The sequence below is a fragment of the Rhinolophus hipposideros genome, assembly GCF_964194185.1.
Source record: "Rhinolophus hipposideros genome assembly, chromosome: 16".
Lineage (NCBI taxonomy): Eukaryota > Metazoa > Chordata > Mammalia > Chiroptera > Rhinolophidae > Rhinolophus > Rhinolophus hipposideros.
In genome coordinates this window covers 40,027,527-40,171,705 of record NC_138062.1, presented here as the reverse complement: position 1 = coordinate 40,171,705, position 144,179 = coordinate 40,027,527, and the positions used below count along the sequence as shown (strand labels likewise).

The 144,179-nt window shown below is 38.7% G+C and overlaps 7 protein-coding genes and 1 pseudogene across 14 annotated transcripts; 2 read left to right on the top strand and 6 right to left on the bottom strand.

Annotated features, from left to right (window-relative positions):
- Positions 1 to 34,641: 34,641 nt before the first annotated feature.
- On the top strand, positions 34,642 to 35,581 carry LOC308509397 (olfactory receptor 7D4-like; the record flags this gene model as incomplete). Its single annotated transcript, XM_081077376.1, is given in 2 exon segments — positions 34,642 to 34,856; positions 34,858 to 35,581. Coding segments are annotated over 2 exon segments (939 nt in total).
- Positions 35,582 to 62,955: 27,374 nt separating this feature from the next.
- On the top strand, positions 62,956 to 63,888 carry LOC308509326 (olfactory receptor 7C1-like; the record flags this gene model as incomplete). Its single annotated transcript, XM_081077252.1, has 1 exon — positions 62,956 to 63,888. The coding sequence occupies one exon, from the start codon at positions 62,956 to 62,958 to the stop codon at positions 63,886 to 63,888; it is 933 nt and encodes a 310-aa protein (XP_080933378.1).
- Positions 63,889 to 71,490: 7,602 nt separating this feature from the next.
- Positions 71,491 to 72,411, bottom strand: LOC308508894 (olfactory receptor 7E178-like; the record flags this gene model as incomplete). Its single annotated transcript, XM_081076316.1, has 1 exon — positions 71,491 to 72,411. Exon 1 carries the CDS (start codon positions 72,319 to 72,321, stop codon positions 71,491 to 71,493), a length of 831 nt encoding a protein of 276 aa, XP_080932442.1. The 5' UTR covers positions 72,322 to 72,411.
- Positions 72,412 to 76,579: 4,168 nt separating this feature from the next.
- LOC308509396 (olfactory receptor 7E178-like) lies at positions 76,580 to 82,090 on the bottom strand (the record flags this gene model as incomplete). Its single annotated transcript, XM_081077375.1, has 3 exons — positions 76,580 to 76,744; positions 76,957 to 77,086; positions 81,270 to 82,090. The coding sequence occupies 3 exons, from the start codon at positions 82,088 to 82,090 to the stop codon at positions 76,580 to 76,582; spliced, it is 1,116 nt and encodes a 371-aa protein (XP_080933501.1).
- Positions 82,091 to 88,739: 6,649 nt separating this feature from the next.
- LOC308508893 (olfactory receptor 7E178-like) lies at positions 88,740 to 89,585 on the bottom strand (the record flags this gene model as incomplete). Its single annotated transcript, XM_081076315.1, has 1 exon — positions 88,740 to 89,585. The coding sequence occupies exon 1, from the start codon at positions 89,568 to 89,570 to the stop codon at positions 88,740 to 88,742; it is 831 nt and encodes a 276-aa protein (XP_080932441.1). The 5' UTR covers positions 89,571 to 89,585.
- A 4,077-nt stretch (positions 89,586 to 93,662) lies between these two features.
- On the bottom strand, positions 93,663 to 118,448 carry LOC308508892 (olfactory receptor 7E178-like). Of its 4 annotated transcripts, none has more exons than XM_081076314.1 (6): positions 115,931 to 116,163; positions 114,804 to 114,930; positions 113,901 to 113,999; positions 113,309 to 113,492; positions 109,938 to 110,015; positions 93,663 to 99,706 (listed from the first exon to the last, which is right to left on the bottom strand). In XM_081076314.1, exons 1-6 carry the CDS (start codon positions 116,075 to 116,077, stop codon positions 98,767 to 98,769), a joined length of 1,575 nt encoding a protein of 524 aa, XP_080932440.1. In that variant the 5' UTR covers positions 116,078 to 116,163; the 3' UTR covers positions 93,663 to 98,766. The 4 variants fall into 4 exon arrangements, with proteins under 4 accessions (XP_080932440.1, XP_080932439.1, XP_080932437.1 ...); XM_081076313.1 differs by lacking the exons at positions 93,663 to 99,706; positions 109,938 to 110,015 and adding exons at positions 110,133 to 112,970; positions 117,977 to 118,448 and having other exon boundaries at positions 115,931 to 116,019; XM_081076311.1 differs by lacking the exons at positions 93,663 to 99,706; positions 109,938 to 110,015 and adding an exon at positions 110,133 to 112,970.
- On the bottom strand, positions 118,396 to 120,315 carry LOC308509394 (double homeobox protein A-like; annotated as a pseudogene). Its single transcript has 2 exons — positions 119,830 to 120,315; positions 118,396 to 118,778 (listed from the first exon to the last, which is right to left on the bottom strand). The product of its transcript is annotated as a double homeobox protein A-like (transcript).
- Positions 120,316 to 124,637: 4,322 nt separating this feature from the next.
- ZNF699 (zinc finger protein 699) lies at positions 124,638 to 136,382 on the bottom strand. Of its 4 annotated transcripts, none has more exons than XM_081076310.1 (6): positions 135,868 to 136,382; positions 133,860 to 133,948; positions 132,736 to 132,862; positions 129,807 to 129,905; positions 129,217 to 129,400; positions 124,638 to 128,883 (listed from the first exon to the last, which is right to left on the bottom strand). In XM_081076310.1, the coding sequence occupies exons 2-6, from the start codon at positions 133,905 to 133,907 to the stop codon at positions 127,425 to 127,427; spliced, it is 1,917 nt and encodes a 638-aa protein (XP_080932436.1). In that variant the 5' UTR covers positions 133,908 to 133,948; positions 135,868 to 136,382; the 3' UTR covers positions 124,638 to 127,424. The 4 variants fall into 4 exon arrangements, with proteins under 4 accessions (XP_080932436.1, XP_080932435.1, XP_080932433.1 ...); XM_081076309.1 differs by having other exon boundaries at positions 133,860 to 133,912; XM_081076307.1 differs by having other exon boundaries at positions 133,860 to 136,382.
- Between the last annotated feature and the right edge of the window lie 7,797 nt (positions 136,383 to 144,179).

Sequence of the window (144,179 nt, the reverse complement as noted above, 5' to 3'; positions counted from 1 at the left end):
GGGGACTATCAAGTGACAGAACAATCTGAAAATACTCTTTGCAAACTTTACTCCTCTCTACAGAAAAGCATGTCAGTAATGCCTGGGGATATTGTGCTTTGGAAGTTGAAATGCCCTCTGGATTTAGAGTGAGTGGATTTCTTGAACCTTTGACAGATCATCAAGCCAAGAGAGGGGGTCAAGTCTAAATTCAGAACTTGTCATCTGACTTTGTAAAGGCACTTGCATGGCAACAAAGGTTTTCCTTCTATGAAAACAATTGGAGACAGGAATTAAATGTTTCAATCCAATTTTATGTATCAAATCAGCTCTAATTCCAGCTCTTCATCAGAAGGAACCATCTTGAGCCTGCAAATATATTTCATTTCAGGTCCTTGTATGTAGGAGCCCATGAGGGAATTAACAAAAACCCTGTCTATAAAAAGAGCAAGTAATTGAGGACCAGCTAACTGCTGGTAGACTGCCCACTTCCCTCCAACTTACCAACAGATTGCATTCTAAAAATTTTGAATCTTTTCAGATTTTATTGATTAGTAGCTTATTGGTGTAGTTTTAGTTTGCATATCTTTTCCTATCAATTATGTTGAGCTTTTTTTTTTCATATATTAAAACACCACATTCATTTTTTCTTGTGTGAATTGTCAGTTTATATCTTTTGTCCATTTCCCAGAAGCTCCTTTAAAAGATCTTATTATTTTATTTATATTAACCCCCAAAATTATATTTTAGACCAAGAAATCCATCTACAAGCCATTTCCATTCTCAAGTTTTGTCACTTTGTTGCCCAACAAAAAGCAAAATATAAGCTTGTAAAAATTGCACTATTGCAGTCAAAAATTACAATGTCAAAAGTATAAAATGCCCACTCTATTAAATTTCATGTTCCCAGCATTTTGATACAGGGAATATTGCAATTACATCTATAACAAGCTCATAACATTAAATTTTAGAAATATTAAATGACACATCTACGATTACACAGCTAATAAAGGACCGAACCAGGACTCAAACCCACTTCTAATTCAGGCCAAATTCTATGCTTTTAATTACTAGATATTGCCTTGTGTCATCTACTTTATTGTTGTTTTAAACTTCATTTGGTAGTTCCATTGTTTTTACATTTTTAAATATTTTTATATCTATATTCCCAACAAGATTGTAAGCTATAGGAGATGGTATTTTGTATAGTTTTTTAGTTCCAGTTTTAGCTATAAGAAGATGGTATTTTATGCAGTTTTTTAGTTCTCTGTAGATGGATGTTAACCATACATACATATATATAGAGATGATATAAATATATATCATTATATATCCCTTTATGTTTGTATAACTAGGAAATGCTGCATGTTTAGACGGGTAGGTAAGCCAGATAATTTTGGAAAATTAAGAACTGTACCTATGGAAGGGATGGCTGACCAGCATTTATCTAGTATAGGGAGTGAGTTTTAAAACATTAGACTAGGCAAATATCCCAAGAGTAAAGTTGACAGTTTAAATTGAATCACATAACTCATATGAGAGGAAGTCTCTGGAAATCCTCCTGATTTTGAGAATGTATACAAAGGACATGGTAAACTGAGGCAATATGTGATCATACTGGAATGAGTGTCACTGACGGAAAGAATCAGAGGAGTGAGAAAGGAGAAAAGGATGAGAGAGTGTTGTCTAAGTCATTGAATCTGGGCCAAACTGGAAATGGTTACAGGCACCATTGAGATGCAGGGGTCCAGAATGGGGTCAAAGTGACAGTCATTTCTGATCTAAAAATCGTGATCATAAGACATATAGGTACAGATATACGTAATATCATCTACCTGTAACCCCAGTTGATATGCTGGTTTAGATTATGGGGAGGGAAAGGAGCGTATAACTGAACTTAACTCCTTGTCTTTGAAGGGGTGGGGTGCTCAATGGTACCATTGTACTCAATTCTGAGAATTAATGAAAGATTTGGGGAAATTAAAAGTAAACAGTTAAATTCTAGTAAAAACAAAATCCAACTATAATGTTTAAGAGGAACATTTGAAACATAATGGCATGAAAAGTTTAAAAGTTAAAGGCCTTGTAAAGGTCATATTGTGCTAAATAAGCTAAAAGAAAACAAAGGTTGCATTATTAATATCAAGTTGGATTTGATGTAAACAACATTGAATGACTCAAGAAAGCCCATTGACATTGGTAAAAGGCATAATTCACAATGAACACATGTAATTAGTGTTATTTGCTGAGTACTTCATCTCCTACTACTCTCTCCCTACCTCCCTCTGCTCCAAGCACACATTGGCGTACTTCTTTTGAACACACCAGGCATGCTCCTGCTTCAGGGCCTTTGCACTTGCTATTCCTTCTGCCCATAATGCTCTTCCCTCAGATAACTACGAGGCTGGCTCTGTCACCTCCTTCAGATCTTTGCTCAGCTATCACTTAATCGTAAAGCTTTCACTGGCCACCCTATTCAAAATTGCATCTCCCTCCCCCAAACTACAGCCTTTCCATCTTCCCTGATTTATTTTTCATTATACTACTTAGCCTCAACTAGCGTACTATTTGTTTCACTTATTTATCTTGTTTATTGTCTGTCTCCTTCTACTAGAGTGCAAGTTCTAAGCCAGCAAGGATTCTTACCTATTTTGCTATTAGACTAAGGCCCACTAGAGTTCCTTGCATTGAGTAGGTACCAATAAAGAGTCTTGACTGGATGAATGAATGTGTAAATTACATACCATTAGAAATGCAAAGAGAAATTTATAGAAAGCAGTAGTAAGGGGAAAGTTAACATAACAAAAAAAAAATAGAAAATTAAAAATATTTCAGACGTAAGTAATATAATTGTTAATGTTGATTGAATAATGTTGACAAATCACACAATAGAAACTGTCTGTTATTTTTAAGCAACCATGGAACATTTAGTTTAACTGGTCATAAACTAGGCCACAACATAGTTTCAATAAATTCAAAAGAGGAGAGTTTGTACAGGATGTTTTTCTAAAAATTTTATAATGAAATTAGAAATTAATAGTCAACATATAGCTAAAAAAAAAACCTTTCACAAATAATTACTGGATCAAAAAATACATCAAAACCATCAAATAATTACCAATTATTTACAAAATGCAGCAATGAGAACATGACATATCAAAACTAATGAGTTTCCACCAGAAACATACTTTCAAGAAAATTGAATGTCTTAAATATTTTCATTACTAAACAAAAAAGAATGAAAAGAACTGAAAAATCAATTCAGGAAGTTAGGAAGTAGAATACAAGACAAACTTACTTAATGCAACATAAAGTTAATAAATATAAAAATAAAAATTGTTAAATTAATGCCTTAGAATAAATAAATGTATAAATAAATCCAAGAGCTGATTCTTTGAAAAAGAGAATAGACAAATTTCTGGCATCTGCTGAAAAAAATTTTTTTTTTCTATCCACAGACATGTGGCCTAGAAGGAGAAAGTGGATGTATCCATAGAGGAGAATTAAACATTACAATAAAATATAATACTTAGTGCTTTTGTATGCTAACATTTACTGAAGGCTCTCTAAAGTCAGACACTTGTCTTCCTCATCTCCTTAGTTCTCTCAATTTTCCAATGGCATCTCAGATGAGATTGAACAGGCAAGAGATTTAATGGGGGGATAAACCTTTAGAGACAAATGGGGAGGTAATGTAGAAGGCTAGGAAAGTCATCAGGCCAAGAGGCAGGGCTGACCCCTGTAGAAGAGAGAGGAAAGGAAGGAAAGAAGTTTGGGTAGATCAGTCTTAGACTGCAGTGAGTTCCAAGAAAGTCTGGGCAATGCTGAGGGGGCATTATCAAGGGAAGGAAGGGGACCCTTCAGAGAAACTGAGATGTGCATCAGTCACTCTCTGGGAGCAGCCCGTGGAAAATGTGGCCTTAGCGTGATACTAGTATATTCAGAACACAACTGCTGGTCCATCAGTCCACCCCACCCCAAACCCATAGCAAGAGATCTGAGAGGCACGGTTTTATGGCTGCCACAGATTCTCATAAACATTTTACCAAAATAAATATCTATTCTTGATGCTATTAAAGACCTGGAATGTGGATGTTTCCCTAAATATGACAAATATTTTTTAATCACATGACCAATATTACACTTAATGTTGAAACATTGGGGACATTTCTGTTAAAGTCTGGATCGAGACAAGGTTCCCGCTATAATTGCTCTTGGATAGTATTTTTTCTGGAGGTTCTAGCTTGTACAACATACCAAAAAAACAGGAATATGATGTATAAATATTGGAGCAGGAAACAAAATATCATTATTTGTAAATGATATGATTGTCTAACTGGAAGCACCCACTTCTCTCACCAAATTAACTAAACATATTTAAGAATTAGTGAGAGTTTATGATCAATTACAAAGTAAATATACAAAGATGTTTTTCCAAAATATTAGTAATTACAACCTCGAAAAATAGTAGTTACATAAAATATAAAATACCCAAGCATTACATTAACAACATATCTATAAACCTGTATGAAAAAAACTACAAAACTTGACCAAGGGACACAAGAGACTTGACTAATTGGATTAAAAAAGCCATACTCTTCCTAGGTAAGAATACTGAATGAGTCAAGATTTTAGTTCTCCCCAATTTGGACTATAAATGTTATCAAATTCCAATAAAATCACCAATATAATTTTTAAGAACCTGGGAAATTATTTCTAAAGGTTTTTTTGTTTGTTTGTTTTGGCTTTGGTTTATTGCATCTTTCACCACAAGATGAAGCGCAAAACCTAGAGAGCAAGAAATCAGGAAAAACTTTCTGGATGGTTCTTTACAGAAGGGTAAAGGAGCTGGTCAGGGAAAGAAACCAGAGAAAGGACTGGCTCTCTAGGTCTTTCTTCATTTGCATTAGATGAGTCTACTATTAAAATATTTTGGTTTTTAAGTTTTGGGTTTTTTTTCTTTGTTTGTTTGTTTCCTTTTGGGGTTTTTTTTTGGCTGTGAAGTATTGTATTTCTAGATCAGAACATGGTGGGAAGGGAGTGAAAGCCACAAAGGGAAGGGAACCAAACTAGCCACCTTAAAAATACTTCTCACTGATCCCAAGGGTTAGAGAGGTCTGAATTCAGGCAAATTGCTCCTCACTGTTGCTGAAAACTACCAGCAAGCAGCCTAGTATTGTGGGGTCTGGGCAGAACCTCCCTATAAAGACATCTTTACTGGCTGAGTTATTCACTTTATCAGTCTGTTTTCTTTCCAGTAATCACTTGAACATGTAGGAAGAAGATAGGAAATCTTCAGGAAAAAATATGTAAAACACAAATTCATTAATTCAAGCATTTATTGAGTTCCTGTTATTTGCCATGTAGATTTTTAAATGACATTTTAATCCTGTTTTTAAACCTTTTTAAAGGAGTTTGGGTCTTTAGGTGTTTTTTTCACATTTATTTATTTGTTTATCCAGTCCTTATTGTGAAGGCATTCGCAGTCTAGAAAGACAGTTACATAAAGAACAACTCCAGTGTGATACTGGTAAAATTACAATTGTGCTATGAACAAGAGTGAATCAATGTATAGAGGACAGAGCTGTGTTGATTGAAGGGGACCAATAAGCTAATTGTCTGATAGAAGACGAGAGGAAGAGTGGATGGAGAACACGCTGCATCAATGACTCAAAGTTATCAAAAATGCGATTTCTGGATTTTAAATTTGTGTGTAATGCCACGGTATGTAGAGTTGGATGGAGGTGTCAGAAGCTATTTCTTTCACTCATTCATTCATTCATTCATTCATTCATTCATTCATGGAGGCTGTGGGACCTTTCTGTCCTCTAGTCTCTGAACAACTGGCTATCTTCTGGACCTCTGGAAGAAAGACCACATTTCTGACCAGAATTTAAGGTCTATGGTCTGACAAATACAAATATCTTTATGAGGAAAATGGGTTGAACATTTAAAATCAGGATTGTCACAGAAAATTCAGGATATACGGTTTCCATAGCCAGCAACTTTCCGTGGGTTTTCTGAGGAAAAAATAAATAAAAAATAAATTTATATATATAGATGTACATATTTATATATATAGATATCTATATATAGATATCTATATATAGATATCTATATATATATATATCTCCCTCATGAACAAGGAAGTCCTTTGGCCTAGAGATTAATGTGATAAACAGCAAATTGTGAATTAACACCTAGTTACTTCTGGCCTAGTTCAAATTCATTCTGTCAGCTGTTATTCATTAGCCTCATTTGAGCCCAGAAAATTTCCACTATCAATGGATGCCACATTAAATATATATTCTGAAGATCTACCAAAGAGTTCTAGTTGCTGGAAAATCTAGAAGGTCTTTTCTGTTTGTTTTACTCTAACCTAACCCAAGTCTACAAATATTTATATTTTTACTAGGTTTTACTAGAGGAACTGTTCACCAGCTCTTTCAGCTCTCCACAATCTGACACACATGGTCAGGTTGCACTTTCTAGGCTCTTTTTGGTTGGCTCAGGCCATACGAATATTTCTGACAAACTAGTTGAAGAAAAAGAAATAAATCAGAGCATTTAATTGCTATTTTGAGAGTGTTGAGAGGTCTCTGTTCTCTCTGGCACAGAAGTCAACTCTGTTCAAGATGGCAGCTGCTCTGTCGGCCATGTTCCTTGAGGAGTGACAAAAAACTTAACCTTTCTCTCAGGGTCTGCAGCTAGGCCTAATTCCCTTCAAGACACATTCTGCCTCCTGTTGTTTCCAGTGACTGTCGATGGTTTTCTTATATCACCCCAAGACTGTAGCAGTCTCTCCACCCCTTCTTTCTCCTTTAAAATCAGGTTATCTTCAAAGGCCATGTTCAGTTGTGTCTCCAGTTGATTTCTTGGAAGTGTCTTTATCTATATTGAAGATATTTTTCCTTCTCTTTGGTCTACAACATTGACTGAAAGTCAGAACAGAAACTATGCCAGAAAGTAAAATAACAGCCCAGGTGATCACATGGAAGAAATACCAGAACCCTCTAAATAAATATTCCTTGGGCTCTAAATTCTCATGACAGGGAAAAAAAAAGAAGAATGGAGAAAATAATAATTACTGAAACTTATTAGGGCCTTACCGTATGCCAGGCACTGCTCTAAGTACCTCTGATTTAATCCTTATAACAACTCTATGGATAGTATATTATGACTTATTTAACAGCTGAGGTTATCAAGGCGCAGAGATTTGGGGAACTTGCTGAAGATCACCCAGACCTTGAGTGATAAAGGTTAGAGCACTTTGCTCCCGACTTCATGCTTTTGACCATCATTCTATACTTTCCACCTCCTTAGGAATTGGGTGAGGAGTGGGGAGTATGTTTTGTATTAGGATGGTGCAAAAGTAATTGTGGTTTAACAGGTTAAAAATATTTGCAAAACCCGCAATTACTTTTGCACCAACCTAATATATTTCTGGTGTAGCATTATTAGGCCTGGGAAGTTATTGTGCGTGACAGGCAGTGTTCTGTTTTGAATGATTGTCATTTAATTCCATTTATTTATTTCACGCTTGTGGAAGTTACTTTCATCTTTTATGTTTACGTAACTTGTTATGTTTCTGTCTTGTCACTGCAATAAGATTTTAAGCTCCAAAGGTTTCCCTTTGAAACCCTATAATGCCTGTTGCCCTTCATAAAGTAAGTGTTCAGGGACTAGTTGCTGAGAGGAGTTTCTGAGAGCAGAATTCCATCACAACTTCCTCCCTCTTGTCCTGCTTGAGGCTCTTTTTTTTTTTTTAATAATTTTTAAATTTTCTTTTTAAGACAATGTTTTCTTAGAGCGGTTTTAGGTTCATGACAATATTGAGAAGGAGGTACAGAGACCTTCCATATACTACCTGCCCCCACACATGCATAGTCTCTCCCAATTATCAACATGTACCATATCACTCACCAGACTGGTACATTTTTTACCAAGAATGAACCTACATTGACACATCATAATCACGCAAAGTCCATCATTTACATTGTGGTTCACTCTTGGTGTTTACATTCTTTGGGTCTGGAGAAATGTGCAGTGACATGTGTCCATCATTGTAATATTGTACAGAGCATTTTTACTACCCTGAAAATCCTCTGTGTTCTACCTATTCATCCCTCTCAGCACCACCCCATTAAAGTTATTTTTCTGGAAGAAAGACCATGGATTCCAGGATTGACCATGATAAATTTGAACCAAAAGAAAAATTATTTTTAAAGACTTAGTCTATTTGATTTTATAGTATAAACGTAACACCTGTTAAAATAGTACTGAAACAGGAATAAAAATATAGTTTAATGGGACAGAAAAGGAAATCCCAGAACAGCAATATAGGAACAAGAATGTATCATGTGTTAAAGACATTTGAAAACATTCAATATGGGAAGAATGGATTACTCAAAAATAGTATCGAAATAACTGGTTGGAAATAATTTAAAATTAGAACATTACCTCAATTCATACATCCAAATGAATTCCAGATGGAGTAGTTAAATGTAGGGCAGGAAATAAAATCCAAAAGAATCAGGAGAAAGAACAAATAAATATTTATGTAACTTAGTGGTATGGGAAAACTTTCTAAACATGAAACCAAAGGCAGAGACTTTAAAGGAAAAAAAAAAATACTAGATTGAACTAAATAAAAATTTTAAATATCTGTGCATCAGAAAACAACAAAACGAAAATAAAGGAATGTCACAAATTGGGAGAAACATTTCCAAAATAATTTCAAAGATACAGTAGCCTTATTTTAAGAGCAAGTGTAAATTAATAAGGAAAAGATAAACATTCCAATAGAACAAATAGTAAGGGACATTAACACACAAGTCACAAAGAACAGTGATGCCAAAACACTTATTTTTGATGTACTCCACTTTACTAATAATGAAAGAACTATGAATTAAGCCAATGAAATTCAATTATTGAAATCTATGTTTGAGAAGATGGTACAATCCCAGGATGGTGAGGATAGAAAAAAGGGCATGCATATAGCACCAGTGTGATTGTTTAGATAGATCAAATACTTTTATACGAGGTAGTTTGGCAGTATAGTTCAAAAGTATTGAATTTTTACATTTTCTTTGAGGGAACAATTCTTTCTTCAAGAATTTATCCTCAGGGATTAATCATGAACATATGCTAAAAGCCTTGTCTTTATAAGTAAACAAAACCATCATTGTTTTTGTATCAGATACAAATTAATAAATCCATACATACATTTGTTTTAAAAGAATGAAAACAACTAAAATATTAATTGATTTAAAATTAAATTATTTATGATGGATGTTTACAATTGAATATGAATACAGGCATTAAAATTTTTTCTTGTACCAGAAAATTTAATGACACGGAAAGATGTGTTAATAATACATTTTCCAATGGAAAAAGCAGATTACACAATAATATATAGTATGTGCCAAGTGATCCACTTTTAGAAATATATATGCAAAGTATGTATGTGTAGTACAAAGATTGGAAAGACATGCAATAAAATATCAATAGTTTTAATCTGAGTGGCAAGATTATTTTAAGTTCCTTGTTTTTGGTTATCTTCACTTACCAGATTTCATGTAATAAGTATGTGTTACTTTTCTAAAATGTCCAGAAAAGTAACTAAATTTTTTAATAATTCAATTGAAAATCTCTTTCCTAAAGATACTATCTGTGGCAAAAATAAGGTTTCATAGCAGGAAGAAAGTAGCAGGTCTACCACTTGCCCAAACTGATTTCTCTTAACATGAGGAATTTACAACATTTTTGTCTCCTGGGAAAACTTAGGCATTTTCAAAAAATGGGATCTCCAGGCTCCAGGTCTTTGTTGTGCAACCCTCACCCCAAATATATTTTAATTTTCCTTTAGATTTATTCTTGGCTCCCTGTGTCCCAAGCATAAACTGAATATGAGTTTTGTCCACAATACTGTTGGTGGATCTGACATCCCTGCTTGTAAACATAACTTTCCTAGGACATTGATAGTCGTGCATTCCCACCCCACCCTCACCCCCCAAAGCTCATTTTCTGCTGTTCTCCATCTCAAGGCTTTCTCAGCCCTGTGTGGGTACACGAGAAGTGTTTCCTCTGCCAAGTGCTCACCACCTGCCCTCAGAACCTTCCTTCATTCTTCAGGTTTAGAAAAGCCTTCCCTTCTTTTACTGCAGCACAAACATCCTTTTAGGACCCCTTTAATGAAGCTGCAGTCGTCCATACCTTGATCTCCCCTAGAGTATCACGTCAATTTTTTAATCTTAATTCTTAATCAGATTGTCTTGTCTCCCCCATAAACTTTGTTATTCTTTTATTGTTTCCCAGACATTTGAATCTCTGGGTGTTGGTGTATTCCTCCAGAGATTATTTACTGTAGCTTCATGCAAGCAGCCAAGGACACCAGTAATTCTGGATTACTTGAAGACAATCTCGTGTATGAGATTATTGAAGCTGGGATTTAGCCTTGCGAAGGCTCATTCATTTCTGATTTATCAATATTTCTAAGGTGCACCTGCTTGAAGCCTCAATCCAAATAATGTTTCCTGGGATCTTCTTCTTTAATACATACTGGGCTCTAATTTGTATTCCCCTAGGTACAGGAGACGATGAAGAACTCTATTCAGTTTCTCAGACACTCAGCCATCGCTGCTGAAATTGACAGACTCCCCTAAGAGAAAAGAGCCCACAGGCGCTCACCTCTGTAGATTTCCTTCTTATCTCAGATCTTGGCCTTACCGTTTTTTCACTGCTTTGATAATAGTGTTGTTCATGTCTGTCTTCTATATCATTATTGATTTTCTGTCTGCTTTTTCTATTAATTATCAGTGAGGATGTATATACTAAATACATCCGATATGTATATATTGATGTCCCTGAAGGAGACAGCCTAATATATCTGTACATTATGCTGCTAGAAATTGTTACACAATTTACTAATGATGAGTTCTTTTTTTATTTTTTAAGTATTTTTTCCTCTGTGTGTTTCATTTTGGATAGTTCTATTGCTATAACTTCTAGTTCTCTAATCTTTTCTTTTGCAATGTTTAATTCCTCTAATGCATTTTTCATCACAAATATTGTATTTTTCATCTTGGACATTATATTTTTCATTCTGTAAGTTTGATTTCTGTCTTCTTTTATATCTTCTGTATCTCAACATGATTAGTTTTCCTCTACCTTTTTGAACGTATGGAATATAGGTTTAATAACTATTTTAATATCCTTACCTGCTAATTCTATCATCCCTGTCATTTCTGAGTCTGTTTCTATACATTGATTTTTCTCCTTTCACTCTTTTGCATATCTAGTGATTTTTTTTATTGGATGGCAGCTATTGCAAATTTTACCTGTCGCATGCTGGATGTTTTTATGTTCCTGTAAATATCCTTGATCTTTATTTTGGGGCATAGTCAGGTTATCTGGAAATAGTTTGACCCTTTGAAGGCTTAATATTAAGACTTTGTTTCATGGGATTAGAGCAGTCTTTTGCCTAGAGCTAATTTTGCCTCACTATTGTGGCCATACTTTTCTGGATGTTCTACAATATACTCAGTGAATTATGAGGGTTTCTACTGTAGCTGGTGGGACACAAACTGTTCCCAGCCCTTTAAGAGGTTCAAGAATTGTTTCCTGTATTCCTTTTGAGTAGATATTTTCCCAATCTTGGGTAGTTTCCTCATATGCATGCACAGACCAGTATCAGTATGCAACTGAACATCCAAAAAAGACCTTCTGAAAGTTTTTCAGATCTCTCTGGATACATATTTCTATTCACCAGTACTCTGCAATGAAAACTCTAGCTGACTTGGCATATTCACCTTCCTAACTCTTTCATTGACCTAGAGAGAACTTTGAACTCTAACTGAGTTTCTTCTCTCTGCACTGAAGCCTAGAAATTTTCTCCAGTCTAGGGAAATTGTCAAGCTCACCTATATTTTGTCCCACCTCTTTCAGGGACCTATGATGCTTGGTTTCTAATGTCTGCAAACCATTGTTTTGTATATTCTGCCCAATATTTTAGTTGTTTCAAGACAGAAGGGTAAATCTCATCAATGTTACTCTATCTTTACCAAAAGTGGAAGTCTACTATTTAGTTAGTGTTCCAGTTTCTTCACGTATATATTTTTATGGAGCTATTCTAATTGTTTTTTGTGGGTAAGGTCACTGTGGTTTTAAAGTACGCTATCTCAATCACTGTGATACTAACTTTCCCATGTTCTTCTTAAGTGTAAATTCCTAGTTTCTGCTATGGCTTAACCACATTAACTCTCCTAAACTTGCTTTTATCTGTTTCCTCCTGAGTTCTGTTGTCACAGATTTCATCAATTCCATGGATTCTCTCTCCGATAGCTCTTAGCCCATAGCATCTATGAAAATGGCAATCACACTAACCCTTTTAAACTCCAGCCTCCGATTTTTGCATACTCACTTTTCCCCTATACTACTGAGCTAACTTTTTAGCATATATTATTAACAAAATTTGTTATAGCAATAATCTTATTTACATTATATTATATGACATATCTAATTTTGATCTACTTTTCCTCTTCGTCTAATTCTATATACATACCGTTATAAGTATTATTCACACTGTAATCTGAATTAGCATCACACAGTCCCAGGAAATCTCCCAGTTCCCAAGTTCCATGACACCATCCCCACAACCAGAGACCATTTGAGTGAGAGAATACAAGGTATTGTTCTCCCACCAATATCAGATAACAGCTGAGAACATCTCTTAATGCGTAAGCCATGACTGCTCATTTGGGACTTAGTTCACATAATGTCCAATTATTGTCACAGTTTCAGTTACCTATGTGATCCTTCTTCCCAATTATCAGTCCTCTATTTTGATAGCAGTCCCCTTAGTCTGTTTAAGTCTTTCTTCAAATAATAGTTCTTGTATGAGGCAAAAGAGAACCTGAACCCTGTTCTGAAACAGCATCTTTCATAACTATATTCACTCGGGATGTTTGGGGGTAAAGAACAGTATAATACATGCTAGGACTTTGGCTAAGTTACTTTTTATACTTCTATGCTGAGTTAATGTGGACACATTAGGGAGAATTCATTTTTACCTAATTAAGAGAAAAGCCTGAAGACTCTGCTTCAAATCTCCTTTCCTCTGGGCCCCACTTCAGTTGCTGCTTTGTCTTCTGAGAGATGCAGGGAACCATGGTGTTTGCCTTGTTGAAAATGAAAGGAGGTACCAAGCCATCTTACATCAGCCAGATTAGAGAAACAATCCAAAAACAATCCAAAAGGACTCAAGAAAAACAAGAGAGCAATCTCAAGTGGGGGAAATTTTTGAGTTCTTCCCTCCACCCCCACCCCAGTGTTAACTCCTAACTCAAATGTGTCCCTGTGCATCTGATGAGGCTCTCAGCTCCCAGTGAGAGAGGGAGGGTAGAACATAAGAGGAAGACTTGAGCTCCCTCTAATGCTATTTAGGGCAATAATTTTTCCTGACTTTTTCTGATATTTAGAAAATCTTCCTGTAAGTCCTCCTGTCCTCTGTCTCCTCTTCTTCTGAGAAAATGGAAAAAGGAGCAAGTGAGGCATAGTTTTCAGAGATATCTAAAAGATTCATTCATAATCAGAAAGAAGGAAAATAAGAAAGAAAAGAGAAAGGAAAAAAGGGAAGGGACAGGGAAATAGAGGAAAGGGGGGGAGGAAGAAAAAATAAAACGTAGGAAGGAAAGAAGGATGGAAGAAAACTAACATTCCTAGAATACCAGTAATGCTCATTTTTGGAGCAAAATGTGCTAGAATCTTTGCATATGCATATATTGTGTGCTTATTGCTCACTATAATCTTATAGTGCTCCCTATAATCTTATACTTAGAATAATTCTTTATTTTTCCCATATCATAGAGGAAGGAATGGTGTCTCAGACAAAGACAATAATAATGATTTTGTGGCTGCCAAGTTAATGTTTCCCAAGGCTAGGCAATGGCCAGAGGCGGTGTATGGACAGGTGACTCCCCAATAAGGCATCTGGCCATTCAGGAATGGTGATTGGATGATAGACCCTGGGAGGGAAAACATGGAAGATATCAGAAAGCTAGGGAGACTTTAAGAGGAGTAAAGATAAGCTACAACTATAGTAACTGTATGGGTACTGTGTGCCCAGGGACCAGAGATGTGCTCAGAGTCAGCTGGCAGAACTAGAGTACCACTACGTGAGGGAATGGGTCACTGCAAGCAATGTGCGTGGGAGGAAAATGGAGGAACCAACTAAGTCTGGAAGGAAAGACCTTCCCTTTCCCGGGGACCAAAGGAACTAGCTCTCTAGCCTTAGACTGGAAAGTAGTAGTAAATGTGAGCTTGTGACAGATGGTTATATGAATGTAACAGATGAATGGACTGACACATTCAATTAATATTTCCTAAAGGTGTAACGATGTGGGCTGGTCACCCTGCTATAAAATGAGCTATGTGAGTAATCTACCTAGTTGGGAAATGAAATGGAGGAAAGCCTAGAACTCACAAATAAATATTCAGAACTGAATAATATGAATCTGTGTACATCAAACGTCTTTATGATCTTTACCCCCCCCCCCAGTTCTTTCAAACTTTAGTAATTTCTTGGACTTGAAACAGCTAACTGAATATGATCTCAGATATATTTTCTCCCGATTTGTGATGGACATTCTTTATACAAAAGTCAAAATATGTCTAAAGGATCGTGTATTAAAAAGTACAATTTAATGACTTTGGAAAAAATTTAATCATTATACAATTAATTCTCCCTATAGTCAAGTAAACAGTTGGAATCGCTGAATATGTGAGTCATTGATTCATACTTAGATTCGTAATTAAAGCCAGGAAGCTGATCCACTAGATATGGAAAAGAGTGATGTGTTGCTCATGAATGAAATCTCAGACAAATATGCATGTGTAGTTAAAATATCTTCAGTAGAAGCCAATTTTCAATCTTCAGATAAAATAACTTGGAGGCTTGGTCGAAAGGAATCTGAATTTAGAATCAACTAAAGAGGCTTTTTTGGGGGGAAAAATGCTGATAGATAAGTACCAAAAAGCCAGCCCACGTTAGAAGAGCAAGTCAAGATGGTAATTGAGCGAATGGATGCAAAGGAATTGGAGACCAGAGTTAGTGCAGAAAAACAGTGGTCATTAATATTCATCACCTAGCAAAAATTGGCTAGTGAGCCTGAATCACAAGGTAAAATTGGGAATTTCTGTTTTACAATGAAGTAAGCTCCCACCTATGTCTAGATTGAGATGGTTTTGTAACCCAAACATACCAATACTTGCATGCATTAGGAATAAAAAATGTAGAGCAGGTAGAGGGAAGTGGCAGGGTTTGTCAGTTCCAAAGATTTATCATATAGAGTTTGAAAGAATGGGCGTTTAAAAGTGAAATGTTTAGGTCCAGCTCTAGATGTTGGTGTCTATATTAGTCTGGTTGAGCTGCTACCGTGTAACAAAGTAACATAGACCAGGTAGCTTATGAACACCAGAAACTTATTTCTCACAGTTCTGGAAACTGGAAGTCCAAGATGAGGGTACTCGCGTGGTCAGGTTCTGGTGAGGACCCACTTCCAGTGTGCAGACTGCTAACTTCTTGCTGTCTTCTCACATGGTGGAAGGGACAAACTAGCTCTCTGGGGCCTTATTTATAAGGAAACTAATCCCATTTATGACCTAAAGATCTCACCTAATAACATCACCTTGGGAATTAGATTTTCAACATATGCATTTTGGGGGACACAGACATTCAAACCATGATAGTGTCTTCCATTACTCTAGTCCCACCTCATACTCTTAGATTCCATCATTTTTTTATTGCCCAGTAACACTGGAAGAAAGGAAAACAATGGAAAAGATAAGGAGGTAAAGAGACAAGTAACATTTATTGAGGGCCTGTCTATATTACAGATAATGCTTCATTACATACACTATCATATTCAATTCTGAAAGTGATCCATTTGGTGGGTTATGTTATCCTCATTTCAGAGATGAGCAAATGAAGGCTCAGAGGTACTCCTCTTCTCCCATACCTTGTACAATGTGTGAGGAGTAGAAAATGGTTTTTGAGCTTGGATCTGTTCAAATCCAGTGTCAAGCAGAGGCTACAGTATTTGGCAAGCTCCCCCATCTCTGCCCCTCCGCTGCACACACACACATACTCCCCAATGGAAGTAGTACAAAGTTATCCAGAGGAAAGGAGTCTGTTTGGTGTCCTGACACAGGTTTCAACAAAGAGCATTCCCCTTTGTGTGTCCCTGGCTATTGTTCTTTTTATGCTACTGGGAGTTAAGACATACATGAGGCTTCCAAAAAAGTTAAGAGACACAGCGACATACAATAAAATGTTAGTGGGTGTGACTTCCTAGGGAGACCTAGCATGTATGAGCAAATACTCCGTGTTTTGGCATTTTTATGGGTTTTTTTATGGGTTGTATTTTATAATCAATCACAAATGATTATTCACAAGGGGAATAATGTCTCTGAAAAGTTGCTAGCAACGTATTGATCTTAAAACATTGAGAAAAGGTAATAAAGTGGAAAATAAATGGTGAGTAGAGGGAACAGTGCTTTACTCCTTTGTCCTTTCCTGAGAACATGGTCATAATTTGATGCTAAGTTACAAATGACTTATCACTAATGCTGTGGGCTATGTTGTGGCGTTGGGTTCACTTTTCCCACTAAAATGGATTTTTAAAGATCATTTATAAAGAATAATTGCAACCAGTAGTACCCATGGATAGATAATTCAATTCAAAATACTTCTTAGGAGCCCATAAATAACAATTAATATTTATTGAGCCTCCATTATGCACTAAGCCTTAGTTGGGTTTGAGTCACAGAAAAGAATTCAACACCTTGTTGGAGAGACCTGTATAAACATTAAATTACAATTTAACCCATTTTTATTAGAATATTCATTAACTCTTAAGAAGAACATGAGGGTAGGTTCTCTAAGTGTTAATGAATAGTCCATTAAAGTGGGTTCAATTGTCACCTGACCTTTTGGAAATGAAACAAGACTTCGCTTAGATTTTAATATATTGTGAACCTCCAAGAGCATGCAGTCTTTCCCAAACCTGTGAAAACCATGATGTCTTTCTTCATGGAGTATTTTTATGAAAAACACCTTGAAAAATGCTGGTGATGGGGAGAAAACAAATGTGGAAAACGTTAAAAAATAATGTGGAATAAGATAAACAAGTGAAAAGAAGTACATTCCGTCACTCTCGACACCCTGGTTACAGCCCATAAATCACAGAAGAACACAAAAAGAATACCATTGCAATTTGCACAATCTTAGCGGATTTTCATGACCTTGCTACGCCAGCCATTATCATCAATGGAAGCAATCTGATAGTTTATAGGCTTTGGCTCTTACAAAGCCAAAAACATCCCAAGACAAACCCCCATCACCATAGCAACCCTATCTTTAATTACCAATTGTGTGAGCTCTGGTGTAGCAATCTCTATTGTGCAAGTCTGTGTTTTTGCAAAACTAGTGCCCAAGCTCCCAGAGTGAAAACAGCAGAGGTAAGAGCACCACCTGGTGGCTAACCCTCTCTCCTTGCACGCTCCAGGCCTGCTGGAGGCACTCAGAATGACAGGCAATCAGAACGGCAAAATCAGCCCCCTGCAAGTTGCCTCCCGAGTTCCAAGAACAAATGCATCATGATCACTAGAATTTGCACAGTAATAAACTTCTATTCTTATCTCAATGAAAACAAAAGTCCCAAACCCAGTGTCAAGTTCTCAAAACATAATAGAAAGCCAAAACAGAAAAGGAGAAACTAAAATGTGGAAATAGAATCACATTTGGTCTTTAAGTACATTTCAAGAAAATAAGTCTCCCCATAAACTCTTTTCTGAGCATCTACCTTAACTGCATTCCATACTGTCAGTGAGAAATGAGTAAATAAGTAAATAAACACTCCCTTTAAAACGAATGTGTAGCCCAGTGTCATAAACAAAAAAATACTGATGACAGTGACTATATAAATGTTTTAGGATAGACTGTTATAGAACAGCAGGCTAGAGACTCGCTTGAAGCCAAAAGCACTTTGAGTCCTTCTGGTTATGAGCCCATAAATTCCTGTTGATGCTTAAATTTGTTTGAGATCAATTTCTGTGATCTGTACCAAAAGAATACATATTAATACATTGTAGATTCTATTTATTTATTGTTGCTTTTAAATTTTTTATCTGTCTTTTTTCCTCTGCTTCCTGAGAGAAATTTTTAAACTTGTATTACACTTGGCTTAAATAATCTATTTATGGTGAGTTATTTATTGATTCAAATAAATGTCTTAATCCTGGTATGCATTTTTATTTTCCTTCAATACTTCCCAATATCATATGCATCTCCACCTTTCTTTCTTTTTATTCTCAGTCCATTTCATATTAGATGGTTTTCTTACCATCTTCTGTCTTTGATTTGGTCCATAGTTTCTTGAATTTTATTGAGAGACAGAGCAGAAGCTATTTAATGTCTATTTCTCTATTTCCATGATAATATATATTTCTCAAAACAATTCCAAGCATTCCTATACACCTTGAATGCTATGAAAGCCTTATTTTGTACTTTCATCTCTTTCACTGTTTCAGATTGGTTTTTCCTTGTTTACACATCTTTGGACAAGGACGGTTCTACCTGGCCCTCGATTTGGTAGATTCTCCTTGAGCCTTTTCAGTGTCCCTCTAGTTTATGTAGAGTTCTTATCACAGATCATAAGCTAAAAGATTGGTTGACAGTAATCTACATTACCACTCAGTGACACAGCAGCCTAAGGTGGCTAAAGAGAAAAATGTATGGGGAGCTCCGGGAGGCAAAATTACCCCTGTGCAGTTTCTTATACTTGTTTAGGTAAAGTTGCATCATGAAAGAACAGTTTTCTCCACTAATTTTATCTTTGGTTTGACCTTCATTGGCCTGACAGAGCGTGGCAGAGACCATGGCCTTCCAGCTCCTCCACTGTTCTCTGTGCTGCTCTTCCCTGGCAAAAGGAATCCCAAAGACATGTGGCTCCTTGTGCTCCTTGGCCTGCCATCACCTATATCCCTTGCTTTTCAAATAAGGGTGCAGTAGGCAGAACTCTAAAGATAGGCGCCGAGGATACCCGTGCCCTAGGAATGGCGTTCTTCAATCAAACGTAAAGTCAGTGCTGCTGCAAAAGCATTTTACAGATATTGTTAAAGTTACCAAACCAGTTGATTTTAAGATTTGGAGATCATCCAGATAGGAGTGACTTAATGACAAGAGCCCTTGAAAGCAGATGTGAAGCCAGAAATGTTTGGAGCATAAGAAGGATTTGATGTGTCCTTGCTGGCTTGAAGATGGAGGGGCCACATAAGAAGGAATGTGGGTAACCTCTAAGAGCAAAGAGCAGATCCCAGCTGCAGGCAGCAAGGAAATGGGGACCTCAGACCTACAACGAGAGGGATCTAGATTTTGATAACCTGAATAAGCTTGGAAGTGGATTCTTTCTCATAATCTCCAGATAAAAGTCCAGTTTAGCTAAGACCTTGATTTCAGCATTTATGAGACCCCGAACAGAGAACCCAGTAGGGCCCATGCTGGACTTCTGACCCACACAACTGTGAGCTAATATACAGGCACTGTGTTAAGCTGCTAAATTCCAGCCTCAATAGAAAATGAACACAAGGTGTGTTTGTAAAATTCTTCCAGGATCTCCTTGCTCTCTTACTGGGGTTCTGCAACTTTCTTGGGAAAGGAGCTTCAAGTCAGTCATCAGCACCTGCCTTCAATCTGGTCCTATTAGCACTGGGTATTGCAAAAATTTCTTGAGATAGTATTTCCATTTTACAGAAGAGTAAAGCTCAGAAATATTAATTTGCACACTATCATACAGCTACTCATTTTTAGAGCTAAGATGTAAATGCAAGTCCAAAGCTTATCTTTTTTCAACAATGCTAAGTATCAGTGATATGTTTTGCCTAAACCAGGAATGTCAAATATATGGCAAGCATTTTACTACTTCCTTTTCCTGTCAGACATCTCCAATCAATCATAGAGCTCTGATGCTCTCAGTCTAGGTGGAGCTTTAGAATCCTTCTTAAAACAGGGTCCCAGAGCCTGAGGTTAGCTCCAGTGACTGAAGTTAGTGTAAGAAATGAACACATTTTGTTCATGGATTGGAAGAATTCATATAGTTAAAATGTCTATACTATGCAAAACAGTCTATAGAGTCAATGCAATCCCTATCAAAACTCCAATGGCATTATTTACAGGAATGAAAAAAACACTTTTAAAATTTGCATGGAGCCATAAAAGACCCCAAATAGCGAAACAAATCTTGAGCAAGAAGAAACAAAGCTGGAGGCATCACACTTCCTGATTTCAAAATATAATGGTCCAGTAACCAAAAGAGCCTAGTACCAGCTTAAAAACAGACATACAGATGTTTTCTCTTCTGGAACAGAAGGGAGCCTAGAAATAAAATCACACACATACAGTCAATTGACCTTCGATAAGGATGCCAAGAACACAAAATGGGGAAAGGAATGTATCTTCAATATATGGTATTGGAAAAGCTGGATATCCACATGAAGAATTAAATTGGGCCCTTACCTCACACCACATAAAAAATCAACTCAAAATGTTCTAAAGACTTAAATATAATACCAGAAACCATAAATGACTAAAACCATAAAACTACTAGAATAAAACAGAGAAAAGCTTTCTGATATTGGTTTGGGCAATGATTTTTTGGATATAATACCCAAAATATAGGCAACAAAAGAAAAAATAGACAAATGGGATTACATCAAACTAAAAAACTCTGCACAGCAAAAGAAACAATCAACAAAGTAAAAAGACAACCTATAGAATGAGAGAAAATATTTTAAAGTCATATAACTGATAAGAGGTTAACATCCAGAATATATAAAGAACTTGTACGGAATTTGTACAACAACAAACAAACAACCTGATTTAAAAATGGATAAAGGTTTTATGAGTTTTGACAAACATTTAAATCCACATAACACCACCCCAATAAAGATATAGATTGTTTTTTATTCATACAATATTTCCTTTTTGACTTTTTGCAGGCAATGACCCCTACTTTTCCTCTGGTCTCTGGGAACCACTATTTTGATTTTTATCTGTAGATATGTTTTGCCAGTTCTTTTATATTATTTTAAGCCAGTGTCTGGCTTCTTTTTGTTCAGCATAATGTTTTTGAAATCATTTATAGTGTTGTGTATATCAGAGCTTTGTTAACTTTTATGTATATGCACATATATGTTTATATATATGTATATGTTCGACATAAAATAGTTGTACAGCACGTTGGTCATGCATCTACACAGTCTATGAAGTGATATTTCACACAAAGAGAAATGAGAAAAAAGCTGGGATAGGAATACTTATATTGGACAAAACAGACTTTAAAACAAAGACTACAATAAAAGACAAAAATGGACACTACATAATAATAAAGGGATTGATCCAACAAGAGGATGTAACCCTAGTAAACATCTATGCACCCAACATAGGAGCACCTAAATATATAAAAACAGATATTGACCGACATAAAGACGGAGATCAACAGTAACACTATCATAGTAGGGACTTCAACACCCCACTGACACCAATGGACAGATCCTCCAGACAGAAAATCAACACAGAAACAGGGGTCTTAAATGACACATTAGACCAGTTGGATTTAACTGATATCTTTAGAGCATTTCACCCCAAAGCAGCAGATAATACATTCTTCTCAAGTGCACATGAAACATTTTCCAAGATAGACCACATTCTAGGCCACAAAACAAGTCTCGATAATTTTAAGAAGACTGAAATCATATCAAACGTCTTCTCTTACCACAATGCTATGAAACTAGAAATCAATTACAGGAAGAAAACTGGAAAACACTCATTTATTTTTCTGAAATTTCATTGTTAGTATATAGGAATGCAGTGGATTTTTGTACATTGATTTTGTGTCCTGTAACTTGACTGTATTTGTTTACTGTTTCTAGTAGGTTTTTTGGTGGAGTTTTTAGGATTTTCTAAATAAAGAATCATGTCGTCTGTATAAAGGGACAATTTAACATCTTTGTTCCCAATTTGGATGCCTTTTATTTCTTTATCTTGCCTGCTTGCTCTGGCTAGGACTTCCAATACTACATTCAATAACAGTGGTGATACAGGGAAACCTTGTCTTTTTCCTGATTTTAAAGGAAAAGCATTCAATTTTTCACCATTAAGTATGATATTAGTGGAAGATTTGTTGTACATGGCCTGTATTATGTTGAGGTACTTTCCCTTTATACCCATTTTATTAAGTGTTTTAATCATAAATGGATGTTTCATTTTCTCAAATGCTTTTTCTAAATCTATTGATATAATCACATGATTTTAATCTTTTATTTTGTTTATGTGGTATGTCACATTGATCGATTTGTGTATGTTGAGCCATCCTTGTGACCCTGGAATGAACCCCACTTAATTGTGATACATAATCTTTTTAATGTATTGTTGTATTTGATTCCCTTAGGATTAGGGTTCTTGCATCTGTATTCTTTTTTTCTGTTATCATTACCAGGTTTAGGTATCAGAGTAATGTTTGCCTCATAAAATGAGTTAATTATTGCCTCTTCTTCAGTTTTTTTGGAAGAAACCAGGCATTAAATCCTCTTTGAATGTTTCATAGAATTCACTAGTAAAGCCATCTGGTCTTGGACTTTTGCTTTTGGGTTTTGGATGATTCTTTCAATGTTCTTATTGTTGATCAGTCTATTTAGATTTTCCAGATCTTCTTGATTCAGGGTAGGAAGGAAGGCTATATATTTCTAAACAATGTTAAATAATTAAAACAGCAGGCATAATTTCCCCTTTCTGCTTCTCGTGAGTTTTTCTTGTTTTCACTTTTTAAGGTTTAATGATGGGTCTTGGATTAACACTTGGTTTAACTTAGCAATTCTTTATCACTTGGAAGCAGTATCCTTCTAGTCTATGTGAGACTGCAATTTTACTCTGTTCCCTTCCGACTGATGACTGTTAAATTTTATTTCATGCATTTGTGTTGAAAATATCATTATTTTCTGCATTGATCTATACATGCAAATACTTTGTTATCTGACTTTCTAATATTAAATAGTTTTGTACTTTTCAGATGAACATTAATCATAAGGGAGTATGTTATTTTATCAAGCAGATGACTTCATTTTACTCTTTTTTCAGGTTGCTGCATATATAGTCAATGTGAGAGTAACTTGTAGATTTCTTGTTTGTGTTATATATAATTATTTTAGGTTTCAACCTTCATTCAACTTTCTGTGCATTTTGAGAACAAAGCACCGATGATACCAGGAGAAGTAAATTTTATAACCTGTAATCTGAACTTGTGTAGTTTATGATTCAGTCATGAGAGGGACAGATATTAATCAAATAATTACATAAATAAATTCAATGAAGAAAAATACAGGGAGTGATGACATCAAAATGGCAGCGTGAGGTGAGCCTCTGGAAATCTCCCCTGGAATTTACAACAAATTAAACAGCTATAACTCCACAAAGGACTCCCTGCACAGCAGACAGGCAAGACGAAGAAGCTCACTACCGAATTCACATAAAGGTGGGCAAGTTGCATGAGCAGGGAAGGAGGGAAGGGAGAAGTGCGGAGACGGAGCCGTGCGGGCGCAGGACGCAGACCTAGCTCAGTGCTCCAAGCTCACTGCATCCCGGAACTACTGCAGCTGCAGGAGAGGGAAGAACTCGGACTGCTGGGGCTCCATTCATGGCCCACAGGGCTGAGGGGGCAGCATATAACATCCTGAACCCAATGCTCACAGCAGAGACCTCGGAGCAAAGACTGAGGGAAGAAGGCTGAAAATGGTGGTTTAAGTCCTCACTGCAGCAGAGAATAGAAGCCATAGGCACTGAGACTAGCCTCCCCTCCCTACACTCCCAGAGCTCGCCCCACCCACCTGCCCAGTGCTAGAAGCGGAACAGTAGCAGTGTCAGATCAAAAGAACAGAATATTTGCATTCTGAGAACTGTGGTCCGCAGACACAGATTTGCAGCCCAACTAGTTCCAGCAAAGGGGAGGGAGCAGCGGAGGCAGGACTGGCTGTGGTGTTGGTTGCGGCCATTGCTCTGGGCCACCTCTCACAACTCACTCTGCCCCATCCCCACCTATCTGGGCAGATCCCTGCAGGAGTAAACAGAACTGCTGAAACACAGGGCTCTGAATCTGGTGCAGGAAGAGCTTTGGAACTTCAAAAGCTCTCTGCATCCCCACAGGGATGCGGCGCCCTATGACCCAGGCAAACTGTTAACAGAGAAGAATCCCACCTTCCAGGGAATCCCCCCATTGTGTGAGGAGCTGGAACAATGCAGAGAAAACAGAACACTACAGTGTGAGAGAGAGAAAAGGGCTGCAGTCGGAGAGAAAATAAAACATTCTACCAACACGTACTGGAAAACAAAAGAAAGACCTCTTCCTATCAACCTGTTGCAGAACCCACTCCTGTAGATGTCTAGGAAGAGAAATAATAAATCATTAATTGCCATGAATAAACAAGGCAATAAGACAGCTCAGGAAGAAAGTGAAAAGTCTCCAGAAAATGAACTTAAAGACATGGAAATATGTGACCATTAGATTATCATCAGATTTCTCAGCAGAAACTCTACAAGCCAGGAGGGAGTGGAACCAAATATTCAAACTATTGAAAGAGAGAAATTATGAGCCAAGAATAATATACCCAGCAAAGATATCCTTTAAATATGAAGGAGGAACAAAGACCTTTCCAGACATACAGAAGCTGAGGGAATTTTCTAATACACAACCTGCACTACAAGAAATACTAAAGGAGGCTATTCAACCAGCATCAACAGGGACAATTTGTGAAAAGGGGGAGAATAAAGTCCTGAACCAGAATATGGGAATGGAGAAAGTAAGCATGCTGAAGAAAATGGAATACTCTAAATATCAAACTTTCTTTTACATAAACTTAATGGTAACCACTCAAAAAAATTCAGAACTGAAATATATACTGTAAAAAAGAAGAAACAGAGGGAAACATCATACTATACCACCACACAGAAACAATAGACAACAACAAAAAGGCAAAGAAACAATGGAGACACAATCTTACCAGAAAACTAAACATAGAACGATAGGAAATCCTCACATATCAATAATCACCATAAATGTAAATGGACTGAACTCACCAATAAAAAGGCACAGAGTAGCAGATTGGATCAAAAAACCAAACCCAACCAAATGCTGTCTCCAAGAGACACATCTCAGCTAAAAGGGCAAGCATAGACTCAAAGTGAAAGGGTGGAAATTGACACTCCAAGCAAATGGTATCCAGAGAAAATCATATGGGAACAAAGCCCCAGGGAGCAGTTTCCAGGCTCTCAGCCCTTGCGTGGGGAGGTGCTGGCTTGGGTAGTGAATGACCATCAGCTATGATTGGTTGGTCGTCAGCTGTGACCAGTTAGCCAATTGGCTACTGATGTAACAGCAGGGCTGTGTTGATTGGTTGGTTGGTTGGCAGGCAGAGAAGTAAATGGCGGACTGTGGATCATGTGGCTACTACTACGTGTGTCTCCCCCAGCCTCCGGTGAGACTATAGTGGTATGACTCCCCTATCTATGGCTCTGTGGGTGTTCCTTTTTGGCCTAGCCACATCCTGTGTTCTTATGTGGGGAGCAGGAGCTGAGACCCCACAGGCCGCCCCACATGACAACCAGGTGTAGCAATACTGATATCAGATGAAACAGACTTCAAGGTGAAAAAGATAACAAGAGACAAAGATGGACATTTCATAATGATAAAGAAGACTATACAACAAGAAGACATAACAGTCATCAATATTTATGGCCCCAATCAGGGAGCACAAAAATATACCAAGCAACTACTAACAGAACTAAAGGGAGAAATTGACCAAAACACAATTATACTAGGGGACTTAAATACATCATTGACAGCTATGGATAGATCATCCAAACAGAAAATAAACAATGAAATAACAGACCTAAATGACACATTAACTTAAATGGACATAATTTACAGTTATAGAGCACTTAATCCTAAAACATCAGACTATACATTTTTTTCTAGTGTACATGGAACATTTTCAAGGATAGACCATATATTGGGACATAAAACTAACCTCAGCAAATTTAAGAAGATTGAAATCATACCAAGCATATTCTCTGGTCACAAGGTTTTGAAATTGGATATCAACTGCAAAAAGAAAGCAGGAGAAAACACAAATACATGGAGATTAAACAACATACTTTTAAAGAACGACTGGGTCAAAGAAGAAATTAGAGGAGAGATCAAAATATACATAGAAACAAATGACAATGAAAATACATCCTATCAAAATTTTTGGGATGCAGCAAAAGCAGTTTTAAGAGGGAAATTTATATCATTACAGGCCTATCTCAAGAAACAAGAAAAATCCCAAATAAATAAACTCACATTACACCTTAAAGAACTAGAAAAAGAAGAACAAATGAAACCCAGGTCAGCAGAAGAAAGGAAATAATAAAAATCAGAGCAGAACTAAATGAAATAGAGAACAAAAAGACAATAGAAAAAAATTAATGTGACAAAGAGCTGGTTCTTTGAAAAGATTAACAAAATTGATAAACCCTTGGCTAGGCTTACTAAGATAAAAAGAGAAGACACTAATAACAAAATCAGAAATGAAAAAGGGAAAGTTATCACGGATGCCACAGAAATACGAAGGATCATCGAAGAATGCTATGAAGGACTATATGCCACCAAATTCAATAACCTAGAAGAAATGGACAAGTTCTTAGAAACATATAGCCTTCCTAGGCTAAACAATGAAGAACTGGAAAATCTAAACAGACCGATCACCAGTAACGAAATTGAATCAGTCATCCAAAACCTTCCCAAAAGCAAAAGTCCAGGACCAGATGGCTTCACTAGTGAATTCTACCAAACCTTCAAAGAGGATCTATACCAATCCTGCTCAAACTCTTCCAAAAAATTGAAGAAGAGACAGTACTCCCTAACTCATTTTATGAGGCCAACATTACCCTGATACCGAAACCTGGTAAGGACAACACAAAAAAAGAAAACTGCTAACCGATATCTCTGATGAATACAGATGCAAAAATCCTAAACAAATTCTAGCAAATCGAATGCAACAATGCATTAAAAAGATTATTCATCATGACCAAGTGGGGTTCATCCCTGGGGCACAAGGATGGTTCAACATCCGCAAATCCATCAATGTGATACATCACATAAACAAAATAAAGGACAAAAATCATATGATTATATCAATTGATGCAGAAAAAGCATTTGCCAAGATACAGTATCCATTTATGATTAAAATACTTAATAAAATAGGTATGGAAGGAAAATACCTTAACATAATAAAGGCCATATATGACAAACCCTCAGCTAATCTCATAATCAACGCTGAAAAACTGAAGTCCTTTGCTCTACGTTCAGGAACATGACAGGGCTGTACCCTGTCACCTCTGCTTTTCAACATAGTGTTGGAAGTCCTCACCAGAGCAATCAGGTGAAATAAATAAAAGACCTCCAAATTGGGAATGAAGAAGTTAAATTGTCACTCTTTGCAGATGACATGATGCTATATATAGAAAACCCTAAAGACTCCACCAAAAAGCTATGAGAAATAATCAAGGAATACAGTAATGTGGCCGGCTACAAAATCAATGTACAAAAGTCTATTACATTCCTATATACTAACAATGAAATCTCAAAAGAAATTAAAAAGAAAATTCCTTTTGCAATTGCAGCAAAAAGAATAAAATACCTAGGAATAAACTTAACCAAGGATGTGAAAGACCTATATACTGAAAACTATAAGACATTTTCAAAAGAAATTGAAAAAGACACAAAAAAATGGAAAAACATTCTCTGCTCATGGATTGGAAGAATCAACATAGTCAAAATGGCCATATTACCCAAAGCAATATACAGATTTAATGCAATCCCCATCAAAATCCCAATGGCATTTTTCAAAGAAATAGAACAAAAAATCATCAGATTTGTTTGGAACCACAAAATACCCTGAATAGCCAAAGCAATCTTAAGAAAAAAGAACAATGCTGGAGGTATCACACTCCCTGAATTACAGAGCAACAATAATCAAAACAGCATGGTATTGGCCGAAAAACAGACATGTAGACCAATGGAACACAACTGAGAACTCAGAAATAATACCACATAAATATGGACAGATCATTTTTGACAAAGAAGCAAATAACATACAATGGAGAAAAAACAGCCTCTTCAATAAATGGTGCTGGGAGAATTGGAAAACGATGTGCAAAAGAATGAAACTGTACTGCTATCTGTCACCACGTACCAAAATTAATTCAAAATGGATCAAAGACTTAAGCATAAGACCTGACACAATAAACTGCATAGAAGAAAATGTAGGTACTAAACTTATGGACCTTGGGTTCAAAGAGCATTTTATGAATTTGACTCCAAAGGCAAGGAAAGTAAAATCTAAAATAAATGAATCGGACTATATCAAACTTAAAAGCTTCTGCACAGCAAAAGAAACCATTGACAAAATAAAGAGGCAACCAACTGAATGGGAGAAGATTTTTGCAAACAGTGCCTCCTATAAGGGGCTAATATCCAAAATATACAAGGAACTCATGCAACTCAACAACAGAAAAACAAACAACCCGATTGAAAAATGGGCAGAGGACCTGAAGAGACATTTCTCCAAAGAGGATGGCAAATAGTCATATGAAAAAATGCTCATCATCACTAATCATCAGAGAAATGCAAATAAAAACCACAATGAGATATCACCTCATACCAGTTAGAATGGCTATCATCATCAAGACAAATAGTAACAAGTATTGGAGAAGCTGTGGAGAAAAAGGAACCCTCATACACTGTTGGTGGGAATGCAGACTGGTGCAGCCGTATGGAAGGCAGTGTGGAGTTTCCTCAAAAAATTACGAATAGAATTACCATATGACCCAGCAATCCCTCTCCTGGGTATCTACCCAAAAAATTTGAAAACATTTATACATAAAGACACGTGTGCTCCAATGTTCATTGCAGCTTTGTTTACAGTGGCCAAGACATGGAAACAACCAAAATGTCCTTCGATAGATGAATGGATAAAGAAGTTGTGGTATATATATACAGTGGAATACTATTCGGCGGTAACAAAAGATGCAATAGGACCATTTGTGACAACATGGATGGATCTTGAGAAGATAATGCTAAGCAAAATAAGATAGACAGGAAAAGCAATATGATTTCACTGATACGTGGTATATAAACCAAAAATAACAAAAGAACAAGGCAAACAAATGAGAAACAAAAACTAACAGACACAGACAATAGTTTAGTGGTTACCAGAGAGTAAGGGGGGTTGGGGGGGTGGAAGATGAGGGTAAGAGGGATCAAATATATGTTGATGGAAGGAGAACTGACTCTGGGTGGTGAACACACAATGGGATTTATAGATGATGTAATACAGAATTGTACACCTGAAATCTATGTAACTTTATTGTCACACTAATTTTAAAAAAAAAGTTACAACCTCTAATCCACACGTAAACATAAAATTATCCACATGAGGCACTTTTACATAAAATTACCCACATGAGAGGCAGTTTTACCACAAGGGAGCTGAATTTTTTGGAGAGTGGAAAGGCAATAGAACAATTTATTTAATGAGGAGCTCTGAGGATTCAACCCTTGAGAGGCTAGAAACTTTAAACCCATTCCTGGCTTTGCCTATAATTCTCTCATCCCCGCCAAGTGAAAACTCAAGGGCTTCCCAAGGACACACCTGGGAGAACAGAAAGCTTCAGTGATAACCTCGAGAGAGGGTCACTGTGTCCCAGCAAGGGCCAGTGGTAAAAAGGAAAAGAAAGTGGGTACTGGGCTATACCTCTACAATAATGAGCCTGGGACAGTCTCATACTTATATAGTCACTGATGATGAAGGTACTTCAGTTTCCCATGAAACCAGTCTTGTCCAGTCCTTGTTTCCTTCTCACTCTCTTTTTGGAATCTAGAGCCTCTCTTCAATAATTTATTTTCCGGAGAGTCTCCACCTGTTTCTACTCTTTTCCATAACTGTAGGCTCCTCTTGATTTACTGTGTTTAATTATTTATTAACTATTAACTGGAGATCTACTATGCACAAGGTATTGTCTATTTTGTTCATGTGGTTGGATTTTTCTGTTATATTCCCTATTTTTGCAGCAGAGTTGACTCACCGATAGCACTTAATAGTTCTATATTGTTGTTGTTCTACCTTAGTGTCCACAGTATAACCTGCAAATAATATAATTTCTGATGTTTGGTACTCAGGCTAATTTCCTTTCCTCATTCGACTAATCTATGTAAGTGTTCAGGAGAATATCAATAGTTGAATTTGGAGCAGACTCTCTTTATCTGTTCATGAATTTAACACAATATTTTAATGTATAATGTCCTTTTGTCTGCAGTTTTAAATAACAATTCTTTATTGGGATAAAAAATTGTCATTGGTTTCCTCATTTAGCAGGGGTAAGCCAATTATATGATGAGCTCAAAGGTTTCTTTGTGTTATAGTTCATGCCTTTGGTCTCAATCTTTAATATACATCTAAGATTGGTAGGTGTTGAGTACCTACTGTGTAACCGTCACCAGGTAAGTCCATGGAATGACAACAGTAAGCAAACAGTGCCATTTGCGACAACATGGATGGATTTTGAGATTATTATGCTAAGTTAAATAAGTCACACAGAAAAAGTCGAGAACCATGTGATTTCAATGATATGTGGGACATAAAATTGAAAGCAACAAAGGAACAGTACAAACAAAGAAACAAAAACTAATAGACACAGACAATAGTTTAGTGGTTACCGGAGGTAAGGGGCGTGGGAAGGTGGGAGATGAGGGTAAAGGGGATCAAATATATGGTGATGGAAGGAGAACTGACTCTGAGTGGTGAAAACACAATGGGATTTATAGATGATGTAATACAGAATTGTACACCTGAAATCTATGTCACTTTACTAACCATTGTCACCCCAATAAACTTCAATTAAAAAAAAAAGTTACAAGCTCTAATCCACAAGTAAACATAAAATTACCCACATGAGAGCACATCAAGGAATAGTATAAGATGTTCAAATTGTGGAGCTCACGCGCTCTGTCCCTCTTGACCCTAATTCTCTGTTCTCTATCTCATTGGTCTCTTAAAAATGCCTTCTGCTACCAAGCACACTGAGCAAACTGCAACTGGAAATTCTGTTTTCTCAGCCCCAAATACTTGCCCTTTTAAAATTTCTCCTCATTGATAATTATCCAGCCTTCCTCTCACAGCTCAAATATTCATATTCCAGAGAAGCCTTTTCTACCCACTTCCCAGACTAAATTGGTCCTCAGTCATTTTTTTCTCTCCTTAATTAACTAGTATTCTTTAGACATTAATAATAGTGAAACTTTTTCTATCAGTGAGAATGTAAACATTTATTTTCCTTCTTTTTTTCATTTTTTTTAAATTAAGGTTTATTGGGGTAACAATGGTTAGTAAAGTTACATAGGTTTCAGGTGTGCAATTCTGTAATACATCATCTATATATCACATTGTGTGTTCACCACCCAGAGTCAGTTCTCCTTCCATCACCATATATTTGACCCACTTTTCCTTCTACCATTCCCCTGCCCCCTTACCCTCTGGTAAACACTAAATTATTGTCTGTGTGTATGAGTTTTTGTTTGTTTGTCTTGTTCCTTTGTTGTTTTCAGTTTTATATACCACATATCAGTGAAATCATATGGTTCTTGACTTTTTCTGTGTGACTTATTTCACTTAGCATAATAATCTCAAGATCCATCCATGTTGTGGATGTCATCCACAAATGGCATTATTTTATCTTTTCTTATGGCAGAATAGTATCCCATTATGTATATACACTACATCTTCTTTATCCAATCATCTATTGAAGGACACTTTGGTTGTTTCCCTGTCTTGGCCACTGTAAATAAAGCTACAGTGAACATCGGAGCACATATATCTTTGGGGATCAATGTTTTCAGATTTGGGGGTACATACCCAGGAGAGGGATTGCTGGGTCATATGGTAATTCTATTCCTAATTTTTTGAGGAACCTTCACACTACCTTCCACAGCGGCTGCACCAGTCTGCATTCCCACCAACAGTGTATGAGGGTTCCTTTTTCTCCACAGCCTCTCTAACGCTTGTTACTATTTGTCTTGTTGCTGATAGCCATTCTAACTGGGGTGAGGTGATATCTCATTGTGGTTTTGATTTGCATTTCCCTAATAGCTAGTACAGTTGAGCATTGTTTCATATATCTGTTGGCCGTTTGTATGTCTTCTTGGGAAAAGTTTCTGTTCGTATCCTCTGCCCAATTTTAAACTGGACTGTTTGTCTTCTTGTTTTGAGTTGTATGAGTTCCTTATATATTTTGGATATTAGTCCCTTATTGGAGGTGTTGTTTGCAAATACGTTCTCCCAGGTTGGTGGTTTGCCGATGGTTTCTTTTGCTGTGCAGAATTTTTAGTTTGATACAGTCCCATTCATTTATTTTAGCTTTTACTTCCCTTGCCTTTGAGGTCAAATTCATAAAATCCTTTTTGAATCCAAGGTCTAGAAGTTTTGTACCTATGCTTTCTTCTATGCAGTTTATTGTTTCAGGTCTTATGTTTAGGTCTTTGATCCGTTTTTGAATTAATTTTGCTATATGGTGACAGATCAGTCTAGTTCCATTTTTTTGCATACGGCTTTCCAATTCTCCCAGCACCATTTATTGAAGAGGCTTTCTTTTCTCCATTGTATGTTTTTGGCTCCTTTTTGAAAATTATCTGTCCATATTTAAGTGGGTTTATTTCTGTGTTTTCAATTCTATTCCTTTGATCTGTGTGTCTTTTTCTGCCAGTACCATGCTGTTTTGATTATTGTTGCTCTGTAGTATAAGCTAAAGTCAGGGAGTGTGATACCTCTAGCCTTATTTTTTTTCCTTAGGAGTCCTTTGGCTATTCGGGGTCTTTTGTGATTTTGTACAAATCTGATGATTTTTTTGTTCTATTCTTTTAAACATTCCATTGGGATTTTGATTAAATCTGTATATTGTTTTGGGTAATATGGTGATTTTAAATTTAACAAAGGATGTGAAGGACCTATACACTGAAAACTATAAGACATTTTTAAAAGGAATGGAAGAAGACACAAAAAAATAGAAAGACATTCTATATTCATGGATTGAAAGAATCAACACAGTTAAAAGGTCCATATGATTTCTTTGTATATTTTGGATATTAGCCCTTTATCAGAGCTATTTCTTGCAAATATCTTTTCCCATTTAGTTGGTTGCCTTTTTATTTTCAAATCTTAAATTTGCCTTTCAATTTTTAGAATGATTTCATGTATAAATACTTTGAATACTTTTAATCAAATCTATCAATTTTTTTCTGGATCACACCACTGGTTTTAATACAACACATCCCCACTCAAGAGCATGTACACATGAGCACATTCTCACACATGCTTTGTATTTTATTTTAAAGGTTCTCTGCTTTTATTTCCCCTTCTTATCTATGTATTCCGTATGCTTCTTCCTCTTCTTGGAAGAATCTACCTGACAGGAAGTCTCTTCAAGAGGGAACCATAGGCATATCCATTAATTACAAGTACTGCATGGCCATCAAAGGAGATAACAGACCTGTTGGGTTCATAATGATGGCTGCCCCAGTTTAAGGGGAATATTAGTAAATTATGGCCATGCAAGATAGATTTATTGTTATGTTCAAAACAAAAGTTCACTTTTACCAAGTGTCTACTGTATGTCACAGAAATTACACAGAAAAATTATATGCATCATCTCATTTAATCACTCATCCATCTTATAGTGTAAGGAATAATTACTACTCCCATTGCAGAGGTGAGGAATCTACAACTAAGAGAGATTAAATAACTCTGTCAAGGTCACACAGATCTAAGCTGGTAGGCCAAAATTTTATTCTAGGAAGTCTGACTTGAGATTGTGTTTTCTAAATCACAGCTCTCTGCCCTACTTTGGAAGAGTTATATATCAAAAATAAATTTAAATAAAATAATAGATTAATAAGGATGATAATAGCTATGATTTATTGAGATCCTACTGTGAACAAAGTCACTTTCGACCTTCACAAAGAAGGTAGTAACAGTAACCACATTTTTCGAAAGAAATACAATAAGACACATGAGAGTTCACTGTGACATCAACATAAAGCATCAGGTCACAGAACTAAAGTTGTTTGAGTTGAAAGCCCATGTTTTAATCACTGTTATGGAAGGAAAGAAGTATGAAGATTATCAAAGAAAAGACCTTAAATGTCTTTAGTTGTTTTGGAAGGCTTATATCAAAGAAGAAATTGGTTTTTGTCCATAGATTCGAATAAGAGAATTAGAACCAGTGAGTAAGAGATAAAAAGAGAGAGATTTCTTCTAAATTAAAGAAAGTCTGAATAATTACATACATTAGAAAAAAATGGGCTACCACTTAAATGAGTGAATCACTGTCATTGGAATGACTACTAGAGCATGAAGGGTGTCCATGCAAAGGGGGAATCAGAAGGTTGACACCTAGTTGAGGTGTCATTTGGCTGTCCCTTGAACATTGCTTTTGCCTTCTTCTTCAGAAGACACACCAGCTCCATGGAAGCAGGAAACCACACAGAAGTATCAGAATTCCTCCTCCTGGGGCTCTCAGATGATCCAGAACTGCAGCCCCTCCTCTTTGGAGTGTTCCTCTCCATGTACCTGGTCACTGTACTTGGGAACCTGCTCATCATCCTGGCCATCAGCTCAGACTCCCACCTGCACACACCCATGTACTTCTTCCTCTCCAACCTGTCCTTTGTGGACATGTTTCACCTCCACCACCATCCCTAAGATGCTGGTGAACATCCAGACACAGAGCAAAAACATCTCCTACATTGGATGCCTCATTCAGGTGTATTTTTTTATAATTTTTGCTGGAATGGACGGTTTTCTTCTGACCGTCATGGCCTATGATCGGTATGTGGCCATCTGCCACCCCCTGCAATACACGGTCATCATGAACCCATGCCTGTGTGGCTTTCTGGTTCTATTGTCTTGGTTCATCATTTTCTGGGTCTCTCTGCTTCATATTCTACTGATAATGCGACTGACCTTCTCTACAGGCACTAAAATTCCACATTTCTTCTGTGGACTGGCTCAAATTCTCAAGGTGGCCTGCTCCGACACCCTCATCAATAACATCGTTTTGTATGTGACCACTGTCCTCCTGGGTGTGTTTCCATTCGTAGGAATCCTGTTTTCTTACTCTCAGATTGTCTCCTCACTAGTGAGGATGGCTTCCACTAAGGGCAAGTATAAAGCATTTTCCACCTGTGGGTCTCACCTTTGTGTGGTCTCCTTGTACTATGGGACAGGCCTGGGCGTCTATATCAGTTCTGCTCTGACCCATTCTTCCCAGAGAAGCTTGATTGCCTCAGTAATGTACATCGGGGTCACCCCCATGCTAAACCCCTTCATTTATAGCCTGAGGAACAAGGACGTAAAGGGGGCCCTCAGAAGGCTCCACAGCCAAGCCACCTGTTGTCCATGCTAGGTCATTTGCCTGAGAACTAAATGGAGATTGTGGTCCCCAGAGGCAATAGTTGCAAATTTAAATATGCTGGTTCTTTTTCTCTCTTAAAAGACATGCTTGATTACTTCTACTTCTAAAGCATGTATAATTTCACTTTTATTTGTTTTTGTATTAGTTTCTTCTCAACAGCTCCTACAGAAATTCCTATTTGACTTTTCTTCCTTATATGCTGTCCACAGTGTTCCATCTTTGGTCAGCATTCTTGAAGCCATTCTTAATATTTCTTATTTTAAACTTAAAGCACTTATCGGGTGCCGACTTGGTTTCCTCCCCAAAATTGTCCTCACATGTTGCTGTTCTTCACTTTAATTTGGTTGTATGCTTGTTTTCCCCTGAAGAAATAGAATGAAAATCATACAGTACCATATCAAAGTGCTTACAATATCAGGATTCTACTTGTTTCTTCACATGAATGACTTAATTTTGTTTTAAAAACATTTCTTTGAGACATTTTCTCTCAGTCACTCCACTTTTCGGCATAAGTGACTGAGACTGAGTTGGACTACCACCTGGCAAGCTGACTGACTTTGCTGTCCTACCTTTCATAAGAACCGTGACATTATTTTCAACTTCAAAGTAGGAATCTAAATTTGAAAGATCTAGTGAGTTATAGGAATTTACTGCTTAGGAAAACTCTGAGATGTTGCATCACTCTTTGTGATCCTTTCATCTATCTTCCTTCCTTTCCATTTCTATTTGAACTTTATTTCCCCATAAATGCAATTTTAAGATATACCCTGTAATATTCAAAAACATGTAATAATGAATATAATAAGAGTTGTGACTTATTTCACTTAGCATAATAATCTCAAGATCCATCCATGTTGTCTCAAATGGCAGTATTGCATCTTTTCTTGTGGCCGAGTAGTATTCCATCGTGTATACATACCACATCTTCTTTATCCAATCGTCTATCGAAGGACACTGGTTGTTTCTATGTCTTGGCCACCGTAAATAAAGCTGCAATGAACATCAGAGCACATATATCTTTATGGATCAGTGTGTTCAGATTTTGAGGGTATAGGCCCAGAAAAGGGATTGCTGGGTGATACAGTAATTCTGCTCTTAATTTTTGAGGAACCTCCACACTGCCTTCCACAGCAACTGTAAGCAAAATAAGTCACACAGAAAAAGCCGAGAACCATATGATTTCACTGATATGTGGAATATAAAACTGAAAGCAACGAAGGAACAAGATAAACAAAGAAACAAAAACTCCTAGACACAGACAATAGTTTAGTGGTTACCAGAGGGTAAGGGGGAGAGTGGTAAACGGGGGTAAACAGGGTCAAATATATGGTGATGGAAGAAGAACTGACTCTGGGTGGTGAATACACAATTTGATATATAGATGATGTATTACAGAATTGTACACTAGAAACCTATGTAATTTTACTAATCATTGTCACCCCAATAAATTTTAATTTAAAAAATAATAAGAGTTGTTTTCTCATGTGATTTAATTTTTATCTGGGACTCTCTGGGTGTGCATTTGTAGAATGTGTTTAGAACTTAATTCACTTTTTGGGGAGACTGTTGGTAGAATTGAGTCTACAAGAAAGGATGGAGTAGTATATGCCTCCCTGGGACCCTCTCATCATCTCCACTGCATGATTGCCCGGCACCAGTAGGAACCTACTTTGCCCAATATGTGGTGGCAGATATGGCAGGGAATTATATCCCATCAGAGACAGCCCTTGATGGAGAGTTCTGGGGTATACCATATCTTTCATGCTTTAGCTAAGATAACGCTGAGATTTAGATTTTGTACCATTTCCAGAATTTCCCTATAGGTTAAAAACTTTGTTCATTCACAGTGGTAGCTGACATAATGCAAGCTTTATTTAATATATTCTCTTTCGTGTATCACTTCTCCTCTCTCCCATCCATATTCCTCACTCCTTCCAATAAAGTGATTACACATGAAACCTTGGCTCAGCATTCACTTCTGTGGGAACAAAAACTAATACAGATGATAGCAATGTGATGTATTAAGACAATAACATGAAAAGAATTAGGGACTTTGGAGAAAGAACAAACTAATTATTGGGGACATAGTAAGGACTGTAAAATTACTCAAAACCATAATTTGTTACAGAGAAAAAATGACTTATTTGATGTGGTTTCATTTCACCTTGATTCAATTTAGTTTAAGTCAATGTGTATTTGTTGTTTATTCTGTACAAATTGAGGAGGGAACCAGAGAAATACAAAAGATTGCAAAGCAGAGTTGTGAATATAATGACATTGGTATGTGGCAGAGCCTACGGAAAACAAAGGTAAAGGTTTTTGGGGTTTTTGTCTTAAAATAATTTCTTTAATGTGTTAGTGCATATCTCTAAGCCTATTATTCTAGTATGGATATACAAATCCATCTTCCATCTTTCCCACATACACAGCATCTGTAATTTTATGAATTTTGGTTCTATCAATTTCCCCTTCACCATGGTGTGGTCCTTCATAACTTGAATTACAATTTCCTTGATATATAGCAATCAGGACTGGATGTTGTCTCCCAGGTGTGGTTGCACCATGATTTTCAGAAGCTTAATATAAACATTTTTATAGTTTGTATCCATATTTTTTTGTAGTGATGCCAGGTTTCAATCAGTCAATATTTACTGAAATATCTCCCATGTTCACTGCTGCTTGATGTAGGGAAACAGTATTTCATTCCATGTTCTTATTAGTCCAGAAGTCTTCAGAAATATTATTTACAGTGCTATTCTAGCAACTTATTCATAGTTAAGCTCTGTGGTTCCACCATATCATCATTTTCCCTTAAATTGCTCCTTCTTACACTTTATACTTGTTCTCACCATGTTTTATTCTGGTTGTAGAACCATTTCTTCAAAAAAGATAAACCTTTCCATTGTGTATATATACCACATCTTCTTTATCCAATCACCTATCAAAGGACGCTTTGGTTGGTTCCATGTCTTGGCCACCGTGAATAATGCTGCAATGAACATCGGAGCACATATATCTTTATTAGTAAATGTTTTCAAATTTTTTGGATAGATACCCAGGAGACAGATTACTGGGTCTATGGTAATTCTATTCTTAATTTTTTGAGCAACCTCCATGCTGCCTTCCAAAACAGATGCACCGGTCTGCATTCCCACCAACAGTGTATGAGGGTTCCTTTTTCTCCACAGCCTCTCCAACACTTGTTACTATTTGTCTTATTGATGATAGCTATTCTAACTGGTGTGAGGTGATATCTCATTGCGGTTTTGATTTGCATTTCTCTAATGATTAGTGATGTTGTGCATCTTTTCTGATGTCTATTGACCATCTGTATGTCCTCTTTGGAGAAATGTGGTAGATAGATGATGCATTACAGAATTGCACACCTGAAATCTATGTAATTTTACTAACAATTATCATCCCAATAAACTTTAAATTAAAAAAAAGAGAGAGAGTCCAGACATCATTAAAATGGCAGCATGAGGTGAGCCTCTGTAAAGCTCCCCTGGAATTTACAACTAATCGAAAAACAATAACTCCAAAAAGGACTCCCTGCAGAGCAGACAGGCAAGACGAAGAGGCCCACTACTGAATTCACCTAAAAGTGGGAGAATCGCGCAAGCGGGGGAGGGGGGAAGGGAGAAGTGCAGAGACGGAGCTGCACGGGCACAGGACGCAGACCCAGCTCAGTGCTCTGAGCTCGCTGCATCCCAGAACTACTGCAGCTGCGGGAGAGGGAAGAACTCAGACTGCTAGGGCTCCGCTTATGGCCCACAGGGCTGAGGGTGCAGCATATAACACGGCTGAATCCAACACTCACGGCAGAGACCTCCGAGAAAAGACTGAGGGAAGAAGGCTGAAAACAGTGGTTGAAGCCCTCACTACCAAGCAGAGAACAGAAGCCTTAGGCACTGAGACCAGCCGCCCCCTCCCTACCTTCTCAGAGCGCACCCCGCTCTCATCTGCCCAGTGCTAGAAGCGGAACAGTAGCAGTGTCAGATCAAAAGAACAGAATATTTGCTGTTCTGAGAACTGTGGACCGCAGACACAGATTCGCAGCCCAACTTGTTCCGGCAAAGGGGAGGGAGCTGTGGAAGTGGGACCGGCTGTGGTGGTGGTCGCCGCCATTGCTCTGGGCCACCTCTCACAACTCACCTCCCCACTGGCCCCACCTATCTGGGCGGATCCCTCCAGGAGCAAACAGAACTGCTGAAACATACGGGCTCTGAATCTGGTGCAGGAAGAGCTTTGGAACTTCAAAACCTCTCCAAATCCCCATAGGGACGTGGCGCCTTATGACCCAGGCGAACTGTTAACAGAGGAGAAGCCTGTTTCCCAGGGAATCCCTCCATTGTGTGAAAAGCTGGAACAGTGCAGAGAAAACATAGCACTACTGTGTGTGAGAGAGGAATAAAAAGGCTGCAGTCAGAGAGAAAATAAAACATTCTACCAAGTATTGGAAAACAAAAGAAAGACCTCTTCCTATCAACCTGTTGCAGAAACCACTCCTGTAGATATCTAGGAAGAGAAATAATAAATCAATAATTGCCATGAATAACCAAGGTAACAAGACAGCTCAGAAAGAAAGTGAAAAGTCTTTAGAAAAGGAACTTAAAGATATGGAAATATGTGACTTAAATGACAGAGAATTCAAGATTGCAGTTCTGAAAAAACTCAACGAGATGCAAGAAAACACAGAAAGGCAATTTAATGAACTCAGAAACGCAATCAAAGAACAACATGAGCATTTTACAAAAGAGATTGAAATTTTAAAAAAGAACCAAATGGAATATCTGGAGATTAAGAACTCAACAGAAGAAATTAGGAATGAAATAACCAGTTTAGATAGTAGAGTTGACCAGATGGAGAAAAGAATCAGTGACATCAAAGATAGAAACCTGGAAATTACACAGATGGTAGAAGACAGAGATTTGAGACTTAAAAGAAGTGAAAGAACACTACAAGAAATTTCTGACTCTATGAGAAAGAGCAATGTACGAATAATGGGCATACCAAAATAAGAAGAAAGAGAGAAGGGAACAGAGAATATATTCAAAAAAATTGTTGATGAAAACTTCCCAAACTTGTGGACAGAACTGGATCCTCAAATCCAAGAAGCAAATAGAACACCGAAGTACCTCAATCCCAACAGGCCTTCTCCAAGACACATTGTATTGAAGCTGTCTAAAATCAACGCCAAAGAAAGAATCCTCAAGGCAGCCAGGGAAAAGAAGACAGTAACCTACAAAGGAAAGCCCATCAGATTATCATCAGATTTTTCAGCAGAAACTCTATAAGCCAGGAGGGAATGGAACCAAATATTCGAACTATTGAAAGAGAGAAATTATGAGCCAAGAATAACATATCCAGCAAAGATATCCTTTAGATATGAAGGAAGAATAAAGACCTTTCCAGACATACAGAAGCTGAGGGAATTTTCTAATACACGACCTGCACTATAAGAAATACTAAAGGAGGCTATTCGACCACCACCAACAGGGACAATTTGTGGCAACATAAAAAGGGGGAGAGTAAAGGCCTGAACTGGAATATGGGAATGGAGAAAGTAAGCGTGCTGAAGAAAATGGAATACTCTAAATATCAAACTTTCTTTTATATAAACTTAAAGGTAACCACTCAAAAAAAATCCAGAACTGAAATATGTACTGTAATAAAAGAAGAAACAGAGGGAAACATCATAGAATACCACCACACAGAAATAATAGACAACAACAAAAAGGCAAAGAAACAATGGAGACACAGCCTTACCAGAAAACTAAAGATAGAATGACAGGAAATCCTCACGTATCAATAATCACCCTAAATGTAAATGGACTGAACTCACCAATAAAAAGGCACAGAGTAGCAGAGTGGATCAAAAAACTAAACCCAACCATATGCTGTCTCCAAGAGATACATCTCAGCTACAAGGACAAGCATAGACTCAAAGTGAAAGGGTGGAAATTGACACTCCAAGCAAATGGTACCCAGAGAAAATCAGGTGTAGCCATAATGATATCAGATGAAACAGACTTCTGGGTGAAAAAGGTAACAAGAGACAAAGATGGACATTTCATAATGGTAAAGGGGACTATACAACAAGAAGACATAACAGTCATCAATATTTATGCCCCCAATCAGGGAGCACAAAAATATACCAAGCAACCACTAACAGAACTAAAGGGAGAAATTGACCAAAACACAATTATACTAGGGGACTTAAATACATCATTGACAGCTATGGAGAGATCATCCAAACAGAAGATAAATAACGAAATAGCAGCCCTAAACGACACATTAGATGAAATGGACATAATGGACATATATAGAGCACTTCATCCTAAAACATCAGACTATACATTCTTTTTGAGTATACATGGAACATTCTCAAGGATAGACCATATATTGGGACATAAAATCAGCCTCAGCAAATTTAAGAAGATTGAAATCATACCAAGCATATTCTCTGATCACAGGGCTTTGAAATTGGATATCAACTGTGAAAAGAAAGCAGGAAAAAACACAAATACATGGAAATTAAACAACATACTTTTAAAGAATGACTGGGTCAAAGAAGAAATTAGAGGAGAGATCAAAAGATACATAGAAACAAATGACAATGAAAATACATCCTATCAAAATTTTTGGGATGCAGCAAAAGCAGTTTTAAGAGGGAAATTTATATCATTACAGGCCTATCTCAAGAAACAAGAAAAATCCCAAATAAATAACCTCACATTACACCTTAAAGAACTAGAAAAAGAAGAACAAATGAAACCCAAGCTCAGCAGAAGAAAGGAAATAACAAAAATCAGAGCAGAACTAAATGAAATAGAGAACAAAAAGACAACAGAAAAAATTAATGTGACAAAGAGCTGGTTCTTTGAAAAGATTAACAAAATTGACAAACCCTTGGCTAGACTCACTAAGATAAAAAGAGAGAAGACACTAATAACAAAATCAGAAATGAAAAAGGGGAAGTTATCACAGATGCCACAGAAATACGAAGGATCATCGAAGAATACTATGAAGGACTATATGCCACCAAATTCAATAACCTAGAAGAAATGGACAAGTTCTTAGAAACATATAGCCTTCCTGGGCTAAACAATGAAGAACTGGAAAATCTAAACAGACCGATCACCAGTAACGAAATTGAATCAGTCATCCAAAACCTTCCCAAAAGCAAAAGTCCAGTCCCAGATGGCTTCACCAGTGAATTCTACCAAACCTTCAAAGAGGATCTAATACCAATCCTGCTCAAACTCTTCCAAAAAATTGAAGAAGAGGCAGTACTCCCTAACTCATTTTATGAGGCCAACATTACCCTGATACCGAAACCTGGTAAGGACAACACAAAAAAAGAAAACTACCGACCAATATCTCTGATGAATACAGATGCAAAAATACTAAACAAATTCTAGCAAATCGAATACAACAATGCATTGAAAAGATTATTCATCACGACCAAGTGGGGTTCATCCCCAGGGCACAAGGATGGTTCAACATCTGCAAATCCATCAATGTGATACATCACATAAACAAAATAAAGGACAAAAATCATATGATTATATCAATTGATGCAGAAAAAGCATTTGAGAAGATACAACGTCCATTTATGATTAAAACACTGAATAAAATAGGTATAGAAGGAAAATACCTTAACATAATAAAGGCCATATATGACAAGCCCTCAGCTAATCTCATAATTAATGGTGAAAAACTGAAGTCCTTTGCTCTAGGTTCAGGAACACAACAGGGCTGTCCCCTGTCACGTCTGCTTTTCAACATAGTGTTGGAAGTCCTTGCCAGAGCAATCAGGCAAGAGAAAGAAATAAAAGGCATCCAAATTGGGAATGAAGAAGTTAAATTATCACTCTTTGCAGATGACATGATGCTATATATAGAAAACCCTAAAGACTCCACCAAAAAGCTGTTAGAAACCATCAATGAATACAGTAAAGTTGCTGGCTACAAAATCAACGTACAAAAGTCCATTGCATTCCTATATACTAACAATGAAATCTCAGGAAAAGAAATACAAAAAACAATTCCCTTTGCAATTGCAGCAAAAAGAATAAAATACATAGGAATAAACTTAACCAAGGTTGTGAAGGACATATATGCTGAAAACTATAAGACATTTTTGAAAGAAATTGAAGAAGACACAAAGAAATGGAAAGACATTCCATGCTCATGGATTGGAAGAATCGACATAGTTAAATGTCCATATTACCCAAAGCAATATACAGATTTAATGCAATCCCCATCAAAATCCCAATGGCATTTTTTAAAGAAATAGAACAAAAAATCATCAGATTTGTTTGGAACCACAAAAGACCCCGAATAGCCAAAGCAATCTTAAGAAAAAAGAACAATACTGGAGGTATCGCACTCCCTGACTTACCTTGTACTAAGGGCTACAATAATCAAAACAGCATGGTATTGGCAGAAAAACAGACACACAGACCAATGGAATAGAATTGAGAACCCAGAAATAAAACCACATAAATATGGACAGATAATTTTTGACAAAGAAGCAAAAAACATACAATGGAGGAAAGGCAGCCTCTTCAATAAATGGTGCTGGGAGAATTGGATAGCCACATGCAAAAGAATGAAACTTGGACTGCTATCTGTCACCATGTACCAAAATTAATTTAAAATGGATCAAAGACTTAAGCATAAGACCTGACACAATAAACTGCATAGAAGAAAACATAGGTACTAAACTTACGGATCTTGGGTTCAAAGAGCATTTTATGGATTTGACTCCAAAGGCAAGGGAAGTAAAAGCTAAAATAAACGAATTGGGCTATGTAAAACTTAAAAGCTTCTGCACAGCAAAAGAAACCATCGACAAAATAAGGAGGCAACCAACTGAATGGGAGAAGATTTTTACAAACAGTGCCTCTGATAAGAGGCTAATATCCAAAATATACAAGGAACTCATGAAGCTCAACAACAAAAAAACAAACAACCCGATTAAAAAATGGGCAGAGGACCTGAAGAGACATTTCTCCAAAGAGGACATACAAATGGCAAATAGACATTTGGAAAAATGCTCAACATCACTTAATCTTCAGAGAAATGCAAATAAAAAGCACAATGAGATATCACCTCACCCTAGTTAGAATGGCTATCATCAACAAGACAAATAGTAACAACTGTTGGAAAGGCTGTGGAGAAAAAGGAACCCTCATACACTGTTGGTGGGAATGCAGACTGGTGCAGCCGTATGGAAGGCAGTGTGGAGTTTCCTCAAAAAATTACGAATAGAATTACCATATGACCCAGCAATCCCTCTCCTGGGTATCTACCCAAAAAATTTGAAAACATTTATACATAAAGACACGTGTGCTCCAATGTTCATTGCAGCTTTGTTTACGGTGGCCAAGACATGGAAACAACCAAAATGTCCTTCGATAGATGAATAGATAAAGAAGTTGTGGTATATATACACAATAGAATACTATTTGGCAGTAAGAAAAGATGATATAGGAGCATTTGTGACAACATGGATGGATCTTGAGAGTATAATTCTAAGCGAAATAAGTCAGACAGAAAAAGCAGAGAACCCTATGATTTCACTGATATGTGGTATATAAACCAAAAACAACAAAAGAACAAGAGAAACAAATGGGAAACAAAAACTGATAGACATAGACAATAGTTTAGTGGTTACCTGAGGGTAAAGGGGGTGGGGGGAGGGAGATAAGGGTAAGGGGGATCAAATATATGGTGATGGAAGGAGAACTGACTCTGGGTGGTGAACACACAGTGGGATTTATAGATGATATAATACAGAATTGTACACCTGAAATCTATGTAATTTCACTAACAATTGTCACCCCAACATTAAAAAAGAGAGAGAGAGAAATGTCTATTCAGGTCCTCTGCCCATTTTTTAATTGGGTTGTTTGTTTTTTTGTTGTTGAGTTGTATGAGTTCTTTATGCATTTTGGATATCGGCCCCTTATCGGAGGCATTGTTTGCAAAAATCTTCTTCTATTCGGTTTGTTGTCTCTTTAGTTTGTTGATGGTTTCTTTTGCTGTGCTTTTTATGTAGTCCCACTCATTTAATTTAGCTCTTACTTCCCTTGCCTGTGATGTCCAATTCATAAAGTCCTCTTTGAACCTCTTTGAACCTCTTTCATAAGTTTAGATGAAATAGTGCCATTTGCAACAATGTGGATGGATCTTGAGATTATGCTAAGCGAAATAATTCAGACAGAAAAAGTTGAGAACCATATTGTTTTACTGATATGTAGGATATAAAACTGAAAGCAACAAAGGAACCAGACAAATACAGAAACAAAAACTCATAGACACAGACAATAGTTTAGTGGTTACCAGAGGGTGAGGTGGGAGGGGCGTGGTAGACGAGGGTAAATGGGGTCAAATATATGGTGATGGAAGGAGAACTAACTCTAGGTGGTGAACACACAAGTGATATATAGATGATGTATTACAGAATTGTACACTTGAAACTGATATAATTTTACTTGTAATTTTTTTACTAATCATTGTCACCCAATTAACTTCAATTTTTAAAAATTGTTATAATATATACCAATAACAAAAGATGAATACAAGTCATGTTTGACTTCTGCAATTACAAGAGGTGCTCAAAGTGGTTACCGTCAGCATCCAGACACTTCTGATTACAGCGAACTACTGCTTGAGCAACGTTGACTGAAGTGTCCACTAGTATACATTTTTTTGGCAGCCCCGGCATAAATAGTAGCATTTTGGCACCCCCGATATAAATGCATAAAACTGCAGCAAAATTTAACATTGCCCCAAACAAGCATTTTTCTGGAGCTACTGTATCAGTGTCACTTCCTTGGATGAGCCTGCCGAGTAAAAGTTTCCAACTCTCCTTGAATAATTCCACGAAAACTCTTTAAAATTTTGTTTTTTAACATTTTTATTGAGGTATAATTTACACCCTGAAATTAGTAAGTTAAATGGTCTTAGTAATTATTTATAGAGTTACACGATCATTAACAAAATCCAGTTTTAGAATATTTCTGTCACCTCAAAAAGTACTCTTTTGCCCATTGCTGTTCATTCCCACTCCCACCTCAGCCCTAGGAAGCCACTGATCACTTTCTGTCTTTATAATTTGTGTTTTCTAGATATTTTATATAAATGGAATCATAAAATATATGGTGTTTTGTATCTGGCTTCCTCTACTTAGTATATGTTTTTTAGAATTATCCATGTGGAAGTATATATCAATATTTTATTTCTTTCAATTGCAGAAAGTATTCTAATATATACATATATGTATTAATATGTATATATTAGAATACATACGCACACACCACATTTTGCTTATCCCTATTTACAATTGATAAACATTTAGTTATTTCCAGTTTGGAGATATTATAAATAATGCTGCTATGAACATTTGTGCAAATGTCTTTGTGTTGATACACATTTTCACCTCTTTTGGGTAGATAACTTGGAATGCAATTACTGAGTCATATGATAAATTTATGTTTAACTTTTTTTTATATATTTTATTGGGGAAGGGGAACAGTGGGTACTTCTAGGTCTTTTCCCAAGTCATGTTGTTGTCCTTTCAGTCTTAGTTGTGAAGGGCGCAGCTCAGCTCCAGGTCCAGTTGCAGTTGTTAGTTGCAGGGGGTGCTGCCCACCATCCCTTGGGGGAGTGGAGGAGTTGAACCGGCAGCCTTGTGGTTGAGAGCCCACTGGCCCATGTGGGAATCGAACCGGCAGCCTTCGGTGTTAGGAACACGGAGCTCCAATTGTCTGAGCCAGCAGTTCAGCCCAATTTATGTTTAACTTTTAAAGAAACTGTCAAACTATGTTCCAAAGTGACTACACCAATGTACATTCCCACAATGAATTCATGAAGGTTCCAAATTTTGCACATCTTCACCAATATCTAGTAATAGGAAAAAACTGCTAATAGGAGAATATGCTTGAATGTTGAATAAAAAATAATAGGTAGAAATTGAATTGGACAATAAGTTTGGGTGGCATTCAAGAATATGACAATAAGGAAGACATATGGCACTATGGCTGAGTTATTAGAAGTAAGGTTGGATACATACATGGAGGATAGACCATTGAGGTCACTAAAATTTGTTCATTCGTTTTTACATAAAATGGCATCGGTGCTTCTATTGCAGCCCTAAGCCCTCCTTCTTCATGCAAGGACTCTCTTGACTCTTTCAGGTTCATTCTGTGTGGGCCGTAGGAAAACCAGGGTCTTCAGACACTTCGCTTTTTTTTTGTATTTTCCTTTCCTTGATTCTTCTCAGTCATGGTACTCATCCAGGAGTGATCTCACCTTTTAAGGACATACGAGTATATGGCCCCCATCGGATATATGCCCTGAGTGGATATTATGTCATCCGTGATTGAAAAGGGGGCTCTGTAACAAATCAGTGACCAATAGTAACCTCACAGGGTGATCTGATCATAAATTCCTAACTGGGCAGGTCATGGTGGATAGTCACCCCCAGCCGTATAACTTCTTTAGTAAAAGGTTTGTTTTTGCCTACAGTGAGCTCTGTCCATTGTTCTTGTGCACCGAGGTTAACACACCTTTGAAAGGAAGCACAACATCTTGTTAACTGTCCTGTAATCCAATCACAGAGAATCCCCCACCTTGCTTTCTACCATTTTCATAAAAATCTTTCTTATATTCCCTCCTTAATTCCAAGTATATAAAAGGAACTGCAAAACTGTCAATTCTCTGGAGCAGTTTTGAGATCTTGTTTCCCAGCAATTGTTATTAGTTTGGCTCAAATCAACGCTTATGAAAAATTCTCTACAAGTTTTGGACATTCTTATGTCAACAACCTTTATAATTAAGTAATTATTTGTAAAATATTTTATTAATGACTGCTTCTTAATACCGCCCACCAGAAATTTGAATCCCATCCCTTCCTAACTTTTGAGGGAATTTACACGTTCACTTATCTTTTCATTATCTTGTACATTCCAATGTCTGCAGTGTTATCATGTCCAAATCATGGGAATGTTTCACATTTCACTAAAAATGAAACTCACTCCTAGACTCACACTCCCTTTTCAGTATTGCTGCATACTTTTGGAGATTTGGTCTGTATTTGTTATTTTTGTTTCCCCACTGCTCACTCTCTCTTCAGTCAGCTCATAAAAGTCTTTCTACCTCCATTACTCTCCCTGAGGTCTGCAATGACCTTATGTGCCCAATAAATTCTAAGTGATATTTTTATTCTTCAAAATGCTTGCTTTTTCAGTGACAATGCCACAAATGGAATATTCTCTTTCTTTAAATAGGGACCTTTCTCATGCATTTCATTTTGTTACAATGAGATTCTGAGGGTCATTGGTATTAAGCTGTTTGTAACAACAACACATTCCTCAGGGAGTTAAACTCCTAACTTTGAAATTAAACTTCATGAAAGTGAAGCAAGGATAAGGGAAGTTATCTAAAGAAGCCCTAGGAGACGTCTTTGAAGGAGAATAAGGGAACTTCATTAATCTCCAGGAGAATTATTTTGTTGACTGCAACTGTTTAAATATACAAGATAAAAAGAAGAAATAATTTGAAGAAATAAATTTTCCTATCTTCACAGCTATCTTCAGGGAAACAGAAATGGCAGAAAGCTTTGCTTCTATTATTCTCCTTCTACCCCAAGGGAGCTTAATTGTTTAAAGAGTAGAATGTCAGTAGTATAATTTATTTAATGAGGCAGTCTGACAATTTAGTCCCCAAGATCTCAGAAACTTTAAATAACCTTCCAGTGTTCCCAAGGCAAACCCTCTTGGGCCTCCCAGACATACGGAATAGAAGCCCCTGCCTGGAGTAGCGCCCTGTACTTGCTGGGAGTTACTATAGGGGAGAAAGCATGGGCAACCAGAGTTTTCCCTGACACCATCTAAAAGAGCCACTGTATCCTCGTAAAGCCTAGGTGTGGGGTAGAGGAGAGGAGATATCAACAGTGGAAGGAAAATTTATTAAGTCAGAGTCTCTAGGACACAAAAAAGAGCAGTGTTTCTCAAAGTGTCATCTCTAGACCTGCAGTACCACATCACCTGTGAGTTTTTAGGCATGAAAATTCTCTTTTTTTTTTTAAATTAAATTTATTGGGGTGACAATTGTTAGTAAATTTACATAGATTTCAGGTGTACAATTCTGTATTACATCATCTATAAATCCCATTGTGTGTTCACCACCCAGAGTCAGTTCTCCTTCCATCACCATATATTTGACCCCCCTTACCCTCATCTCCCACCCCCCACCCCCTTACCCTCTGGTAACCACTAAATTATTGTCTGTGTCTATGAGTTTTTCTTTCTCATTTGTTTGTCTTGTTCTTTTTGGTTTATATACCACATATCAGTGAAATCATAGGGTTCTCTGCTTTTTCTGTCTGACTTATTTCACTTAGCATTATACTCTCAAGATCCATCCATGTTGTCACAAATGCTCCTATATCATCTTTCCTTAACGCCGAATAGTATTCCATTGTGTATATGTACCACAACTTCTTTATCCATTCATCTATCGAAGGACATTTTGGGTGTTTCCATGTCTTGGCCACCGTAAACAAAGCTGCAATGAACATTGGAGTACACGTGTCTCTATAGAGAAATGCTTTCAGATTTTTTGGGTAGATACCCAGGAGAGCGATTGCTGGGTCATATGGTAATTCTATTCGTAGTTTCTTGAGGAACCTCCACACTGCCTTCCATAGCGGCTGTACCAGGGCATGAAAATTCCTAATCTGCATCTCAGATCTACTAACTCCAGGGTCAGGCCCAGACACCTGTGTGTAATAAGCAATTGAGGTGAATATTACAAATGGCTAAAATATTTAAAAATCCATTTGTTTTTTCCTTTACAATGTTTGTATTCCCCCCTTTTCCCATTTTTTACATCTGTTTGAATTATCAGAATGATGTTAAATACGTAGCGTTAATAGCAATTCTTGTATGTTCATTAATTGTCATTTCTTGCGGCTTCCATGTTCAATTGAACATTAGCTCTTATTTAAAAATCAATATCATTTATCACTTGAAAAATACATCTTCATTTTTACTTTGAGAGTCTGCATCCCACCCACCCACCCCCACCACCACCACATGTATATACCACCATTTGCAGCAATGGCTGGCTGATAAAAGTTATTAAATACATTTTTATTCCTATTGAACTTGCCATCTTTTGATTTGAAATATTTATGCAATAAATTAATTTAAATGGATTCCCTAAAGTTGGAGCATGATTAAATTCCTGGGAAAAGAATTACTGGCCCATGATGTATTATCATTTAACATACGGATCAAGAAGGCCTTAAAACAAAGAAATGAAAAAACAAAAAATAAACTCATAAATACAGAGAACAGATTGGTGGTGGTCAGAGGTGGGAATGGGCAAATGGGTGAAGGTGGTCAAAAGATACAAACTTCTAGTTATAAAGTAAGTCATGGCGATGTAACATACATCATGGTAACTATAGTTAATAAGACTGTATTGTATATGTGAAAGTTGCCAAGAAAGTTAGGTGTTAAAAGTTCTCATCACAAGAAGAAAAATTTGTGGTGATGTAGTTACATCACTTTCCTGATGTAGTTACATCAGTTCTTCCTTCTATCCCTTCACTAGACTTATTATGGTGATAATTTAACAACATAAACAAATATCAAATCATTTTGTCATAAATCCCAAGCAATATAAAGTTATGTGGCAATTATATCTAAATTTTTAAGAAAGATGACCTTTTCATTTTCTTCAGCTTGACTAAACTTTAGACAGGATTTTTCCACCATAGGCCCCTGACTTCTCTTTTCTTAGAAAATTTATTTCAGAAAACTTGTAATTGTAAATTGTTTCTCTTCCCTTTGAAATACATGTAAATCTTTTCCCAATCTAGCCAGTTTTACAACTCACGACCTGCCTTTTTCAATGATCTGGACACCATCTCTGAAATGTAAGCATCAGAGAAGATAACACCCCCACTCCTATCTCCCAGCCTCTGTGGGAGGGGAGAAGCTTAAATTTGAGGGGCACCAATTAGCAAATGCAGAATGCTTAATCATAGAGAAAAACATTTGCAAACTGAAGAATAACTCAATGTCCTTGACACATCCCATTGATCAACTTCCCCCACCAACATCCTCCAGTACTTTTGCACTAGCTCCTTCCAGTACCTAAAAACCCTCATGATTTATACTTCATCAATTGAGTTCAGTCTCTCTCCCATATTGCAATAGTCTTAAATAAAGTCTTCCTTGTTGTTTCACTTGGTCTGGTGCAATTTTTACTTTGACAATACAGACAAATGCACTTATTATTTGATGTTATATATTGCAACTCTATTCTTTTTTTTTTTTAAGATTTTCATTGGGGAAGGGGAACAGGACTTTATTGGGGAACGGTGTGTATTTCCAGGACTTTATTGGTGAACAGTGTGTTTTTCCCAAGACCCATCAGCTCCAAGTCAAGTTGTTGACCTTTCAATCTTAGTTGTGGAGGGTGCAGCTCATCTCCAAGTCCAGTCACTGTTTTCAATATATTTGTGGGGGGCAGGGCACAGCCCACCATCCCTTGTGGGAGTCAAACCAGCAACCTTGTTGTTGAGAGCATGTGCTCTAACCAACTGAGCCCTCTGGCTGCCTGGGAACTCAGCAGCAGCTCAGTGGAAGCTTGTTGTCTTCACTCTAGTTGCGGAGGGTGCAGCTCACTGGCCCATGGGGGAATTGAACCAGCAACCCTGTTGCTGAGAGCTCACTCTCTAACCAACTGAGCCATCCGGCCACCCAACTCTATTTATTCTTGATGTTAGTTGTTAATTATCTTGTTTCGTATTTTATTTGAAGGCTTTAAGCCTTGTTTCATTTACTGGTTGGTGAATATTTATTGAGCACCTACGGTGTGAGGTCAAAGAAATATGATGGTGAACAAAAATGAAGCAGTCCCTGATTACATGAAGTTTATATTTACCATCATGGAGCTGCAGACATAAATTTAATAACTCCTTAAACTGCAGTAGAGGCAAAGAAGGAAAACTGTGGGTGACTGGGAAGTGGGTGGTGGGAAAGGTACTTTATAGAGATAAGTGATGAGTATGAGTTGAGTTAGTGGTAGAAAAACTGAAAAAGCATTCCAGACTGAGAGAAGAGCCTGAATTTTATGCAAGGCCTTGTGGGCAATGGTAAATATACTGACATCCCTCCCAAGAGCCACCGGAAGCCTGTGAGAGTATATATGACTTGTTGATCCTGTTGGTAATGGAGTGAGTTGACCAGATGTGTAAGTTGAAAGCATTGCTCTGGCCAGAATAAAAAATACTATGAACATTCCTCCTTTTATGTGATCTGTAATCAATTTTAAAGTTATTTTTTACAGTTTTGTTAAGATATAATTGACACAACATTGGATAAGACTCAGGTGTACAATATGATGTGATACACATATATGTATATTGAGAAATGATTACCACAATAGGGATAGTTAACACATCCATTTTCTCATATAATTACCTTTGGTGAGAAAACTTAAGATATAGTCTCTAAGCAATTTTCAACTATATAATACAGTATTATTAACTAAAGTCATCTGCTATACATTAGATCCCCAAAACTTATTCATCTTATAGCTGGAAATTTGTGCCCTTTTATAATAGTTCCCAATCCCCAACACCACAACCACCAACCTCTGGTAACCACCACTGTACTCTCTGTTTCTGTGAGTTTTTTAAGATTCCGTATATAAGGGAGATCATACAATATTTATCTTTGACTTATTTCACTCACCATATGCCCTCAAGGTCCATCCATGTTGCTGTAAATGGCAGGGTTTTCTTTTTTCTCATGGCTGAATAACATTGAAAATTTGAAATTACAGTACTGTCTCACCACAGAAATAAAAGCATATTTTTAAAGAACTTTGTACTTCCTATATTATTAATTCATCCTAATTCCTTTATCAGTTATAAAATTTACAATGTCTGAGAGGAAAAAAGTGTGAATTTTTGAGATTTTCACATTTTAACTTAGATATAATAATATATGTAGAGGGAATTTTAAAGATTAGATGAGACTATTATCTTTTCTCATTTTATCTATTTGTATTTACTCTCTCTTTTTTTTCTAAACCAAAATTTGCTAGGCCTTTGTGTCACACTGTCTGTTAGTTTTTAAATAGCCACATAGTTAAATGACTTTAGTTTTTAATTCACTGATTTCTATTTTTACCTTGATTAGTTTTTCTTATGTTTCCTTAACTTTAGACTTATAACTTTTTTACAAATTAAATTTTTTATGATGATAAAATAAATATATTCATTCATGAAAATTAGAAAGGAAACAAAAAACATTTAGAATAAAAGTAAAAATCATATTTAGTCTTAGTTTCTCTATTTTAAAATAACCATCATTATTATTTTATCTCTTTTCTTCCTACTTTTTCCCTGTATGTACAGTTAGAAAAATATTTATATCCTGAAATTATGTGTTAGTTATATTCTATACAGTAGAGTAAGAGTGTGTTGTTTACTCTTTTATGGCCAGAATGGGGTATCACTATGTTTCAAAATTCTTACTGACTTTATCTATGGAAATAGCATCTTAATATATTTTGTTTTTAACTTCTTTGATTATTGATAAGTCTGGACATTTTCTCTGTTCTCCAATGAATTAGATGTTCACAAACTTTGCTCATTTTAATATTGATGTTTTCAATATTAGTTATTAAAGACATTAACAATTTTATTTACATAAAAATGTAAACAACTATTATCAAATCTCAAACTTGCCTTTTTATTATGATGCTCAGACACAAAAGCATTTTATGTTTTTAATGTCCAATCTATCAACCTTCTCCTTGGTAATTAATTCCATTAATTTTTAAAATTATATTTTACAGTTACAGTTGACATTCAACATTATTTTACATTAGTTTCAGGTGTACAACATACTGGTTAAACATTTATATAATTTATACAGTGATCCCCTCAATTAATCTAGTACCCACCTGGCACTATACACAGTTGTTGCAACATTATTGACTATATTCTCTTCCTGTACATTACATCCCAGTAACTATTTTGTAACTACCATTTTGTATTTTTTAATTGCTTCACCTTTCTTACCCGGCTACCCAACTACCCTCCTCTCTGACAACCATCACTTTCTTCTCTGTGTCTATGAGTCTGTTTCTATTTTGTTTGTTTATTTTGTTTTTTGATTCCACATGTGAGATCATATGCTATTTGTCTTTCTCAGTCTGACTTATTTCACTTACCCTCTAGGTCGATCTATGTTGTCGAAAATGGTAACATTTCATTTTTTATGGCCAAGTAATATTCCATGGTGTATATACACCACTTCTTTTTTATCCAGTTGTCCATTGATGGACACTTGGGTTGCTTACATATATTGGCTATTGTAAATAGTGCTGCAGTGAATATAGGGGTGCATATACCTTTTCAAATTAGTGTCTTGGATTTTTTTTTTTTTATAAATACCCAGAAGTGGAACTGCTGGGTCATATGGTCATTCTATTTTTAATTTTCCATAGTGGCTGCACCAATTTGCAATCTCATCAACAATGCACAAAGGTTTCCTTTTCTTCATAAATGTTTGTCCATTTATTGATGATAGCCATTCTCAAAAGTGTGAGGTTATATCTTATTGTGGTTTTAATTTGCATTTCTCTGATGATTAGTGATGTTGAGCATTTTATATATATCTGCCGGGCATGTGTATGTCCTTTTCAAAGACATGTCTATTCAGGTCCTCTGCCCATTTTTTGAATTGGATTATTTTTTTATTTCATTTTGTGTTGATGGTTTGAGTTCTTTGTAAATGTGGGGTATTAACTCCTTGTCAGATGTATCATTGGCAAATATCTTCTCCCATTCAGTAGCTTGTCCATTCATTTTGTTGGTGGTTTCTTTTGCTGTGCAAAGCTTTATAGTTTCATGTAGCTTATTTATTTATTTATTTCTGTTTCCCTTGACAAGGAAATACACATATATATGTGTATTTAGTAATATATATATTTATATATATTTATATATATAATGTTATATATATGTTATATATAATATATAATATGTATTATTTATATATTATATATAATATATATATTAGTAATATATACATTACTAAGAGCAATGTGAGAAAATTTGTTGCCTATGTTTTCTTCTAGGAGTTTTAAGGTTTGGGGTTTTACATTTAAGTCTTTAATCCATTTTGAGTTCTTGTACATGGTGTAAGAAGACGGTCCAATTTCATTTTTTGCATGTATCTGTCCGGTTTTCTGACACCATTTATTAAATAGACTGTCTTTACCCCATTGTATATTCTTGCCTCTTTTGTCGTAGATTAAATGACCATACAAGTCATGACAATTAAGTTTGCAAACTCATCCTAGAAAAAGTGCTACATACCTCATTGCTGAATATCACAACGGTCACCTTCGATGTACTCCCCTTGGGAAGCTATGCACGGATGCCAGCACCTAGTCCACCTTTCAAAGCAATTTTGGAAATCTTTTTCTGGAATGGCCATCAGAGCTGTCATGTTATTATCCTTGATGTCCTGAATATCATCAAAATATCTTCCTTTTAATATTTCCTTTATCTTCGGTAAAGAAAGAAATTGTGGGCCAGATCAGGAGAGTAGGGAAGGTGTTCCAATACAGTTCTTTGTTTACTGGCTAAAAACTCCTTCACAGACAGCGCCCTGTGAGCTGGTGCATTGTCGTGATGCAAGAGCCATGAATTGTTAGTGAACAGTTCAGGTCGTTTTCATCTAACTTTTTCACACAGCCTTTTCAGCACTTCCAAATAGTAAACTTTGTTAACTTTTGTACAGTTGGTACAAATTTATAATGAATAATCCCCCTGATATCAAAAAAGTTTAGCAACATCGTTTTGACTCTTGATTTGGACTGACAGAATTTTTTTGATCATGGAGAATTGGCTGACTTCCATTATGCACTTTGATACTTTGTTTTGTATTGGTACACCATGTTTCATCACCAGTGATAACATGGCCCAAAACATCATCTTGCCTCTCCAAAAGGTCTTGGAAAACTTTGACTCTCCTTTGCTTTTTGTTCGTCGGTGAGTTCCTTCAGGACCATTTTTGCACACACCTTTCTCATGCCAAGCTTTTCAGTTAAATTTTTCTAACTTTTCTCTATCAATGTTTATTTCCTTTGTCTGTTATGCTTCTCACACTCAGTCAACAATTTTGATGCACAATTCAATGAATTTCTGCCATATTTTTGTCAGCTCTGCTCATTACTGGCCGCCCTGACCTCTCTTCATAGTGACATTGTTCTCTCCCCTCAGAAAAACGTTTAATCCATTTGTACATTACCATTTTCTTCATGGCATTATCCTCAAAAACTTGGACTAACATGTCCCTGATCGCTTCCACTCTTGCCAAGTGTAAGAAGAAATTTAATGTTTGTTCATTGCTCTAATTCAAGCTCAGACATTCTCGCGATAGCACACAAAAACATGCAACAACAATAATGAACACCACTCAGCAAGACACCGCCACATGTTGACACAAACACAGCTGTAAGACACTGATATGCCAAGGTTATGAAACCTTACTGAGCTGTTTGTACAGTGCTGCCAATATAAGTGCACAGTGGCAAGCTTGCATACTGAATTATCAGAACTTGTATGCTTAAATAAGCTGTACACAAAAGGATATGTATTGTATGAATCCACTTACATGAGGTACCCAAAATAAGCAAATTCATAGAGACAGGAAGTAGAATAGAGGTTTCCAGGCGCTGGGGGAAGAGAGGACTAGGGAGTTGTTTAATAGGTATAGAGCTTCTGTTTGGGATGATGAAAAAGATCTGGAAATGGTGGTGATGGTTGCATAACATTGTGAATATACTTAATGCCACAAAACTGTATGCTTAAAAATGATTAAAATGGGAGCAGCTGGATTGCTCAGTTGGTTAGACTGTGTGTTCTGAACAACAGGGTTTCCAGTTCAATTCCCTCATGGGATGGTGAGCTGCGCCCCCTGCAAGTAAGATTGAAAATGGCGACTGGACTTTGAGCTGAGCTGCGCCCTCCACAACTAGATTGAAGGACAGCTACTTAGAGCTGATGTGCCCTGGAGAAACACACTGTTCCCCAATATTCCCCAATAAAAGAATTTTTTAAAAAGATCAAAATGACATATACCTATACAGATAGCCATAATGAAAATGTAAGTAAAAATAAAACAAAGTAAAAGCCATTGTAATCTTCTTTTAAAAGTAGATTCTCCAACTCTCCCCCAAAATGTTGACCAGGTGAGTCTAGGATTAGTCTGGGAAGATATTATATTAACAAAAGCCTCAGTTGATAGTTTTGATACAGCTAAAATTATGAAACATTACCCCAGGGCAATGGTTCTCAATGGATTGTCATAAGGACCAGCAAAATTTGGAACTTATGAAAAAATCACAATTATCAGATCCAAACTCAGATCTACCAAGACAGAAATTTGGGGACGAGACTCAAAAATCTGTTCTAACAAATCCTCAAGCTCATCCTGGTGCGAGCTGAAATTTGAGAACCCTAACCCTGTGAACCCTTTACTATTCAACCATATATCCAATGAGGAAACCACAAGTCAGAAAGGAATGACACTTGTAGAGTGATTCTTCCCAGAGGAAAGGGATCCAGGAGAGAGGACTCACAGCTGGCCTTTACTGTTAGTTTCCCAGGGGTAAGGAATTGGCAGGTCAGAGACCCCTTCCTTTGTGATTTCTGCCCTTGAGGACTCAGACTGATCAGGGAAAGAAAGATCCATTGATTAATTTGTCTAACAAGCTTCAGAGAGGATTCTGCCCCTAGGGCCACAGAGCTTGTAACATATCAACTTATAGTCACCAAGGCTGTCATGTACCACACCCAAGACACTCATGCCTTCTCCAGGAGAAACCAGCCAGACTCTGTACCACATGCCTGGATCAGTGTCTCTGCTCTTTTGGGGGACAGACCTTCTTTCTTCATCACCCACCCTCCATGAAAGAATAAGATTCATGGGAGTTGGCCCCGTGGTGGGCCCACGTTGCCAAGCCTGCAAATCCCAGTAAGTGTTGTGGGAAATAAGGAAAAGAGATGGTTGAGTGAAGAGGGTATTGACTATTGTTAAGCACAGGGCAGGGGAAACCCTATGCTGTCTATGGAGAATGAGCTCTAGAGACTAATTGCTTGGGAAAGTGAATGACTAGACTCCTTTTCTGAAGTTGCCGTTGCATAGTGAGTTTTATGTCAGTTATATGTTATTCGGTTTGATGGTTGATAGAGATTATGGGGAGAAGGAGGAAGAGGTCAACCCCCTGTCCACTCTGACACCATAGCACTTGCCAGAACCACCCTCTGTAGTGGTACAGTTACCGGTCTGAGGTGTACAAATGGATGCCCGCAGGTGCTGATAGGTCTTTTACGGTGAAGTCTTGATCTCTTCTTATTCTTTTCTTTTGTTGTTACCTGGCCCTAGAACTCCAGAGCTTCCATCTTCACTCAGCCTAGACAAATACTTTTGAATTCTTATTTGCCACCCTCATTTGCTTGGGACCATCTCCTACTTCTCAAAAAGGATCTGTCCTGCCCCCTTCTTCTACACCCTTATCCGTGGTTCTTATTAGAGACATTCAAGAGGGGATGTTCTTAGTTCCCCAGTATATAAGGCCCACAGTGTATAAAGACTGGAGTGGGGTAGGTAAGAGAGGGAAAGTTAAGGTTTTGCAAAGTCCAACATCTTTTCCTTTATTGACATCCTTCCCTTTTTCTCTGACAACTTTCTGGAAAACTCTAAACCTTGCATGTCGCTTTCCCATAGTTCCCCTTGATTCCACTTGGTGTCAGGTCTCATCCTTAAGCAGGGACATGGAATCATTAGCAAGATCAGAATTATTTCTTCACCTCTTTTGGTCTTTGTTTCTCTTTCCTAAAACAAGTGACTTGGTACTTCAACTCTAATGATTTGAGAATTCCCCACCCCCATTCCCTTTGCTGTTAGTTTTACCTGCTGTAAGTTCGTCTTTTACTCCAGACACCATGGAAAATTGTGATACAAATCATCTCAATCCTTTGGTTGCAGTTTCTCCACAGCCCCCCATTCTTTATCTAGCATCCTTTAAAAGGTACCCAGAGATGTGATCACCTCTCCAACTCATTCTTCACTGTTTCCATCTCCCACTTTGTGCTTCAGCAAATTGCCAAAAGCACTCTGTCCCATGCTGCTTCTTACTTATGAGCCTTTCCCCTTGTTCTCTACCAGAAAAGCCGCTACTTAATCATTCACCTATATGATTCCTTGCCCAAGGATCTCTTCCTCCAGGAATCCTTCTCTGACTCCACCACCCCAGGCTGTATTTGGGGCTCCTCCTAGTACTCCATGTACACACTGCCTTTATCCTAGTATTAAATTCACTGTGTTATAATGACTGGTTCATGCATCCATCTCTGGAAGATGGGCTCCCTGAAGACAAAGACCACCCAAAGGCTAACACTTAGCCTGTCTCAAAGACGCCCTTCTTGCAGAGTGGCTTCCAGGAGTTTTTCCTTTTTTTCTTTCAATTTTTTTTATTAGTTTTTCAGTGACTGACAAACAGCCTAGTTCAATTCTCTACTTCCTGCATGGCTCAGCAAAATTATCCACTAACATTAGATACTAGAAACAGAATAGGACATATTTATTTGGTGTATGTGTAAACAGGAAAGTGTAAGCGACAAATGGCTGTATCTTCCACTTTTAATTTCTAACCTCTGGTCCTAAGGTAAAAGGTTTGTAATACATGGGAAACTTTTTCTTAAGATCAGTGTTATTACTCTTTTCATGACCAATTTGAATCATAATTCAGCTGTTTCTGCAACTTTAGGGGGAAGTTTATGAAAAAAAATCATTGCAGTGGATTTGAATTCCAAGAACCTAAAAACACCCCCTGAAGCAGCCTAACCTCCTGCTTTGTCCTTCACAATAAGATTGATTCTCATTAGTTTCTCTCCTTCATGTCAATTATTTTTTTCATTGAATATTTTTCATTGTCTCAATCTTTTTGTTTGGCTTGAAGAAGCAATATCTGACTACTGTAGGAATAAAACCATCTCTCTGGCCAAACAATGACCTTTTTACCTTCATCAAACACATTTACTTTCTAAACCTGGAAGGTTTTCATGGACTGTACATCTTTCCCAGAGAAAGATGAGAACACATTCCAGCTTCAAAGCCTGACCCCTTCTTTATTCCTCAGGTCAGCAAGAGTCATGGAAAGAATTTTAAATACTATCTTAATGGTGCTCATGAAATACACTAAGTCCTCACTTAATGTCTTTGATAGGTTCTTGGAACTGCAAAGAAACAACAACAAAAAAAACAAACAAACCAATTTTACCATAAGCTAATCTAATTGCGACAAACAAGAGTTAAGTTCCTACAGCACCTCATCAACATAACGAAACAACATTGAATCAAACAATGTTATTTGAGGCCCTGCTGTACTTGTAAGCAGAGAGGAATTACACCAGGATGTTTACATATGAGCCCCAAAAGAAGATGGTCAGACATGAGGTCATGCTTAGAATAGCACTGGGAAGATAGAGAGATGGGTCATTTATTTATCCAGTGTCTGCTTTGTTCTATAGGTCCTATAGGTCCCGTAACCAGAAGTAAAAGAATGGGTGACTATGCACTTTCCTGCTATTGTTTTCTCTTGGAAAGTGGGTCTTCAAGTGTTTGAGGACAGAGCACAAAGGAGGCTGTGTCTCAATCAGGGAAAATGAGTATTCAGCAGTTTCACATGCAAATGAAAGGACTGAGAATATGAATGTTGAGGGACTTCTAGGAAGGGAATTGAAAGATGATGCATTTATAACCCCAGAAAAATAACTGACAATTAGTCTTTGTGACATTGTTTGTACACTTGTGATTTCCCTGTTTAGTCTCTCAGGTACCTTCTGTTTGTGCCTCTGGATAATTAGGACAGAAAGTCAGGCATGTGTATGTAGGTATTTCAGACAAAGACTGTGGAAAGCAGTTGCTGATGCATCTATAGGTAAAGATCTCAGATAAGAGACTAGATAGGTGCACGAGCAAGAGAAAATAGTCTAACTTGTTGGGACCTGGGAGGAGTCAACATTGGGAATGAGCATTGCCCAGGATTGAGAGGAAGACCTGGCTATTCAATGAACAGAAACTTCATATTCCTTTTCTGTCTCCCTTTCTATCTTCCATCAACATCTTATTTCCTTTATCCTCTCTCTATGTGGTAACATCCTTGAGGGTAAGCGTTGCTGAAGGTAGTGGAGTAATAGACAAACAAGGACTATATGATGAGCTGCAGCAATGAAAAAATACTGGTTTGTATGCTCATCCATTTATGAATTCTGCCACCAAACCAATATGGAGGGTCCCCTGTGTGCTGAGAACTCAGCTCGTATTGAGAACTGAGGCATTTGGGATTCACGTAAGCAGATGAGAGTTGTGCAAAGTATATAATGACAGATAGGAATTAAGAAGAAAAGAAAAGAAAGTAGAGAGAGGTTTAGGCAGAGGGAGAAGGTCCTGAAAATTTGCAGAGACATAAGAGTGTAGTACCCAATGGGCAAAGAGAAGCTTTTCTGAATGATCAGAATTTAGAAGTTGAAAAGTGGTGAGAAATAAGTCTGGAGGATTAGAGTGGAGCCATGACACACCAACAAATTTGGACGTTTGAAGCGTATGTTGTCAAGTGACAAATGTGGCCCTGTTCCTCCAAGATGTTATTGGTCCCTGGCACATTAAGCATTAAGCATTTGTGAATATGGTTTATTATTTTGTGAAAACATTTTTTTTATTTCTTTATTTTTTCCTTGAGAAGTAAACCTACATTCTAGTCATCCTCCAATACTTTGTCCACATATTTGAGATACTCTCTTAAATTTTCTCACCTCTGAAACATGGTTATCTGGCCCTTTTCTGAGACTCAGACAAGGCAAATAACCTAGATCAAGTTACTGAGCTTCACCAGATCTTATGTTCCACATTTGTGTTAGAACGAGTATGAACCATTTTATCTCTAAGGTCCAAAGTTGCTCTTAACTGTTTAGATTGATAATTCTAAGCCACAGTTAAAAAAAAAATGGATGAGTGTTCCAGACACTCATGACAGAGGTTGACAGACAATGGACACAGGTTGATCAACATTATGAAATGTTACATGTAACAAATAACAGAATAGAGGATTTCTAAATTTTATAATGTTAAAGTTTTTATACACAGTCATTTACTTCAAGAAATTGGAAAAGTAGAGATAACTTAGGGTCTGTAAAGTGTCTATTTCATGTTCTTTTCCTTCCTCAATCATCTAGCTGATGTGTCAGCAACATGGAACCAGGAAATCAAACAAGTATGTCAGAATTTTTACTCCTGGGATTTTCCAAAGACTCAGAGCATCAGCCCATCCTCTTTGGGCTCTTCCTGTCCATGTTTGTGGTCACCGTGCTGGGGAACCTGCTCATTATTTTGGCCATCAGCTCAGACTCCCACCTGCACACGCCCATGTACTTCTTCCTCTCCAACCTGTCCTTTGCTGACATCTCTTTCACCTCCACCACCATCCCGAAGATGCTGGTGAACATCCAGACACAGAGCAAATCTATCTCCTATGCAGGCTGCATCACCCAGATGTATTTTTTCTTGGTTTTTGGAGGTATGGATACTTGTCTCCTCACTGTGATGGCCTATGACCGGTTTGTGGCCATCTGTCACCCCTTGTATTACCCAGTCATCATGAACCCTCATTTCTGTGTTCTGCTGGTTCTCATGTCCTGGTTCATCAGCTTGACATACTCTCTGATCCAGAGTCTGTTGATGTTGCGGCTGTCCTTCTGTACCAAGTGGGTAATTTCACACTTCTACTGTGAACTTGCTCAGGTCCTCACACTTGCCTGCTCGGACACACTCATCAATTATATCCTGCTATATACGGTGATTGGCATTCTTGGCATTGTTCCCTTCTCAGGGATTCTTTTCTCCTATATCCGAATAGTCTCCTCAATCCTGAGAATCCCATCAGCCGATGGGAAATATAAAGCATTTTCTACCTGTGCATCTCACCTGTCCGTGGTTTCTTTATTCTATGTGACAGGCCTTGGTGTGTATGTCAGTTCTGATGCATCTTCCTGGTGGGGCATGATTGCCTCAGTGATGTACACTCTGGTTACCCCAATGCTGAACCCTTTCATCTACAGCCTCCGGAACAGGGACATCAAGAGGGCTCTACAAAAAGTTCTTGGGAGAATACTCTGTGTTCAGTAATGGAAACATTCATCCCAGGCTTTTGAGCTGGCAATGGTAGCAGCAGTTTGCTAAAACATCCTGCCTCTTAATCACATTGAATTTTGCTTCTCACCCAACCATGGTAAGTGACTTTGGTTAGGATTGCCTTATAAGCACTTTGTCTTAACCTCTTATGGTGACTCCCGTCATTCTCAGTTCTGCTCTCCTCATCCATTCCTTTTTTAATTATCCACTACTACACCTCAGCTTGGATTTCCAGTCCTTCAAGTTGATACCAGCCACTTCAGGTAATGATGTGGAACAGTTGAATAAGAATTGTGAAATAGTGCATTTTATTGATAACCATGGCTAGTTGCTATCAAATTTCTTCATTCAAAAGTATTTATTGAGCACTTTTGGTGTGTCAAGCTATTGTAAGTGTATGAATACAGCAGTGAAGAAAAAGAAAACAAAGACAAAAATGTTTGCTCTCATAAAGCTTAAATCCTGGATCTCAGAGTTTATCATACCACATTATATGTCCAACACAAATTACACTGATGGATAAATTATTTATTTGATTATTAGCAAGATTGAACTTTTCTCCAAATGTTTGCTAGAATACAATAACTAAAATAAAGAATGCATTAGAGGGAATCAGCAGTAGGTTAGATGAAGCAGAGGATCAAATCAGCATTTTAGGTACCAGAAAACACCCAATCAGAACAGCAAAATGGGGCCGGCCCTGTGGCTCAGGCAGTTGGAGCTCTGTGCTGCTAATGCTGAAGGCTGCCAGTTCGATTCCCACATGGGCAAGTGGGCTCTCAACCACAAGGTTGCCTGTTCAACTCCTGCAAGGGATGGTGGGCTCCACCTCCTGCAACTAAGATTGAACACAGCACCATGAGCTGAGCTGCCACTGAGCTCCCAGATGGCTCAGTTGGTTGGAGCATGCGCTCTCAACCACAAGGTTGCCAGTTTGACTCCCGCAAGGGATGGTGGGCTGCGCCCCCTGCAACTAACAACAGCAACTGGGCTTGGAGCTGAGCTGCACCCTCCACAATTACGATTGAAAGGACAACAACTTGACTTGGAAAAAATCCTGGAAGTACACATTGTTCCCCAATAAAGTCCTGTTCCCCTTTCCCAATAAAACTTTAAAAAAAAACCAACAAAATGAATCCAAAAAAATGTGGATATTTTAAGGGTCCTCTGGAACAACATCAAGCACACCAACATTTGTACCATGAGGGTACCAGAAGGAGAAGAGAGAAAGCAAGAGATTGATAATCTATTTGAAGAAATAATAATAGAAAACTTCCCTATCCAAGGGAAATGGATATTCAAGCCTAGGAAGTGCAGAGAATCCCAAACAAGATGAATCCAAAGAGGCCCACACCAAGACACATCATGATTAAAATGACAATGGTTAAATATAAAGAAAGAATCTTAAAAGCAGCAAGAGAAAAGCAGTTAATTACCTACAAGGGAGCTTCCATAAAAATATCAGCTAATTTCTCAACAGAAACTTTACAGGCCAGAGAAATTAGAAAGAAATATTCAAAGTGATGAAAAGTAAGGACCTACAGACAAGATTACTCTATCTAGCAAATCCACCATTTATAATTGAAGGACACATAAAGAGCTTCCCGGACAAGAAAAAGCTAAAGGAGTTCATCACCACCAAACCAGTATTATAAGAAATGTGAGCGGGACTTCTTTAAGAAGAAGGGGAAAAAAGATAAAAAATATGAATAATAAAATGGCAATAACTACATATCTATCAACAATTGTTTTACATGTAAATGGACTAAAGGCTCCAATCAAAAGACATAGGGTCACTGAATAGACAGGAAAATAAGACCCTTATATATACTGCCTACAAGAGACTCACTTCAGATTGAAAGACACACACAGACTGAAATTAAATGGATGGAAAAAGATATTCATGAAAAATGAAAACAAAACAAAAAAAAATGTTGAAGTAGCAACACTTATACCAGACAAAATAGACTTTAAAACAAAGGCTATAGCAAGAAACAAAAAAGGACAACTTCTTCGTATTTATCCAAATAATCCCACATCTGGGTATTTATCCCAAGAAACCCAAAATGCTACTTTGAGGGTATGTGCACATCCACATGTTCTTTGCAGCACTGTTTACAATGGCCAAGTTGTGGAGGCAGCCTGGGTGTTTGTTGATGAATGAATGGATAAAGAGGAGATGGTACATATACATAATGGAATATTGCTCAGCCAGGGAAGGAAATGGGTTCTTGCTATCTGTGGCAGCATGGGTGAACCTGGAGGGTATTGTGCTGAGTGGAGTATGTCATATAGAGAAAGCTGATACAGTGTGATTTCACTTGTATGTGGAATTTAAAGAACAACAACAAAAAAAATAGAAACAAACTCATAGAAAACATTTTGATGGTTGCCAGATGGGAGAGGTGTTAAGGAGGTGGATGAAAAAGAGGAAGCGATTAAGAAGTACAAATTGGTTGCTGCAAAGTAGTCACGGGGATGCAGGGTATGGCCTAAGGAATACAGTCAGTAATATTGTAATAAACATTTATGGTGTCAGATGGGTACTAAATTTATCAGTGTGATAGATTGGAGGGAGTTGGGGCCAGGGTGAAAAAGGTAAAGGGATTAAGAAGTACAAATTGGTAGTTACAAAACAGTTATGGGATGTAAAGTAAAGCATAGGAAATATAGTCAATAATATGGTAATAACTATGCATAGTGCTAGGTGGGGACTAGACTAGTCAGGGGAATCACTTCTTAAATTATATAAATGTCTAACTATATGCTGTACACCTGAAATTAATATAAAATAATATTGAATGCCAACTGTAATTGAAAAACTAAAAGGGGGGAGAGGTGAAGGGGAATAAGAGGTTTAAATCTCCAGGTATAAAACAAACAAGTCATGGGGATGTAATGTACAGCATAGGGAATATAGTCAATAATACTGTGATAGCATGGTACAGTGTCAGACGGTTGCTGCTTATCATGGTGATCACTCCTTTAGGTGTATAAATGTTGAATAACTATATGTACACCTGAAACTAATATAATATTGTATGTTAGCCATATTTTTAATAAAAATCTTTTTAAAATGAGAAAAAGCAATGTGTGACTTTTATGTCTGCAAATTCATTGAATTTAAAGAACTTTAAATCATTTTATTTAGGGATAATTATGTTTTCTATACCAAAAATATGATATAACATCTATTTTCTCATTTAAGATATATGTCTCTAAGGAAAACTTCCTGTGTGTGTGTGTGTGTGTGTGTGTGTGTGTGTGTGTAGTTTTGTTTGGGTTTTGGGATTTTATGTGGTAGAGATGTACTGTTTTTGCTATTTTTAAAACAATTTTTATTAGTTTCAGGTGTAAAAAACAACATAATGATTAGGCATTTACACCCCTCACAGAGTGATAACCCCACCAAGTCACTACCCCTCTGACATCATACACAGTTATTACAATACCACTGACTATATTCCCTATGCTACACTTTATATCCTGTGAATATATATGCATATATAATTATAGTTGACTTTCAATATTATTTTATATTAGTTTCACATGTATGTGGCACAGTGGTTGTATTTTGCTATTTTAAATGACAGTCAAAGTTCTAATTTTTCTGTAGAACTTATGTATGTTGTTGCATTAGACAAACTTCTCTTTTGACATATCAAATTGACAATTTTCTTAAACTCTGTAGGGGTTTCACAGATGTCTAATTCTAAATGTAGGTCTGCAGTCTTGAGTCAAGTCTTGAGTAGAGGAAGACCCAATTTCAAGTTCACTACTTCACTGACATAGCTTTGGCAGGATTCAGTTCCTTATGGGCAAGTGGGCCATAGGCATCCCTCAGTTTCTTGCCATGTAAGCTTTTTCACTGGACAGCTAACAACATGGTAGCTATCTTCCATCAGAGTGAGCTGGTGAGAGAGTAGAAGAGGACTGCTCGTTGAAAGCCTGAGTCTATTTACACATTAAGGTTGGAGTGACATCTCAACATTTTCCATATTTTACTCATTGCATATAAGTCACAAGGTGCAGCCTACATGGAGATGGGTATATACAAGAGCCTGCATACAGAAGACAGGGGATATTGGGAGCATCTTAAAATCTGACCACCAGAAAGGCTCCAATCTCGATCAGGAGTTTGGGCTCTAAGGAAAATGAGACCCTAAAGAGGTATGTCCATGCTTTCCAGCATAGTCCCCAACCCTCATTCATGTCACCATCTTCTCAAAAACAAAAACTTTACTAGCAAAGAACTGGCACATGGAAGAACTTGCCCTGTTTTAGGTATATCTGCAGAACCAACAGTGCTGCTCCTGACCATGTCAGGAAAAGACGTCTCCATGGTTTCTCTTATACCAACAGAGAACTTCCATCTTTGCCAGGAGAAGCCACAGCTATTTCAGGACAAATTCAACACGTGTCTCTAGAGGGCTTCTGAATTCTGCTCAGCTAGTAAGAGTTCATCTCTCTCCAAATATAGATTCTTTATAATCTTTGTATTTTAACTCTTGAAGTCTTTCAGAATGTGACTTTGGCTTATATGAGATAAAGTAGAATGTATGGGAATCATGGTTTGTGACAAGCTCTGTATCTAATCTTTGTGGTCCCCCAGCTCAGATCTCTCTGAATGAGGAACTCAGAGAAATCATTAACTGATATGAAGAAAACTTGAATATTTACACAGTTAAATTGGATATGGGATAAAGTATGCTACTTATGTGTGTGTGCATAAATGGCAGAGGAAATTTTTAGGGAGCCAAAACGATCAGATGGCAGGAGTATAAAGAAGAATTGGAGCAGGAGGTGTGAGTGTTGAAACATTTTATAATGTTTGGGCAGGAGGAAAAAGCTAATATTAAACTGAGCCGATCCGATACTAGATTCATTGTTGGTGAAGTTGGTAGATGATTTAGCTTAGTGGTAAAAGGCAGAGGAAATTAAAACAGTTATTGGACAGCTTTTCAGCAAACCCAGACTGCTACCTCAGAAATGATGTATAGTATCTGTCACGTAGGGCGTCATGCGGAGTCTCTGGTCCCGCTCCCCATGTAAGAACGCAGAACATGGTGAGGCCAAAAAGGAACACCCACGGAGCCATAGGTAGGGGAGCCATGCCCCTATATTCTCGCTGGCGGCTGGGCTGGAGACACAGGAGGCAGGAGCCACACTATCCACAACCCGCCATCCGCTTCTCTCCGCCAACCAACCTCACTTGCTAGCTGCAGTCCACAATGCTAACTGCAATCCGTGCTTGCTAGCTCAGCCACCATCTCCTTGCTAGCCCCCATTTGCTGCTAGCGTAGCCACGGCAGTTATATTAGTGGCCAATGGCTCACTAGCCACAGCTGATGGACATCCAATCACAGCTGATGGACATTTACTACCTGAGCCAGCACCTTTCCACATGAGGCCGAGAGCCTGGAAACTGCACTCCTGGCTCTGTCCCCACAGTATCTCTAAAGAAAAGACTGATATGTAACACAGGTACCCCTGTATGTCACAGAAAACAGAAGGCCAAAGACAGATTGACCATGTGGAAGAGAAGGAAGAATGGTTACAAAGTAGAATCCTAGGGAGGTGGTTACTAGTGAAAAGGAGGATTCCCCTTTGCTGAGGATATGGTCCTTTGCTATTCCAGAGTAATGCAAATGACGATAGAATTAAATTTATTCATAATGCTTGGGTGGCTTAATGATCTACAGGCACAATTAGGATCACACCGCCACTGGTGTGATCCTACTTTAAGCCTCAATTGTATAACCTTGACCAAGATATATCATTATAATTGAGGCAGGCTAGATGATAACACCCTCCATGGTACAACATGAGGTGCCTCAAGTCACACAAGTAACAAGTGACTGTATCCAGTACCTACAGCTGGAGAAAAACAAGAATCAGTTTCTACCAGCCAGGCTGATCCCTAGGACCAGGACCTCACCTTTAGCTAATTGTGGACTTCATCCTGCATCTGACACTATGACAGTTCCAGAGGAACCAAATAAGGAAAAAAAATGCTGGACAAGGAGGATCCTGCCCAGGGCGGAGGAAATGAATGAACCAGATCAATGGGACATCACCAATTCCCACCCTTGGAGGGATAAAAACACCTGATCATGACTTCCTCAGCATGATTCATTCTATGAGTTCGCCTACACTTTCCTCTCAAGTGTGTGCTTTCATTTTGAAAAAATCGCTTTCGCTTTCCTGCGTCTGCCTCGTCCTTGAATTCTTTCTTGCATGGAGACAAGAACCCAGTCGCCACTGCTCTGGGTTGAATCCTGTCTTGGACATCCCCGTGAGCCTCCGGTGACACAATCACCTTTTTATCCTGAGCTAATTTTGCATTCTTCCAATCGCATCTCAGAACATAGCTTTATTCCCCATATGATGAGTTATCAGTCAGGGTTCAATCAAGAAAAGAGAAACCACATTCGTTATTTTAATGAAGATCATTTAATATGGGTATGGTTAAATAGTTTTTGAAAGATAAAAGGCATAAAATAAAAAAATATGGTAACCAACACAGTGTCATAACTGCAGGATATAGTAACAACACCCACCACAGGCTAAGGGATAAGGGGAAAGATTGGTTGTGTGCCCTCTATCAACCATTATTGAAAGAACCTAAAGAGAAGCCAGATGGAAAATGAGAGCAGCAGTTTAAAGATTCCCAGCCCCCACCACAGCATCACAGCTTACAGTATAGAAGGGTAAGTTGGAGCAGTAAAAAAAAAACAAAAAAAAAAAAAAACAACTTAGTATTCATCACAGAGAGACAGCTGTAGAGTGTGGAGGAAGAAGATAGGTGAAAAAATATTACCAGGAATATGAGGAAAAAATTACATTGGCTATTACTAAGGCAAACTTTTCCATATCTTCTCCTTTATGAGCTCTGATCACTTTAAGATCTTTACGATCTGATCAGGAACAGTGAAGAACCGAAGACATACAAGTCATCTTTGAACAAAAGGTCTGACAAAATTCAACAGTTCTCCATTTTGCTTGAACATTAGACCCACCTGGTGTGCTGTGAAAACTGTGCATTCTCTTTGCACTTTCCAGTCCAATTAAATCTTAATCTATGGTGATGAGGCTCAGGCATGAGGATTTTTAAATCTCATCACATGCTTCCAATAGGAAGCCTAGATTGAGGACCAGTGACACACACATTTGATTGAAGCCAAAGTTTTATGGAAAATAGACTTGGATGGTGGAAATGGTTGAGTCAAATCATATCTATCTATCTATCATCTATCTACCATCTACCAATCTATCTATATACACACACAAAAAGAGCTGTGAATTTCTACAGTATGCCTGGGTCATAGGTGACAAATACAGAATATTCCCTAGTTATAATAGGATTCGATTGTGCAGTGACTTTGACATACATAGGATGCCAGAATACTCTCTTAATCCCATCAAAGATGTGCCAAAATAAGCAATTTTAAGATACGATAGACCAACTAGAATAAAAACCACAAGCTATGAAAATTGTATGACTAAAAAAGCATGTTTGCCTATTTGAAATATTTGATTTTTCAGTCATTTCTAATACGTAGGACAAAAAAGAAAAAAAAGGCCCAAGTATTGAGATTAGGCTGTTCTGCTGAGGAGCCTCCGCATGGCCCTCTTGATGTCCCTGTTCCTCAGACTGTAGATGAAGGGGTTCAACATGGGGGTGAACACAGTGTACACCACCGAGGCCACTGCTTCCTTCCTGGGAGAGTGGGAGGCAGCAGAACTGAGGTACACCCCAAGGCCTGTTCCATAAAATAAGCAAACAACTGACAGGTGAGAGCCACAGGTGGAGAAGGCTCTATACTTCCCGCCGGATGATGGGACTCTCAGAATGGAGGAAATTATTTTATAGTAAGAAAAAAGGATCCCTGAGACTGGAATACCACCAAAGATGGCCCCAATAAAGTAGATTAATATGTTATTGGTGGGGATTTCAAAACAGGCAAACTTGAGGAGTTGAGGAGGATCACAGAAGAAATGAGGAATTTCCACATTTGTGCAAAAGGAAAGTTGTGATATCATCAAGCAGTGCAACTGAGAGTCCAAAAGGCTGATCAAAAAAGACACCAGAACAAGCAGGCTGCAGAGCCGGGGGTGCATGATGACCGGGTAGTGCAGCGGGTGGCAGATGGCCACAAACCGGTCATAGGCCATCACGGTCAGAAGTACACTGTCCCAGCATCCAAAAAGTATAAAAAAAGTTAACTGAGTCAGGCAGCCCTCATAGGAGGTGACTCTGCTGTGAGTGTGGATGTCCCAAATCATCTTGGGGACGGTGGTGGAGGTGAAACCGATGTCAGCCAAGGACAGGTGGGAGAGGAAGAAGTACATGGGCGTGTGCAGGTGGGAGTCTGCGCTGATGGCCAGGACGATGAGCAGGTTCCCCAGCACGGTGACCAGGTACATGGACAGGAAGAGCCCGCAGAGGAGGGGCTGCAGTGCTGGATCATCTGAGAGCCCCAGGAGGACGAATTCCGAGACACCTGTTTGATTCTGTGGTTCCACATTGCAGAGACACCTTTTGGAAAATAAACGAGGGTTGGTATAAAGGAAACAAGTATACAGATACCCATCTGTTTATCTATATTTTAGATTTAAGCAATTCATAAATTATTCACACTTGAGGACCATACCCCTTTAGTAGTATTTCTTGGTTATGATATTCTTCTTAGAATCACTTTCACGTTGGATTTGCTCCATTAATCCGTTACTACATACATTGCTTTGGAAAGAATGGGCTAAGAAATTAGAGGAGCAAAGTTATTTAGAGGTTAAAAATCCGTAAACACACTAACCTATCAATCCACTCCTGTGAAGAAAAGGAATGAGAAATATCGTTGTCCCTTAAGGAAAAAAAGTGTTCTTTATTAGTGTTCTTAATTAAAGCACACTAATAAGCAGTCAAATGCACTTTATTTTATCCAAAAGCAGTGCAACTAACTCCGTTGGTTTGGACTTTATAAACACCCTATAGGAGCTATGTAATAAAGTGTCTGACTCCATTTTGTGTGTGTGATATTTGGCTACTAACAGTTTTTAAACCACACCTCTCCCTCTTCCCCTTCTGCCCAACATCTAGGCTAGCTGATAAGAAAGCCCGGGTTCTCCAGTTATAAAATAAAATAAAGAAGTTATGGGGGTGTACAGCATGGTGACTATAATAAAGTTATATTGCATATTTGAAAATTACTAAATGTAATTTTAAAGAGTAAATCTTAAATGCTCTCATTACAATAAAAAAAATTGTAACTATGTATGGTGACAGATGTTAACTAGAATTATTGTGGTGATCATTTTGCAACATACACATACACTGAATCAGTATGTTGTACTCCTGAAACTAATATAAATTTATATGTCAATTATATCTCAATTTAAAAAAAGGCTGGGTCCTCCCTTCTTTGGTTACAGTGAGAGATGCAAACTCCTTTCGTGTCAGTGAGAGAGCGTTCGCCTGTGCAGGAACGCTCACTCTGAACCCACACCCTAACTACAATTTGAAAAGAGAAAACAGCCACTTTTCTTGACTTCGTGAGCCATTTCAGACCAGCGTAAAAGGGCTGCTATGCTCTCTCCAGACAGAGAGATCTTCAGATGAGGAATAAAAGTGTTTATACCCTCTTGTTTTATGGCATTTTCAGCCTCTATATCCAAGGCAAATTTGGGGGTGGCGTCCGTCCTCTTTCTTCAGAGCGTCCACTACCCTTGATGCCACGAGTGGGGCTCTGAGACAATGGCCACGCCCACCGGAAGTCTGTCTTCTTGCTCTGGCTCTGCTGCTTGACCGCAAGCTTGCACTTTGCACCGTGCTGCATCTTTCCAATCCGTTCTTACAGATCTAACTGACCTAAGGTAGAAGTTTCAATAATGACTTGGCTATTAGAGAGAAGAGTATGGAATTGGATCTTTCCTGAATGTGGCCTTGGGTCTTGTATCTGGGCCCAGACCTATCCATCCGTCTTACAATGAAGATATGATGACATTAGGGTCAGAGGAAAGATTCTTACCTTATCGTTTGTGTGTTTCAACCAGGCATGGGCCCCTAGGGGTGTTCAAGGGAAAGAGTATACCCTTTGTGTGTAATAAAGGTCCATTGAGTGGTTGCTCACAAAAGAGTAGTCATTAGAGGGGAGAGAGAGAAGGAGAAAGAGAGGGAGAGAGAAAGAGAGAGAGACAGACAGACAGACAGAAAGAGAGACTAGAAGAGAGAGGGGGAATGGAAGGGACAGGAGGGGAGGGGAGGGGAGGGGAGGGGAGGGAAGAGAAAGAAATGCAGCCATTACATGCCACTCTTAAGAACAGAAAACCCACCAGGACCTTTAAATATCTCTGCTGCTACTGTTGCACCTGCCTTTGTCTCAACAAAGACCTGGATCCTCTGGGTTTTAGGGAGAAACACTCATGGCACTTCTGTGGCTCAGTGAAAGGGTTAATTCAAACCTGATTTAAGCACAAGGTACATAAACCCTATAGAGCAATGGTTATCATGGTCAAGGTCCCTAACCCTGAAGGTATGGATTTGAGGCTCTCTGGAGGAAGAAATCTATAAATATGATCAAAACAGAGAGTACCTCCCTTGAAGTATATGCACTGAAAGAAAGAACAAAGAAAGAGGAGAGAGAGAGAGAGAGAGAGAGAGAGAGAGAGAGAGAGAGAGAGAGAGAGAGAGAGAGAGAGGAGAAAGAAAGAAACCTGTGTATGGGGGAGGAAACAAAAAACTGAAACAGAGGTATAGTTTGATCCAGTTGGAAATCGAAAATTTACTGAAAGAATTTATAGAACAAAAAATCAAAGGGCACCGATTGGCTTCTGAATGAAATTTAACATCATCTGAAATACACCAATTGGCAAAGTTTCATGTCCTCAACAAATACTGGGGCTCAAGTAACAGTAATAGCTGAGAATCCCACTAAATTTTAACAAGGTACCCTCTATTATCTTAGGGAGGTTCTTGAACATGAAAAGAAAGGACAAACATACGTGCCTCACCTTTACCATTGGGACTCTTGCTTTGCCGAAATTCTCCGTTGTAATATCACCCATTGCCCTCAAAAATCGCCTAATGGGCATGGACACTCTTGACTAAATCACAATTAAATTAAGCCTTTGGCTCTATAGAAAATCCTGTGCAGGTTTTCACCTCCTTTGTGTCTTGTTTTCTACACAGAACACTTCCCTTCTGACACTCCAGGTCACCAAATGTGTGTGGGGGAGCCCCCACACCAAGCAATTCTCCATGACACCAGCTGAGTGTCCTCCAATTTAACTCAGTTCTGACACTATCTGCCTGCATTGTCAGATCCCACAGGTTAAGGGCTCAGTTCCAGAAGACTGCTCACTCCCGCACTTCAGATACCAACTGTAAGTAGTAGGTCCCCAGGCTACCCACAACTTTGGTCCAACGTGGCTACAAATCAGAGGTTCCCACAGCCCCTTCATCTGGTTTGAGTAGTCACTCTAGAAATAGTGTTTAGGGGGAAATGACAGAATCCCGTTTATTTCTTTAGTCACATCTCTGGAAGGGATGAAAGCCCAGGCAAGAAAAAAAAAAGCCCCCAGTGTGTGGCAGCCATATGGACAAGGCAGTGTTTTTGTAAACTAACAAAGGGTAATCAATATTTAACAGTTTATATATTTTTTGTTTGGTTGGTTGGTTTGGGTTGCATACTCTGTGCCAACCACAGTGTGGGTGCTAGGGAATCAGAAATAAACGAGACTCAGTCACTTCCCCACAGGCATTCTGCTTGGAATGATCTGGAAAGAGAAAGAAAGGTTAAGGAGATTGGTTGGGAGGTTTTCCTGGTTTGTTTTAATTTTAACATTTTATTTAACCTAATATATCAAAAATATTATAACATTTTACATTTTTAAAATCTGGTATTTATACTGATAGCCCACCTTAATTTGGACTGGCCATATTTCAAGGGCTTTATAGCCATGCGAAACTAAATTGTGTGTAAAGAGATTGTTCTGTACCCTGTGTCCTGTGAATAGAGTTTCGCTGCTCAGCTCCAAACCTGACTTTACCCTTTCTTGTCCCAGGATAAATTAAATAAGAATACTGTGCTCCATTTGCAAATAGCTGAAACTGGTTTTAATTTCAGCTGAATGTTGTTAGCCTCCAACAACTTCTAGTTCTGCGAGATATGGAAAACATCTAGGGGTCCTCTGGTCCGCGCTCTCTCTCCATACAGGAAACACTAGCAGATATTCCTGACTCGGCATCAGTACTGGGAAGTGTTCTTTCTCTCTTCCCCAGTTCCTAGAACTTCTCTGGTTTTTACGGCTTTAGAGATTTCAGTTATTCCATTAAATAATGCAATAGCTATATGCCAGAAGATCAGTGAATTTGGCCTACACTACAACAGACTAATTAAAAGTTATACGAATTTCAGTCTCTTCTTCCATCAAGTATAATCTTTGCTTTTATCCAGAAAAAATCACCCTAAGCCTCCTGAAGAACTTGTTTCTCCCTAACAAAGTATGTAAATCACTTATTCCTCCCAACAGTTGGATTTTAGCTCCTTAGATAAACTTAGGTAATTAAATGTTAAGTTAGATTGATGTCCAAAATACATACACATATATATACTTTCCTCAACTGTAAAATAGCAATAATGTGTGTACCTCTATCTTGGGGGTATTATACAGATGAAAATTAAAGCTACATAGCACCTAACTCTGAGCCCGACACAGGAAACAGTTCTGATGTTATGGTTATTCTCCTCGCCACCATCATGATCATAACCATAGCAGTCGTGGTCATGTTGGAGAGCCTAGGGGATGAAGAGATCGTTTCCGGCTCAGGTGTGGGCGATGACTTTGGAAGCTAGGAATGGTAGTGGAGAAGAGCAGATTCTGAATGAGAGTTCTGAAATCCCCAACAGAAAAAAATAACAGAAACTTCATAGGCCTCGGAGCTGAAACTTTGCATATCGATGCCCTCCCATCTGGCTAGCTCAGTTGTCCCACTGTCTTGACAATGAGGAAACAAGTGTTTCCAGCATTCCTCCTCCATCCACCATCTCCCTTGGCACTTACTGATCTGCGTTGTGTCTCTGCTGGGTCATGACCTATGTCCTGCCTGGTGAATGATGAGGGCTGAGGCTCTGTCCTCAGGACAGGCAGGGAGACAGGATCGGGCATGGATCTTCTGATGCAGGTGACAATTCTGGGAGGAAGAGACACGGGTATGAAACTTAATGGGGAGGCACTGGCTAATTATTTATTCCTGTGTAGCCTTGAGCGCTCAACGCACAGAGCTCATAATTACCAAAATTGGTCCATGTTCTCCCAATCTCTGAGGACTTCCTAATATTAACAGGAGAGGAAAAGGAGAAAAATGAATGTACTTAGAAGGGTCTGAGCCCTTTTTCATCTGAGGAGAAAGCTCATCTGTACCCTTCACTTCTGACTTCCAATTTCAAGGATCTTAACATAAAGTTTAGACTTTAAAATAAATAAATAAATAAATAAATAAAGTATTAAAAATATCTGTGGGGGAAAGATGGATTTTTCATTTAATTTTCTAACAGACTGAATAGTCAGGGAAGGAAACCAAATCTAATATTTGAGTTTACATTATACAGAAAATGAATTCCATGTGAATCATAGACCTAAAATATGAAAACAATTTGATACAGTATCGAGATCCTAATTTAGGAACATAACTTCAGAAGATTGGAGTCGCATTAGATTTCTTTGCTTTTCTTTTTGTTTTAATTAGAGTTTATTGGCGTGACAATGGTTAGTAGAGTTACATAGGTTTCAAGTGTACAGTTCTGTAATACACCATCTCTATATCACATTGTGTGTTCACTGATATGTAGACTTTTTTTAAATGTATGACTTTGTGACTTTGACATCTGCAAAGCCATTGCATTATGTAAATTTGGGAGAATTGGGTCTTCTTGAACAAGAATCTGAAACTATTTCCATTTTCTCAGTTAAGATTTCTGTCTCTAAAATAAACTTTCTATTTCCTTTTTTTAGCTTGATGATGATGATGATGATGCTTATTTAAATGACAGCCCAAGCTCTGCTTTGTCTCTTTCACTGATATATGTTGGTATACTAGAAAACGATGGACTTGTATACACTTATTTATAACTTGCTATTTCTCTTAAATAAACCAGGGTATCGAACAAGAGTGCAATCCAGGTTGTCAGCTAGGGCTGCAGCCCTCTCAACGTTTCACTGGGAACCCTGTTTCCAAGTCCATTCACTTTTGGAAGCATGGAGTTCCCTGTGAGCTGTTGGCCAGAGGCCTTCCTCAGTTCTCTGCCACATGCGCCTCTGACGGGGAAGCTCAGACATGGCTGTTGGCTCCCATTAGGACTAGCAGACAGGTGACAGAAACAAGGGCCACGAATATGAAAGCCAGAGCCTTTTGTACCCTAGTCTCAGAAGTGACATCTCATCAGTTTTGCCATGTTGCGTTGGTTGGAAGCAAGTCAGTAGACCCAGGATACACTCCAGAGAATGGGTCTCCACAACAGCATAAACTCAGGAGGTGAAGTTCACGGGGAACGGATGAGAATCTGCCCACCATGCAGACCTCGCCCTCTATCAGGACATCGGTCTCGAAGTACCCCAGGGCTGGAGAGATGTCTCCTGCTCCGCAACATAGCCCATCACACCGCAATGCTCTCAGCAAAATTTCTCTGCAGATAAACTAGCGTGTGAGTGGAAATCGCTTCTGATGTGGTGTTTCTGCAGACCCCACCATGTTCCTTCAGGACATGCAGTCAGAAAAAGCCAGCACAGTTTCTCTTCCATCACCCCAGCCCCTCCGTTGATAACACAAAAAGCTGCAGCCATTCTGTGCCCAAATTCTACAAATGTCCCCAGCAGCTTCTGCTTATTGAAAAGAGCTCATCCTATTTTTCTTAGCTTACTTTGTGTTCACAGATCCTAAAGTGTAAGGAAATGTGCTTGGGACCTGTTTCAATTTACCTCTAGTGAATAAAGTGAATTTGTATGGGAATGATCGTACGCAGCAACCTACATCCTCCCCCGCAGGCCTCCTGGCTCAGAGGACTCTGGGTGAGGAATTTCAAAATTGGTTTGTCATGAACTAATGTGAAGAAAATGTGACAAAACCAAGATGGTGAATTAGGAGACACCAGCCTCTGTTCCTCCATAAAGAGCAACGACTAGATGGCTATCCATGAACAAAAACAGCTCTGGGAGAGCTCAGGGGTCACTTAAGAAAATTCAGCAGCACCGTGGAACGTAACACCTGAGAAGAACCACACAAAAGGAAAAGAAGAAGAGCTTCATTTTGCCTGCGCTACTCAGCACCCAGAGGGTACGCCCCAGCTGGAAAGGGTTGTTACCCTGATGGGAAAAGGGAGAGCAGTGTGAGCCACCAGCTTGCCCAGCCGATTAATGCACCACACCCAGTTTCAGTTTCACCCCACCCAGAGAATGGCAAAGCTTAGACATAAAGACACAGCTAAAAAACAAGGAAGAATCACAGGAACTACAACCATCAGCTACAATAGGATATAGGACTGGTTTAAAAATAGATACAGAGACCAATGGTACAGAATCTAGAGCCCAGAAACAAACCCCTGCATATACGGTCAACTAAAATTTGACAAGGGAGACCCTGTGTGTTCGCAATCTCGGGAGCTTCCCCCGATTGGCAGGTGGCAGGTTTCGTAAGCTAGAGAATTTACATCCAAGGCTTGTCTTGGGTGGCTGCAAGACAAGTAGATCTACACACCTGCCCACCAGAATCTTAAAAGTTTGTATACAATAGAGGTCTTAACGGGGTTCACTCATGTATAACATCCAGATGGTCTCAACAACATATTACTAGCTCAAGGCTATATCCTTGGGCCAGCTTCTAGTTCAGGGTAGGCTAGTGGATGCGCATTCCAAGGACAGCGGAGGCGGGTGAGGAGCCTCTGATTCCCCAGGTCCAGCTCTTAGGCCAACTGGCAGTCACATCTTTTTGATAACGTCCTCCAACAGACCCAATCATCAGTGTTTATAACCCTCCCCAGGGGATTCCAGTAAAATCCACAATTGAAAACCAGTGAACTACATCCTCAGCAATTACCTGAATAAATAGATTTGACAGATACAAAATTTGTATGGAAAATAGTCAGAAATCGTGGAAAAGGATGTAAAGTTTAAGTATATAACAAGAGACTTGCACATTTCACCTGGATACCAGAGTCGTTGAGGAGAACCTCTCATGCATTCATTATGATGTACAAAGGGTTCCAGGATACACCCTCAATTCAATTAAAGACAAACCAAAACAAGGAAAATTCGTATGTGAAGCACGGAGAATGACAACCATGAGACTGAAAACGAATGTGGTCAAGGAAACAATATTCAGTCTACATGTTTGGTTTTGCTGGTTTTTCCAAATATACTCCAAAAAGAATTGCACAGATATTAAGATTAGACCATTCTGCTGTGGAGCCTCCATAGGGCACTCTTTTTTTCTCTTTTTTTTCCCTAACCTTCCACCCTAACCGTATTGAATGTTTCCTCTTTTTGTGCCGTGATGTACATTCTTTTATTACAGCAGTAACACTGAATTGCAGTATTGGTGAGTGGCGTGGCCATGCCATACCTTCTGTTTCCTGCAACAGAGATTGGAGTTTGAGTTCTTTTCTTTTTAAATAAATTTCATTGGGGAATATTGGGGAACAGTGGGAAACAGTGTGTTCCTCCCGGGCCCGTCAGCTCCAAGTCATTGTCATTCAATCTTAGTTGTGGAGGGCGCAGCTCAGCTCCAAGTTCAGCTGCCATTTTCAATCTTTAGTTGCAGGGAACGCAGCCCACCATGGGAATTGGACCGGCAACCTTGTTGCTGAGAGCTCGTGCTCTAAACCAACTGAGCCATCTGGCCACCCTTCTGGAATCTCTGTGGCAGCTTGTTGTCTTCAGTCTAGTTGTGGAGGGCGCAGCTCACTGGCCCTTGTGGGAATTGAACCAGCAACCCTGTTGTTCCCAGCTCACACTCTAATCAACTGAGCCATCCAGCCCCCCCCCCTCCCGGAGCTTGAGTTCTTAATATCCTTAACATCCCCATTCAATGAAGTACCAGATTTTGTCAATGTCAATTCCGCTTCCATAACCTGCCTTGCAAGACTACAGTTATATGACCTAGCTCCTGGCTACTTTTCCTACTGCAACTCCTACCTCTCTTTCTCTTGTTTACTATACTCCAGTTTCTCAGGCTTCCTGTTTCTCAAACTTGCCCATCAGATTCTGGATTCAGATCCCTTGCAGTTGCTTTTCCCTCTGCCTAAAACTCTCTTTTCCCGAATATTTTTATAAATTGCTGCTCCCCTCACCGCATCCCTTTGTATACACAAACGTAACAGCACCTCCATTTCTCTCTCCATAAGGCCCTCTTGATGTCCCTGTTCCTCAGGCTGTAAATGAAGGGGTTCAACATGGGGCTGACTATGGCATACATGATCGAGGCCACCACATCCTTCCTGGGGGAAGGCAACAGTGTTGACCCAAGGTACACTCCAATACCTGTTCCGTAAAATAAGCAAACAACTGACAGGTGAGAGCCACAGGTGGAGAAGGCTCTATACTTCCCACCAGATGATGGGACTCTCAGAATGGAGGAAACGATTTTATAGTAAGAGAAAAAGATTCCTGAGATGGGGAGAAAACCAGAGATGGCCCCAACAAAATACATGACTATGTTATTGGTGAGGGTGTCAGAGCAGGCAAGACGAAGGAGCTGAGAAGGGTCACAGAAGAAATTAAAAATTTTTACATCCTTGAAGCAGGTAAGTTGTAACACAATCAAATTGTGCAGCTGGGAGTCCAAAAGGCTGATGAAAAATGACACCAAAACTAAGAAGCAGCAGAGGCGAGGATTCATGATGACTGGGTAGTGCAGAGGGTGACAGATGGCTACAAACCGGTCATAGGCCATTGCAGTCAGAAGCATACCATCCATACATCCAAAAAGGATCAAAAAAGACATCTGAGTCAGGCAGTCCCCATGGGAGATGACTCTGCTGTGAGTTTGGATGTCCACTATCATCTTCGGGACAGTGGTGGAGATAAAACAAATGTCAGCCAAGGACAGGTGGGAGAGGAAGAAGTACATGGGTGTGTGGAGGTGGGAGTCTGAGCTGACGGCCAGGACGATGAGCAGGTTCCCCAATATGGCAACCAGGTACATGGACAGGAAGAGCCCGAAGAGGAGGGGCTGCAGGCCTGGATCATCTGAGAGCCCCAGGAGGAAGAAGTCTGAGACACGTGTTAGGTTTTGTGGTTCTGTGTAGCTTGGACACCTTTCGGGGGGAAAATAAAGAGGGTTGGAAAAAAGGAAATAAATAAACAGGCACACTGCATTGTGTTCATATTTTGGATTCAAGCAATTCACTTGTGAGGTCATACACCCCAGTACCTTTAGCAATATTTCTTAGTGTGACAAATCCTATCTTCTGAGAACTGTTTCCTTATTGGTTTCTGTGTTATTTACCTCTTTCTATACACACGCACTTCAGTGAAACTCAACTGAAGAGTATCAGAGGAGGAAGAATATTAGAGATAACAAATCTATGATCACAGGAAAACATAACGTAGTTCTTGAAGAAAATATATAGAATAAGATATTTTTATTTATAAAATACTCTTCCCCCTTTAAGGAAAAAAAATGTAATTCTAACTTAAAGAAATTAAGAAATATACATATGTATACATATATACACATATATACATATATACATATATATATATACACCTTATTTTATTCAAATACAATGCTAGATATTCTGGTTATTTAGAATATCTTAAACATTCTGTAAAAGGCAGGACTGTGTAATATGGATTCTAAATGAACTTAAATGCTCATCATCGAAAAATATTTTTATGTGATACTTATCTTCATGAGTTTTATAACTCTTTGGTTTTCTGTCTTTCCTCCTTCACAGAAGTAAGTGATTATTCTAATGTGAGAGTCATTGACTTAAAAAGTCATTTAGTATATAATTCCTCTCCTTGGCTTTGGTGGACTTCAGGTTTTGTCATGTATGGTTTAGTTAAGTGCACATAATCATACGACATCAATGACTACAAAGATGGCATTAGTGCAGAGAATCTGTCCATGATTTAACAATAATGAAATTTAAGAAACACTCTTGAAATTTTTTATTTCATTCAGGATTATTTTTATCAATCCCATACAATTTTCTAAAATGTCTGGTGTGCAGGACTGCTCTTTGCTTTTTTTGGACGCTATTCTGTAATGGCCTGATAATACTACTTCATTGTTTTTCTTTTTTTTTCACCTTTATTGAAGTATGATCGATAAATAGAAATTATATATATGGTAAAACATGAAAGTTTTTTTAAGTGTACAACATGATGATTTAATACATGTATACATTGTGAAATGATTACCACAATCAAGTTAATTAAGACATCCATCACTTTACATAGTTACTGTGTGTGTGTGTGTGTGTGTGCGTGTGCATTAAGAACACTTAAAATCTGCTCTCTTAGATTTCAAGTATACAAAGCAGTGTTATTAACTATAGTCATCGTGCTATACATTAGATCCCCAGAACTTACTCGTCTTATAACTGGAACTTGGTACTCTAACCAACATCTCTCCTTTCCCCCAACCTCCAGCTCCTCACAACTATAGTTCTACTCTCTGGTTCCATGAGTTAGATTTTTCTTAGATTCCATATATAAGTGAGATCATACTTTGTCTTTCTGGGCCTGGCTTTTTTCAGTAAGCATAATGTGCTCTAGGTTCATCCATGTTGTCACAAATGGCAAGATTTCCCTCTTTTTATGGCTGAATAACATTCCGTTGTGTGTGTCTGTATGTAGATAGATAGATAACATTTTCTTTATTCATATGTTAATAGATATTTTGGCTGTTTTCGTATTTTTGCTATTATTGTGGACATTGAGCTCTCCATTTCCAAGAAGGAACATAAGCACAGAGAGATTCAGAGATTTGCACACAATCCCCATATAGGGGATGAACGATTCAGGACTCAAACATTGATCTCCCTACCTTAGAATACTGCCCAACATATAGGTAATTCTCCATTAATGCTCCATCTATTATTATAATCAATATCTACCACCTACATTAGAATATAAGCATTTAATAAAATATCTAAAATTGATTTTGCCTTTATTTTATACAGCTATCACATATTTATTGCATACAGGGCATCCATTATTTCTTTAATCCTTATTCAGTGAAGCTTTACCAACTAGGAATCAACTCAGATGACAATCCCAGGTCCCAGAGATACTAAGAACTTGCCCCATAACACACTAATAATAAGTGGAGCAGACAGAATTCAAAATTCAACGGTCAGTCTCTGAGTTTCATGCACTACACTTCACTGTGCCCAGACTTCCTGAAATTTTTAAGCAGAGGTACAGAGGTCTTAACCATAGGTACATCCAAGGTATATATGTTTAAACTCTTTTCAGTAGCCTGGGTAGGAATGGACCCCAAGACTGACTTTGTCTCCTTTTGAGATTGAATAGGCTGATTATAAGAATGGAGGAAGAGTGGATTGTTGAAGTGAAATCCAGGAGCGAGGGCAAGAGAGAGATCTGCCCTACATTATCATTTGTCAGTTCTTCCTATGACCTTTGTCTGTGATCTCAGCCATCCTTCCTACAGTTGATGCAGCAAATGCTACCTACTGCTCCCCACTGTGGTCTACCAGACAATTTCATTGGGAAGGGTGTAGTGAGCAGGGGGTCCCCATCAGGATTAATAGGGAGGTGAAGTGACTGTTTCATTATGGGGGAGAAGACTGGCCAGATGTCCTATGTCTGGAGTCAGACTGCCCAGATTCAAACCTGGCTTCAACTCTTTCTAACTCATGACCTCGTACAAGTTACATAAAATGCTATGCTCCTTTTCGTGTGTGTGAAATAAATAATAACATGTGCACTTATAATTTGGGACAGATTCTGTAGATGACATCAAACAAAATACATAAAACACATACCCCCGAGCCTAGCACTTAGAAAGCCCTAGATAAAAGTACATGATGTTATGATTAATGTCTTCTTTGTCATCATCACCTTCGTGGTCATTGTGGAGTGCTTAGGGGAGTGCTTAGGGGGAATTTTAGAGAGACCCATTTTCTGCTATGGTGGGGAAGATGCCAGTCACAGCCAGAACCAATAAGGATGAAACCAGAACTCTGAATGAGAGTTCTCACACTCCCACCAGAACCAGAACAAACTGCTCGGGCTCTGATCTGAAATTTTGTGTATTGGTGCCCTTTCATCCAGCCATCCCAACTGTCATGTTTGTCTTGTTGAGGAGGAAATAATGCTCTCAGCAGTCCCCCCTCCAACCACCATCGCCCACAGCACTTACTGGGCTGGGCTGCATCTCTGCTGGAGCATGGCCGAGGAGCACGGCTCTGCTGGCCCTCTCCCACCTGTGTGTGATGAAGGCTCAGGGTCCCTCCTTGGGACTGGCAGGAAGACAGACTCAGGCTGGGACCTTCTGATGCAGACGCCCACGAAGGGAGGAGGTACAGATAAGGAGCCTCTATAGCAGGACTAGCAAACTAAAGGGCTGGAGACACCAGCCAATTACTTACAATGGTATGACCTTGGGGCTCAATGCACAAATTTCATAATTAGCCAATTGGTCCATGTTGTCCTAGTCTCTGGGGATTTGCTAATATTAATGGAACAGAAAGAGGAGAAAAGTGAATGTCCTTGGAGAGTCTTGGTTCTTCCTCTCTTGAGAAAGAAGTTCATCTGTCCTCTTTGCTTCTTACTTCCAAATTGCAGGATCTTAGTATAAAATTACATATATATATATATATATATATATATATATATATATATATACAGATATATATATAATTTTTAAAAATTTAACCACTCAATGTGTGATTTTGATACCTGTACTTCCATTGTATTAATCATGAAATCTATGCAGAATTTGGTCTTCTATACCAAGAATGTGATACGCTTCTCATTTTATCAGTTAATATTTGTCTTTAAGGATGACTTTTTTTTTTAATTTATTGGGGTGACAATTGTAAGTGAAATTACATAGATTTCAGGTGTACAATTCTGTATTACATCATCTATAAATCCCATTGTATATTCACCATCCAGAGTCAGTTCTCCTTCCATCACCATATATTTGATCCCCCTTACCCTCATCTCCCTCCCCCCACCCCCCTTACGCTCTGGTAACCACTAAACTATTGTCTGTGTCTATGAGTTTTTGTTTCTCATTGGTTTGTCTTGTTCTTTTGTTGTTTTTGGTTTATATACCACATATCAATGAAATCATAGGGTTCTAGGATAACTTCTTAATTTCATTTCCTTAGACCTCGTTTGAGTTGGCATTTTATTTTTGGAGATTTACAGGGTTTCTTTTGTTTTCTCCTCATTTGAATGAGCCTTCAGTTCTAAATTTATTCTCTAATTGAATTATTTGGTATACTAAAATACTATTGATTTTTACCCAATTATTTGATAACTGATACTTAACTACTTCCATGGGCCTCTCTGAAGGTTGTAATCAAGGCGTCGGCCAGGATTCCAGTCATCTCAAGGCTCGACAGGCAGAGGCCCACTTCCAAGTTCACTCTCGAGGCTGTTGGTAGGATTCACGTGTTTGAAGGCTATTGGCCAAAGAATTCTCTCAGTTCCTTGAAACCTGGGCCTCTTGATCGGACAGGTCACAACATGGCAGTTGCTGCATCAACCTAGAGAGCCAGAGAGGGGCAGCACGAAGAAAGCCAGATTTTTTTTTTCACTCTATTCCCAGAAGTGACTTCCGATCATTTCTTCCACATTTTCATTGTTGGAAGCAAGTCTCTATGTCCAGCTCATACTCAATGGAGGGAAATACACAAGGGCATGAAAACCAGGAGTTGGGGATCGTCGGGAGCATCTCAGATACTGCCTACAACACAGACCTCATCCTTTGTAAGAGCTTTATGTTCAGGCTCTTGAAGACTCAGATCACGTTCATCTGCTTTCCAGCATAGTCCTGAATTCATCGCATAACAAAACGCAACAAAAATTCCTTGGAGACACCCTGACAAATAGGTGGAAGTTCTTCTTCAGGGAACTTCTGCAGACCCCACTCTACTACTTCTGGTCATACAGTGTCAGGTGGACCCCTTGGTTTCTATTACACCAGGAGAGCTCCTCCATCAATTCCAGGCCAATTTGCAGCCATCCCATAGCCAACTTTAGCAAACGTCCCCAGTGTTTCTGATTTCTGCTACCTAGAGAGAAATCAGCTCACTCCAGAATATATTTTCTTTAGATTTTTTTGTGTTCTCAGCTCTTGAAAGCTATAATAAAATGTGGTTTGGGTTTATCTGGTTTTTTCCTAGTGGATAAAGTGGGACGTATGTGGATAGTGGTATATTATAACCTTCCAAGTCTTATCCATGTAGGCTTCCTGACTCAGAGATCTCTCTGCTGAGGAATGTGAAGATTGCATCGTTATTAAGTGATATGAAATGTCTAACTATTACATTGTTTTGTGCACCTAAAACTAATTTTAAAATGTTTAAAAATTTTAAAAAATAAATTAAAAAAGAAAACTTTAAATACCATTTTGTAGAACCCAAAACGAGTGCCAAGACTGAGTTATCATGACAGAAGACAGGGAAGCATGGTGATACAGTGAAGTCCTAACCAGACTGTTACTAGTGAAAGGGAAGAGCTCCCTTTGCTGACAACATGGTCCTTGGCAATCTTACAGTAACATAAGAAGAGACACACTTATTGTGATGACTTGATGGCTTAAGGATCCTCCAGCATCATCAGAGAACACAGCAACTATAAACATTATATCACCACTGATTTTCCGGTTGTATACCCATGACAAAGGCATATCATTTACAACCACCTTTCTGATCTGAGCATATTTTGCAATCTTACAGTTGAAGACACCTCACAAAATACTTTTATACCCCATGTTACAATATTAGTCAGAGTTCAGTGAAGAAAAGAGAAACCAATCAGTCATTTTGATGAAGAGCATTTAATATAGGGAACTGGTTAAATAGTTTTTGAAGGACTGAAAGGCAAAGAAGAACAAACCAGTAACATAGCAATCCTAAGTGAAGGAAGAAGCTACCACACCAGGGGCTTAAGGGATGTTAAGGGAAAAGTTGAGTTCTTAGGTCATAGTGACTTTTGCTCAATAATCAATAATCAATAGTCCAAGAGCAGTTAGGCCCCAAGACATCTTTAAAAGAAATACCTGACTTAGATCAGTAGTCGTCAGCCTTGGTTGCACATTAGAACCACCAGGATGCTTTTCAACATCCTCACGCGCAGGCTATACCCCAGTCCAAATAAATCAGAATAACTAGTGATGAGACCCAGTTGTTGGCATTTTTAAGCTTCCCAGATGATTTCAATAAAAGCCACGGTTGAGGACCATCCTCACACATAACCTGCCTAAACAGAGTTGATAGATGAGAAATTCGTACGGAAAAATATACAGAGCTGTCTAAAAGATGTCAGTTTTAAATACATAAAAGAGTTGTTCGTCATTCCAGGATGCTTGGGTCACCAATGTTAAACCACAGAAATCTCTATCGCTATAATACAACCCAGCCACACAATGATTATGATACACCAATGATTATGATCCCAGACTGCTCCGCCCCATCCTATTAAAGTCAAACCAAGAGAAGGAACATTCAGATGCTAAGTAAGGAGAGAACTGAAAGCCATGAGAGCTACAAAATTGATGTGAGAGAGATAGGATTTGCATGTCTTGATGTTTAGTTTTGGTGCATTTTTCCAACCTACACTTCAGATAGATGGCACAGGTACTGAGATTAGATTCTTTTGCTGAGGAGCCTCCGCATGGCCCTCTTGATGTCCCTGTTCCTCAGACTGTAGATGAAGGGGTTCAACATGGGGGTGAACACAGTGTACACCACAGAGGCCACTGCTTCCTTCCTGGGAGAGTGGGAGGCAGCAGAACTGAGGTACACCCCAAGGCCTGTTCCATAAAATAAGCAAACAACTGACAGGTGAGAGCCACAGGTGGAGAAGGCTCTATACTTCCCACCGGATGATGGGACTCTCAGAATGGAGGAAACGATTTTATAGTAAGAGAAAAAGATTCCCGAGATGGGGAGAAAACCAGAGATGGCCCCAACAAAATACATGGCTATGTTATTGGTGAGGGTGTCAGAGCAGGCAAGACGAAGGAGCTGAGAAGGATCACAGAAGAAATGAGAAATTTTCACGTCCTTGAAGTAGGTAACTTGTAACACAACTGAATTGTGTATCTGGGAGACCAAAAGGCTGATGAAAAATGACACGAAAACCAACAAGCCACAGAGTTGTGGGTTCATAATAACCAAGTATTGCAGTGGGTAACAGATGGCCACAAATCTGTCATACGCCATCACAGTCAGGAGGAGACTATCCAGACATCCAAAAAGCATTAAAAATGACATCTGGGTCAGGCAGCCCCCATAGGAGATGACTCTGCTGTGAGTGTGGATGTCCCAAATCATCTTGGGGACGGTGGTGGAGGTGAAACTGATGTCAGCCAAGGACAGGTGGGAGAGGAAGAAGTACATGGGCGTGTGCAGGTGGGAGTCTGCGCTGACGGCCAGGACGATGAGCAGGTTTCCCAGCACGGTGACCAGGTACATGGACAGGAAGAGCCCGAAGAGGAGGGGCTGCAGGGCTGGATCATCTGAGAGCCCCAGGAGGACGAATTCTGAGACACGTGTTAGGTTTTGTGGTTCTGTGTAGCTTGGACACCTTTTGAAAAAGAAAAGAGGATTGGAAAAAAGGGAACAAGTGATCGATATCCAGCACTGTGTCTACATTTTGGATTCAAGTAATTCACAAGTGTTCCCACTTGGGTTCATACACCCCAGTGCCTTCAGCAATATTTCTCAGTGTCTCAAATCTAATTTTCTTAGAACTGTTTCCTCAATGGTTTCCATGTTATTTACCTCTTTTTATACACACTTACTTTAGAGACACTTACTGAAGAATCTTTGTGGAGCAAGAACATTTAGAAATAGGAAATCCATGAACATCATAAAATACAGCCTACTCGTTTAAAGAAACATTGAATAAAAAAAATATTTTCCCTTGAAAGATAAAAAAAATCATTCTAATTAAAGGACACTTAGAAGCAGCCTTACTTTATTCAAATACAGTGCAAGAAAGTCCCTTGATTTAGAATATTGATTAACTGTATAATTGCTAGCACTACATTGTCTGCATTCTAAATTAAAGTCAAATGTTCGTAATAAAAAGAAGGGATTTTTTATGTGCTAGTTGTCTGCATGGGTTCTCATCATTCTTTGGATTTCTGACTTCTCTCCTCTATGGAAATATGTGTTCATTCAAATATATGGGTTTTCTTTTAAAAATCTTTTCAAATATACCTCCTAGGTTTGGCCTGGTAGACTTCAATTTTTTTGTAGGTTTTAAAAAATTATTATTAGTTTTAGGCATACAACACAACACAGTGATTAAATATTTACACCCCTCACAAAGTGAGAACCCCCACAAAGCTACTACCCACCTGACACCATACATAGCTGGTACAATAGCATTGACTGTATTGGACTTCAAATTTTGGTAAGTATGTTTTGGTTAAATGCACCAAAGCATACAGCATCATTGACTTCCATACATGGCATTAGTGTCTAATGCAGCTCTCATCATTAAACAATATTTAATGTTTTTAAAAACTTGCTTCCTGTTTCTCATCTTTTGCAGGATGACATATCAATGCTATAGAATCTCAGGGAAACCTCTGACGTTTGACATTGCTTCTTGGGTTTTTGGTCCCCATTTTGCAGGGGCTTGGGAAAAGTGCTTATATGTATTGCTAATTCTAAACATTTGGAAGTGCAGTGTCCTCATCAAATCCAACTCTCTTATTTGCAATCAAGGAAATTAGGACCATGGGAAGCCCCCCAACCAGGTCTGAAACCCAGCCTTCTTATGCCTACTTAGCTTCAATCTTGACTGAAACAGGGAAGATTCTCCTTACATCCATTCTACTTTAAATCAATTCTCCTTAAATACAATTCTCCTTAAATCAACTCCCTGAAGCCAATTCTGATCTTCATTTCTCTTGACAGGTCAAACTATGATTTAATTGGGGGGAAAATACAAAAAGAGAAAAGTACAGAGATTAATATAACAAATACCTGGGTAGTTTCCATCTCAGTAAAATGAGATAATAATTGAACTTACTTTATTGGGTTGTTTTAAAAAATTAAATTAAACATAAAGTTCTCAGACCATTGGTTCTCATTCTTAGTTGATTATTATATTTACCTGTGAATTATATATTATAAAATGTGCTGATGCCCTGGCCACAGCCTAGAGCCAATTAAATAATAATCTCTGTATGCACTAGTAACACTGCCTTAGACTGTTGCCAGGCACTTAGAAAATGTTCAATCAACATTACCTATTATAACTATAATTAATATTTAAAAATAAGCATGTAATAATATTTGCTTCCAAACTTATATTTTATAGAGATTTGAAATATTATCAATAAAAATTGAGTTTTCCTTAAATCCCTACATGATCCCATTGTCCCCCAAAAGGAACCACTGTCATTCATTTGGTGGGTATATTTTCTGTCAGTGTTTCCATAATGTCAGTGTTTATTTATGTATTTCTAAAGAGTTTTCCTGAAAATTTACATAAATAGTACATTACTACATACATTGCATCTCAAACATTCTTGTTTACTAAAATATTGTGTTTAAATCTTCCTGTGAAACACATACGTCTAGATATAATGCTTTAACTGATACATAGTATTACCTGAGGAATTTATTTTATTTATCAATTCTTTATTTCGACAATCCTATAAAAATTATTTTGCCTCTCTCCATGTCATACAAGTGAGAATTTCTTTATTTTTAATTAAATTTATTGGGGTGACAATGGTTAGTAAAATTACATAGGTTTCAAGTGTACAATTCTGTATTACATTATATATCACATTGTGTGTTTACCACCCAGAGTCAGTTCTCCTTCTGTCACCATATATTTCTATACGTAGAATATGTGCATGGTAGACAGTTGTTTGTATTACAAAAATCATTGCAAGTTCAATTTTATTATTTACTGACTACATTTGTTTTCCCAATAGAAAAATCAACTACATGCTATTTTAAAGTTATAGAATCAGAAATATTTCTGAAGTATCTAATTATAGTCATTCCATGATAGCTCCATATGAAATTCATATTTAATATAAGGTATAACATTCGTATCAGATTTTTCAAACAGAACTGTAAAGTATAGTACTATTCATAGACAGTCCTATAACCCATTGTGTTAGTGCCATAATCCACAGAAGTGTGTGTAAATCCCTCAATCTCCCAATGCTGGTGTTCCTTATCTGGAAATGAGGAGAATAAATAACAGCCCTCTCTAGAGATGTGTGGTATCTAAGGGAGGTGGAACTCTAAATAAACACTTGCTTATTAATAAATATTTGTATATTGTTTTGTAACCAGAATTTGAATGATTGGAATAGTGGTTTTATTGATAAAATGCAATCCTGAGAAAGTTTTATTTTATTTTATTTTAAATTCTTTTGGAATTCTTTTGGGATTCTTTTTTTTTTTTAAGCTTATTGGGGTGACAATGGTTAGTAAAGTTACATAGGTTTCAGGTGTGCAATTCTGTCATACATCATCTATATATCACATCGTGTGTTCACCACCCAGAGTCAGTTCTCCTCCCATCACCATATATTTGACCCCTTTTACCTTCGTCTACCACCCTTATCCCCCCTTACCCTCTGGTAACTACTAAAGTTTAGTAACTAAACTATTGTCTGTGTTTTTGAGTTTTTGTTTCTTTATTTGTCTTGTCTCTTTGTTGTTTTCAGTTTTACATCCCACATATCAGGTTTTAATAACCTTTTATTTGACTATATGGTAGAGACTCTGAAGGCTCTCTTGTCTCGGCACTGGAGCGTAGAGTGACTTGAAACCCTAAATGTGTCTCAGCCCTTCCCCTTTTCATTCTGCCTCTTTTTTTCATATTTGTGTGAAAATATGAAATCTTTCTGTGATGGTTTTTGAATATTTGAATGTTGTGGGTGCTATTAAGTGGAAAATAAGAGGTCCCGTTGAAAGTCCATGACATACACACAAACAAGGGCTATTTTATCTTTTCTCTTCTGCTGTGGGACATCCCAGAAATGGATAAAAGCACAGACAGGAAATCACCAGTGTATTCAAGCCATATTGACTAACCTGTTCCTGTGAACCAAAGAAGGGTCTATTCAATATTTCATATATTTCAAATTTTTTTTGTTCTTGTTGTTGTACTCTGTGCCAGAAATGATATAAGCTCTGGGGAATCAGAAATAAATGTGACTCTGTCATTTCCTTCCAAGTACTCAGTATCTATCTGTATAGGGACAAAAATAAAATGGTTGGTCAAATATCCACTGAAAACCAAATGACCAGATCTCAGGATATTTTGGTTAAATGGTATGAAGCTGAGTGTTATCAACAATAATAATGTCTAAATTGTTTCCCCTTATATGTATTCATCACATACTTAATCACATAGGTAATATTCATATCTATTGAGCCCTTACTCAGTGGAGTTGTATCAATTAGAAATCAACTCAGATGACAATGTTGAGGCTCACAGATACTAAGAACTTGCTCCACGTTACTAGATAATAAATAGAGCAGATAGGACTTAAAATTATATTATGAATCTCTGAAGCACATACAGTTAACTCTTTCACTTTATTAAAATTCAGAAAGTTGAAAGCAGGCAAGACAAGACAAAGAAACAAAAACTCATAGTCACTGACAACAGTTTAGTGGTTACCAGAGGGTAAGGGGGGGTGGGGAGGTGGTAGTAGAGGGTAAAGGGGGTCAAATATATGGTGACGGAAGGAGAACTGACTCTGGATGGTGAACACACAATACAATATATAGATGATGTATTACAGAATTGTACACTTGAAAGGTATATAATTTTACTGTTCAATGTCACCCCAATAAATTTTATAAAAGCTAAAAATGCAAAATAAAGCTGAGATCCACAGGTCTTAACCAACAACACATACAAGTACATTGTACATCTTTTTCAGGTTTTCTGAGTATGGAAGGAACCTGAGACATTGACATTATATCTCCCCTTGAAATGATGAAGGGCTAAATTACAAGAGTGGTGGACAGCTGAGGCAAAGTCCAGGAGTAGGGGCAGGAGAGAGATCTGCCCTAAATTGTCATGAACCTGCTCTTTCTGTGAGCCCTGTCTGTGGCCTCAGCCATCCTTCCTCTAGTTGAATCAGCAAATCACCACCCACTGCACTCCCCTGTGGTCTACCAGAAACCTCCAAAGAGAAAAGCCCAGTGAGCAGACAGTGTTGGTGTTGAATGACCAGAGACATGAAATGGTTGCTGGACAAGGGGAGACTATTAGCCAGGTTCCCTATGCCTGGAGTCAGACTTATTGAAACCCGTATAAGTCACATTAAATGTTGATAATCCTTTCCTCCTCTGTAAAAGAACAATAATGTATGCAGATATATCCTACCGGTGACTATGCAGATGAAAGGAAACAAGCTGTATAGAGCACCTGATTCAGAGCCCGACACTTGAGAATCTTTACTAAAGGTTCAGGGTAGCACGCATGTGATCATCTGACGTCATTTGCCCACTCGCCTTCATCATCACCTTTAGCATCATTTTGGAAGGCTTAGCGGACAGTTTAGAGGGACTCATTTCCTGCTCTTGTGAGAGAGGAGCCAGAATCAGGGTGGAAGGAAAGCAGAATTCTGAATCTGAACTCTCGGAACCCCACCAGAACCAAGAACATAAATCTTATAGGTCTCTGAGCTAAAACTGTGCCTCCCATCCCTCCCGTCTTGCTACTCCAACTGTCCCGCTTTTCCTGATGATGAAGAAACAATGCTCCCCCAGTCCCTCCTGTATCCTGTATCGCCAACAGCACTCACTGGACTTTGCTGCCTCCATGCTGGGGCATGACAAAGGAATGACGATCCATCACCCTTCCCAGCCTGGTGAATGATGAAGGCTCAGGCTCTGTTCTCAGGGCTACAGGAAGCCAGAGTCAGGCCAGGACCCCTTGATGCAGACAATGGCTCTGGGCAGAGAAGACACAGAAACAGATCCCACTTTACTAGGACCAAATAACTGAAAGGTTACATGGCACAGCCTGTTTATTTACAGTTGTGTGGGCCTGAGAGCTAAATGCACAGAGCTCATAATTAGACAGATTGGTTCTTGCTATCCCAATCTCTGAGGACTTGTTAATATTAATGGCATAGGATCATAGAAAAAGTAAATGTCTTTTGTAGGGTCAGAAGTCTTCCACTTCTCGGGAGGAATCTTGCCTGTACTCCTCTTTCTGACTTTCAAGTTTCATACATCTTAATAAAATTCAGACTTACTTTTTAAATTAACATATACCGACATGTAAGATTGTCATCAGCAAATGCATTCAAATGACCAAGGACTTTAGGGAGAATTAGATCTTTTATATCAAGGATCTGGTAGTATTTCCATTGTCTCAGTTAACACTTGTCTCTCTCAGGACTTCTTTCTTTTACTATGGAAGGACCATTTAACATGAGACCTGCCCTTTTGACAAATTTTGAATTGTTAATATATTATTGTTGACTCTAAGTACAATGTGGTACAGCAGATCTCTAAAGCTTATCTATTGTGCTTGACTGAAACTTTATGCCCTTTTATTAGTAACTCTCCCTTTTCCCCTCCTTCCACCCCAGGGCAGACACCGTTCCACTTTATGATTCTATAAATTTGACTATTTTAGACACATCATCTTAGTGGAACCATGCAGTATTTGTCTTTCTGTGATTGGCTTATTCATTAGCATAATGTTCTTGAATGGCATCCATGTTGTTGCAAATGGCAGGATTTCTTTTTTCAGGCTGAATAGTATTCCATTATTCATATTATATTACATTAATTATTATATCACAGCTTCTTTACGCATTCATCTGCAAACAACCATTTAGGTTGTCCCTAGATCTTGGCTATTGTGAATAGTTCTGCAATGAACATAGGATCTTCTAGATCTTAATCTTGATTTTTGTTCTTTTGGGTAAATACTAAGAAGTGGGATTGCTGAACCATAAAGTAGTTCTATTTTTAATTTTCTGAGGAACGTAGTACTGTTTTCCATAGTGACTAACACATTTTTTAATTTATACCAATAGTGTGCACGGATTCTAATTTCTCCACATCCTTACCAACACTTGTCTGGTTTTTTTTTAATAGTAGCCATCCTGATGAGTGTGACGTAATAGCTCACTGATTTTGATTTGCCTTTCCCTAATGGATAGTGATGTTGATCACCTTTCAAATACCTGTTTTCCATTTATATGTCTTCTTTGGGAAAATGTCTACTTAAGTTTTTAGCCCATTTTTTAATCAGGTTATTAGTGTTTGGGGGTTTTTTGTTTTTACTATTGAGTTGTAGAAGTTTCTTATATATTTTTGAGATTAGCCAGTTATCAGACATATGGTTTGCAAATGTTTTCTCCCATTCCATAGGTTGCCTTTTCACTGACGAGGAGTCTGAAGTGCACTGAGTTGCCATGGGTCTCCAAATTTTGCTTAAGATCTGGATGGAGTTGTGTCTTCAAATCCCACTCCATTTTTATTATCTGTGACGCCTCTTTCACATCAAGGATATTAGCACCATTCCTAGATAGTTATTGTGGAGCTTTTTGGCTTATCTCCATCCAGGCTTTCCTACATATTTATAGTAGAGAGAGATTTCTTTTAAGAAGTTGGCTCACATGATTGTGGTGGCTTGTTAGTCCCCAATTTTGCAGGGAAGGCCAGCAGGCTGGAGATGGGGAGAGCTGCAATTCAAGTCCAAAGGCAGTCTGCTGTCAGGATTCTTTCTACTTCCAAGAGGTCAGTCTTTGTACTATGAAGGCCTTGAACTGATTAACCCACTCATATTATAGACGGTCATCTGCTTTACTCAAGGTCCATGAGGTAAATGTTAATCTCAGCTGAAAAACACTTTCACAGAAACACCCAGAATGTTTGGCCAAATATCTGGGCACCATGGCCCAGCCAAGTTGACACATAAAATTAGCCATCACAACTACCTTGGCAAATTCCAAGTGCTTTTGTCCATTAATTAAGTTTTCAGAAGTGGAGACACAGCTTATCCATTGTCCAGGGTATATCAGATCCAAAGTGTCTCGTTCCAGTCCATGGAAACCACGGAATCAAAACACTAATTTAGGAATTTTTAATGAGAGGTATCTCTTCTCACTGGCTGCTATGGCTTCATCCTCAGTAAAGGCCGTTCCCTTCTCTTGTATCAAAGTTCCTTATCAGTGAGGTTGTCAGACAGTTTAGTTTAGTGGCAAAGGCCACATAACTTAAATTCATTATTAGGCAGGTTTTCCGAGAGCCTTCAGATCACTGCTTCAGAAACTGTACATCTCTAAAGGAAGGGTCCTATTCTACAGATCAGAGCCCAAAGACAGATTTGTGAAGACAAGAGACGGGGAAGAATGGTGTCAAAGTGACCTTGGAGCAAGGTGACAATTTCTTATTAACCAGCACAGATGACTATGGAAGGAGACTATATGTAAAGAAATACCAGGAATATTAGGGGAAATCACACCGCCTATTGCTAGGGGGATCTTTTTCATATCCTCCCTCTCGTGAGCTCAGATGACTTGAAGAACTTCAACACCTGTTCCTGAGTAGGAAGGGATCGAACCACACCAGTCATCTCTGAACAAAACCTGTAGTTAGCTCAGTAGTTCTCAACCTCAATTATACGTGAGAACCAACATGAGATGTTTTTAAGTCTTCATGCTAAGGCTATACCTCAGAGCAATTAAATCATAATCTATGTTGAGATGCAGTCATCAATATTTTTAAAGCTCCCCAGGTGACTCCAACATGAAGCCAAAGCTGAGCACCAGTTACGTACATCCTTACACATAATACACATACACAAATCTGAAAGACATCAAAATTGTGTGGACAACAGTCACGACTTTTGGAAAGGGTTAAGAACTGTAATTATTAAAAAAAAATAAAAGAGTTGTGCATTTCTCCAGGATGTCTAGGATGTATGAGAAATAAAGAAGGCCCTATAGCTATAACACGATTCCATTATGCAGTTATTATAATTAGATGGGATCCCACAATACTCAATCGATCTCATTAAAGATGTACCAAATGAAGCAATATTCAGATATGAAACATTGAAGGGATGAAAGGCACAAGAGCTACAAAAGTTATGGAACCAAAGGGACAGGATTTCAAGTTCCAGGTATTTGGTTATACTGGCTTTTCTAACACAAAGAAAGATGGCACAGTGTCATGCAGGGTGTCAGGCGGGGTCTCTGGTCCCGCTACCCACATAAGAACGCAGGATATGGTGAGGCCAAAAAGGAACACCCACGGAGCCATAGATAGGGGAGTCATACCCCTGTAGTCTCGCTGGTGGTTAGGTTGGAGACACAGGAAGCAGGAGCCACACTATCCGCAACCTGCCGTCCACCTCTCTCTGCCAACCAAACTCACTTGCTAGCTGCAATCAGCCATGCTAACTGCAATCCGCTCTTGCTAGCTCAGCCACCATCTTCTTGCTAGCCCCCATTTTCTGCTAGCGTAGCCACAGCAGTTATATTAGTGGCCAGTGGCTCACTGGTTACAGCTGACGGCCAACTAGCCACAGGTGATGGCCGTCCAATCAGTTGATGGCCATTTACTACCCGAATGAGCACCTTTCCAAGTGAGGCCGAGAGCCTGGAAACTGCACTCCTGGCTCTGTCTCCACACACAGGTATTAAAATTAGGCTGTTCTGCTGAGGAGCCTCTGCATGGCCCTCTTGTCCCTGTTCTTCAGACTGTAGATGAAGGGGTTCAACATGGGGGTGAACACAGTGTACACCACAGAGGACACTGCTTCCTTCCTGGGAGAGTGGGAGGCAGCAGAACTGAGGTACACCCCAAGGCCTGTTCCATAAAATAAGCAAACAACTGACAGGTGAGAGCCACAGGTGGAGAAGGCTCTATACTTCCCACCGGATGATGGGACTCTCAGAATGGAGGAAACGATTTTATAGTAAGAGAAAAAGATTCCCGAGATGGGGAGAAAACCAGAGATGGCCCCAACAAAATACATGGCTATGTTATTGGTGAGGGTGTCAGAGCAGGCAAGACGAAGGAGCTGAGAAGGATCACAGAAGAAATGAGAAATTTTCACGTCCTTGAAGTAGGTAACTTGTAACACAACTGAATTGTGTATCTGGGAGACCAAAAGGCTGATGAAAAATGACACGAAAACCAACAAGCCACAGAGTTGTGGGTTCATAATAACCAAGTATTGCAGTGGGTAACAGATGGCCACAAATCTGTCATACGCCATCACAGTCAGGAGGAGACTATCCAGACATCCAAAAAGCATTAAAAATGACATCTGGGTCAGGCAGCCCCCATAGGAGATGACTCTGCTGTGAGTGTGGATGTCCCAAATCATCTTGGGGACGGTGGTGGAGGTGAAACTGATGTCAGCCAAGGACAGGTGGGAGAGGAAGAAGTACATGGGCGTGTGCAGGTGGGAGTCTGCGCTGACGGCCAGGACGATGAGCAGGTTTCCCAGCACGGTGACCAGGTACATGGACAGGAAGAGCCCGAAGAGGAGGGTCTGCAGGGCTGGATCATCTGAGAGCCCCAGGAGGAAGAAGTCTGAGACACGTGTTAGGTTTTGTGGTTCTGTGTAGCTTGGACACCTTTTGAAAAAGAAAAGAGGATTGGAAAAAAGGGAACAAGTGATCGATATCCAGCACTGTGTCTACATTTTGGATTCAAGTAATTCACAAGTGTTCCCACTTGGGTTCATACACCCCAGTGCCTTCAGCAATATTTCTCAGTGTCTCAAATCTAATTTTCTTAGAACTGTTTCCTCAATGGTTTCCATGTTATTTACCTCTTTTTATACACACTTACTTTAGAGACACTTGCTGAAGAATCTTTGTGGAGCAAGAACATTTAGAAATAGGAAATCCATGAACATCATAAAATACAGCCTACTCGTTTAAAGAAACATTGAATAAAAAAAAAGACTCAGGCCAGGGCTCCTGTGGGGATCTCTACTCAGAAAGGAAGACACACAGGTGGGAAGCAGCTAAACAGGCTGATTATTTATGATAGTGCGGCCTTGGGAGCTCAATGCACAGAGCTCATAATTAGCCAAACTGATTCATGAACTTTATTCTCTGAAGACTTAGGGAACCCTGGGAGGAAAGTCAGTGTCCTTGGTCCAGACTTCTGAGCCCTACCCCTTCACAGGGGACGTTCACGTGGCTGCCACTAGTCACATATCCAAAAGGAATGCACTCTCTGGAAAGATGAATTATTTCCACTTAAAAGTTGACTTGCAGTGTTGATTTACTAAAATGGTATTGATGAAATAACATCAGGAATAGCGGCATCTTTGTTGCTAACATCCCCCATGCTAGAACATGAAAATATTTCCATATTTGAGCATATTTATTTATGTCTGCAAGGAGAACTTCATGCTTTTCTTAATGATTTGTCATTTCTTATTTTAAATAATTGTTTTATTTTTCAATTACAGTTGACAATATATTAGTTTCAGTTGACCACATAGTGATTAGACATTTATATAACTACAAAGTAATCATCCCAATAACTCTAGTACCCACCTGACATCATAGTTATTATAATAGTGACTATATTTATTATGCTAGACCCTACATCCCCCATGACTACATCCCCTGTTACTGTGTAACAACCAATTTAGTACTTTTGAATCTCTTCCCCGTTTTCACCTATCACCCCAACCCCCTTCCCAGCTGGCAATCATCAAAATGTTCTCTGTATCTATGAGTTTGTTTCTCTTTTATTTTGTTCTTTAAATTCCACATATAAGTGATATCAGATAGCATTTGTCTTTCTCTGTCTGACTTACTCCACTCACACAATACACTTTGGTCCATCCATCCATGTTGATGCAGATGGCAGGATTTCATTCTGTCGTTATGTCTGAGTAATATTCCTTGTATATATGTACCACCTCTTCTTTATCCATTCATTCATTGATGGACATTTAGGTTGCCTTCATATTTTGGCCATTGTAAATAACGCTGCAATGAATACATGGATGTACATGTCCCTTTGAAGTAGTGTTTGGGTTTCTTCAGGTAAATACCCAGAAGTGGGATTATTAGTCCTTCTTTGTTTCCTGTTATAGCCTTTGTTGTAAAATCTATTTGTCTGGTATAAGTGTTGGTGTTCTTTGTTTGTTTGTTTCCATTTTCATGAAATATCGTTCTCCATCCTTTTACTGTCTGTGTGTGTCTTTTGATCTGAAGTGAGTATCTTGAAAGCAGCATATGTAAGGGTTTCATTTTCGTATCCATTCAGCCACCCTATATTTTGATTGGAGCATTTAATCCTTGTAAGATAATTGTTAATAGATATGTAGTTATTGCCATTTTATTTTTCATATTTTTGATATTTCTTCTTGTTGTTCTTCTTCTTAAAGAAGGCTCTCTAACATTTCTTGTAATACTGGTTTGGTGGGATGAACTCCTTTAGCTCTTTCTTATCTAGGAAGCTCTCCATATGTCCTCCGATTCTAAATATTATAGCTTTGCTGGGTAATCTTGGTTGTAGGTCCTTGCTTTTCATCACTTTGAATATTTTGTGCCAATCCCCTTCTGGTCTGCAAAGTTTCTGTTGAGAAATAGGCTGACAGTCTTACGGAATCTCCCTTGTAAATAACGAAGTGTTTTTCTCTTGCTGCTTTTAGAATTCTCTGTCTTTAACCTTTGGCATTTTCATGATGAGGTGTCTTGGTGACGGCCTCTTTGGGTTCATCTTGTTTGGGACTCTCTGTGCTACCTGGGCTTACATGTCTGTTTCCTTCACCAGGTTAGAGAAGTTTTCCACCTTTACTGCCTCAAGTACTTTTCAATTCCGTGGTCTCTTCTTCTGGTACCTCCATGATGCAATATTGTTAAACTTGATGACCTAGAATGCCCTTAAAGTGTCCTTGTATTTTGGATTCTTTTTTTTTTCTGTTCTCATTGGATGTTTTCTGCTATCTTATCGATCAAATTGCTGATTCAGTCCTCTCTGCTTCATCTAATGTTAATTCCCTCCAATGTGGTCTTCATTTCAATTATTGTATTCTTCATTGCTCACTTTATAACCCAGCAATTCCACTTCTGGGTATTTATCCAAAGAAATCCAAAACACTAACTTGAAAAGATATGCACCCTAATGTTCACTGCAGCATATTTACATTAGCCAAGATATGGAAGCAACCTAAGTACCCATCAATAAATGATTGGATAAAGATATTGTACGATGGAATATTACTTGACCATAAAATGAATGAAATCTTACCATTACAACATAGATGGACCTAGGTGCCATTATGCTAACTGTAATACATCAAAGACAAATACCATATGATTTCCATTATATGTGCAATTTAAAGAACAAATGAACAAGCAAAACAGAAAGTCTCATACAGAGAACTGCTGGTTGCCAGGTTGGTGGTGCTGGTGGGTGGGGGGGAGCTGGGTGAAAAAGGTGAAGAGATTAAGAAGTTACAAAATAGTCACAGGGATGTAAAGTACAGCATAGGGAATATAGTCCATAATATTGTCATAACTATGTATGGTGTCAGGTTAAGTGCTAGACTTATTGGAGGGAATCACTTCATAAATTATATAAATGTCTAACCACAATGCTGTACACCTGAAACTAAAATAATATTCAATGTCAACTATAATTGAAAAATAAAAATAAATTTTAAAATATGATGTATACATGCAATGGATTATTATTTAGCCTTAAAAAGGAAATGCTATCATACATTACAACATATATGAAAGTTCAGAACATTATGGTGAAACAAGTCAGAAAAAGACAAATACTGTATGATTTCACTTACATAAGGTATCTCGTTAAATTCATAGAAGCAGAAAGTAGAATGATAGTACCAGAGGCTGAGGGGAGGTGATGGTAGGGAGTTGTTGGGTGTGTGTAGTTTCAGGACGGGGCAGAGGGTTTCTTGGGATTTTTTGTACTATATTGTGCATGGAACTGACATCATAGTTTACACTTCAACATTTTGGGGAGGGTGAATTCTATATGTTTTTTTGTTCCCCAATAAAAAAATCAAGACAAGGGAAAACAAGATAGAACAAAATGAGCTTACTGCAGGAAGACGTTCATCTTGAAATCAGAAACAATTCATAAAATTAAAATTTGCAATTTAAAGTTTAATTTTTGTAAAAAGTACGTAATAAAAAGGATTTGTGCGTATGAGGTACATGGTAAAAAAATTTTTGGTTTTTTTTTTAACTAAAGTTTTTTGGGGTGACAACTGTTAGTAAATGTTTAGCAATGGTTAACTATTACAAATTACTATTCAGAAGTGTACTTTGAGTTAGATATTGGAGTTAAAGAATGACACCATTTTCTGCTGTGCAAGATATTATTTCCACAAATTACTCTTTTTAATAATAACATGTGGTGCTTAAAAGGTGTGAATTCTGAAGCCAAGCAGATTTAGCTACATACAAGCTGTGCGTGACCTTGGGCAAGGTGTTTCTTGGCCTCTTTTCTCCCATCTCTAAAATGTGGATAATGATAGCATCTATCTCAAAGCTTTTTTGTGAAGATTAAATCCATTATAGCTATAAAGTGCTTCAAAGTGTCTGACACTCACTAAACCTTAGCTATTTAGGTCAACTCAAACTATCATTTATATAATGTGCCATATATTTCCACTCAAAGATACAGCAGTCTTGGTCTCTCATACTTTACTGACTGGATTCTCTCCTTCCCTTTTAACTCTCCTTCTATAACATAGGGAGCCCATGATGTGGCTGATTGAAAAGATAGCTAGTGCTTGCCTAAAAGATACCATTAACTATGAAAAACTTAGAGCTATTATTATTGTTAATGGTGAAATACAGGACACTTTCCCCTAAGATCAGAAACAAGGCAGAGATGTTCACTTTCATCATTTCTATTCATCACTAAAGTAATGAGGCGAGAAAAATAAACGATAAAGTTTAGAATTCAAGTTGGACTTTCTTTTATTGACACTGACAAAAATATATACACAGAAAATCCAAAATAATCCATAAATATTTGAATAAATAATTGAATTTAAGTCATTGGATAAAAGATCAATGTACAAAAAGAAATTGGACTTGAAGCTGAACGACACCCTCCACAACTAAGATTGAAAGGACAACAACTTGACTTGGAAAAGAAGTCCTGGAAGTACACACTGTTCCCCAATAAAGTCCTGTTCGCCTTCCCCAATAAAATCTTAAAAAAAAAAAAAAAAAAAAAAAAAAAAAGAAATTGCAATTCTATGTAGTAGCCCGCTCCCCAAATTGAGAAATAAATAAAAAATTTTACAAAGCAAAACAGCACTCTTTGAGGAGCACTCTTTAGCAAGCTAAAGACATGTTAACAATGTTAACAGATAAATTAAACAAAGATATCGAGACCTCTATAATTAAAACTACAGAATACTTAGGAGAAATTAAAGACAACCTAGGTAAATAGACAATTATATTATGTTCATCAATTGGAAGACTCAATATTGTAAAGATGTCAATTTTATTCAGGTTATTCAATAAAATCAATGCAATTCCAAGTATAGTCCCAGATTTATTTGTGACAATTCATAGAGATTCTAAAATTAATATAGAAACAAATAGTGAACAGAGAAAGCAAGTCAATCTCGAAGAATAAAAAAGTTAGAAGGCTCTCACTACCAGATTTCCAAAAATACTACAAAGCAACATAAAGATTGAGGAGCACTCTTTAGCAAGCTAAAGACTTCTGAACAATGTTAATGGATGGCATCTAACCTTTCAGAAAGGACCTCTAGAACTACTTAGCCCTGGCTGAGTTCTCAGACTTCATAGAGCCTTCCCACTGCAAAGACCAGAGTAAGTTCAATGTGCTGACATTATCACCTCTGTTTCTAGATCCCATCTGCCCACTGCTGCATCCTCCCCTCCCCATGTTATTATATCACAACTGCCAGGACTCTATGATTCATTTGGTGCAGACTCTACCCTGCTTTCTGAATGAGAATGAGAGCAAGTCCTAAACAAATCAGGGTATTATATTCCTGTGGATAACAGTAGGCAAGTGAGCCAATCAGAGTCAATGGCAATAACCATATTGGAATTGTGGTTAAAGACCATCACTCTCTATTCTCTGGGAATTCAAGCTGGAAAGAAAGCACCTTGAATGTTCTGGGGCCCACTCTGAAGAGAGCCTGCCGGGAAGAATAGCTAATGCAGGAAAATGCATAGCCACGACACTGAAACACAATCCATTCAGATAATGTCTTTTTAGCCCCAGCATCCATACACACCTGAAGTTAGTTCTACCGAAGGACTTTCCAGTAATCAAACCAATAAATTCCCTTTATAGCTAACAAATATGAAGAGCAGAAAGACAAGCCAGAGACTAGGAAAAAGTTATCTGCAATATACGTGTATATATTATACATATTATAATATATATATAATATATATTACATGGCATGTATGTGTGTGTATGTGTGTGTGTGTGTGTGTGTGTGTGTGTGTGTGTAACTATAGAGATACACATACACACAATAAAGGGTGTATTTCTTTGACAACAAAACCCTTCAAAGAAAAAGAAATGGATGACATGCTTTTATGAGGTGCCCTCATAAAAGATATCCAACTAGCCAACAAGTACATTAAATGTATTCAACATTATTACATATGAGGTAAATGCAAATTAAGACCACAACAAGATATTACCACATTCTCTGCTGAATGGCTAACATTAGAAAGTGCTGGCCAGGTATGTGGAACAACTGGAATTTTCACGCATCGCATTTAGGATTACAGGTGGAATCAACATTTTTGAAAAACTGGAATATCTACCAAAACTAAAAATAAAGTCTACCCTTTGATTCATTAATCTCATTCCTACATAGTATAGGAATCTGCCAAAATAGCAATTAAACAAACATTATGTTGACAAAAGAAGCCAAACATATAACTGTACATACTGTATTTTAACTTTACATAAAGATTAAGAACAAGCAAACACAAGAAATTGCAATAAAAGTCAAAACTGTGGTTGCCTCTGTGAAGCAATTACTGAGAAGGCAGATGAAGGAACTTTCTGTAGTCCTAGAAATGTTCTGTTTATCAGCATGTATACGTGTGAAATTTCATCAAGCTGTACACTTAAGATTAGCACAGTTCATGCATATTAGTGTATGTAGCCTTAATAAAACAATAAAAAGTGATTAAGGGAAAGTGGTGTAAGTATACAGCCACACACCTCTTAACGACTGGGATAGTCTGAGAAAAGCATCGCTAGGCAATTTCATCACTGTGCAAGTATCGGAATTATCCAGGTGATAGGAATTGTTCAGCTCCATTATTATCTCATGGGATCATCATACCTGCAGTCTGTTGTTGACCAAAATGTCCTTATGTGGCGCAGGACTGTACTTTTAGAGATAAAGGGAAAGTACAATGGAAGGAAAAAGTGTGGCTAAATGTACCTGAAGTGCAAACTCATCCTTTCAGATAAAAAAGCAGTAAAATCTTCCGTTTAATGTCAAATATAAATCTTTCTCCATTAGAATGGAATCGCACCCTATCTGATGCTTACCTCAGTTATACCTAATCTCACTGTCCACTTGTTTTGAGATCACAGTGGACTTACATAGATGTCTCTTTCCACTTGAGCAGAGTAACATAATGGAACTGAACTGTGCAGATGACAACAATCCTGTTCCAAACTGAGGCCAACTCTATATAATCGGTTGATGTGCCAGAGGGGCTGTAATTATCAGCAAAATGGTAACACCGGAACTAGCCAGAAAACCTAAGAAGCTATGTGTGGCCATGATGGAGGAACTTACAGAGATGTCTACGGAGCTGCTGCTTCTGAGGTAACTTAAGTCAAGCACTTAATGTTCCATTTTGAGCCAGTATTGATTGGTGGGGCCAATATGAGGAAAATGAGCTGGAAACTAGAGTCCACCAGGTACCTTGCAACTGTCTCCCTGTCTGATGGCCCCACTAAACTAAAAATAATGGGCTCTATCCTCTGCCTTCCAATTCTCATGGGAACTCTTTATTTTAGACTCCAACCTAGAACTGCATGAAGAAGTGAGTCTGGGAAATGGAGTCAAAGCCATGCTCAAATTAACAGTGAGTGGGCGCGTATATGAGTAATGAAAAATGGATGTTGTTGGTTTCTGACAACCTGTTGAAGCTGATTAAAAAGAAATGGAGAGACGGGTTTGAGTTATTAGACAGTAACGCCGTCTCAATGTTTTTTACTGTGTGAACTACATAAGCTGAATCAGAGACAATATTTAAAGGTTCAGTATAAGCTTGTAAAGCAGTTAGTACAGCAACTAACTCTGCTCTCTGTGCAGAGGTGCAATTAGTTTAAATGACTTGTTGATTTATTTTACTCACTATCGCTGCCCTGCCGTTACTAGACCCATCAGTAAAAACTGTTACAGCTTTTGAAATTGGAGCTGGACTTAATCTCTTAGGGAGAATCCAACTGGTCTTTAGAAGGAATTGAAACGATTTATTTTTTGGATAGTGATTATCAATAATTCCAAAATATCCACAAATAGCAACTTGCCAGATTTCAGAATGGGTATTTTAGTGTGTAATTTGTTGTTTTTTAAACGGGACTACTATCTTATTAGCTTCGATTCCGTTTAAGTGAAGAACTCTAGTGCGAGCTCATAAAACAAGCTCTGTAATTAATTCCAAATAAGTTGGGAGTGATTTGACAAAATTATTAGGTAGAAACAGCCACTCTACCAAGTCATTTTGTTGAATTATCACCGCTGTAGGTGAATGGGGAGTTGGGAAAATTAAAAGTTGTAAAGGTTGAGATGGATCTATGGGCTGAATCTGACCTTCTTGAATTTTCTGTTCAATTAATTCTAGCTCTTTATTGGCCTGAGGAGTCAGGGTACGGGGACTATCTAACTGAGAAGGACCCCGTAAAAGGCCAAATAAATTACTGAGCGCATAGGTGGGGATTCCCAGAGTGGGACGAAGCCAATTAATATCTCCTAACAATTTTTGCAAATCGTTTAATGTAGAGATTTGGTCTCTTCTGATTTGTACTTTTTGAGGCCTAATCATTTGTCTGTCAACAATAGCTCCAAGATAATTTACAGGAGTCGTGGTTTGAATCTTACCAGAAGCAATATAGAGACCTACCAACTCTTGAAGCAACTTAAAACAATCCGCTAAAAGCTCTGTAGTAGATGCAGCACAGAGAATGTCATCCATACAATGAATGATGTAAGAACCTGGAAATTTTTCTCTGACCCGCGAAATAGTTCTGGCTACAAAAAACTGACAAATTGTGGGACTATGAAGCATTCCCTGAGGAAGCACTTTCCATTGATATCTTTGACTAGGTTCTCTATTATTTAGAGAGGGCACTGAAAATGCAGATCTAGGGCAGTCTAGAGGATGTAAAGGGATAGTATAAAAACAATCTTGTAAATCTATTACTACCAAAGGCCAATTTTGGGGAATCACGGATGGTTGGGGGAGTCCAAGCTGTAGTGGACCCATAGGCTCAAGCAAAGCATTAATTGTTCGTAAGTCAGTGAGCATTCTCCACTTTCTTGATCTCTTTTTTATGACAAAAACAGAATTCCAAGGGCTAGTTGAAGGTTCTATATGATTTTCTTTTAATTGAATTTGTACTAATTCAGTTAAAGCCTCTAGTTTTTCTTTTGAAAGAGGCCATTGTTCAATCCAGTGAGGCTTATCACTATTCCACTTTAGAGCCAAGGGGGTTTTTAGCTCCGTAACAGTGGCCCCTAACAAAAAGGCTTATGATCTTGTGAATTAAATCCCAATCCTTTACGTCCAGTCTGAAATGCAGGCTGAATAGGCTGAGTAATTCCCTGACTAAACTTTCCTAAGCCTTGTCCTGGTTGGCACTGGAAAATTAAGGGCATCTATGTCTCCTTCGAGTTTAGCTTGATGTATGCCACGCTCTATAACTGATAATGCAGAGCGTATACCCTCCTTTGTTGTCTGAGGGATACTTTTACTGAAAAAGGGATTATTGTTTTGTTTAGCTGGTTTGGAAAGCCTCCACGTTTGTCTTAAACAAGAAGGTGGCAGAGGTAGCCAACGAGACAGAGGGGACAATTGTCCTCAAAACCTTCCTCTGGATCTGGATACAGATTTTTAGGGATGAGAGTGGATGAACCCCTCATCATCATCTTGTCCCTCTTTTGTCTTTTTAAATTGGTCTATGCCGTCTTTTTCTCTCTCTTACTCTGAGTCTGTTTGGAGCAGTTCTAAAACTGAGTGGATTATTTGAAACATTTCCCAGATTGAACTGGGCAAGGAAATTCCGATAGAATGTACTTCACGGAGACTTTGACCTACTTCTTCCCACTTATCTATATCAAGTGTCCCAAAGTTTGGAAACCAGGAACAATGAGTCTCAATTATTTTGAGGAGTTCCTCTTTTTTCTGGGATTTGGTGCTTTCCCTTCGTAAGAAGCCACTAAAGCAGGCAGATATAAGCTCTGTATTTGCTTTCTGCATTACCCATGTTAGTATTTAAACAGGAAAGAGGAGGACTTTCACTCCAATTCCACTCTGATGCTCGCCTGGCCGTTCCCCTCGCGGGAACTTAGCACGCGTCGTGGCAAAGGCGCAACTCTATAAACGCCAGTCCTGGTTGAGGGAAACCCCCAAGTCGCAGTTATGCCTTATGATGTGGTGACGGAACCGCGGTTATGAGCCCAAGCAAACTCCGTACTCCTAAAGGACGGTGGAGCTATAAGCATTCACTCACACAATCACACTCTTTCACACGAAAGTGTTAGTTCTTTCTTTTGAATTCCTTCGTTACCCTGGTTAAATTCTCCAAGTCCATAGACTACCTCCTTACCCCAGGTAGCTGCTGTGGCAGATTCTTGGAGTCCCTTCACCGTGTCTGCAGATCCTTACAACTCTTAGTCGTCCTTCCCTTCTCGAGCCCCACGTTGGGCGCCAGATGTCGCGTCCCGCACAACATGGGCAGTGAGGATATGAGAAGTGGCGGTTTCGGTTAAGTTTTTAAGAAAGAAACAAACAGAGACTTAATGCAGTTAAATCTTTCAGAAGGCCAGGGGTCTCTCAGTCTCAGAGGACTGGAACCCATAATAAATCCCGCTGGAGGCATTTATTGATAGGTACAAATACAAGAAAGTAACATTGTTTCTTACAGGTTTGTGAGGCTCGGATATCATAACAGAAAAATGTTTATTCCAATCACCCTTTGTCTGTAAACAGCGAAAGCACAAGGTCCATGATGTTTTTACTTAAAGTATATACCCTTTTAGGATCAAGTCTTTCACATTGTAACAACTCCATTGAGAGAAGTGGAAACAGGTGCAAGGGAAAACCCAGAGCCAGCAACAGACTTTCCCAAGCACGGGGAAGGGGAGGCAAGGCTCTTTCCCATATTTGTCTAAGGCAGCTCATTGGGGGACCCCACTCGGTTCGCCTGGCTTACGTTGTATCTCCTGTGAGATATCTTACCCATCTTTGGCTGCAAACCATCTTTTGGGGACCAGACAGAGACATAAAGTGTAAACAGAAGGATGGAACAGAGTCCCAGAAAGGCACAATCTCACAGACTCTTGTTTCCTTAAGGAAAGACATGAAGGGAGAGTTGGCTAGGCTGTTGTGCGACTACACAACTTTACTTCTGGCTTTCTTGTCACAAGGTCTTTTTCATCTTGAAACATTGGGTCCAATTCCCAGTCATGAGTAAGGACAAAGAACAAAGTACAAAAACAATGTATCAGATGAGACACTACTTTCAAGACCTTTGCACTTAGTAATTTCTGCAGAATTACTTCTTAGACAAGAAAAGCTTTGAATAGTAAAAATGGATAACCTCAAAAACTGTGATTTCTCTTAGTAAAAAAAGTGAAAAAAATATTAGGTGGGCAATTTCCAGTATCTGCTGGAGTAAATCAAAATGAAATTACCAATTACAAAAGAAAACTATAAAAGAAATTACAAATACCAAAGTGCCCATACAATAATGACTGCATTTAGAGAGCAATGAAAGTTAATCAGAAACTATTAAAAAAATAACAAACCACTGCTGCCTGCATATGAAAAAATACACTTCAAGTCCCCATGGGTCCAAGACTTAGTAATGGAAATACCATTTACATCTGAACCAAAATAAAAGCACCTCAGAATAAAACATGTTAGAGCTGAAAAGTATTTAAAGGAAATTTACCACCTTAAATATTCATATTAAAAAAAAAAAAACTGGAAATCAATGAGCCAACAGTCCACTTTAACGGTGAGGCACTGATCTTTACTCTAGTATGGATTTCTTATGAATTTTGACTTATAAGTGATAGACATGAAGGAAATTACCACCTGGTTTACATGCACAGGGTTTCTCTCAGTTGTGAGTTCTAAAGAGTCTTCAAGAAGATGAGTGACAATTTCATACTTTCTTACATCACAGGATGTCTCCAGAGTGTGAGATCTCACACATAGCCTAAGATTTGAAAAGCCTTGCAGATATTCCCATATTCCTTACATTTATATGTTTTCTCTCGTGTGAGTTTTCACATGTCTTCGAAAGTAGGCAAGACAAACAAATGCTTTCCCACATTCCTTACATTCATATGGTTTCTCCCCAGTGTGGCTTCTTACATGTCTTCGAAAGGATGAGGGGCAACTAAAGGCTTTCCCACATTCCAGACACTCAAATGGTTTCTCTCCAGTGTGCATTCTGGCATGTACAGTAAGGTACGAAGAATGACGAAAGGCTTTCCCACATTCCTTACATTCATAAGGTTTTTCTCCAGTATGAGTTCTTACATGTACTGTCAGGTGGGAAGAACTAATAAAGGCTTTCCCACATTCCTTACATTCATAGGGCTTCTCTCCACTGTGAGTTCTCAAGTGTTCAATGAGGGATGAGGAACGGCTAAAGGCCTTCGCACATTCCTTACATTCGTATTGGGTCTTTCCAGTGTGATCTCTCACATGTGCTCTAAAGGATGAGGGACAACTAAAGGCTTTCCCACATTCCTTACATTCATAGGGTTTCTCCCGACTTTGATTTTTCACATGTTTATTAAGGGAAGTGAGAAGATAGAAGGCTTTTCCACATTCCAGACATTCGTAGGGTTTCTCTCCAGTGTGTTTTCTCATATGGATACTCAAAGAGGAGGGACAATTGTAAGCCTTCCCACATTCCTTACATTTATAGGGTTTCTCTCCTGTATGTGTTCTGACATGTACTATGAGTATTGAGGAATCACTGAAGGCCTTTCCACACTCTTTACATTCGTAAGGCTTCTCTCCAGTATGAATTCTCTTATGTGTTATAAGGTGAGAGGAAGAACGAAAGGCCTTCCCACATTCCTTACATTCGTATGGCTTATCTCCACTATGAATTCTTTTGTGTTTGGAGAGTGAGGACGAACAACTGAAGGCCTTCCTACATTCCTTACATTCATAAGGCTTATCGCCACTATGAATTCTTTTGTGTTCCGTGAGCGATGAAGAAGAGCTAAAAGTTTTTCCACATTCCTTACATTCATTGTTTGTCTTTCCAGTATGAATCTTCATATGTGCCCTAAAGAATGAAGAACAACCAAAGGCTTTGGTACATTCCTTACATTCATAAGCTTTCTCGTCAGTGGGAGTTTTCATGTGCTTCTTAAAACAAGCGAAAAAATGGAAAGCTTTCCCACACTCCTTACACTGATAGGGTTTGCTTCCAGTGTGAGAGCCGATATGATCCTTAAGGGATGAATGATCCATGAAGACCTTTTTACACTCATGGCATTCATAGGATTTTACTTCAGTAGTTCTCTTGAGTGTGTTAAGATTCGAAACTTGGCAAAAGGTTTCTCCATACTGATTTTCCTCATAGTCACAGAAGTTCTCCACTAGATGACTTCTTTTAAAAATAAAAACCACATTATTAGTAATAAATTTTTACCATTTTCAGTGACTATGTATGTTTTTTAATCCTGTCAAGTTATAAGCTGAAAGTTCTCACATAGGTCTCCACATCAGCCAATATTATCACTGAGTTTTTGTCTTTTGATTTCTGATAATTACTTACAACCAAATTATGCGTCAAACATTGAAGATCTCAGTCTCAGTTGTGGAAAAAGAAATGTTGTGAAAATTCTTTATGAAATCATAATTTGTGACCAAGTTTTATATACATTTCTTTTAAATTTTAAGATACTCTACTGAGGCACTACTTTCTTTTACATGAATGGCACTCACCTCAAATGTCTCTCGTGGTTTTTGTTCTTATAATCAATACCATAGTATTCCCAGTTTTTGTGTAAAATGGACGACCAGGAATCATTCCTTTTGAACTTTACTATTTTCTGTTCATTGGATATTTTTTCTTCACAAACATCTTGCGATGTGGCCGACTCATTACTTTTAACTTCAGTCTCAAAACCTAAAACAAAAGGTAAAGGTAGCAGTCAGAAAAGGACTTTTGGTAGTGAGGCTATTTCAGGACTTAATTTGGCAATAAGCACTATGATCAAAATGGTAAGCAACTAAGAAATAACTCCATGAACACTGAGACTGATGGGTAACATGAATAGGGTATTACTAAGAGAACAAAACAAAAAGGAACTGGATAAAATATACATGACCAAATACTAATTTACAAAAGGGAAATATGGAAGGTCTTTCCTCAAAACAAGAAAAGTGTGAGAGGACTGATAAAAAGTCAAAATAGTAATCAATGGTATTTGTGGAGAATCAGCCTTTTGGACAAAACAAAGTTTTGTTTTGTTTTTATTTGATTTTTCCAAATGTAATATCCCCCACCCAGGGCGGTTTCTCCCAAGAATCTTGCCTTCCTGCTGTTCCCCCTGGATCGGTCTTCTCTTTGCTATCTCCAGGTCCTCCTCTTGTTTCCACTGGAAGATCAGAGAGGGTGTGTGTACTGGATACCCTGTTAATGCAGAAAGGCATATCACATGAAAGAAAACTGTGAAACATTTCCATGAGAAAAGGCCAAAACTTGTGTCTTCTGAAACTCTAAAGACCAGCAAGTGTGAATTTAATTGCAACAAATGGTCAAAAAACTTTCTAAGGGTGTGGGGCAACGGCAACACAGTCTCTGATGTCTAGAACTGATCTGGTATCTAATCCTCAGTATCATTAGAAGCTGGTCTGATACACACAGCCAGGACATTTTGTTCTCCTGTTGAACATAAATAATCTCACAGAATACCATATCTTAAACACAGTTACTGTGAGAGCATGTTAAAATGAAACAAAACAAGGCCACTTCATAATTTAGTCTAGAGACAGGCCAAAAAAAGTCACTGTGCCACCCACAAAATACCCAATAATAGAATTTCCTCTGCTTTGTGTTAGCATCCAATTTATCCCACCGGGTTCAATCCAACTGGGTTGAAAGTGTTCCTCAAATTTTCATGTCCATATAGATCCATGGAACAGATACAGAGTCCAGAAATAGGCCGACATAAATAGTCAACTGATCTTTTAAAAAAACAGTCCTTCAAACAAAGACTGGTACTACATATTGACATCCAAAAAACGAATCAAGACACAGACCCTACACTCATCACAAATATTGATTACAAACCTATATTTAAAACACAAATCTATAAAACTCTTAAAAGATAATAGGAGAAAAATCCAATTCCTCAGCCCAAATCCTAGAGTAAGGTTGATTGGTCAGATAAACTCGTTTTCTAAACAACTAAATGAAGGCATGTTGCCTCCTTACCTAAGGAGGCCACATTCTGGAAGTTCTCCAGCATCACGTCTCTGTAGAGGGTCTTCTGAGCGCCATCCAGCAGAGCCCACTCCTCCAGGGTGAACTTCACAGCCACATCTTCAAAGACCACCGAGTTCTGAAACATCCCGCATATTCTGTTCAGAAAGGTACCAACTTCCCTAATGTGTTCGGGAGGATGGCTGATGCTGAGAATACTGCGGAACTGAGAAGCCATTCATAGGATGTTCTGAAGATTTTATGGTCTCCCAGCGTCCACCCTGGGCCTCAGCCATCAGGTCTCTTCCTCTTTCTCCCCACACATCCTTCCTGACTGATCAAATCCTGTCTCACAGACTGAACGCTTCTAAAACAGTAAACTTATCTCTCCAGTATGATGGTGAACCATCCCAGTCTTATAATGCTTCAGAACAGTCCAGAGGATATAGCAAAAATGAGAGAAATGCTCTAGACATGAAATACAGCAGGTCCTGGAATAACTTCATTTTGTTATAACACTGATGACATGCCTTGGGAACTTAACTCCTGTTTATATCAACCTGTGGTGAAACTGGATTCATCATCTGTCGTTTTGCTTCAAGTCACAGAACCTACCAACAATGTTAAATGAGGACTTACTATAATTTCCACAGTGATACCAACAATTCCTTGTCACAGAAACAATTTCACCCACTTCCTCTCTCCTACCACAGCAATCAGCCCAACATGAAATACCAGGTCAAATCCAGATGAGGTTTGCAGGAATAAAAACACTCTGATGGGCAGGGAGCTTTTCTTTTTTTCATAAACCTGAGAGGCTCAGGAGCTTGCAGAAGCACACCTTTCAATGCAGGCCCACAAATGGCCATATTTCCTGATACTCTAGGCCAGGGATCAGCAAATTACAGCACATGGGCTAAATCCCACCACCAGTTTGTGTAAGTAACGTTTTATTAAACCACAGTAAAACATGTTTATATACTATTTGTGGCTGCTTTCACACTAAAATGGCAAAGCTGAGTTCCAACAGAAACTCTGGCCTTCAAAGCCTGTAACATACTTACTGTGTGGCCCAATTCACGATCAACGACCTGGTGGGATGGAAATATTCTTTTGGAGAATTACTAGCTCTTACCTACCTGTGTCGTGTTTTTCTGTAACTCAGCAGCTGTATTTTCTCCATCCATGTTCCCTTCATGAAGAGAGGTGGAGTATTGAGAAGTTAGAGCTGAGGTAGGAGAGAGAAGAAATGAGAAGCCAGGTCTCCCCACAATTTCCCCACTCATGAGCTTATATGCTCCAGCACATCCTTTGAGTGACCACGCCCCTCAACACACACTCACACACATGCACACACATGCATGCACATGCATGACCCCAAGACACCCAAGCAAACACACACTGATCTCATCAGAAAGTGAAACAATCTTATCTCCTCTAGAGCTAGAAAACTGTGCTCTGGTTCTTGTTGATCGTTTTTGAAAAGGTTAAGAGTCCCATTTTCCAAGTCAGTTAACTGAAGTCTAAAAGTTTAGCTGTCAATTTGCCCATGAAAAAGCATTAAAAAAAAGGCAATGCCTTCAACCTTAAGAATGTACACTCCATCTCAAATCCAAGAAAGCACTGACTTATAACACAGACATCTGGGGGATCCATTCCCATATTTCTTGCTTCTGCAGCCCTTGGCTACAAGGCATTATTACTCAATCCCAGATTACCGGGCCCCCCCTTCATGGGCTGCAGGTTCCCTGAACCTGGTTTTTGAGAAAGAGCATCAACTGACTGAATTCTACATAGAGGAGGCAGAGAAGACTGCTACGCTGTGATTCTCGTTCTCAATTTTGCCTGTACTGACAGAAGTAGCAGGACAACTGTTTCAGATAATACTGGAAATGCACGACTGGTGTAGTGTATATACTTATATACTTATAAATATCATCAGTTCCAAGGGAAGAAACAATCAGCATCCGTGGGTTAAGCACTGACTTGTAAGGTTGGAAAAACAGCAGCATAAGGGTTAGAAAGAAAAGATAAAACAAGGCACAATTAATGATACTTTTAAAAACTAATAAAAAGAATCAGAAAAGCTAGCAGTGTCCTTTGAACACTAATGATGTCAACAAACCCTTAGCATTTTCTGTAGGGAGACTAAAACAAATAAATAAAGGGAACAGATATGAAAGTGTACAGGTCATGAATGAATTACAACTGTACAGGTCATGAATGAATTATAACTTTCCCGCAATGATCTAAAGTAAATACAACATTTTATTATATCCAGTCATTAAAGAAAAAAAAATCAGTTGTTTTGAAACATACACACAAAGGAAACAAAAGTTACAAATTGCCTGCCCCCCCCTCCCCCGCAGGCTGACCAGGTAAAGAATGGGATTCAAAAGTCCACTGCTGGGGCGGAAAAACTGTTTTCCTATTTCTAAGACCAGAAAAGTACAACTGAAAAAAAAAAAATAGAATCTCATTCATACACATTAGTGCAAAACAATATTAGTACAATCAAGAAATTAATAAGGATAATAATCAAAAACCAAGTTCATTTCTTCTAGGAATGAAGGGTGGTTGAAAATGGATTCATCAATAAATATAATTCACCACATTAATAGAAAAAAATCACATGACTCATCCCCTTAGATACAAAATAGTGACTGATCTGTATTAAAGTCCATTGGTGACAATAATTCAACACACTACAAGTAGAGAGGAACAGGTTTTACTAGGAAAAAAGCTTACAAACACCTACAGTAAACATCCTACTTAATGGTGAAATGCTAGAATCCCCTCTGAGATCAGGAACAAGGCAAGGATTCAAATTCTATGCAATTCTACCCTAAAGGGGAGGTCCTGGCTAGTGCACTGAAGAAATAAAAAGAAATGCAAGGTACAAGGAATAAAAAAGAAAACGCTGAAACTAGCATATAATCACGTTAAGTTCAAAACATCTACAGAAAAAATTCAAAAACATCTACAGAAAAAAATGCTACATTCATAGCTGCATTCGGCCAGGAGACTTACAAAGATATTAAATAAGCAGTTCACTGTTAGGCACCTGAATACAAGGTAGCAAACGTGCCACACACAGGCACGGCAAAATTCAGCTTAAGTAACATCTCTTGCACAGAAGGGGACAGACGGGGACGCAGGTGAGGCAAACGTCCCCCCGTGCTCACCTAACACGCCGAAATCCACAGATCAGCGTAGGGGAGGTGAGGCTCTCGTCCCCGTGACCTGAATGGCAGGGATGCTTTTCCTTTTTGGAAAGGGAGCCAAGGATGCCTTTTGGATGCCGACTAAGTACGAGCGTGGTTCTCCATCTCTAGTCCGCTGTCACTCCGACGGCTGGACCCCGCCCGGCGCTCCCAAGTCACTGAGTCCGGGACGAGCCGCAGCCCGGGAGGAGCGGGCCGGGGCTCCGAAGGAGCGCCGCGGCGAGGGGGGCCTGGGGACGGGGTCCGTGAGGCGGCGGCCCTCTGACCGCCGACCCCGGGGCCGAGCTCTTAGCCCCCGGAGTACGGAGGGCAGGCGGGCCGGCCGAAGCCGGTGGGACGCAGCCGGGGGCGAACACTGACCTCAGAAGCGAGGGACGGCGCTAGGAGACCGGGCCGAGGGCTCGCGCACGCACAATAGCGGACTCGTGCTTCCGGCCTCCGCGCCGCGCACAGCGTGAGGGACGGGCCTCGGGAGCCGGGAAGTGAGGTGCGCGGGAGGCGGAGGGCGGGGCGGCGTCCGCTGCCACACGGCGTGGAGAACCAGCGTTTCCTCCCGGGACCGACGCGGTCGGATGCTCGGGCGGATCAACGCCGCAGTTGGGGTAGGACGGAGCTGGGCGGGACCAGGTCAGTGGCGGGGCGTGGTTGACTGGCCTTGTGGGGCGGGGCTTAACGTAGGGCTGGGTCTTAGGGCGGAGTCGATTGAAACTTCCTAGGGAGCTGCCGCGGTCCGGGCCAGGGGCGGGGCTGCAGTAGAGGAGGGCTAGGGGCGGGGCTCGGGCTAGGGCCTCCTAGCCAGCCTCTGGAGGACCAGAGAACAGGATGCTCGAGTCCGTGTATACCTACCCTTCTGCACGTTGCTGTACTCAGGACTCGGAACGTAAGCCTATACTAATCCGTGAGATCTTCCTTCCATTCATTCAGTCCTTTCATTAGGCCTTTAGCTTTCCCTTTCATTGTTCTAGTGAATACTGCTCAAGCAGACGAAGACCATTGATAATTATTTATGTGGGTCCATTTACCTAGAAATCTTACTGACCTCTAATAGTTGTCTGCTAGTTATTTTGGACTTAAAACATAAATAACGTTTTCTGTACATATTTTCTTCTTGTTCTAATATTAACATTTCTTTCCCTTGTTTTTTTTTGTTATAAAATGGATCTTTTAATTTTTATAGCAAATGGATTGTTTAGTAAATGAATAGTTGTTATTACATAGCAATTTGTCTCACTAAAAATGTAACTAAAACTAGGAATTCAACAATACCTTCCTGGTACCATAAACAAATGGCAAACATAAGAATTACAAAACTTAGCCAGTATGCAGCAATCTCAATGAGAGTGTTTTTTTAAAGATGTCCACTGATAGCACAGAAGTCAGAAAAACAATGCCTTCTTGAGAAGCATAGGTTATTTTACATATTGTTATACCATCAGGGTCTTTTTTTTTTTTTAATGATATGAATAAGTTTATTTTCATTTTCTTTGACATCTGCTAGTGTGGAGCCAGGCTCCGTTGGATAGGGCTGTGTGGTGCCTTGTATCTGTCTGCCTCCTGAAGTTCTGTTTACCATCTCCAGAAGGCTCAGCTTCTCAAGAAGCTGACAGTATATTTAGAAGGGTATGTTCCTAGGATGAGAGATTTGGAGTCCAGGCTGATGACATCAAATTTATCTCTTGGTCCATTCTGTTCTGGCTTCAGAGAAATAAGACAGCTGTTAACGAGATTGGTGCCATTTGGTGTGATTTCTGTACCTTGAACTCCCATGTCTCAGAGATTTCATTCCTGGTCTTGTTTCAGTTGTAAGAGCTCACCACGTTCTCTTTTTTTCTGTACGTGGAACCTAGATCTTCGATTTTGAAACCAAATTTGGACTCTTGACTCTGGAACCCCAATTTGCTTAGCAAGTTGCTCTCTGGAATCAATCCCAGGATAAGGGTTGTTTGTAAATGCTGTGATGAGGGTATGTAATTGGAAGTATGGCTGGTACGACACCGTCTATCTTCTCTACCATGAATCTTCTCTTCAGGGTGATCTTGGTCTTGGCTTGCTTCTAAGTCCTTCTCAGGTTCTAATCTTTTCTGAACTCGGTGCCTAGCTCTTCGATTCTGAAACCAAATTTGGATTCTAGACTCTTCAGTGTTGATTTCTAAAGCAAGCTTTTGTTTGGTAGCATAACCTGGGTAAGGTGTTTGATTGAATGCTTTGATGAGGATATTCAACTGGTCTTCTGTGAATTTGGTGCGGCTTCGTCTATGATTCCTTGCTGTGATCTTGTTTGTAGAGTTGTTTTGGGCCATGTTGTAATAGTCTTGAAGCTTTTAACCAGCCCATCAGGGTCTTTACTATTACCAATTTCATTCCTCATCAGTCAAAACAGAATGAGGTATGTTTCATTAAAACAAGATGTTTCCTTCTGTTTGTTGGATAATTGTCATAACACTGTAATTTCTTTTTGTTGATGTTGTTTATTTTGTTCTTTAGATTTCACATGTAAGTGAGATCATATGGTATTTGTCTCTCTCTGACTTATTTAGCACAGTACCCTCTAGGTCCATTCATATTGTTGCAATTAGTAAGATTTCTTTTTTTCATTTTTTTCTTTTATGGCCAAGTAATACTCCATTTTAGTCCACTCCTTCTTTATCCGATCATCTATTGATGGGTACTTAGGTTGCTTCCATATCTTGGCTATTGTAAACAGCACTGCAGTGAACATAGGGGTGCATATGTCTTTTCGAATTAGTGTTTTGTATTTCTTCAGATAAATACCCAGAAATAGAATTGCTGCATCATAAGGTAGTTCTATTTTTAATTTTTTGAGGAACCTCCAAACTGTTTTCCATAGTGGCTTCATCAATTTTCAATCCCACCAAGAGTACACGAGGGCTCCCTTTTCTCCACATCCTTACCAACACTTGTTATTGGTTGATTTATTGATTTATTGATGATAGCCATCCTGACAGGTAAGAGGTGGTATCTCATTGTGGTTTTAATTTGCATTTCTCTGCTGATTAGTGATGCGGAATACCTTTTCATATATCTATGGGCCATCTGTATGTCCTCTTTGAAGAAATCTCTATTCAGGTCCTGCCCATTTTTTAATTGGATTGCTTTTTTTTTTTTTTTGGTGTTGAGTGTTTCTTTATAATTTTGGATATTAACCAAAATATCTTCTGATGAATGGGTGAATATCTTCTCCCATTCAGTAGGTTGTCTTTTCATTTTGTTGATGGTTTCCTTTGCTGTGCAAAACCTTTTTAGTTTGATGCAGTTGAACTGGTTTATTTTTTCTTTTGTTTCCCTTGCCCTGCCGCTGTCCATATTTACGGCAGGGAGCCCACATCCAGGCCAGTGTGCTGTCTGTTCCAGGTTCCAAACCAGAGGCGTCAGTCGTTTACGGGTCCCTGCAGCTGAGTAGAGCTCGCTGCTTTCTCGCCACTCAGGATCCGCACCACATTTGCGTCTCGACCTTTGCGACTAAATTTGAGCGTTTCCTTCCCTGGACTGGGTCTCCCTTGTTTTTCGTTACTTGTTTGTGCAGGGCTTCTCAAACTATGTTATAAAGTCAGGAAGAAATCAAGCGTTCTAGACTTGGTCAGTAATGATTATCAAGCTATTTGCTGTAGGTTGTGGCCTTTATTAAGTTAAAGAAGTCCTTTCTAAATCTGGTTTCCTGACATTTTACCAATTTTTGATCAGTGTTATCAAATGTTTCTGCATCTATTGAATCGATAATATACTTTGCTCCTTTAACGTTATATCATAATCTGTATAAAATCTTTAATTTTATATAGCCCAATGAGTCTACACTGTTTTTAAAAACATGGTTTCTAGATTTCTTATCTTGCTTTAAAAATACTTTGCAAACTGTAGAGTACAAAAATAGTTTCCTAATTTTATTACTATTGAAACTTTTCAATCTGTACTCCCCCAGGAACGTATTTTGCTCTATGGTGTGACATAAAGGTCTGTGATGCTAATAAGCCACAGATAAGCTCGAATATTGCCCACTAGGTTGCTTATTTGTTCACTGCAGGTCGAGACCGTTAGTTCAAAATCCTGTTGGCACCAAACTTAAATTTTTACACATCCAGTTGTTTTTTAAATAGCCTCAAAAAATAGCCATTTAGAGCCTGCCTGCTTTGTATACCCTGTGAAATCTCACTCAGCATCTGTTGAAAAATTGATTAAATGGAGCCTTGTGGTGATAAGACCCCAAGCGGTTGTGGCCCTTCAGAGCCCTCTGATCCGAGGATTCCCCTCCCCGGGCTGCGGAGCAAAATCATCTTGACATATATGCCTTCTCCCAGATTTTCCTCTCCGGTAGGGGTTCTCTTGCCATCCTCCTTTTCTAATTGGTGGCCCCTGTGCCATAAGCTTCTGTATGGTATCATGCTGTGAGCGACTTCTCCTCTCATGCAACCCTGTCCAAGTGCCACCCTGTCAAAGAAAAACCAGTAGTGGACAGTAGTTAAAGCAGTAAAAACACCCTGCAGGCACTGAATGAACCCCCCACCCCAATTTTGCTTTGATGTCAAGCCTGATGGTGCCACACACACACCAATAGAGTATAAACAGATTTATTACTTACATTACAAACAACCCTGGATCAACAAGGTGAAATAACTCTCTTAGTAAATGACCATCAAACATCAATTTTTGAAGACACTAGAGACAAATTATTGTATTCTTCATTGCTCACTTTATGACCCAGCAATTCCACTTCTGGGTATTTATCCAAAGAAATCCAAAACACTAACTTGAAAAGATATGCACCCTAATGTTCACTGCAGCATATTTACATTAGCCAAAATATGGAAGCAACCTAAGTACCCATCAATAAATGATTGGATAAAGATATTGTACAATGGAATATTACTTCACCATAAAATGAATGAAATCTTACCATTACAACATAGATGGACCTAGGTGCCATTATGCTAACTGAAATACATCAAAGACAAATACCATATGATTTCCATTATATGTGCAATTTAAAGAACAAATGAACAAGCAAAACAGAAAGTCTCATACAGAGAACTGCTGGTTGCCAGGTTGGTGGTGCTGAGGGGGGTGGGGGGAGCTGGGTGAAAAAGGTGAAGAGATTAAGAAGTTACAAAATAGTCACAGGGATGTAAAGTACAGCATAGGGAATATAGTCCATAATATTGTAATAAATATGTACGGTGTCAGGTAGGTGCTAGACTTATTGGAGGGAATCACTTCATAAATTATATAAATGTCTAACCACAATGCTGTACACCTGAAACTAAAATAATATTCAATGTCAACTATAATTGAAAAATAAAAATAAATTTTAAAATGTGATGTATACATGCAATGGATTATTATTTAGCCTTAAAAAGGAAATGCTATCATACATTACAACATATATGAAAGTTCAGAACATTATGGTGAAACAAGTCAGAAAAAGACAAATACTGTATGATTTCACTTACATAAGGTATCTCGTTAAATTCATAGAAGCAGAAAGTAGAATGATAGTACCTGAGGCTGAGGGGAGAGGATGGTGGGGAGTTGTTGGGTAGGTGTAGTATCAGGACGGGGCAGAGGTTTTCTTGGGATTTTTTGTACTATATTGTGCATGGAACTGACATCATACTTTACACTTCAACATTTTGGGTGAATTCCATATGGGTTTTTGTTCCCCAATAAAAAAATCAAGACAAGGGAAAACAAGATAGAACAAAATGAGCTTACTGCAGGAAGACGTTCATCTTGAAATCAGAAACAATTCATAAAACTAAAATTTGCAATTTAATTTTAAAGTTTAATTTTTGTAAAAAGTACGTAATAAAAAGGATTTGTGTGTATGAGGTACATGGTAAAAAATTTTTTTGATTTTTTTTAACTAAAGTTTTTTGGGGTGACAACTGTTAGTAAATGTTTACCAATTGTTAACTATTACAAATTATTATTCAGAAGTGTACTTTGAGTTAGATATTGGAGTTAAAGAATGACAACATTTTCTGCTGTGTAAGATATTATTTCCACAAATTACTCTTTTTAATAATAACATGTGGTGGTTAAAAGGTGTGAATTCAAAAAGAAAAAAAGTGTGAATTCTGAAGCCAAGCAGATTTAGCTACATACAAGCTGTGTGTGACCTTGGGCAAGGTGTTTCTCGGCCTCTTTTCTCCCATCTCTAAAATGTGGATAATGATAGCATCTATCTCAAAGCTTTTTTGTGAAGATTAAATCCATTATAGCTATAAAGTGCTTCAAAGTGTCTGACACTCACTGAACCTTAGCTATTTAGGTCAACTCAAACTATCATTTATATAATGTACCATATATTTCCACTCAAAGGTACAGCAATCTTGGTCTCTCATGCTTTACTGACTGGATTCTCTCCTTCTCTTTTAACTCTCCTTCTATAACATAGGGAGCCCATGATGTGGCTGATTGAAAAGATAGTTAGTGCTTGCCTAAAAGATGCCATTAACTATGAAAAACTTAGAGCTATTATTCTTGTTAATGGTGAAATATAGTACACTTTCCCCTAAGATCAGAAACAAGGCAGAGATGTTCAGTTTCATCATTTCTATTCATCAGTAAAGTAATGAGGCTAGAAAAATAAATTATAAAGTTTAGAATTCAAGTAGGACTTTCTTTTATTGACACTGACAAAACTATATACACAGAAAATCCAAAATAATCCATAAGTATTTGAATAAATAATTGAATTTAAGTCATTGGATAAAAGATCAATGTACAAAAAGAAATTGCAATTCTGTGTAGTAGCCCCCTCCCCAAATTGAGAAATAAATAAAAAATTTTACAAAGCAAAACAGCACTCTTTGAGGAGCACTCTTTAGCAAGCTAAAGACATGTTAACAATGTTAACAGATAAATTAAACAAAGATATCGAGACCTCTATAATTAAAACTACAGAACACAGGAGAAATTAAAGACAACCTAGGTAAATAGACAATTATATTATGTTCATCAATTGGAAGACTCAATATTGTAAAGATGTCAATTTTATTCAGGTTATTCAATAAAATCAATGCAATTCCAAGTATAGTCCCAGATTTATTTGTGACAATTCATAGAGATTCTAAAATTAATATAGAAACAAATAGTGAACAGAGAAAGCAAGTCAATCTCGAAGAATAAAAAAGTTAGAAGGCTCTCACTACCAGATTTCCAAAAATACTACAAAGCAACATAAAGATTGAGGAGCACTCTTTAGCAAGCTAAAGACTTCTGAACAATGTTAATGGATGGCATCTAACCTTTCAGAAAGGACCTCTAGAACTACTTAGCCCTGGCTGAGTTCTCAGACTTCATAGAGCCTTCCCACTGCAAAGACCAGAGTAAGTTCAATGTGCTGACATTATCACCTCTGTTTCTAGATCCCATCTGCCCACTGCTGCACCCTCCCCTCCCCATATGTTATTATATCACAACTGCCAGGACTCTATGATTCATTTGGTGCAGACTCTACCCTGCTTTCTGAATGAGAATGAGGGCAAGTCCTAAACAAATCAGGGTATTATATTCCTGTGGATAACAGTAGGAAAGTGAGCCAATCAGAGTCAATGGCAATAACCATATTGGAATTGTGGTAAAAGACCATCACTGTCTATTCTCTGGGAATTCAAGCTGGAAAGAAAGCACCTGGAATGTTCTGGGGCCCACTGTAAAGAGAGCCTGCCGGGAAGAATAGCTAATGCAGGAAAATGCATAGCCACGACACTGAAACACAATCCATTCAGATAATGTCTTTTTAGCCCCAGCATCCATACACACCTGAAGTTAGTTCTACCGAAGGACTTTCCAGTAATCAAACCAATAAATTTCCCTTACAGCTAACAAATATGAAGAGCAGAAAGACAAGCCAGAGACTAGAAAAAAGTTATCTGCAATATACGTATATGTAATATACATATTATAATATATATATAATATATATTACATGGCATGTATCAGTGTGTGTGTGTGTGTGTGTAACTATAGAGATACACATACACACAATAAAGGGTGTATTTCTTTGACAACAAAACCCTTCAAAGAAAAAGAAATGGATGACATGCTTTTATGAGGTGCCCTCATAAAAGATATCCAACTAGCCAACAAGTACATTAAAACGTATTCAACATTATTACATATGAGGTAAATGCAAATTAAAACCAAAACAAGATATTACCAAATTCTCTGCTGAATGGCTAACATTAGAAAGTGCTGGCCAGGTATGTGGAACAACTGGAATTTTCACGCATTGCATTTAGGATTACAGGTGGAATCAACATTTTTGAAAAACTGGAATATCTACCAAAACTAAACATAAAGTCTACCCTTTGATTCATTAATCTCATTCCTACATAGTGTAGGAATCTGCCAAAATAGCAATTAAAAGGTAAACAAACATTATGTTGACAAAAGAAGCCCAACATATAACTGTACATACTGTATTTTAACTTTACATAAAGATTAAGAACAAGTAAACACAAGAAATTGCAATAAAAGTCAAAATTGTGGTTGCCTCTGTGAAGCAATTACTGAGAAGGCAGATGAAAGAACTTTCTGTATCCTAGAAATGTTCTGTTTATCAGCATGTATACGTGTGAAATTTCATCAAGCTGTACACTTAAGATTAGCACAGTTCATGCATATTAGTGTATGTAGCCTTAATAAAACAATAAAAAGTGATTAAGGGAAAGTGGTGTAAGTATACAGCCACGCACCTCTTAATGACTTTGAATAGTAAAAATGGATAACCTCAAAAACTGTGATTTCTCTTAGTAAAAAAAGTGAAAAAATACTAGGTGGGCAATTTCCAGTATCTGCTGGAGTAAATCAAAATGAAATTACCAATTACAAAAGAAAACTATAAAAGAAATTACAAATACCAAAGTGCCCATACAATAATCACTGCATTTAGAACAATGAAAGTTAATCAGAATTAAAAAAAAAAAAAAAACCCATTCCTGCCCTCATATGAAAAAATACACTTCAAATCCCCCATGGGTCCAAGACTTAGTAATGGAAATACCATTTACATCTGAACCAAAATAAAAGCACCTCAGAATAAAACATGTTAGAGCTGAAAAGTGTTTGAGGGAAATTTACCACCTTAAATATTCATATCAAAAAATAAAAACTGGAAATCAATGAGCCAACAGTCCACTTTAACGGTGAGGCACTGATCTTTGCTTCTAGTATGGGTTTCTTATGAATTTTGACTTATGATAGACATGAAGGAAATTACCACCTGGTTTACATACACAGGGTTTCTCTCAGTTGTAAGTTCTAAAGAGTCTTCAAGATGATGAGTGACAATTTCCTACTTTCCTACATCATAGGATGTCTCCAGAGTGTGAGATCTCACACATAGCCTAAGATTTGAAAAGCCTTGCAGATATTCCCATATTCCTTACATTTATATGTTTTCTCTCGTGTGAGTTTTCACATGTCTTCGAAAGTAGGCAGGACAAACAAAGGCTTTCCCACATTCCTTACATTCATATGGTTTCTCTCCAGTGTGGCTTCTTACATGTCTTCGAAAGGATGAGGGGCAACTGAAGGCTTTCCCACATTCCAGACACTCAAATGGTTTCTCTCCAGTGTGCATTCTGGCATGTACAGTAAGGTACGAAGAATGCCGAAAGGCTTTCCCACATTCCTTACATTCATAAGGTTTTTCCCCAGTGTGAGTTCTCATGTGGATCCTCAGAGCTGAAGGATAAATAAAGGCTTTTCCACATTTCTTACATTCATAAGGTTTTTCTCCAGTGTGAGTTCTTACATGTACTGTGAGGTGGGAAGAACTAATAAAGGCTTTCCCACATTGTTTACATTCATAGGGCTTCTCTCCACTGTGAGTTCTCAAGTGTTCAGTGAGGGATGAGGAACGGCTAAAGGCCTTCCCACATTCCTTACATTCGTATTGGGTCTTTCCAGTGTGATCTCTCACGTGTGCTCTAAAGGATGAAGGACAACTAAAGGCTTTCCCACATTCCTTACATTCATAGGGTTTCTCCCGACTTTGATTTTTCACATGTGTATTAAGGGAAGTGAGAAGATAGAAGGCTTTTCCACATTCCAGACATTCATAGGGTTTCTCTCCAGTGTGTTTTCTCATATGGATACTCAAAGAGGAGGGACAATTGTAAGCCTTCCCACATTCCTTACATTTATAGGGTTTCTCTCCTGTATGCGTTCTGACATGTACTGTGAGTTTTGAGGACTCACTGAAGGCCTTTCCACACTCTTTACATTCGTAAGGCTTTTCTCCAGTATGAATTCTTATATGTATTATAAGGTGAGAGGAAGAACTAAAGGCCTTCCCACATTCCTTACATTCGTATGGCTTATCTCCACTATGAATTCTTTTGTGTTTGGAGAGTGAGGACGAACAACTGAAGGCCTTCCTACATTCCTTACATTCATAAGGCTTATCTCCACTATGAATTCTTTTGTGTTCCGTGAGCGATGAAGAACAGCTAAAGGTTTTTCCACATTCCTTACATTCATAGTTTGTCTTTCCGGTATGAATCTTCATATGTGCCCTAAAGAATGAAGAACAACCAAAGGCTTTGGTACATTCCTTACATTCATAGGCTTTCTCGTCAGTGGGAGTTTTCATGTGCTTCTTAAAACAAGCGAAAAAATGGAAAGCTTTCCCACACTCCTTACACTGATAGGGTTTGCTTCCAGTGTGAGAGCCGATATGATCCTTAAGGGATGAATGATCCATGAAGACCTTTTTACACTCATGGCATTCATAGGATTTTACTTCAGTAGTTCTCTTGAGTGTGTTAAGATTCGAAACTTGGCAAAAGGTTTCTCCATACTGATTTTCCTCATTATAGTCACTGAAGTTCTCCACCAGATGACTTCTTTTAAAAATAAAAAGCACATTATTAGTACTAAATTTTTACCATTTTCAGTGACTATGTATGTTTTTTAATCCTGTCAAGTTATAAGCTGAGAGTTCTCACATAGGTCTCCACATCAGCCAATATTATCACTGAGTTTTTGACTTTTGATTTCTGATAATTTCTTACAACCAAATTATGTGTCAAACATTGAAGATCTCAGTCTCAGTTGTGGAAAAAGAAATCTTTGAAACTTCTTTATGAAATCATAATTTTTGACGAAGTTTTATACATTATTTAAATTTTAAGATTCTCTAGGTAGGCTCTACTTTCTTTTATATGAATGGCACTCACCTCAAATGTCTCTCGTGGGGTTTTTTCTTATAATCGATACCATGGTATTCCCAGTTTTTCTGTAAAATGGACAACGAGGAATCATTCCTTTTGAACTTTACTATTTTCTGTTCATTGGATATTTTTTCTTCACAAATATCTTGCGATGTGACTGACTCATTACTTTTAACTTCAGTCTCAAAACCTAAAACAAAAGGTAAAGGTAGCAGTCAGAAAAGGAGTTTTGGTAGTGAGGTTATTTAAGGACTTAATTTGGCAATAAGCACAATGATCAAAATGGTAAGCAACTAAGAAAAAACTCCATGAACACTGAGACTGATGGGTAACATGAATAGGGTATTATTAAGAGAACAAAACAAAAAGGAACTAGATAAAATATATGTGACCAAATACTAATTTACAAAGGGGAAATATGGAAGGTCTTTCCTCAAACAAGAAAAGTGTGAGAGGACTGATAAAAACTCAAAATAGTAATCAATGGTATTTGTGGAGAATCAGCCTTTTGGACAAAACAAAGTTTTGTTTTGTTTTTATTTGATTTTTCCAAATGTAATATCCCCCACCCAGGCGGTTTCTCCCAAGAATCTTGCCTTCCTGCTGTTCCCCCTGGATCGGTCTTCTCTTTGCTATCTCCAGGTCCTCCTCTTGTTTCCACTGGAAGATCAGAGAGGGTGTGTGTAGTGGATATCCTGTTAATGCAGAAAGGCATATCACATGAAAGAAAGCAATGAAAACCATACACATTTCCATGAGAAAAGGCCAAAACTTGTGTCTTCTGAAACTCTAAAGACCAGCAAGTGTGAATTTAATTGCAACAAATTGTCAAAAAAGTTTCTAAGGGTGTGGGGCAACGGCAACACAGTCTCTGATGTCTAGAACTGATCTGGTATCTAATCTTCAGTATCATTAGAAGCTGGTCTGATACACACAGCCAGGACATTTTGTTCTCCTGTTGAACATAAATAATCTCACAGAATACCATATCTTAAACACAATTACTCTGAGACCAAAGTAAAACGAAACAAAACAAAGTCACTTCATAATTTAGTCTAGAGACAGGCAAAAAAAAAGTCACTGTGCCACCCACAAAATACCCAATAATAGAATTTCCTCTGTTTTGTGTTAGCATCCAATTAATCCCACTGGGTTCAATCCAACTGAGTTAAACAGTGTTCCTCAAAATTTCATGTCCATATAGATCCATGGAACAGATACAGAGTCCAGAAATAGGCCGACATAAATAGTCAACTGATCTTTCAAAAAAACAGTCCTTCAAACAAAGACTGGTACTACATATTGACATCCAAAAAACGAATCAAGACACAGACCCTACACTCATCACAAAAATTGATTACAAACCTATATTTAAAATATAAAACTATAAAACTCTTAAAAGATAATAAGAGAAAAATCTAGAAGATCTAGGGTTTGGCAATGACTTACTAGATTCAACACCAAAGACACGATCTACAAAAGAGAACTGATAAGCTGGACTTCCTTAGTAAAATTAAAGTTTATTGCTCTGCGAAAGACAATATCAAAAGAATGAGAAGACAACCCACAGACTGGAAGAAAATATTTGCTAAAGGCATATAGAACTGTCATCCAAAATATACAAAGAACTCTTAAAACTCAAAATAAGAAAACAAACAACACAATTAAAATATGGGCCAAAGGCCTTACCAGATATCTCACCAAAGAAGATATACAGATGGCAAATAAGCATATGAAAAGATGTTCCACATCGTATGTCATCAGAAAAATGCAAACTAAAACAATGAGCCACGACTACACACCTGTTACGACAGCCAAAATCTGGAGCAGCGACAACACCAAATGCTGATTAGGATGTGGAGCAACAGTAACTCTCACTCACTGCTGGGGGGAATGCAAAATGGTTTGGCCACGTTGGAAGACAGGCTGGCAGTTTCTTACAAAACTAAACATACCTTTCCCATATGATCAGACAACCATGCTCTTTGCAATGTAACCAAAGGAGCTGAAAGCACTGTCTCACAAAACTTGCACACACATTTACAGCAGCTTCATTCATAATTGCCCAAATGTAGAAGCAGTAAAAATGTCCTTCTGCGGGTGGACTGATAAATAGGTGGGCATCCATCCAGACAATGGAATATTAGTCAGGGCTGAAAAGCCATGGAAAGACATAAAAGAACTTTAAAGGCGTGTGACTAAATGAAAGAAGCCAATCTGAAAAGGCTACATACTGTATGATTCCAACTACATGACATTCTGGAAAAGAGGAAACCGTGGAGACAGTGAAAAGATCAACAGTTGCCAAGGGTTAGAAGGGAGGGAAGGGATGAAATGGCAGAGCAAAGAGAATATCTAAGGCAGTGAAAGTGCTCTGTATGATATTATAATAATGGATACACGTCACTATACAGTTGTCCAAACCACAGAATGTACAACCAAGAGTGAAGCCTAATGTAAACTATGGACTCTGGGTGATGATGTCAGTGTAGGTTCGTCAACTGGAACAAATGCACCACACTGGGCGGATGTTGATAGTGGGAAAGGCTGTGGGGCCAGAGGGGATATGAGAAGTCTCTGTACTTTCTCCTTCAATTTTGTTGTGAACCTAAAATTGCTCTAAAAATAAATAAACAAACAAATACATATATATATTTTTTTTTTTTTAAATATTTCATGTCCACCCAGAACCTCAGAATGTTGCCTTATTTGGAAATAGGGTCTTTGCAGATGTAATCAAGTTAATAGGAAGTTATACTGGATTAGGGTGGGCCCTCATCCAATGACTAGTGTCCTTATGAAGAGGGAGAGGCTTAGAGGCAGAGACCAGAGCAATGCAGCTGCAAGCCAAGGACACCACGGATTGCTGGCTACCACCAGCAACCAGGAAGAGACAGGAAAGATAGTTTCCCATAAAGCCTTCAGAAGGAGCATGGCCCGGCTGACACCTTGATTTTGGACTTCCAGCTCCAAAAATATGAAAGCATAAGTTTCTATTTAGTCACCCAGTTTGTGGTACTTTGTTACAGAAGGCCTAGGAAAGTAATACAACCTGCTTCCATAGCAAAGTTCAAATCCTAGAATACGTGCTTTCTAACACCCTCTTACTGGGACACCCCACAGCTCCCCATGTCATATGCTCTCCCTCACAGCATGAGTGATAAACCCAACTTGTGTAACTATAAGTCTGCTCCTGATGGCCTCTGGGTAAAAGGCATCAACGCCAAATTCTCAAAAGGTCCCAACCCACAAACCTCCGTGTGCCCGAGTGACCCCTGAAGTCTATGCCCACATTTTTAATACTTCAAAAGCCTTGAGGCTTTCAACCACAAGAAAATGTCAGTTTAATACACAGATGTTTATTTTCATGGTGAAGCTATTAGACTGTAAGTTCCTTGGGGTCAGTGATATGTCACTCTTGTTTCCAAGTTAATCCAATTCCTCAGCCCAAATCCTAGAGTAAGGTTGATTGGTCAGATAAACTCGTTTTCTAAACCACTAAATGAAGGCATGTGGCCTCCTTACCTAAGGAGGCCAGATTCTGGAAGTTCTCCAGCATCACATCTCTGTAGAGGGTCTTCTGAGCGCCATCCAGCAGAGCCCACTCCTCCAGGGTGAACTTCACAGCCACATCTTCAAAGACCACCGAGTCCTGAAACATCCCGCATATTCTGTTCAGAAAGGTACCAAACTTCCCTAATGTGTTCGGGAGGATGGCTGATGCTGAGAATACGGCGGAACTGAGAAGCCATTCATAGGAAGTTCTGAAGATTTTATGGTTTCCCAGCATCCACCCTGGGCCTCAGCCATCAGGACTCTTCCTCTTTCTCCCCACACTTCCTTCCTGACTGATCAAATCCTGTCTCACAGACTGAACGCTTCTGAAACACTAAACTTATCTCTCCAGTATGATGGTGAACCATCCCAGTCTTATGCTTCAGAACAGTCCAGAGCATATAGCAAAAATGAGAGAAATGCTCTAGACATGAAATACAGCAGGTCCTGGAATAACTTCATTTTGTTATAACACTGATGACATGCCTTGGGAACTTAACTCCTGTTTATATCAACCTGTGGTGAAACTGGATTCATCATCTGTCGTTTTGCTTCAAGTCACAGAACCTACCAACAATGTTAAATGAGGACATACTATAATTTCCACAGTGATACCAACAATTCCTTGTCACAGAAACAATTTCACCCACTTCCTCTCTCCCACCACAGCAATCAGCCCAACATGAAATACCACGTCAAATCCAGATGAGGTTTGCAGGAATAAAAACACTCTGATGGGCAGGGAGCTTTTCTTTTTTTCATAAACCTGAGAGGCTCAGGTCCTGCAGAAGCACACCTTTCAATGCAGGCCCACAAATGGCCGTATTTCCTGATACTCTAGGCCAGGGGTCAGCAAATTACGGCACATGGGCTAAATCCCACCACCTGTTTGTGCAAGTAACGTTTTATTAAAACACAGTAAAACATGTTTATATACTATTTGTGGCTGCTTTCCCACTAAAATGGCAGAGCTGAGTTCCAACAGAAACTCTGGCCTTCAAAGCCTGGAACATACTTACTGTGTGGCCCAATTCACGATCAACGACCTGGTGGGATGGAAATATTCTTTTGGAGAATTACTAGCTCTTACCTACCTGTGTCATATTTTTCTGTAACTCAGCAGCTGTATTTTCTCCATCCATGTTCCCTTCATGAAGAAAGGCAGAGTATTGAGAAGTTAAAGCTGAGGTAGGAGAGAGAAGAAATGAGAAGCCAGGTCTCCCCACAATTTCCCCACTCATGAGCTTGGATGCTCCAGCACATCCTTTGAGTGACCACGCCCCTCAACACACACTCACACACATGCACGCACACATGCACGCACATGCATGACCCCAAGACACCCAAGCGAACACACACTGATCTCGTAAGAAAGTGAAGCAATCTTATCTCCTCTGGAGCTAGAAAACTGTGCTCTGGTTCTTGTTGATCGTTTTTGAAAAGGTTAAGAGTCCCATTTTCCAAGTCAGTTAACTGAAGTCTAAAAGTGTAGCTGTCAATTTGCCCATGAAAAAGCATCAAAAAGACAGGCAATGCCTTCAACCTTAAGAATGTACACTCCATCTCAAATCCAAGAAAGCACTGACTTATAACACAGACATCTGGGGGATCCATTCCCATATTTCTTGCTTCTGCAGCCCTTGGCTACAAGGCATTATTACTCAATCCCAGATTACCGGGCCCCCCCTTCATGGGCTGCAGGTTCCCTGAACCTGGTTTTTGAGAAAGAGCATCAACTGACTGAATTCTACATAGAGGAGGCAGAGAAGACTGCTACGCTGTGATTCTCGTTCTCAATTTTGCCTGTACTGACAGAAGCAGCAGGACAACTGTTTCAGATAACACTGGAAATGTACAACTGGTGTAGTGTATATACTTATATACTTATAAATATCATCAGTTCCAAGGGAAGAAACAATCAGCATCCGTGGGTTAAGCACTGACTTGTAAGGTTGGAAAAACAGCAGCATAAGGGTTAGAAAGAAAAGTGAAAACAAGGCACAATTAATGATACTTTTAAAAACTAATAAAAAGAATCAGAAAAGCTAGCAGTGTCCTTTGAACACTAATGATGTCAACAAACCCTTAGCATTTTCTGTAGGGAGAGTAAAACAAACAAATAAAGGGAACAGATATGAAAGTGTACAGGTCATGAATGAATTATAACTTTCCCGCAATGATCTAAAGTAAATACAACATTTTATTATATCCAGTCATTAAAGAAAAAAAAATCAGTTGTTTTGAAACATACACACAAAGGAAACGAAAGTTACAAATTGCCCCCCCCACCCGCCCCCGCAGGCTGACCAGGTAAGAATGGGATTCAAAAGTCCACTGCTGGGGCGGAAAAACTGTTTTCCTATTTCTAAGACCAGAAAAGTACAACTGAAAAAAAAAAAAAAGGATCTCCTTCATACACATTAGTGCAAAACAATTATAGTACAATCAAGAATTTAATAAGGATAATAATCAAAAACCAAGTTCATTTCATCCTAGGAATGAAGGGTGGTTGAAAATGGATTCATCAATAAATATAATTCACCACATTAAAAGAAAAAGATCACATGACTCATCCCCTTAGATACAAAATAGTGACTGATCTGTATTAAAGTCCATTGGTGACAATAATTCAACACACTACAACTAGAGAGGAACAGGTTTTACTAGGAAAAAAGCTTACAAACACCTACAGTAAACATCCTACTTAATGGTGAAATGGTAGAATCCCCTCTGAGATCAGGAACAAGGCAAGGATTCAAATTCTATGCAATTCTACACTAAACGGGAGGTCCTGGCTAGTGCACTGAAGAAATAAAAAGAAATGCAAGGTACAAGAAATAAAAAAGGAAACGCTGAAACTAGCATATAATCACGTTAAGTGTGATATTCAAAAACATCTACAGAAAAAAATGCTACATTCATAGCTGCATTCGGCCAGGAGACTTACAAAGATATTAAATAAGCAGTTCACTGTTAGGCACCTGAATACAAGGTAGCAAACGTGCCACACACAGGCACGGCAAAATTCAGCTTAAGTAACATCTCTTGCACAGAAGGGGACAGACGGGGACGCAGGTGAGGCAAACGTCCCCCCGTGCTCACCTAACACGCCGAAATCCACAGATCAGCGTAGGGGAGGTGAGGCTCTCGTCCCCGTGACCTGAATGGCAGGGATGCTTTTCCTTTTTGGAAAGGGAGCCAAGGATGCCTTTTGGATGCCGACTAAGTACGAGCGTGGTTCTCCATCTCTAGTCCGCTGTCACTCCGACGGCTGGACCCCGCCCGGCGCTCCCAAGTCACTGAGTCCGGGACGAGCCGCAGCCCGGGAGGAGCGGGCCGGGGCTCCGAAGGAGCGCCGCGGCGAGGGGGGCCTGGGGACGGGGTCCGTGAGGCGGCGGCCCTCTGACCGCCGACCCCGGGGCCGAGCTCTTAGCCCCCGGAGTACGGAGGGCAGGCGGGCCGGCCGAAGCCGGTGGGACGCAGCCGGGGGCGAACACTGACCTCAGAAGCGAGGGACGGCGCGAGGAGACCGGGCCGAGGGCTCGCGCACGCACAAAAGCGCACTCGTGCTTCCGGCCTCCGCGCCGCGCACAGCGTGAGGGACGGGCCTCGGGAGCCGGGAAGTGAGGTGCGCGGGAGGCGGAGGGCGGGGCGGCGTCCGCTGCCACACGGCGTGGAGAACCAGCGTTTCCTCCCGGGACCGACGCGCTTGGATGCTCGGGCGGATCAACGCCGCAGTTGGGGTAGGACGGAGCTGGGCGGGACCAGGTCAGTGGCGGGGCGTGGTTGACTGGCCCTGTGGGGCGGGGCTTAACGTAGGGCTGGGTCTTAGGGCGGAGTCGATTGAAACTTCCTAGGGAGCTGCCGCGGTCCGGGCCAGGGGCGGGGCTGCAGTAGAGGAGGGCTAGGGGCGGGGCTCGGGCTAGGGCCTCCTAGCCAGCCTCTGGAGGACCAGAGAACAGGATGCTCGAGTCCGTGTATACCTACCCTTCTGCACGTTGCTGTACTCAGGACTCGGAACGTAAGCCTATACTAATACATGAGATCTTCCTTCCATTCATTCCGTCCTTTCATTAGGCCTTTAGCTTTCCCTTTCATTGTTCTAGTGAATACTGCTCAAGCAGAGGAAGACTGTTGATAATTATTTATGTGGGTCCATTTACCTAGAAATCTTACTGACCTCTAATAGTTGTCTGCTAGTTATTTTGGACTTAAAACATAAATAACGTTTTCTGTACATATTTTCTTCTTGTTCTAATATTAACATTTCTTTCCCTTTTTTTCCTTACTTGTTTGTGCAGGGCTTCTCACACTAGGTTATAAAGTCAGGAAGAAATCAAGCGTTCTAGACTTGGTCAGTAATGATTATCAAGCTATTTGCTGTAGGTTGTGGCCTTTATTAAGTTAAAGAAGTCCTTTCTAAATCTGGTTTCTAGACACTTTACCAATTTTTGATCAGTGTTATCAAATGTTTCTGCATCTACTGAATCGATAATATACTTTGCTCCTTTAACGTTATATCATAATCTGTATAAAATCTTTTAATTTTACATAGCCCAATGAGTCTACACTGTTTTTAAAAACATGGTTTCTAGATTTCTTATCTTGCTTTAAAAATACTTTCCAAACTGTAGAGTACAAAAATAGTTTCCTAATTTTATTACTATTGAAACTTTTCAATCTTTACTCCCCCAGGAACGTATTTTGCTCTATGGTGTGACATAAAGGTCTGTGATGTTAATAAGCCACAGATAAGCTTGAATATTGCCCGCTAGGTTGCTTATTTGTTCACTGCAGGTCGAGACCGTTAGTTCAAAAGCCTGCTGGCACCAAACTTAAATTTTTACACATCCAGTTGTTTTTTAAATAGCCTTAAAAAATAGCCATTTAGAGCCTACCTGCTTTGTATACCCTGTGAAATCTCACTCAGCATCTGTTGAAAAATTGATTAAATGGAGCCTTGTGGTGATAAGACCCCAAGCGGTTGTGGCCCTTCAGAGCCCTCTGATCCGAGGATTCTCCTCCCCGGGCTGCGGAGCAAAATCATCTTGACATATATACCTTCTCCCAGGTTTTCCTCTCCCGTAGGGGTTCTCTTGCCATCCTCCTTTTCTAATTGGTGGCCCCTGTGCCATAAGCTTCTGTATGGTATCATGCTGTGAGCGACTTCTCCTCTCATGCAACCCTGTCCAAGTGCCACCCTGTCAAAGAAAAACCAGTAGTGGACAGTAGTTAAAGCAGTAAAAACACCCTGCAGGCACTGAATGAACCGCCCACCCCCATTTTGCTTGGATGTCAAGTCTGATGGTGCCACACACACCAAGAGAGTATAAACAGATTTATTACTTACATTACAAACGACCCTTGGATCAACAAGGTGAAATAACTCTGTTAGTAAATGACCATCAAACATCAATTTTTGAAGACACTAGAGACAAATTGTGTCAGTATCAAAACTCAAAGCACTACAGGCACTATAACCTACTGTTGCGGATTTCATAGCCAAGAGTTTACATTCCTTGTACCAGCTTCTGCAACTCTCCTATCCTCCTTTAAAAAATAAAGGGTATACTAAAAATAATTGGGGAGTGGGTATTGTTTTGGAAAAAACTTAAGGTCTGTAAACTGTATTGTGTGTCCACATTTTCTGTAGCCCCCCCCCCCCCACTCAGATACTCTTCTGGCTTCCATACCTCTAAAATTAACTCACTTCACAGTAATCGACCTCTGTTCAGCCTTTTCTAGTATTTCTTTACATCCAGATTCCCAGTACCGTTTCACTTTCATGTGACAAAACAATACACCTGCACTGTGACGCCACAAGTCTTCAGTAAAGGCCCCTCATACTTTTTCCATAATCTCCCAGACTCACCTCCCTCTTCTTCTGCCTTAAATCTCGATGTACATGCCTTGCTTTTATGTTCACCTGATCTAACCTCTTCTCAAGAGGAATGTCTTAATCTCAGGAAAACTTTGGCTGTATGAAGACATCAAGTTTTTGAGGATAAATTACAATCTGATCAAAGCCTGCAGGTTCACTATCTAGTCCATGACATAAACCTGGGAAGCAAGTTCTCACACCAGAGAATTACAGCCATTCAAAATACTCTCCTCCCCTTTTACCAAAAGACAACTTAGAGGATTCCTAAGACTTACTGTAAACTGCATTGCCGACTTAAGTAATTATCTCCTTCTATGACATGACTAACGACACCCCTGAATCTCTGCCATGGGAGGTCACTGCAGAGTTAGTCCCTTACCAACTCAAGGCTGCGATAGAGAATTCTCCCAAACTATGATAAGCTGTTTTGTTTTTCTGTTCGTATCAGGAATGGATGACCAAGCTCTTGTACTTGACCTCACAAACATAGTGGAAATCAGAGACTCATTGGGCATTACAGTTGCTTTCGTGACCCAGTAGCTAAAGAATCTCCCCCTTGCTTCAGGACAGTAGGCTCAGCCGCAGTTAGCAGAAGCCATCTCAGGCTTATGTCATCGCTTCACCCCCAGTGTAATGTCAGAACCGCCAGTTTCAGATGCTGCAGTGCTTGCTCCCTCTCGCTTTAACTGCAGTTTGTACGTCCCTCCCCAGGGAAGAGGAATCACAGAGAGGAAACTAAACTACATTGAAAAACTGAATCACAAACAGTGAATTAATGTTGCTACATGAAAAGGTCAGATGCAGCTATGCAGTGACTAGTCATCTCTGTGGCGAAAGTGCAGCAACAAAGGTGCAAAGAATAGGATGCATTCGAGTATGCAGCAACATTTCAAAGTGTTAAAGACTCACTGGATAGGGGGATGGATTTTGGACAGGAGTCCACCATCCTCACCAGCATTTTGAATAAACCTGCTTTTCTTTAAAAAAAAAAAAAAAAAAAACCACTGACCGGGACTTTAAGGAAACATAATGTCAGGAGGGTCTATGGGAAGAGCTAGGGCTTATGGAAGTTCTTGCTTTCTATGTCATCACAACAACCCTACAGGAAGAACTCTGTGTTTATAATAAAGTTCTGTGGTTCTAACTTCCCCTTCCCTTAACTTCCTTTTCCGTTCTATAAATACCCTCCATCTTGGCACTGCAGGCCAGAATGTGCACATGGCTTGTTATGTCTGCATGCAATGGGTTGCAACCTTTTCTTTTTCCCCAAATACATCCTTTTTGGTGATGAAATATCTAGTTGATATTATTTTTCAATCAACATTTGGGGGCTCCTCCAAAATTCCAGAGAAGAACAGCCCCTGACAGTTTCGTGGCAGGTGAGCAACCAGGTGCTGGTACCTCCCATAGAGCCACTTTGGCTCCCAGCTTGCCCTCCAATTCGGAAGCGAAAGGTATGTCTTCTGGAATCGAGCTTCCACTTTTTGTGTTTTGAAGCTCTCTGGGCTTTATGCAGGAATTGTTTAGAGGTTTTTGTTGTTGTTGTTAAAAAAGCCTTGCTTGTGTCAAGTAATGGTCATTGGTACCAACTCAACACCAACAGGAATCTCCAAGTTGGGGTGTGATGAGAAAGGAAACTTCACTCAGTGCATACAGCTCAATTGTGAAACAGCACAGCTGTAACTTGGCTATGAACAGCATGGCTATGAAGTAGCCCTGGGGTGAGGTGGTCCTAGGGTGAGGCCCCTCTCTGAGTAGACAGCTCTCCTCTGCTCCAGTCCAGTCTGGTTTGGTCTGTTCCACTCTGCTCTGGTCTGGCAAGACGTCTTTGGTGTTTCAACTGCAGCTGGGGAGATACAGTCTTCAGTGGAAAGGAAAAATGTGCTCCCAGAGCCAGAGAGGAGCTGACTTATATAGAGAAAATTCTGTCTCCTCCCTGACTAGTCTGCTTTCATGCAAATGGGGCTCTAAATGCTTGCAGTTTCATTGGTCCAAAAAGCACTGTCCTGATTGGTCAGAATGGAAACTCTCTGATTGGTTGGTGAAGATGCTAATGAGGATCTAGCTGTGCAGCTCTGATTGGACAGGGAAAGTCTCAGTCCTACTGGTTGGCAGGAACGCAGTGCAGGCCGGCAGTTCAGTGCAGGAGGTAGGCAGCTTAGTACAGGTTTCTCCCTAAAGCACAGTGTGAGAGGCCCCTATTTAGAAATGGCTGCTAGGCTCTAGTTTTACATTTGAGCCCAGTTAGCCACCAGGAGCCCTTCTTGGTAAGTATCTTCTTTCTCGGGGTTCACACTTCTTTGTCTGCCTGTTGTCTGAGTATTCAATTTGGCACATCAGCTTGATTTCTTCAGAAACAGCTTTGAGACAAAGCTGACTTTCTCCTAAAGATCCCTTTGGTGACAGAGGTTATTTCTACCAACTTAACGCCAAAACTCAACTCACAATTAGTCAGTTTAGCCCCATGTTAGACTGTGCCGTCTCATTGAGAGGAGTGCCACACAGTACTAAGCTCAGCCTGCAACTAGACTCTACCAGGGTCAGTTATTTTCCTAGAACTGGCTTTTTAGCCTTTGGCCTGGTCTGTGATCAGAATGTTCTAAAGTGAAGCTGGCTGGTATCTGACCTGTAGGTTGCTCGAGCTGTTGTAAATTGTCTTGAGCCCTTTGCTCTAGAAGAAAAAGTATCTGCAAAATGGGACCTCAGCTGTCTAAATATTTTAAGACCATTTCTCCTTTGCCAGGGACCCCAGCCAAATAAATGGTTAAAAGCTACAAGCAACTTTCATGGACATATTTAACTAAATGGACAGATCTGACTAAAAATAGGAAGGTCTGACAATTAAGATTGCAAACTTGTTGCAACAGTGTTGCTAACTTTTTTTGATATCAGAGGGATTATTCATTATGAATTTGTACCAACTAGACTAACAGTAAATTTACTACTTGGAAGTGCTGAAAAGGCTGCGTGAAAAAGTTAGACAACCTGAACTTTTCGCCGATAATTCATGGCACTTGCATCACGACAATGCACCAGCTCACACAGCACTATCTGCGAGGGAGTTTTTAGCCAGTAAACAAATAACTGTGTTAGTACACTCTCCCTACTCACCTGATCTGGCCCCCAATGACTTCTTTAATTACCCAAAGATAAAGGAAATATTGAAAGGAAGATATTTTGATGACATTCAGGGCATCAAAGGTAATACAGATGACAGCTCTAATGGCCATTCCAGAAAACAAGTTCCAAAATTGCTTTGAAGGGTGGACTAGGCACTGGCATTGGTGCATAGCTTCCCAAGGGGAGTACATCGAAGGTGACTGTTGTGATATTCAGCAATGAGGTATGTAGCCCTTTTTCTAGGATGAGTTTGCGAACTTAATTTTCTGCCTTGTAATTACTTTTTAACACCAAATAATATTCCATTGTATGCATACATTACATTTTATTTATCCCCTCATTACTGGATGGATACTTGGACTATTTCCCTTTTGGAGCTGTTATAAATAATGCTGCTATGACCATTCTGTACAAGTTTTTGTGTGGATTTATGTTTTAATTTCTCATGGGTACATACCTACATTTGGAATGACTGGTTCATAGGATAACTCCATATTTAAGGATAAAGGATAACTCCTTTTGATGAACTGCCAGACTGTTCTAAGGTAGCTGCACCAATATACATTCCCACCAGGAAAATATTCTGATTTCTCCACATCCTCACCAACACTTGTTATTTTCTTTTTGATTAGAACCATCAAAATGGTCGGAAGTACTATCTTACTGTGGTTTTGATTTGCATTTCCCTGCTGGATAATGATAAGCATTGTTTCATGTGCTTCATGGCCATTTGTATTTTCTTTAGGAAAATATTCTGCTCTTTTGCCCATTTTTTAATTGAGTTGTCTTTCTTTATAAAGTTGGCTAAGGTCATTTTGAAGACATGATACGTTCTTATCAAAGAATATAATGATCTTTTACTGTATCACTGAGATGATCTTTTTTTTATCTATTAATGAAACAAATTATATTAATTGATTTTCTTGTATGCTTCTCTTGCATTCCTGGGATAAACCCAACTTGGTGCTGATATATTATCTTTCTCATTTTTTGATGTATTTGGTTTGGACATATTTTCTTTAGAATATTTGTATCCATGTTTATTAATGAGATTTACCTATCACTTTGGTTTCTTAGAATGGCTGTGTTGTGTTTGATATCAGTGTTATGCCAGTCTCAAAGAACATTCCATCCCCTTTATACTCTTAATCAAGGTAATCCCTTTGATAACTCAAACTGTTTTGTGAAATTGTGTTAAAAGTGACATGTCAGTCTCCCATGGTACTGTAATAGAATCCTCAAAGTGCAAAACAAATATGATGTTTTGGATCATGCACAGTTCTGGTGTTTTGCCTAAAGGCTAAATTAACCTTCCAAATACCTAAATCTTGCCATATAGCTCGCATAAAATATTATTACCTATACTAATATTACTAATATGCAAATATACGCATAGGTGATCAAATACGTTGAAGTATAGTTTAAGTAATAGAATCTTCATAAGTGTGTCTAATCCCTCGAAGATTTTGAGTCAGATTGGAATTCTGTCTTGGAATAGCAGAACTGACTTATAAAACTCTGAGCTTGGTATTTTCTCTGTGGGGCAAATTTAAACAGAATTTAAAGGAATTTAAAATTTTCTAATATTTGCTTTTATTTTGTTTTATTTTTTTCCTTAAGGAATCTGTCCAGACAGTGAGTTATTTGGGGCTGGGGAGACCTGGAGCCTCTCTAAGGGGGATAGCATAGCCCAGATTATTTCATATTTTACATTTTTTATTATAAAATATATATAACATAAAATTTGCCATTGTATGCAATTCCACTCTTAGGTATCCATCCAGAGAAATCCAAAATATCAATTCAAAAAAATTTATGCACCCCTGTGTTTATTGCAGCACTATTCATTATAGTCAGGACATGGAAACATCCGAAACACCCATCAGTGAATGACTGGATTAATAAACTCGGGTACATTTATACAATGGAGTTTTACTCAGCCCTAAAGAAGAATGAAATCTTACCATTTGCAATGATATGGATGGACCTAGAGAACATTATGCTAAGTGAAATAAGTCAGACGGAGAAAGACAAATACCATATGATCTCACTTATACATGGAATCCAAAAAATAGAATAAATGAACAAACTAATCAGAAACAGTCTCAGAGACATAGAGGAAAAATTGAAGGTTGCTAGATGGGAGGGGGGTGGGGATGAGGGAGAAGGTGAGGGGATTATAAAGCACAATCCGTAACCACAAGACCGCCACAGGGATACAAAAGTCAGTTTGAGGAATATAATCAATAATGTTGTAAAGATTTTATACGGTATCCGATGGACACTTGTCTTATTAGGGAGACCACTTCATGAATGATGTAGGTACCTGATCACTGCAGTATATACCTGAAGCTGAATAATAATGAATGTCAACTATAATTTAACATATATATAGCCACAGGATATGGAGTAC

Excerpts from the sequence above, each read along its gene's own strand:
- LOC308508892 (XM_081076311.1), bottom strand. The coding sequence starts at position 116,077 with ATGAGTGGGGAAATTGTGGGGAGACCTGGCTTCTCATTTCTTCTCTCT. Across the intron at positions 114,000-114,803 it reads CCAGAATGTGGCCTCCTTAG|GGTATCCAGTACACACACCC; the intron begins GTAAGGAGGCAA and ends CTGCATTAACAG. Across the intron at positions 113,493-113,900 it reads CCAGGGGGAACAGCAGGAAG|GTTTTGAGACTGAAGTTAAA; the intron begins GCAAGATTCTTG and ends CTTTTGTTTTAG.
- ZNF699 (XM_081076307.1), bottom strand. The coding sequence starts at position 134,006 with ATGAGTGGGGAAATTGTGGGGAGACCTGGCTTCTCATTTCTTCTCTCT. Across the intron at positions 132,863-133,859 it reads TACAGAAAAATATGACACAG|GACTCGGTGGTCTTTGAAGA; the intron begins GTAGGTAAGAGC and ends GGGATGTTTCAG. Across the intron at positions 129,401-129,806 it reads CCAGGGGGAACAGCAGGAAG|GTTTTGAGACTGAAGTTAAA; the intron begins GCAAGATTCTTG and ends CTTTTGTTTTAG.